This window comes from Athene noctua, chromosome 21 (genome assembly GCF_965140245.1).
Source record: "Athene noctua chromosome 21, bAthNoc1.hap1.1, whole genome shotgun sequence".
Taxonomy (NCBI): domain Eukaryota; kingdom Metazoa; phylum Chordata; class Aves; order Strigiformes; family Strigidae; genus Athene; species Athene noctua.
Genome location: NC_134057.1, coordinates 6,568,867 through 6,713,045, shown reverse-complemented (window position 1 = coordinate 6,713,045; position 144,179 = coordinate 6,568,867). Strand labels below are relative to the sequence as shown.

The window sequence follows — 144,179 nt, the reverse complement described above, 5'->3', positions numbered from 1 at the left end:
TGATTTATATTTTCAATTTAATCACACCAACTGATGTAAGAAATAACTGGAAATGCAGGTATGACCTTGCTCAAGCAGACTATATAAAATTCAATGTAGCAAAGCTTGTATATTGAAAATTGTGCAGTAATAAAATGGTTTTTTTGCATTGTGCAGCTTGCCAACTATGTCAATACAACATAATGGTTTAGGCAAATTACACGACTAAAGAACTAGAAATGTAACTGGCAAAAGGAAACATAATATTGAGTTTGTAGCAAGAACTCATTTTATATGATAAAACTAATTTGTAATTTGATCTTTAAAGCAGAGCACAAAAAGAGTACTGAAGCACTTGATATGCAAGGTCTATTATAGAATAAAGGAAGTGTGAAGACAAAGAAATAGTCTGACAGCATCCTAGGCAAGGGCAAAGGAACTCTTATTGGGTATAGTTAAATACTGTGTTCTTAAGAAACATAATTTGGTTATTTGAAATAAGGACCTGATGAAGTTCATGGGAAGGATAACGAGATAGTTTAAGAACATAAAGTTCAGGTTTAGATATGTATTTTAATTGACTATATTTTTATCTTCACTTAAATTTTTCTTAATATACTCAGGAAAGAGAGGAAAGTTACTGAACCTAGTGGAAGGACAGAAATCCAGCTTAGCAAATACAGTTCCTTGTTAAAGAGTTTCCCAGGCTCAATGTGCTTATACTGCAAAGAGAAGGAAAGGAGTGTGAGTGACTTCGTGCAGGCCAGGAAGGTGAGCCCAGAGAATGCCCGTTAGAACAAGCTTCGTGGTTTTCTGTAGGGAAATGAGGCTTTGTTCTGCCTGTGCCCTCTACCACATTAGAGCAAACCAACTCTGAGCTGGAAGTCATGCAAATAAGTGCTTTAGTTACAGCCTTATGATAACCAAGGTTCAGAGCAGGCTTACGTCCAGCTAGTTTGGAGCCCAGGCAGGTTGTTCTTGTTTGCAAAATACTGCATGGACGTACCCCTGCACTGCAAGGATGTTAGGTGTTTGCTTTGCAGTTTCCTTCATTTCTCTTTTCCCATCCATGTGTCACCTCCAGAAGTACTAAGCGGGATAGTCTACTGAATTATGTTCTCTGTCAGTGAAAGTGTAGCTGCTTTTCAGACCCAGCTGCTTGTCCCAGGATGTCTATATGAGGCTTTTGTCTCTTTAACTCCTGACAAAAGGACTTCTGGTGGGACATTAAGCATTTTTCATTAAGTAGAACCGAGTAAAACCTGATCATTCCTTGGAACATGTGAGGTGTATAGCCATATCCAAGTAACTAACTGAAAGGAAATTCTCAGAGTAACCAAATGTTTCCACTGATGTCGGGTACTCTATTAGGAAATTACCTCAGGGATCAAAGAAAAGTTCAAGGTATTACTAGCAACAGTGAATTTTTGTCAATCTCCTCCTTTCCAACACAGAGTTGTAATGAGAAGAGGATCTAAGCCATTCAGTGCAAACATCTTTCATACAAGTTAGATGTATTTTTTTCCAAAGGATAATTCCTCTCCTGGTACAGCTTCGTAAAAATATAAATTCATTAATTGGTTAAAATACCCTAATGGCTTGGCATAAGTGCAAGAGGGTGTGATTATTCCTGAGTTATTAAGAGAAGAATCATTTAGATGCAGAAGTTCACATTGCTTCATTGAAGACTGTGTAAAACAATTGTTGAAATAGGTTTTTGGTCTATTAGGCTCCTCACTAATCTTTTGGGGGAACTCATTAACATGCTTGAATGATAAAAGGCATAAGGATGGCTTTCATCAAGTGAAACTGTTAGTGGTGCATGTCATGCATGAGATGCATTATAGGGTGTGTTTACGATGTGAGAAACCTTGTAATAGCAATTGATGCACCGCATAAATCATTGCATTCTTGGGACATGATAAATGCAGAGAAATTTATTTCTGGGACAATTCTTAAAAGAAATCAATGGATTGTATAAAAATCCTCCCTCGTACTATTTTTTGGCCTTCTGCTTATAAAGTATGAATGATGTACTCCCTCCCCTTTTCCCATACGAGAGATCTTTAAGTGCAGTGCTTGAGTGAAGAGCAGCAGTGCTGAAATGCTTTGGCTTGTGTCCTTTGAGTCAGAATGAAATAGTTAATCACATGTCAGAAGCAAGCTTTGGGCTGTGATTAATTCCACACGTTAAGAATTCTCTTTCAAAAAACTGTTTAAGAGAGGGCATGAGTCTTTTGCAAAGAAAATGAGACAGCTTGCCAGGGAGGAATATTTTAAACATCCTGTTTGTTAAATAGATACCTGGTGAGAGAACAGCTGAATATATTTGAAAGAATTATTATTCAGCAAATGAAACCCTTTCAGATGACTGTTACTGTAGTTTAAAATCCGATAATGTATCTTGGAAAGATGAAGAACGCTTGGGAGTGTTAAAAGTGGCAGGGAATATAGGACATCACAAATTTCTGATCAAGGATATTTTTCTATATTTAATGTATTTCACTTGTGCTTTTATAATGAGCTGACAATTTTATCAGATTTTTGCTTGTCAGTATTTATTTGGAATTAAGTTGCTAAGAAATCTCGAATAACAGAGTTCTCAAATATTTTTATGCAGGCAAAAATGCCTATAAACCCAGGGCCTGCTCTTATAGCTTTTATTTACAGTTCTTATCAATCTAATGAGTAGTCCATGTGTAAACTCAGCCATGAAATGTCTGGAGAAGACATGTAGGAAGAGATCTACGTAAGTTGCAGAAAAATATTTTAAAAGATTTAGGGAAAGATTTAATGAATTTAATGAATTTTGATTTCATCAAAAAGATTTGATGAAACAGTGCAATGTGCTGGACTCATCTGCTCGGGCAGAAGTATTTCATGGGTTTATTCAAGGACTTGCAATTGCTTAAACCTCTTTTATCTTCAAGATAAAACTGCCAATAAGTTTTATTAGCAGCATACCCTGCAATTGGATGTTCAACCTGTAATCCTCAACTGATCTTGTAAATTCATTGATACAGGGAGATTATGCTACAGTGTGGATTTATGTTGCTAAGATTTAGAAAGTAAGAGACAAGATATAAATGGAAATACCCTCCTGCTGGAATAAGTAGGAAAGGCATGCTTTCTAAGTTAAGAGTCTGAAGGGAATTTTTGCCTTAAATATAAATTTTCCCTATGTCGGGAAGTTCCTTTTCTTCATGTGAAGAATTGTTTTGGTGATGATTGATATCACTGTTCTGAAGAACGATCAAATGAAAGCAGGGAGCCAGGTTGTATTATCCATTTGGGGATGGTCTTACAAACAGGCACAAGGATCTTCATCCCTAATGAAAAGGCCATAAAGCGAGTAGGGTAGTCCCGGAGGAAAGAAGTCTGGGCAAAGTTTCCAGTTGTTTCAGTAGTTCTGAAGTTTTTTCTCATGGGAAAAGCTCACAGAGTAGCTTATTTAAAAGTATTTGTTATGCTTACAGATGTACTATTCTGGTTGATGTGCTTTCATCCCACTTTTTCCTCAAGACTGGTATAGTTTTGTTCACTTTTTCGATCAGTGAAAGGAACAAGATGTCTCTTAATTGCTTGTGATGCACTCAAAAGGCATCTTTTTCTTATGTCATGGGTAAAACTAAAGAAATAAAAATTTACCTATTTTTTCAATCTGGCAATTACTGAAGTGGTTCTGAGCTTGTTTTATAAAGGATGCTGGTTTGATCTTTTAAAATGACTTTGCAACAATTTTTTTTTTTTTCTTTGTCCACTATTTCTGACCCACCAGGGTGTGTTTGAAACCAGTGTGTAAATAAGGTACAGTAGTTACTAATGAAACTTATGCAACTTTTACTACTGATAGTATAAAGCTTGCACAGGGGACATATGAAGCAGATGTTACCTTCCTCTTTCAGTAATAGTAAGGTCAAAACTACACTGTAACTTTTGAACTCTTGAAGTCCATCAAGCCGTTCATGGTTTTACATTCCCAAAATAGAAAAGAGGCAAGCAGTAGGCAAGTGCAAAATGACCTCCATCTTCAGTTCAGCACAAATGTAATTTATGGTCTCCTTTAGCAACTATTTCAAAAATAGCAAACCACATATTTAATATATGTCAAAACAAAGCCAAGTAACCTTGGTTCAGCATTTCACTTGGTAGATGGAAAAGGACGGATGTTGAAATACCATATCTGAGAATTTGAGACCCCTAAAAGTCTATTTACAGTACCTTCTTTTGACATCTTACAGTTTTTACCCTTGTTTATTGTACATTTGCTTTATCAGCTCACATCTCATGGGTGATTTTCCCTTTATTTTGTTGCTCGAAAAGCTCTCCAGTTTTAGATCTCTCAATAGTTTGAAACAGAAGAAAGGACTGAGGGACAATTACAGGTAACATATTCCAGTTCAGAAATATGAGAGTATTGCCCTAATTTGAAGCTCTGTGTCTCCTTTCTATTATTAGGTCTTGGAAATATTTTAATAGCCAAGGGGACCAAGTCTTTTGATCTCAAATTCATAAAGCTCTATTTATTCCAAGAATGGCAAGTAGAACAAGGAACACTGTAAATGGTCGTATGACTGTTATAGAAGGTGAAATGCAAGTTCCAATCCATCAATAAAATAGCTCAAATTGATATGAACATTAAAAGAGATTAGAGATATATTAGTAACAGCTGCTCTATTAAAATTAATTTGTGAAACTGTAAAGATTGGTCCTTGCTTCATATTGATCACTGGATGCATTCCATTATAATGTACAAAACTAGGAGGATTTATACTCACCAGTGTAATAAGGTAAAGCCTTCACATCTGAGTGCAGTGAACAAATGCTTTAATTAAAATGAATAAGCAGCAAGTCTTTCTTCGGTATGTTGCATATTTTATATTTGTCAGAGTTTTAGATGTACTTAAGATACTCAGATATTTGTTCAAAGAGAGACAGTCTTTGCCCAAAGAGCATATTCGGCTGGGTAGAGGAGAAGAATAATGCTTGTGTTGTGTAATGTCACTGGTGAGAAGTATGTCCTACTTCTGACAGAAGTGGTACATTTCAGAACCCTATAGTATTAGATGCTTTATTTTTTAATTTAAAATTTACACTAGGAGCCAGAAGAATGAAGATGTTTTGAAACAAAGAACTCAGTCAAAATAAAGAGGAAAATCTGTGTTATTGAAACTAAAGAAATTGTCTTTTGTTTTGAATTCAGTGCAGTTTATATACATTTATATTATTTTGTCTAACTGGAAAGTGTTACCTCAGAAGAGACTGAGAGCTGGAAGCAAAGCAAGAGCAAGCAATGGGCCCAATACAGAAAATGTAAATGCTAGAGCTGAACGATGGGGGGGCTGTTAGATGGCACTGTCTTTTCTTAGGGCAAGATTCATATTCTCAGGTGAAAAACAAAGATTCATGGGTAATGCATAAGAGGTCTGAGTTAAAAAAGGCAACAACAACAAAAATGAAGACATGGAGGCAGTTGCTGGCTATAGGTAAAGAGTTTTTGACAGAGAAGCTGTACCAAGGCAGTTTCTCTATCAGATTCACTGTCCTGGAGCCTGATCTTGTACGTAGTGGAAGTGGTGAGGAAAGATTACAATTTAAGTGAGGTAATCTTTTTTCTTTAATCGTTTTTCTGTGTATTGTGTGTCTTTTTTTTTTGGAATAAATAGTGCTTTGCTGTTTGCTGCTTTTGGGCTGCAGTGATCCAGCGTTGTGACAGGATCCTGGGGAAAAGCTCTGGTAAAATCAAGTACCTCAGTGTTAACCACTGAAGACTGAGGGATGCAGAGTCCCTGTTGATGAGCAGTGACAGCAAATAGCTCTAGATAGAAAGAGAGAGAGAAAAGACAAATCTGTTTCCAAAAGGCTGTATCTAAGAGAAGAAAATGTATACAGCACTGGGACTGGAACATCAAAAAATATAGCTATAGATGTTCTGTATTGTAACCTGTGCCATCAGTGGCATTATTGCCTGGCTGGGAGATGTATAGTCAAACCCAGGAGGTTTATAGGTTATTCTACAGGTTAGGAAAATGTAAAAGAATACAGAAAATTTCCATTAATATAAATTATACAAGAATGCGTAGGTTTTCTGTGGGATATATGATAATGAAATGTGATGCATGTGACTGTGTTCTGGGAAGGTGCTCTTTCTTGTTTTTAGAGCTCTGTGGGACAACAGCCATTTTGTTTTCTGCGTTTCTGAGTTGTTAATAAGACAAATATTTTGTGCTACAACCCAATGTTCTGGCCTTCATTCTGTTTCCTTTAAGCTAAAAGAAATCACTGTAGACTGAAGATGGTTTCCTATTGCTTATGGCAATCACAGCTTGAATAGAGACTTCTTAATACTCCTGTTGTTGTTAATATTTGTGTTCACAGTACTGAGTGGGGAAAAGAATACATATGAAAAATCAACTATAACTTCAAAAGAGCTTGCAAAGATTTTTTGGTTCTGTGCTGGGTTTGTGTGGCAGGGTTTTTGGTAGCAGGGGAGCAGACTACAGCAGCGGCCCCTGTGAGAAGCTGCTTGAAAGTATTCTGTGAGACCCACCTCTAGCCAAAGCCAAGCCAGTTAGTGCTGGTGGCTGTGCCTCTGCCATAACGTATTTAAGAAGGGCAGCCAGAGCGGGGTTTGGGGCTGGGGATGAGCTGTGAGAAGGACACCTATGCAAACACTGAGGTCAGCGGAAGGAAGGAGAAGGGAGAGGGGGAGGTGTGCCAGAGCATGGACCCCCCTGTATCCTGTGGTGAGACAACAGGGCTGCCCCCCACCACCCAGGGGTGTCACCGGAGGAGCAGAGATTCACCTGCAGCCTGTGGGGGACCCCTGGGGCTCTGTGGGAAGAAGCAGCCCTTGCTGTTGTAGTTCAGCACTGGGAGGACTGCAGCATGGGGAGGTGACCCATGCCAGAGCATCTCGGGAAGAATGCAACCCATGGGGAGGACTCAGTGGAGAGAGTTTGTGGAGTCTGTTGTGACTCGAATGTGTCCAGAGAAGGGCAACAAAGCTGGTGAAGAGTCTGGAGCACAGGTCCTACAAGGAGCAGCTGAGGGAACTGGCATTGTTTAGTCTGGAGAAGAGGAGGCTGAGGGGAGACCTTATCACCCTCTACAACTACCTGGAAGGAAGCTGCAGAGAGCTGGGGATGAGCCTCTTTAACCTAGTAGTAAGAGACAGGACAAGAGGGAATGGCCTCAAGTTGCGCCAGGGAAGGTTTAGACTAGATGTCAGGGAGTATTTCTTTGCAGAAGGGGCTGTTGGGCGTTGGAATGGGCTGCCCAGGGAAGTGGTGGAGTCCCCTCCCTAGAGGGGTTGAAGAGTTGGGTCCATTTGGTGCTGAAGGATCTGCTGTAGTTGGGAACTGTCAGTGCTAGGTGATCGGTTAAACTAGATGATCTTCAAGGTCCTTTCCAACCTAGATGATTCTGTGATTCTGTGAGAGGGACACCACGTGGAGCAGGGGAAAGGATGCAGCAGAGTGCATCCCCCATCCCCTGCCCCTGTGCCGCTGGAGGAGGAGGTGGAGATATCAGTCACAAAACTGAGTCTAGGAAGAAAGGAGGGCAGGAGGAGGTGTTTTTATAATATGGTAATGCTTCTCACTGTCCCATTCTGTCTGTTACATACTGATTTTGTTAGTGTTTGAATTAAAGTGATTTTTTCCCTTAATGAATCTGACTTTTTGCCTGTGACTGTTAAAGGGTGACCTACCTCTCTCTGTTCTTATCTCCATTCCTGAGCCTTTTGATTCACTTTTCTTCTTCCCAGTGCCTGGGGGAGGGAAGGACAGAGTGAATGAACAGCTTTGTGGTGCTCAGTTGCCCTTTGGGTTCAAATCATGACAGTTTGGGGGTTTTTTATTCTTGAATGCTCAAGCCAGCATTAGTTGGCTAAGGCTGTCAGACAAGTGTCAGTGGAGTCATGGAGAACAATCATCTATCTAGCTGGATTTCTCTTGGTCTGAATTTCAGGTGTGAGTCTGGCTGGCTGGAATAAGGTTTCTGTATCCTGATACTAGCTTTTCTTAACCTGTCAGATTAGGAAGATCAAGCCTTGTCAGAGCCAGACACTTTCACATGACTTGGATGCGTTTCAGCTGAGCCCTGAGAGGCATTTGGAAAAATCCAGGTTCAATTTGAAAAGCAGCTGCTTCTAACTTTTGTATAGAGCTCCATCAGACAAGCAGTGGCACTCTACGTTTCTTACCTTCAAAAATCCATTGGGAACACTACAATTTTGATTTTATATTTGTCTGGATGTAGGTATCTCCCAGTTTTGCCAGGGGAAATACATTTATTGCATGATTGATACCAAAGTTTCCTCATGTGTTACCTGCCTGAGGCTGACATAGTATTATTCTTGGGCAGAGGCCTACATGCTAAGGCTTGTAGGAGTATTCTCTGGAGTTTCTTGACAGTGCTTGAAAATTGACTTACCCTGCGGTATTAGCTGCCTCTCAGTGCATGTCAGCCTCGTCTTAAAACCCAGAAAAGATCAGACCCAGCAGCAATAGCAGCAGCAAAAGCACTGCCCGTTACTGTTATCAAGGGACAACGGACAGAGGGTCAAGCCAGGGTCCTGTAACTTTCTCAGTGTAAGGAACCATTAAAAGCAGCTACTCATAAAGCTTTAATTAACTTTCCAAACTGAACAAACTAGTCCCAACCTTCAGTGATTCCATGTAGATCCCTCTTAAAATCTGTTGGAGCTCTTGAAGATCTTGTTAAATATCAAGCATTTGCTGAAACAGCAAAAATGCCTGTGAGGTTTGGGCAGTCACCTAGAAGCGGGATCCACGCCGTTCAGGTTGGGCTTTTTGTCAGTATTTGTTCATGTATTCACACTGAATAGAAGTCAACCCCTTTCTGACAGAATGGAGCTGGCAAATCCCTGACCCATGGCAGCATTCATCTAAGACCTAGTTTAGGTTCCAACTGGGCAATTTTCCATATGCCGTTCTCACTGTTTTACAAAGCTGCTCCAGCAGCCTAAGTACTTTCGTAACTTGTGTCTGAGCACAGTGTTACCATCATGTTAACATGTGTCAGGCAAGCAGGTTTAATTTTTTATATTTATGTGTTTTGACTGTTCAAAAAAAGATCAATTTTAACTCTTCCCTTTAGTCATTATTTAGTTATCGTCATTCCCCTTCCTCCTTGAAAGAGCAATTAAGCTAAGCCTAACTGCTTTGGATTTGATGTGTCTAAGAGCAGACACATGGCCAGCTATTACAGCTTGCTTAACACAGAGTAACTTTTTGCAGCACAATATGCTGGCCATTTTTTTTTAGTTTCCCTCGCCAATGGGACTGTTTTAGGTCTTATTGCTCACTGGGCAATGAACAACTCAGAGGAAGAAAAAGCTCCATTTGTGTTAAGCAGTGGCTGACTGCTTCCTCAAACACAATATCACACGTGTTTTATGAGTGTGGGTGCGATCACTGAAATGTATAATCCATTTTTAATCTCTTCCTCTTCTGCAATGAATTGTCCCGGTTAATTTTATGTTGTAGTAAAATATCCTGTTAATCAGTTTTTGATGTATTTAAGTGTAGCCTTGTGATTTCATTAACTCTATCATCTTCTTTGTGTTATGAGAGTGCACTTGATCTACCTTGCCTATACACTTCATTGTTTTGGGTTCTTCTGGCATATCCTAAATTAGTTAATCACTAATGTGAACTGCTCCAGTCTTTTTAATTTTTGTTCACATGGGACTCTTCGTTTCCCTAACAATGCTCATTGTGTTCCTCTTAGACTCCTGCTGTTTCTGCTCTTATGGTTTTGGAAGAATACTTCTGGTTTTATTACATCATTATAATTATCTCTGTATTCTGTTCTAGTCTCTAGCATTTGTCTGCATTCTGAATAGCTTTGCACATGCATTGTTTTCTTTGTGAGATTTTGTTACATTAATACAGCACTGCAAATAAACTATTTTGATTCAGTTTTGCAGGGCAGGGGGTGTAGATCCGAATGCTGTCACAACACTGGTGATGGAGTTCTGTATTTAGACTCTGGTTTAGTCTAAAGTTTCCATAGTCACTTCATACACTATTTCATTGACTGGAATGGAAGCTGAACTGCATCTCTGAATGGAATTATTAGTAAGGATAAAGTAGTTCATACAAGTAGCCTTGTTGAATTCATATTGTCCTTATGATTAATAATCTTGGTCAGTCATTTATATGGATGCTTAGAAATACTTGGGAGTATTGACAAAGTTGTGAAAAACTGTTCTTTACACTGATAGAGACTTCTGAAAATAATGAAATAATAATTGCTTTAAAAATATGGTGGTTTTTAAACTATTGAGTAAATAATAGTAAGAGGATCAGTAGAAATTGCAGAAGAATACTCTGTATTTTTTTGTATGTGGAGTGTATGGTGGTTCAGGCCAAAATCCTATTATTATTTAAAGATTCACCAATTTTATAAAATTGACATTATATATGATAAATTGAGTATAAATTATCTAAACTCTGAATATATTAGAATTATGACAGTCCTATGCCAATCTAATCAAAGACATGAAACAAGCACAGTGAAAATTGTTTTTAAAAAATTTTTAAATATGTAAATCTCTCCCACTGTGCTAAGGAGAATTGGGGGAGGCCGTATTTTGTTATAACATGCAAAATGTTAAATATGGAAATAATAGTAATTATTTTGCTGCTTCATACTGTGTTTTTGATTGTTGGTTAAATTAATAAATTTTTGTCATGTAGTTAATGAAGATTTAGAATCAGTTCTTCTCTGCTTAAATGCTGAGTGACACGGTCATGCACATAAGAAGTGGTGCCATGGAGATCGAGGAGGGTGTATAATACTGCCGTAGCTTTTGCTTGAACTCTTGACAGCTGAGAGAGAAACTCACTGCACTTCAGCTGGGTTGCTTAGTATCTTGTGTGGAACTGGGGTGTTTTCCAGCACCAACCGTGGGCCCCAACAGACTGTTTTGCAGTCCCTTGGAGGGGGTCATCCTCATAGAGGAAGAATAGCTGTGAAGCATCTCTGTGTCACAGCCCAAACTACACCACTGCAGTTGTGTTTGTGTGTCTGCAGCCAGACAATATGCTGCAAATTTTCATCTTTCTTTCACAGTATTTATGGCGGCTAACAGCGGTGTTGGGAAATGGGATGTCTTCTGCATAAACCCTTGGAACATACTCATGGGAATAACGGATTTTGGTTCCAGACTTCTTTACTGGATGCCCACTCAACTTTGGGATCCTGGGTTCAATTTGACCCCAGTGGTCTTGTCTGAAGCTGGAAACGCTATAATAACTTACACTCCAGTAACATTGGAGAAAATGGGCTTTACTTGCCCCTTAATGTTTCCAAAACTCTTTGACTCTTCTTCCCTTCCTGTTACCTATTTCTGTCTTTCCCTGACCACACATATGCACTATTTTTCAGACAACAATTTTTCTTCATTTTTTCCAGTTATTAGTGCTAACTCTTGTTTTTCTCTTACATTTTTTCTACACCACATTCTGTACTACTTTGTCAGCTGAATCTCTCGGACAGAGGAAGAATGTGTTCCAGTGCCTCTATAACATGGCCCTGGGCAGCAGAAAGGTTCATACATCCCATATGGAGCTTTATGACTTCAGGTGAGAAAGAAGTAATTGAAGCAGATGAATTTTAAAAGAGAACTATTTATATGCAAATGTATTAGTGGAAGTCTGTGCTTGAAATGTCTGTGGGCTAAATTATGGAAAAAGCATTTCTCAGTTAAAAATTCATCATAAAGAACTTAAAAATACATTGTGAAATAAGAACTGGTGAAATAAATCTCAAACTACTGTAAAGCATCTTGAAGTATAACACCATTTTTTTTTCCTTACTATTATTGGTTTTAATTTTAATAATTTATTGATTTATATTATGTTTGTTTGTTTGGTTTTTTTTTTTGTCTTCGGGTCAGTTGTTTTTAGTGTCTCTCTCTTCAGCTTTTTGCACCAGCTCTTCTAAGGTACTTTTTAAAAGTATCCTAAAACTCACGGTGTATTGACATGTTTAATTACCAAACAAATGTTGGAATTACCAAAAAATTTTGGAAACAACAGCTTTTATTCAGAAGGAGATGACCAGCAGTGCTCATGGCTCTTGAAATTTGACAGAATATTCTGATTACTCTTATGCAACCTCTCATTCTGCTGTGGGCATTTTTGTAGGTTTTGTTTACCATCTATTTACAGGCACAGATTTGGTTTGGGATTTCTTATAAATACTTAAATTCTGGCAAAACCAGAGCTCTTCTGTTTAGACATCTGACTCCAGCATAAACAAACAGTGGTGCAACATGAGGTCCAAATCCATCAGAGATTTATTGGTGGTGTTATGAACCTCAAAAATAAAAATAGTGAGTTAAGCCCTGTAAACTGAGGACCTTTCTGTAAATGTAAAAATAACGAATGTTGGGTTCTTTATTTATACATCTTTTTGAATGGAAAGTGTGCATGAAATCCAACCAGGCCAGCCAGGTGACCAGGAGAGGAATGAGAAATACAGGATTCTCCACAGGAACGTTGGCTAGATACATAATATACCTAGGGAATTGGGATCCTGATAAAATACTTCCTTAGTCTTGAGCCATTTCACTAACTCTGCCTTACAGTATAGGTTTGGATCGTGTTTTCCAAATGTCTTATCTCCTCCCTCTTCCTGTTTCTGTATTTTGAAAACTTATGTTCTCACTCTTACTACAGTTTTCAACAACTAGATCTCTAAGAAGCAGCATATGTATCATTAAGTTTGTAACATTGAACACTGTTATTTTACTATTGTAAATTGTATTGAACACTGAGATTTTACTATTGTTACCTTAAGAAATGCATACAGGTATGATCTTTTGAAAGGTCAAGACCAACAAACATATTTACGTATCTGTGGATGCTAAAATTTTACGTAGATTAAAGCCGGTATATGGATAAGTTAATGGAAAGAAAAATAATTCACTGAGAGCAGTTTAAAAAAACCCTAAATTACCTTATTTCTGAAAGTCTCTAACTGAAATCCATCAGAGAAGTCGAAGAGAGGTAGGTTTGCCAGTGCCAAAGCATCCATACCATTCAGAGCCACATCCCCCCTGCACTGCCCCAGTGTGCCCTCTCATCTTGCCTCTGTAAGTAAGAAAGACTGAACGCAAGTGCTGCCCATCTCCTGCACACTGCAAGTACTGACCATTTCTGCCTGAGTTTACTGAGCACTCAGTTACCAGTTCTTCGTTTTAAAGCTGGCAATGGGCAATCAGTCTGCCTACATTGGTTTCACATCGAACTAGGGATTTGCTGTGAAGACATTGGAATGAGAGAGTTCATCAGTAGTAACCATTAAAAACATCTCAACTTCAAAAACATATTGTAATTGCTACCATGAAAATACATATTAAATTGCTTGTAAATCAAAATTTCATGCAACGCTGTCATCAAAAACCCAGCAATGGATATTAGAAATAAAATGTAACACAAATGGTAAACAACTATGTTTCTAAAAATCAAGATGAAAATGCACAGTTAATATAAGCTGCAACGCATGAAGGAGAATGACTCTGAAGATGATTACAGTAGCTCTGTTTCATGTTTTGAAATAATAACCTCTTGGGTAGTACATTACTGCTGTTCATAAAAAAAGGATAAATCACAAAATTGTTAGCCACCCCCTACTCACTTAGAAATCAAAAAAACATTCAAAATACATTTCAGAATTACTGTGGTATATCTCTGGTCAAATTCTACCAGCAAAGTAGCACATGAATTTCTAGGCAGTTTGTGTTCATCCTGCATAAGCAGGATACAAGTAGCAATCTTACATGTCCCTGGCTTCCCTTGACTAGTGATAATGGATGCGTTTTCTGGATGTGGGACAGAGTTCCACCAGCTGTCAGTATGCTAGATTTCCTCCATGTGTATTAAATTGTATGCTTAGTGTCTGAGACTGAAAAGACACAGGCTGCTTTCCGTCCTGAAAGAGTAAGTTTGGGAGGGGGGCAAAGGCAACAGAGTTGTATGGATGTGTTTTAATGAGTGGAATGTTATAAATATCACAGATACCTCATAGAGGGGGCAAGGGAAGGAACAGAAAACTGAAGTGATCAGGAACACTGTAAATCCCTAGCCCTTGAAATCTAAACAAAACTGGAAAAGAATGGTATAAGGTCAGGATTTTTGAATAAGTAGAACTGTATGTATGGAAAGTTTTCATATTAAAATATATGATTTCATTTCAAACAAAATTATTTAAAGAAAAAAGAAATTTTAAAAGGGGGGAAAAAGGAACATTAAGAACATTTACCTACCAAAAATTTCGGAAATTTTGCAAGAAGTGAGCTGATGCTTTATAGTGCCTGTAATTTTAGTGTAATAACTCTTTTTGTAACAAAACTGTCTGGTTTGTCTTGTTTCCTGGCAAGGAATTTAGAAGTAATGTTCTACTAATATACTGGAACACAACAGGCATCAAAAGAAAAGTAGTTTTATAGTATATCTAAATATACTACATTACTAATACAATATATTGTTAATATATCAATATATTACTACAGAGGATATTGAAAAGGGACAAAAGGGCTGGCTATTGAGTACAATCCAGTATTTCATTTGATATTCAATTCATATAATATCTGCCACTAAGTTAGGAACTTTTGATTTCATCATCCCCTTATTTCTGGATGAGAACTGGGGCTTACTGTGGGAAATATATTAAGGAATCATTTAGAAAGATAACTTATATCCTTGTTTATTACTTTTTAACACTTTTTCGGGGCAAAAGAAACGAACTGGGAAGCCTGAGCTTAAAAACAACAATAAAAAAGTGTTAGGATTGGCCAGTGGGATAGGAAAAGAAAGCTAAGCTGTTAGGCTGATTGTTGAGAGATAGCTAGGGATGGGTTATGGAACAATATTGTTAAATGTGTTCTAAACACCTTAAGAAAGTGAATGAGACTTTTCCTCAAACTTAATCACTTGCCTCTCTGCCTCTTTCCTCATCTACATACTTCCACAAATACTGTGTATATTAGCAATTAACAAAAGTTTCCCTTAGCAAAATCTTAACACTGCGTTGCTGCCTTCTCTTGAAAACAACCTGAGAGACTCAGATTTCCCCTGGTACTGGTGAACCAGGAGCCCAGTTGTTAATCCCTGTATTGTAAGCAGAGAGTTTGCTGGAAGAACCAAAAGCTTTCAGCTTTCCGATTATTCCCTTTTGCAATTGCACACTTGGAAGTTCAGGTCTAAACCCAGATGTATGGCCTGGATTAAAGTAGCTGCTGATAATCAGCTGATAGACTTATTCGGTGCAGATTTCTTCTGTTCAGGTTTCTTGCTATTACGAAAGTGCAAGTAAAGTCTACAGGCGTGCTGAGCTAAAAGGACAGTCAAAGAGCTTCCAGGGAACCTGAGTGGATGCACAGCAAAGGAAATATCAAGGATTTAAAATGAGTCTGTGAAATTGCCAACCTTGGATGTTGCCAGCACCGAAACCACCGTCCTTGAGGCTCACTAGTTGTTAACGTCAAGTTCTGGCACAACTTCCCAAATGCACTGTTGAATCTGTAGATGTCTGCAGCTACAAAACCCCCAGAAAAATTAAAGCTTTATGTGTGGACACATTTGCATCCCTGCATGCCTATGTCTGTAACGTATGTTTTATTCTGATAACTATCAAGTAAAAGAGTAATAAAAGTTTTAAGCAGCTGCCCTTTCTGATATCTGCTACCTTTGGGGCTCATGCCAATGCTCACTGAAAGTCAGTGACAGAGAGCCCATTCCGTTTAATCATGCAGGATCAGGGCCTTATATGATGTGGTCAGTCCTGCTGAGCACTTTTTCAATGAATATTCACTTGAATTAGACCATGATTATGCCTTTGACTGCACCAACTCATTTCTGTATTAGATCTTCGTCAATATTCTGGTTCAGGCATGTCGGTAACCAGGGGTGTCCATGGAAACAGAAGTAGTTGGGTAGAAGTTAGAACGGTGTTGAAAACAGGTTTTTAATTTATGACTGTTCATAGAAAAAAATCTGCTGCACAGATACTACCTAGCAAATCAAGACCCAGAAGAGAGGGTCATGCAATTCATGGGTTCAGTGATAATCAGAAAAGTCTGAAGGTTCAACCCCAGATACTTCCAAATAATGAACTGCTCACATGGAGGCCACAGGCAGGGAATGATCTAATGATATTGTTTGGAACAAAATTAATTCAGTCAGGCTACTTGCTTGCTTGTACTGTCCTACCCATTGCAACAAACAGAAAAAAAAAAAACAAACCTAATTTTCTAACAGGTAACATCTTTACTTTCTAACTGTGAACATGTTTTTTTTGGCGTACAGCCCTTGTCCGTGGAGGTGTGAGGCTCATGTCTCAGTAGAGGCTGCTACTTTTTACTGATTTTGATGTTACCCTTCTTAAAACAGCTAAATTTATGTAGACTAAAATGCCTTTACAAGAGTTCTACATATGTCACACAGATTATGTTATTTCAGGAGGGAATAGAAAAGAAAATCCTCAGCAGAATTGCTGCAGAAAACAATTTTTGTTCTTGGCTTTGTTGTTTTATCTCCCCTACTTCATTGTAGTAGTAGAGCTGAATGTAAATGAGAAAAACAGCCCAATCCCAGACACGAATTTTGTGGGATTTAATTTAGGAATTGAATCTCCATCTTGAATTTTTTGTAGGCAATTTGCAAGTCAGATTATTTGAAAAATCCAGACAGTCTAATTTTTTTTTTTTTTCCTAGGCAGAGGGGCATTTCAGCTTTATCTCATGTATGTTTTCTGTAGAAGCTGATGATAAAAGGCCTCTTACTTTGAAACTGTTTGTGTGGAGGTGACATTATCTCTCTCTGTCTCCTCCGTGTTGCTGTCTCTCTAGGTTGTAGCAAAGTGCTTTAGAGGTCCAGGGACATCTCCTCGGTTCCTTTGATAACACAGGTTTTTTCTTGTTTTCCTTCTTTTCCTTCTCTGCCTTGGCAGAATCTGCCATACAAATATTGTAGTGCACAGATGAAGGGCATCTTTTGAAATCTGCCCCTATTTATACCTTTTGTAATTAATTTAGGAAAATAATGCTTTCTTTTAGGAGAACATTTTTTTTTACCCCACATTGCTAACATTTTACACTTTAATCAAAACCAACAAAACCTTTTATGGGGTATTATTCTATACAGTTAACTGTGTTTGTTCACATGTTCTTGAAGATGATTCTTTACATGAGTGTGCATATGCAGCTGTTTCATCTGAAGGGCCCATTAAAATCTTTGCTCATTTTTCAGCTCTGGGAGTAGATGAATTTTCGTTCAGGTCTGCTGAGCTGGGAAAGCTGGGAGGAAGGTGTTTGCATTTTAAGTAACTTTTACCAGTAAAGTTGATACAGCACTGAGCCCAGAAAGTATAGAAAAGAGATTATCTTGATTTTGTCTAAATCATCTCCATCATGCAAATTGATAGCCACTTTGTAGCTATTTCTGTGTACTGGAAACTAGTTCCTGAGGTGTGAAAAGCCAGGCTTTCCCATCTGCTGTTTGACAGGCCTGTTTCCAATTCCCATAGCTCTGCTCTTAATTCCCCGTGCACTCGTTTCACTGTTTTGATGTAAGACCATAACTTCCCTCCAGCAATAATATAGGAACTTCTGCTTGATCCACACCCACTAGTTTTGTAATTTTGTTACAGTACCCTCCAGACAGTAATTCATGCGAACATAGAATGTGCAAATTGGATTCATTTTCATAGAATAAAAAAACAATTCTACTCTCCATGAAGTGTGAGATTAAGATTATTATAAGGTTACATGCTAGGTAAAGGTGATAAATATTTCAGCAGGGATTAACAAACACTGAAATAATCTGCCCTGAGTTGGGTGGGTCCCATGGAAGCCTGTAGGGACAGGTGGGACAAACCCTCTCCAGAGCAGTTGTGTTCCCACCTTTCTGTGCAGGGATGGACTAAATGACCTCTAAAGGTCTCTGACAGCTCTAGGCTCTGTTTATTTGCTGATGACTGTATTTTCATTCCTCAGTTTGTGGGTTTATCGTTAAAAGCAACACATACACTGAGGTAACACAAGCCTAGCCTCCCCTTTTAAACCAGACCTAAGAGAGAGGATGAACATCCTTCCCTTGTTACCCTTTCAGGTTGACCTTTCTTTTTCCCATCCACACCTACTACCTGTAGTAGCTATGCTTAGGACAGGACAACTCCTTTCCCTGCTTTTTATGCATTTAAATCTTCATGGGCCGCTGCCATGTGTGAACTTGTCCAATTCTGCCCTAGGAGTAAACAACTCACTCCTGCACCCACCCTGCTCATTCTGGCCTCCTCTGTAGCCCTTGGCTGCTGAGGCTTTTAATCTGCTTCAGAAGAAGGAGGAGGTTTTTTTCTGGACTGATGCTTCATGTGGCTTGTGCTCTCCCCTCAGGTGGCTTATATAGAAATCGCATCTGAAAGGTTGCTTATTCTACCTGCAGGAAGACGGTTATCTTAGTATAAAGACATCATGAATGGGCTGCTAATATCTTAAAAATACAGATGCATTATTAAAACATTGTCTTGCTCAGTCACCATATGTTAAAATGTGTCCTATGTTTTTTTATTCTTTCTGAACATTTTTTAGGGTTAAACTCTCTGTGATCATCACTTAGACTCTTCAGACACAGTGTATTAGTGTTAGTGTTATCAGTATAGCAGTGGTTCACGCAAAGTATAGAAATTCTCAGGCTAAAAATGTCTTAGTTTCTGTAGTAATCCCTTTCTGAGCAAAATTCAACTTTAGTTTGCTCATCTAAATTAGACTGCATGCTTTTATGATATAGGCCTAATTGATAAAAACTGAATTTATGAAAAAGTCTTATGAAAATGGTCTGGCAAAACGAAGTCTCCTAAATTGTATTATCTTTTAGGTTCTTCATGACACAGTACCCTCATGTTTTAAGGCAATTTAGTGGTGGTACTTTAAATTTTAGTGTTTAAACTAATCCATTGAGGAAAGACAGAGCCAAATTGTTAATATAATGAATACTGAAAGCAGATCATTTTACTCTGTTCCTACAGCGCTACACAAAGACTCCTCCTTTGGTTATTAAAGAATTTAGCGTATGGATGAATGTCAGTAGGAGTCTGTGGAAATAATTCCATTGACTTCAATTGGATTAGTATCAGTTTCTTATGAAATAATTGTGGAAAATCACTGTGTAGGAACTGCTGCTGAAATGCGTAACTCATAGAAATATTAGACTAAAAGAAATAAATATCAAGGCCAGTTCATTCTTGTCAGAGACAGACAAGTAGGACACCTTCCACGAGAGAGTCCAGAAATATATATATTTTTAATACATTCATAAAATGCTTCACACATAATAAAATTACTGTTAATTTGGAGTTTAGGCACACAAAGTCAGGACTTGGGTAAATTTCTCTGAATTACAGAGATCTGCTGTCACACAGAAAACCTGATTTACTTCATTTGAGGGAGGAATTCACATAATAATTTGCAGAAACTTTACAGCATTACAAGAAACAGGATTTAGCAATAGAGTATCAGATTGTTTCCGAATGTGTGAGCAAATATACTCTGTTGAATCTCTGAGAAAATGATATCCTTCGTTAGTAGTTCATATCTAAGCATCTATCAAATTACTTAATGCTTTTTTTTTTTTCAAATTTCCCTTCTTTTCAAAGAAAAAGTGATTGATCCAGATTAAAGTAATACTTTTCCTGAAAAAATGTTATGTTAGGTGTTTGACAGCTAGTGTAATGACTGAATTAAATCTTATTCTTTTTTTTTAGTTTTCCATGTTCCATATTTATATGAATTACATTTATCACCAAAGAATTAAATTATCAATTATTTGTCTTGACTGACACAGCAGCAAATGCTTATGTCAGGCAATTCAATATATACTAGATTGATTTACTTTCTTTTTTGATCTCTGGTAGAAATATATACAGTGTTTGGCCACTAAAAGTATTTTTGCATCATCCTTATTTCCTCTCTATCCCCACTGAACTTAAAAATAAGCACTGGGCAGTCCTCAGCTGGGAAAAGATTGATTTGTAATACTAAAAAATATTTTTTATTTTCAACCGAAGAATCTAGAGGTAATCACTTTTCAGGGGCATTGCTTAACATTTCCATATAATTGAGTTTAAAAAACATTTAAAATATGCCATGTAATTTTGGAACACTATTGGGAGAAGAAGAAAACTCATCTAGAACTTGTTATAGAATATGAAATGAAGACTCATCTGTAGCTTTCTGTAGCATTAACTATACAATTAGGTGATACATTTTTCTTTCTACTTGTTTCTTGGCAGAAAGGAATCTTCTGAATTGATGGTAGCATTATATAAAAGAATCTATGTCATAAATTCAAGCTATTTTAGTTTAATGCACGTTTTAAAAGATATTTGCATTTTTAACATATTTTCAAATATTCCTTATGCAGTTTCATTGCTAATTTGAAAGTCATAATGACGACAACGATCATTCTTCCTTCACGTGAATGGCCATGAACAGCTATCAGAAACGTTTTGGTAATTTTTTGAAGCAAAACTGGCCACAGAGAAAAAAATATCTGTTTTTCAGCCAACTCTTTCAATTTTCTCAATGTAAAAATGATCTACCATATTGTTAGCATAATTCCAGACAGCAAAGTGGAAGAGGAAGTCATCAAAAATCCTGGAGAACAAGTTGTCACATTTTTTTCCTTTCTGCCATTCTTTGATGTTTGCCTACGTCTGGAGAGGTCCTTCCATCTCCTTGTTGAATCTGCTGGAAAAAGGCCTCCTAGGAGAGGACTTTTCCCCAGTTTCACGAAGCAAATACCCTCATCCTACAATATCTTCACTGTCTCAGAGCTAGTAGTGTCTGTATGCTGAAACATCATTTCAGTTAAAATCCTTATCTCCTTATATTCTGCTGAATCAATATAGGAATTTTCAAAAGTTTCTTGTAAATCTCCTGCTTGGAAATAGCCAGACCTTCCAGAAGGATTTGTTTTCTCAGACGTCTTAAAGCACTGCTGTGTGCACAGTAATTGCTGAACTTTTGCAGTGGCCCCCAGTAGCAGCTGCCCATATGGTAAGATTTCACTGATTGCATCGCTGTTAATGAACCTTGCACAACATCTCCCTCTTTGGATTTTAAACTGTACATTTCAGGCACAAGTAGAAGCCTAGAGTAGTACAATTCCGTAACGAGGTCAGCAGCAAGGTGTATCTGTGATTATTTCATGTGTGTAATTCAATGCTGGTTTAAAACAATTAGAACGGAGGATAAGGGGGTTGGGTGTTTGTGTTTTTTTTTGTTTTGGGTTTTTGTTTGTTTGTTTGTTTGTTTTGAGGGTTATGGCTAAACTTTATTAAGAAGACAGGTTTCTTCAGACTGAGTTCCATACAAAAAGCCGTATAACTCTGCACGGGTCTGATTGATTCAGCTTTTCAAGTGCCCATGAAATGGAGGAACGAGATAAAAAAAATGTTCCCTGGAATAAGCAGTGGACATCGTTTAATGTAAGTGGCTGTTCTGTCTCCTTAGGGCTAGGCCCTAGAATGGTTATTCGTATCGTGGTTTATTATTCTACAGCACGTTGTTATTGTCTCTTAAGACAGGCTCTCACTTCCCCACATCATCCCAGTGATCATTCGCTTCATCTATTCCAACTTCACTTCCTCTGTTTTGAAGAGGAGAAATTTGGATGACACCTATTTTTTAGCGAGTTTTCCTCTGGATTATGGACAATGGCCTGATTTTACAAGCAAATCTCAGCAACAAAATATTGCACAGCTTCTGTACAGCAAAACTCTTGAAACTCAGACAGGTGAAGTATCAGTCCAGCCCTGGATACTGCTCCCTGGACCAGATAGAAGTCTTCTAAGATTAACTTGCATCTTTCTACGTGAAATTGAATTTAATTATGCTTATGCAACTAATATATGCTGAAATATATACATAAACACAGTACAGGGAAAAAGATGCTTTTGAAGGGCTTTTGAAGATCTGTATAAATTGGTAAGGGCACACTGAAGGTGATACACACATTATATAAAGGTAAACTACAAGTCTCCATAACTTTGTATAAAAAGAAAAGTTGTTAATAGTTATACAATAATTTATTTATAGTATGTTATATAATGCTCTTTGAATTCTGGTCACAAAGACTTTTGTAAGTCCCATATATGCTCTAGGATGCAACTTCAGTTCGTTTCTTTTACTATTTACTGGGATTTCAGTTACGCTCTCCTCTGCCAATAGTTAATTGAACACCTTCATAACACCCAGCTACCAATGAAATAATGTATCTCAGTGGATGAAAGTTCCACTTCTCAAAAGCTGTAATATTTTTATTCAGAATGTTCCCTTGCACTTTTTCTCCTCCATGTAATATTGTTGACTGTATTGTTTTCTCTGTCAGCCTTAAATTTTATGAATTTTATTTTATTTGATAAGAATATTGCAAGATTAAAAAAATCAATGAAAAACCAAAGAAGTGTGGCTTGCATGTGGAATTTAAGATTGGATAATACATTTTTATTTTACCATTCTGGATATTTCTGCTCTTATTACTTTTCCATTCTTTTGAATGACCTATTTTTTTAATGTCATAAAATATTAGGTACGTTCAGCAATGCATAAAGTATTTGAGAGGTTTCTGAACATACTTTAGATTTTAATTAAGTGGTTAGCTTTTCTGCCAATGTCAGTATGTTTCTATATTCTTGGAGCTAGGTAACCATCTCTGGTGACTAATTCACTAAGAAGATTTTGGTTTAGGCTTTAAAATACAGTTTTCAGAAAATGGCATTGCGAATAGAAGTGTGTGTCAGTGAAGTTAAATTCATTTTAGCTAGACTACGTGAAAAATGTCAACTATATGAATCATCATGTCTGCTTAACTGGGTTTTATTTCAAATAAGAGAGTAATGTTTAAACAAAAATTCTTTCACCAGTGCAGACCACTGGTAAAACACTAGTCATGTTAATGAGAGAGTACTTTTGGAAACAGCCTAAATCAGAAATAAGTTAACCGTGAAAATGGTGTATTTCACAAAACAAAACTGGGACTAATTTCACTCCTATTCTCCTGGATTTCTGTCATCAGTGTATAGAGTTTTGCGTATTAGGAAAAGGAGATACAGGTTCTACATTTTGTTCATCTTAATACCTGATACCAGAAATACCTGATATTTTTTTCCTAAAATATCTTGATTATGCCTGTGCTTGGCCTTGTTTGCACAGCAGGTAAGTTCCCTGATTTGCCAATGCTTCTTCGACAATGGAGAAAATTCAGTGCAATTCCCAAGTGCCCACAGACATCCTTTTATTTGTGCTGCCTACATCAAAACAAGTCAGGGCTGGTTATAGCAGGTTGGCATGGAGCCTTGGGCAGGCACAGATTCCTCCTAAAGAGGTTACTGATATCCTTAAAGTAAACCACTTCTTTAAATATCTTCATGGCGGGGTAGGGGAGAAAATAAGAGTTTAGAAAGGGTAAGTTTCTTTTCTAAACATTTGCTGAGTTATCACTGCATACCAAATATCTCTTGTTAATTGACAAAGCTGCATTTGTGATGTCAGAGATACTCTGCCCAGAGCAGAACCTTGATTTGTATTCATAAGGTTCAAAGGTTTGAACAAGGATGAAAGTTACTTAGTGTTTTAAGCCCAGGGATGCTTTCTGTCATCTTATTCCTAGCTCTTCATATAACCTGCAGACATTTTTTTCATACGCCAAAGTTATTCTGTAATAATTTTCTCCTGTATGGTACTTTCTCGCAATCTCAAATGTCAGCTACAGATCATCAGATTCATTTCCAAGTTGAATTTTAATGGCTCACTATTTCTTCTCCTTCTATTTATGGCACAGAGCCTACAGATACAAGGTATTACACAAATCCTACTTTTTAATCTGTGTTTATGTTCATAGTTAGTGTCTGATAACATTAAGAAACTTCACAGGACTTTAAGAAGACAGTTTACATAATCACTAAATATATTGTTTCTGGAACATCGTTAAATCTTTACTTTTTAGAAGCAAATACCATCTTCCCCCCCAAGAAAGAATATAGAGTGGTTGATTATTTCAAATCAAGATATATATACATACATGTTTATATAGGTATATATACATACATACATTAAGATGTACATATATATACACACATATAAATGCACATACATATATACACACACACACATTTCCTTTTGCTGGAGTGTAATCAGAACCCATTCAGTTTCTCCTAACTTGGTGCAAATTTACTTGGTGGGATGGAATTTTCTTTGCTGGTTGCTAGATACTTATTTTTAAAAAAATAATCAGTAAATTTCACATATTTTTAGTAAATTAGATGAAGGAAAAATAACTCTTTATTAAAAAAGGGGCTAGATTAATTTAATAAGCTTTAACATTTTCATGTTTTCACAAGACGTGAAATTTAAGAAGGTCTGGGTTTGCCATATTCATGAGAATAGCTGCCCCAGTATAGCCAAATTATGTTTACAAAACTCGGAGCTTTGCGTGTGTGTCAGGGCAGATTGAAAGCTCTGAGGACATGCCTTTGCTGATACTGCTCCATCCCTCTGGCACTTGCTCGTGTGCGCTGAACCCACCGAGCAGCACAGCCAGCGCCCTCTTCTCATAACCCCTGGGTCTGACTAGATGGTGCAAATGCCATCCCTATGGAGTAAATCAAACTTTTGTTGTAATTGCTGTCCCCAGCTGCTCTCGAGTATGTCTTAACATGCTTTCAGCAACACTTGTGCTGGTAATCAGGCTGAGTGGATTTGAAGATGGCATGTTTAATTTGAATGTCGAATGGCCTGGAGCCAGATCAAGTACAAAGAAGGAATATTTTGGAATAACATTGGTGATGCTAGAACTGAGGGGCAAGCAAGAGGGAGAAGTGACCAGCTTGGCAAGCAAATTTGGCAACTTTGATCTGGGCTTATAGGTGTGGCAGGCAAGGAAGTGGAGCTTTTTGCATGTTAGAGGAGCTTGGGATGTGGTGAGCAGTGAATGATTGGACTAGATTATCTTTGTCCTTTCCAACCTAGCTGATTCTGAGATCATGGCTAATGACAAAAACTGGAAGGCAGTGATGTGTAGTGGGAACACGCACATTGGACATGACAGTGAGAGGCAACTTTAACTCGGTAAGTAGTGTGTAAAGGCTGGAGATGAAAGTAAACAGATTAATGCAGACATGAACCCAAGAGAGAGACTGTGATAGGAAATTACAAAAAAACCAAAATATTGGGAGAAGGAGCCAGAGTAGAAGGAATGGGGCTGACATTTTACAGGAGCCAAGAACGGGGAGCGGGGACAGGCAGCCTTCCTCTCGCTCCTCCCTTGACAACTTCTGCAGCTCCCCAGGATGGCAGCTGCCTTGGCATTGCTCTGGGAAGAGGGCAAAGAAGTTCATCACTCTCTAGCCACCCAGTCTGAATGCTGCTCAGTACTGTGCCTTTTAAGTGGGGCTTTTTTGTTTGTGTTTTTTTGTTTGTTTGTGTGTTTTTCAGGTTCTTTTAAATTTTTGAAACTCCAACTTGAAGTGCTGAGGTTTAATGTTTTCAATGTCACATTCTGAAGAACAGAAAGTCAAAATCAGTCCACGAAAGAGGTGAATCTACTGAGTAGAAAATAACGTTAGATATTTAATGGCACAACTTTTATCTATTTGGGTAGTAGCAAAAGATAGCCAGTCAATGTGTAATAATTATTTTCCTGTTTGTGTTAGCACAGCCTTGTACTGTCACGGTTGTAATTAATGTCACTATTGAGATGGAATTGTGAGAAGGCTGTGCCAGCCAATTAAAATGGTAATATTACTTCAGGATCTGTTTGTGATGATATTGATTTCTTTAATGGAAAGCTTCTCTGTGACCTTTTCAAGGCACATACTGTACTTTTTACCCTTTTATAGATTAATCTTGTAAAACATTATTTTAAATTGTCACACAGCAGGCTTGTAGAATTTTATAAATTGCCTAAAAGATGATAAAAACTACTGTGATTTTGTGATAGAGTGTTAGAGCACTGCCAGAAGATCATGAAAAGTGCCTCTGAAAGTCTACTGGGAATCCCCCATGGCAGAATGAAAATTGCAGTAGAGTAATTAGGAAAAGGAAGATGTCTTTTATTAATATACGGTATTTGTTGTGGTGGAAAAATTGTTTTGCAAATGTAACATAGCTATCAAAGAAAATTTAGAATGTGAACAATTTATAGTTCATAAAGTGTAAAACTGTGAGTAAAAAGATCTTTCTGAGATTTTTAGAAGAAATAAAACACTACAGCTGAGTCTGTTAAATCATAAAACATCAGGCATGGCCTTCATTCATCAGATATTAAGATGTGAGAGATGAACCTAAAGGAAAATTCCAAACTGGAGTCCAACTCCTTTCAAGCTTTACAAATCTGAACCTTCACATTGAAACCAGTGAGTAAGATTTGAATTTTCTGAAGGGAGAATACTTGGGAAAGGGATTGTGTGACTGGAGTTTGATGAAAAAAGGCTCTTGAATCTCCTAAGGGCAGCAAATGTGCTGCCAAATTTACTGGACTGTAAGAAATTCCTTGGCACTTAAAAATAATGGGAAAATGTTAAATCATACTGGACAGTTGTTGATGATGATTTAGAAATTATATTTGATTCAGTCCATTTCAAGATAGTTTCCAAACACTTTTGTGTTAGCCTCCATATTACATGCCAAAATACTTGTGTGGGGTTAGTGTTATTCTGAATCTTGTCAGCTTATTAAAAAGAGGAGCAAGCAAAAATGGGCATTGATCTCACCATTCATTATTAGGGGCAAGCACTGGATCATATAAAATTTCTCAACTTATTCAGTATGTTTATATTGCACATTTTTGCAATCCTTTTGCGATTTACTCACAATCTGTATTGCTGCTGTTCGGAGCTCTGTTTATATGTGTGTGTGGTGTAGCGTATCATTGACAAGGGAGGTCAGCGGTTTTGTTGTGGTATGTGCCAGCCACTGAAATCCTTCTTATTGGCTCTGAGAGATGAAGGGAAGCCCAGAAATGGTGCTAATCTCTGTTTATAGACATAGAAGAGGAGTAAACACAGATACAGTGCTTATTGACTGACTTGAGCCAGCTCTGTCCTTTTTGCAGAAAATAAAAGGAACGTACATTAATTCCTTAAGTCTTTCTTAATAGGTGATGTGCTTTGCCTTATGGTATCTAAGTCTCTTGGCCTTTAGACTACCCACACTACTATGCATGCTCCTCAACTGTCTGATTCTCATTCAGATCCTGGATGCTCCTTGAGACCAAACCAAGGTCACATCTTCTCTTCCGAGCTCCCTTAGCAGCTGTTTCTTGAAGCAGTTTTTGTTAGTACCTAAACACTGAGCCTCTCCTTCCCATCCCAGTGTGTCACGATCAGTCACCCCATCCTGGATGGCATATGGGTAATATAAACCCAAAGCTAAATTCTTCTGATCAAGGCCTGTGGGTTTATATTACTCATTTACTGGAATGTTTGCTAATTTGATTAAATTCTAAACTCTCTTAACCATCACAGTCTGCTCAGTCTTTTTTTTTCTTTTTTCTTTGCGTTGCCTTGTCACCCTCATTATCTTCCTATCATCAAATTTCTTTCTGTGAAATACATTGACACTATATCAGTTAGAGCTGGACCTTCCAGCTCCCCACCTTACTTATGTTTTTTTGAGTGTTGCTTTCTTACTGGAAGCATTGTGCCTGCATGCAGGGGAGTAAATGGGCAGTATATGCTGTGAGATTTGTTCACCCTAGTGTTGGTGCTGCAGATGCGTGTGGCGTGCTCTGTGGATGGTGATACAAGCTGTAAGGTATCTGGTTGTTATTTGGAAACGTACTCTGTGCATTGCTATACCATCAACTGGAGGGGCTGTGGGAGACTGTGATGGTAACAGAGGTGGCTCTTCTCTCTACAGTGAAGTTTTCTGCCGTAACTGAGTTGTGTACAAAAACGTGCCTGGTGTCTGTGCATTTCCTTTGCAGCAAGGTTGGCAAAAACCTGACCTGAAGGCCTAAACTTTGTCTTTTTTCCCCATGGTGAGGGTTTTTTTGGGGCAGACCACCTCAGAGGCAACTGTTTGTAATCCTCTTCTCACACCAGGCAGAGGCAGATGAAGAAGCTGTGGTAGATGCCAGACCACTGTACCCGCCCCCTCTCCTAAACGGTACTACACCTGTCTGGTGCAACACAGCATTGTGGAAGGACATGGTCTGTGTGCAGTGAATGCCTGAAGGTATATTCTTTGAGCTTTACAAATCTCAGTGTTTTGCCAATTATTAGGCCTAGCATAAAGATGAACCAATAACCAAACTGTATTTGATACCAAAGGGTCAGTACATGGGTGAGCACTGGGGGTACAAATAAGTCAATCAAATTATACATAATCGACATCAATCCCACTGATCCCAACAACGACACCACACGACCAACAATGGGTGGGATAAAGGGTGACATGCAGTCTCCCATAGAAGGGACGGGAGACAACCGAGTCAACCAGCCAAACACATCAGACCAAGGAAGCCACACCCTGAATCTCTGCACAGCCCGCGTTGACAAAAGCCAGAGCTGACTGGAGCCCAGTCCCAGGGAGGCGGGAGGTCCTTCCCCAACAGGGAACTCTGCACAGGGCGTCCCCCTCACAGACAGACACCCCCCTGCCTGCAAGGGGTCCCAGCTGTTATCCCCAGGTGGGACACCTGACCTTGGGTTACTGACTGCGGGACCCCTGGGGCTCCTTTACCCAATGGCTCTGTCTGCCAGGCCGCCCCACCCTGGGGGGAAGCCTAAAGGGAAACTCACCCCCCCTGGGAAGGGCTGTGGGAATCACCCTCATGTCAACCTTAATTTGGGGCCTGGGGTTGAAACCCCAGCGTTTCATCAGGTGGCATTGTCAGGCAGCCTGTGGTGGGTCACAGAGGCCACTAGGCTTCTGGCCTAGCCCCTAACAGATCGAAATGGGAGTACACCGGTCTTCTCTGGTCTTGCTGGAAGATCCTATGGGCCTGCATCAATGCCCTGTGGAAGGTCAATTTAATTTGCTTTTTGGCATTCTAGTCCATCATGTAAAATAATGAGCATGCAGCTGCCTATCAGCAAAAGTTGCCTTATAGCTTTGTCAAGGTGTGTTTCACTTGCTGGTGCAGGAAGATGTGTGTGGCCGTACGGGAACGTGGGGGTTATCGGGACAGTGTTGGAAAGCTGTTCATCATGGGAGGCACAGAGGCTTATCCCTACCGCTCCTGCATAAACAAATTGCTCTGTGGGTTTGGTCACAGACAGGACTGTGGGGAGTGTGGATGATGAGGAGACCAGAGCCTGAGAGCAGAGTAAAACTGAATTAAGCTGATATGGTAGGCACACCCAAATTATGAAAAATTTCAGAAATATTGGTTCAGTTCAATGTATTATAAATAAATCTCTTTCAATTGAGTATACTGACGGGCTACATATCTTGCGTTTTATTTAGTTTTAAAACTGATTTTTTGCTGAGAAGTTTAAGGCTTTCTGCTTGGCTCAATTTCCCTTGATAAATTTATATCTAATTTATATAAATTTGATATCTAATATATACATTTGATATAATATATATATTTGATCTAATTTATATACAACTGTGTTAAAATTCTGGGGTTTGCCACCGTCACCTGTGTAAATCTTGGATCTGATGACTCTGCCTTATTAAAGGTAGTAGTAGTCCTTTCAAAGACACCCTCAGATCCACCACTGAAGATTTTCTGCTTCTGCTGCTTTCTACCTTCTGCTGATCAGTTCCAACTGATTAAACAAATAGGGAGCATGCAGTGGCAACAGACAGTATTTCCATACCCTCGCTTTGCATCCTCATGGAAAGCCTGAGGAAGGCCAGTGAGCTGCACATTATTCTGTAGTGGCTCTCCACCTGTTTTTATGCCCTCTTTATAGTTCCTTCTGCATCCGCGGTCATTAATGACGGACAGTCTACAACAGGAACGAAGTTCTCCAGAGTATCCTTAGCGGGCAACATTTCCTGCAGGAGATGTGGTGTGGGGCCTTTGATTTGGTGACTCAGTGTTTCCAGAGGCACGCACCGATGCTCAGCTCACCAGATCTACCTGAAAGAATTTCTAGGTCCACGCTACTGTTTTCTTGTATATGCAGCTCCTCACTGAAATTTTATGGTAACTTTGTGTAGTAACTGAAGCACAAGTTGGCCAATTACCAGTCTGGTAAGCCACTCTGTCGGTTTAGTAGAACTGCAGTAAACTATCAGCTTCTGTTTTGAGCATTCCTATATGAAAACAGATTTTTCTCTCCAATATTCACAGGTTTGACAGAGAGCAAAATATTTCCATTTCCCCCAGCAAACAGCTTGTCCTCATGTAATGACAGTTTTCCATCTGCAGGAACTGCCATTTTGATACCACAAACCACCTGAGGTGAAAATGTAACTGACTTGCTTTTCTGTAAACCTGCCAAAAGTAAAATTATTTTGCCTGTAGCAAGAAATGTTTTCATGCATTCTCCAACTTTGCTAAAAGTTACATACTTCTGATTTTATCAGAACAGAAGAATAGCTGTTGTGTATCTCTTGGCAAATTAATTCTATTCTATTGTGTATCGAGACAGCAGGTTTATTTGTGAAGTTCAGGTTTCCTATTCACTGAAGAAAGCTGTGGTGTGTCAAATTATGCCTTGTCAGTACCTAAATTTGAGCTTCTAAATCATAGGTACATGACTGAAAAGCAGACTCATTTCTGCAAATAAAGGGAACTGTAAATATGCATTTTCAGCTCATTTTGGTGTTTGGTTTTGTGTTTTTTTTTTTTCAATTTCTAAATACAGATTTAAGGGATTAACTTTATGCATTCATGTTTGAAAATATTTTCACCCAAAGAGTCATATATTAGTTACAAATGTTCTAATTAGAGAGAAAGATTTCTAGAGGAGGGAAAGGTGACATGAGAGAAACAAAATATAAAATAATTCCTTACGAGACAAAATAAATCTGCATTGTAATGTTTTGGCCAGCATCATTTTCTGACAAACTCTGAGGCCAATCCAAATATAATTATTTTAAAGTAATACAGTTTCATAATGTGGTTAAAATTGACTTCTATACAGGGACTTTTTTTTTTTTTTTTCCCCATGCACTTTAATTATCCTTATATTGGAAGATATTTAATAAAGAACATTTCTTGCCCTTACCTTGGCAGCATCCCAAAGGATGTGACAAGTTGTATCATGTTTTTAATCTAGTGCATCAGAATTCTGAATCCTGAATAAGTTATCCATTGCGTGTCTGTGCTAACTTTGGATAGCAGGGGACTCGCAGACTGGAGTCTAAGCCACGAGAACCTGCAAGCTCCTCCATACTATGTGACCTAAATGGATGGCACTGCTAGAGAGTTTTCCTTCCCAATAACTTGCAGGTTTTGGAATACATTGATGATAGGCATAGCTTCTTCCTTACTGCGTGTCCTATCCATGCAAACATCCTTCTGCCATGGCTCCTTTATGCCAAACAACCCTAGCCTTTTTCTCCTGTTACCCATGACAGCATCTGAAATCCTTCTGCTTATTTATGTTATTCCCTGGGAAGGTTATTCCCCCTGAGAAGGCAGAGAGCAATGGCTTTATCTTTTCTGCTGCTGCAATCCTGTCTGTGCACTTCTTAAGCATATGGAATCCGATCGTGTTTACGATGGAGAAGGTGAGAAGCACATTCTGTAGTCCTGCCTATTTGTGTAGTCCCCAGCCTCCTTCATGATCACAGTGGCATTGATAGGAGGAATGGACTTCAGAGAATATTTTACCTAGTTCTTTACTGCTGGAAGGATGAAAATTTCTTTAATGAAGTTTTATGCAGTATGAAATATAAAGTGAGAAAAAGATGAATACAAGATACGCAAATATTCATCACAGTTGCTTCCTAGGAGAAAAATGTTTGTCCCAGTGAAATCAATATCAATAGGAGCATCTCTGCTGATTTTTTCAGAGCTGGAAAAAATTTCAGCATGAAATAATAAACCTTGGCTGCCTATTTTTCTGGTTCTATTTGTGTTTCATCAAGTAATGGAGTATCAGCTACAGCACATTAGAAAAGCCAATCTATATTCTGACCAGCTATGGACTCAGTAATTTGACGGCTCTTTAAGTCAACATCATTTAAAAATATTTTTAATCACAACAACATGAAAAATAGTGTGGATGATTACTCCACTAGCAAATTAATGTAAGAATGTACAAAAGTGAGAGACAGTTTAAAAAAAAAAAAAAATGCTGCTGGAAGAGGCTCTCTTTAACAATATGCAATAAAGCTTAACACTTTGACAGTCTAAAAATTTACAGTTGAATCATCTTAAAATAATACAGTAAGAGCTGTCCAAATATAGTCCATCAACAACTGTTTGTTACTGAGCCCTAGAAAAAAGCATTGCAGTAACCCAAGTTATAACAGGCATTCCAAATTTCAAGATAAATCAGTGCAGTAGTGTTTGCATGATAAACATGTAGACCAATGTTAAATCATGTCTTGACTTCTATTGAACCAACCAAAATGTTCTCAAAATTAATATTTACAAGAGGATATTGTTTCACAAGAAATTAGAGACATATTCTACATATTGATGTATATTGTGTACATAAATCATCTTGAAATTATTTTCAGTGCCACATTGGATATAAGCAAAGAGACATTACATTTTCTGTGTGAAAGAATTATTAGGCTGTAGCTCCAGATTGGGGCTGTGAAGTTTTTGATTCTGACAGTAAATCATTTCAACAGAGATAGAATACAAAATGTTTCAAGCCAAACCTTTAGGGAAATACATAGGCACTGTCATCATATCCTTAAATATTCTGGAAAAAATAAGAAAATTTAAACAATGAAAAGGTTCATCATGAAAAGAAGGACAATCTCAATCTAGAATTTCTGCTGTAAATAAAATCGGTAAGGTACTACTACCAAATTATAACGTTCACAAGGTTTCTTCATTGGAGCTGTAGGTCCAAATGACAGAATAACAATAATGCTGCATTTACCTTGGAAGTCAGCAATACATAGGAGAAATTAGGTGACATTTTGTTGAGGATCTTTAAAAAATCAGTTGTTTTGACCTAGTATTAAGCCAAATGAACTGATGTGTCATATTTAAGTACACCATACTTACATCAGTTGTAGCAGTTGCTTCTCTTCTTGCTCATTTTTACCTTACTTATGCTTGTTCCAAATCAAAATTCAGAGGAAAATCTGTGTAGCTGTCTGTGAGTCAGGGGGTAGGGGTGTGTGTTTTCATAATAGCCCATGAAGACAACACCTCTGCTCTTTAAAATAAAATTTTAGTTTGTAGAAGGACAGTACCAAAGTGGCCCCTGTTTACCATCACAAAGCCTTACTCTGTCAAGTTGTAATACTTAGGTAGTGACAAAAATTTAATGAAGTCTGTTATGGGTATGTAATTTTCTTACAGTCATGTTAAATAAATCAATGCCATATTAGCTCTAGGGGATCAATTTTTTTGATCATTAGCACATGATCATTTGTTTCACTCAACCTCAGTTTTATGCCATATACCGCAAACCTGAAGACATATTTAGTATGGTCTCTCCAAGATTTTTCAGTCTAAAAATGGTATTCATCTTTCTGGCTTGTTCTCTGTCACAATCACACCACACACACACACACACCCTGCCCCACCATAACGTCTGAAAACCCTTTTTTTGCTATAGCTAAATAAAAACTAAGCTGGAACGGAAAGTTTACTCCCAAATTGTTGGGGGGAAAAAAAAAAAACACCTTAGAAAATTGCTGTTAGAAATACCTTCTTCATGTTTTGCAGATCTCTTCCTGCATTATAGTTCTGGCGGTCAGATTTGGAATTTCATTTGCAGCCAAAGGATTTTAGCATTCATGTAAACCATTGCTGTCGTTACGAGCCAAGCACTAGAAGGATACATATCCTTGAAAGGATCCTTTCATACGATTGTGCTTGCTTTTCCTAGGACCTCAAGACCAGGTTTCTTTGATTCAGTTCTTTATTTTCTCAGAACATTTTATTCAAATATGTTTCCAGTATATCCTTACATAGCAAAGTTTTTTGATCTTGTATTTGAAAACTGTCCTGAATCTGTTCTCCTGGGAATCAATTTTTCCCCTGTAAATAACAATCACATCAATCTCTAGTGTCTTGGGGATCCATGTTTATTTTTTTCACTTTTTTCCGAGTGTCCACATCTGACATTCCGGTCTCCTCAAAACCTTGTATTTTCTGGTGACACGTACTCTTTCTGCCAAGACAACCGGCCCCATGGTTCTGGTGTTAATGAGTCCCTTCTGGTACTTTCCCTTTGCAGCTTCTTCATTCCTGTTTTTCTTAGTTTCCTGTGTCTTGCCATAAGTACTCTTTCTGGCTGTCTCTGGATGACTTCAGGGGTAGTTGCTTTTATCCCTTCTTGCTGCCTCATGTTCTTTCCTCTCTCCTTTCACCTCCTCATACTCCATTGTAATGAACTTCTCAGTTCATTTCTCCTGCATTAGCTTGTCTCTTTTTCTATTTTGTCCTTGTGTGCACATACACATTCTGGCATGGATTCTGTGCTTTTCAACTCATTCATGTTCTGCATTTGAGGGTGGTGAATCCAAAATTTAAATACATTCATGATAAATTCAGAGTCAGTATGTTTTGCAGTGTAGCCTGTGTGATCCACAGTTCATCATCTGGTAGAAGAAGAAGGTTGAGAAGAAAATATCATGTTGAAGTCAGAGATGAAGCCTGCTGCTTTCACACCCTTTTGCTAGAACTAACCTTTTTGACTGGGCTCAATGAGGACAAACTTTTATTGACTTCAACGAGTCAGTTAATGTGAATAAAGTCAGGAGAATCTACCTTTCATCCAGAAGGAAAAGTTGTGATACCTCATTCCTGCCATTACTAGTTTACACTACTAGTTGACATTAGGTCACACTAGTTTACATTTCTTGTGATAACATTTGGTCAACAGTTAGCTTCTAGGCATTACACACTGCCCTACTGACCAATAATAAGATAAGGATGCTCGTATTCCTAATCACTGAAGGAAATTATTGCAATCAAATTAATGTATTAGAGTTAATGAGTGTATCTATCTGCTTGTGTTGAGTTTTGCTTGCTGATTTGTTTTCTGTGACAGACTTAAATGTAGACAAATGTTCATTTTAGCAATATTAATAAGTTCATTTTCATATCAGTCTAACAATTATGGTTTTAAAGATTTAAAGAGCTGCAAGTAGAAGATAACTGGCTATGTAGGGCTACAGCAATCACTGCTTAGTAGTAATTGATTGATTGAAGAAGTGGTAGGAGTTTTCAGAAACAGTTTCAAAATGGTTAAGTGGTTATTAGTGTGAATAATACTTCACACTAATATCTATCAATGGCCTAAGAGATATATTAAAGGTTATCATATGGCTTTTACTGTTTCGTTCTCATGTCGATTACAGTTGGGGATTTTTTTGCAGATACTAGAGAGATATTTCTGCCTCTTACTGTTTTTCTTGTAATTAGGAGGTTTGTGTGGGAAGATGACACTGGGATATAGTGATGTTTCCTGATGTGCAGGAGGTAATGTTTCTAAGTGTAATCAGCAGCTTTTAAAAATGGATTTTGCAGCCATGAGGTGACAAGATATCAAAGTAAAGCACTTCAGTAATTTCATGTAGTTTATTTCATGAAGCTTTCACATAATATAGAAGGATTATCCATTAACGGGATAGTCATACAAGGGTTTTAAACAAAACAACACTCTGTACATATTCAACCAAATATGTATTCTTTTTACCTAGCATTGAAGAGTAGGTAAAGATTTTCCTATGTGTAAGTCAGCTTAATATCCAAATAAGTAAATTGTTATCTTAGTGAGTATACAACTAGTAATGTCTGTATTGGACAAGCTGCAAAGTATATAGTGCCATCTTCTCAACTGGTAAAAAACGTATAATTTGCACGAGTTCACATATATGAATTAGTATGCCCTAGCTGACTATCTGCCCATTCTGCCAGAAATCTCAATGTCCACATGAAAATACTTCCACTGATATCAATTCACGTGCATAACAGGAGACTGTCAAAAATGGAGTAATCATCTGCAAAACGGCTGCCTAAATGTTTCAGAGCCAGGTTGAAGAATAATAATAGGGATTGTGAGTTCTCAGGGACCCTAAATATGAGGATCTATTTTCAACCTAATAAAACTGAAACTCCTAAAGAGGCAATTAGAGAAACTTAATTATTCAACCACAATATAGTAAGAGCATTCAAAGAAGGAATGCCACCAGTGATGGAGTGGGATGTTATACCCATAAGTCTTCAGACATTCTACAAGAAGAACCCTTATGTGTGAGGCCTCTTCACCTTGATCTGTAGGCAGATACTCAACCCTCGTATAGCAGTGTATCTATCGCTATAATACTCAGACATCTCCCGAACGGTTTCCATTGTATTCATGGGTAAATGAATTTATCCAATATCCAGATCTGAACTGGAAATATAGAGCATACTGGAGCACTTAGTTCTTGCTGAAAAAAAGATAAAAAGAAAAGCTGACAAAAGGCAAAATGGATGAGGGGAGACATATCTACACTGTTTTAGAACTTCTTGTCTGCCCCCCCCCCCCCCCCCCCCCCAAACTGGAAGATGTCTGGAGGATTCAAAAAACATATGGTGAGGCTGCTGAGAAGGACAAAGAAAATGTTTTATGACTCTCCTACCTACTACAAAAACCTGAACAAGAGGTGAATGAATAAAGGCCCCAAGATAGAACTGTGCTACTAACAAGACGACCAGAACAGCAGTTGTCTCAGGCAAGAGAAAAATGAGATGTAAGGAGCAATGGTGATGTTACTGTGAGCCGAAGATGTTCCCAGTCTAAAAACTAATGAGAACCAGCGAATGTGGTCTTGAAATAGAGCCAAAGCACTGTACCAAAGGAATACAGTGGAAACAGAAGTAGCAGCTGTCACCAGGCAGCAAGGAGACCTTGATTTGTAGGCTAATGAAAAGTTCAGGGAACATGTTAATTTGACTAAAAAACTTTAAAAATGCTGACTGAATCAGAACAGACCCTGTAGCTCTAAAGGACATTAAGGTGTGTTATGGCAATAGGAGTCTTGAATTCTGAGCAGAGACAGCTTACATGGAGTGCAAGCTAAAACTTGTGAGTGAAGCATCCATGCATCGAATGAGGGCCAGTCTGTTCCCACTGCATGTTCTGACTGCTGGATTGAAGACAAAGAAGCTGTCTAGGTGTTGGATAATCTCATCGGGGCACTAAATAGTCTCATGTAGGCCGCCTTTCCCGTGAAAGGTTGGACTAGATGATCTTTCAAGGTCCTTTCCAACCTGAGATATTCTGTGATTCTGAGCTGAGGTCTGTGTAGGTGGGAAGAGGACAGAGCTGGGATATTTTCCCAGAACAGGCAGCGTGCCACAGTAAGAGCTGCCTGCAAATGGGAGTGTCTACCAGAGGATCCAAACTCAAGGGATCATGACGACGGGAATCTAGGGTGCAGTACTGTGGCAGCAAGAGGGGACACTGCTGAGAGGCCTTGCTGGCAGAGAAGTATGGGAAGCAGACAAGAAGCAGTAGAGGACTAAGAAAAAATTGTCCTGACGAACCACAGTCAGTGTCAAAATCCATAGGTATGACTATAGACTCTCATTCCTTTATTAGCCCTCGAGAAAGATGTCCTGCGAAATAAACTGATTAGTGCCACCCCGAGAGGGGAGATGCTGCTGAAAAGTAATTTCCTGAGCTGGGATCAGTAAAGAAATTAGCAGGTGGGACCTAGAAGGCAGCAGTCAGCTGTTGCCTACATATGCCAGTAAGCATATTCACTTCTATATTTCCTAAATAAAGGAAAAAAAAAAAGGATTTTTTCCTTTAATTGAAGACATAGAACTTTAATGAACAGCAACACATTGGTGGACCTGGTTTTTCCAAGTATTTAAGGAGCCCCAAAACCATAAATTGTTTGAGCCATGCTTGTATCAGGTTAGAAGCAAAGGAATTGAGGTTCTTTTTATGTCCTACGTCTTACAGGAATTCCTCCTGAACTTTGGCAGTTCACAAAAACAACCAACCTTTTTCGGCATTTTACCACGTATCCACGTGTGTGCCCTGTGAGGGAATTGAGGCAATAAAGAGAATAGCTGTGCTGCAATTCACACTGGGTCTTCGTGCTGTCACCCTATGCGTACTGTAGGACTCAAAGAGACCACGGGAATATTCAGAGTATGATCCTTGATGCTACGAGATCATTTGCATTTTCTTCGTTACTTTAAGTGAAAATGTTCTGTATTGGTAGGAGCGATACATTTATGACCATAACAGTTCATGTTTCATAGTGAACATGGAAGTGATGGCAATTTCTACTAAATACAGATTTCCTGTAAAATGGTTCAGTGTGGACTCTTGTCTGTTAAAAGAGAAAAAAGCATGTTACAGGAACAGATGGTGTAGCGCTTTTTTTTTTTTTTTTTTTTTTTCCTGCTCTTGTTGCTTGAGTAGAAGATTCAGAAACTATTTCTTTTTTGAAGAACTGTACTTTTTGGTGGGAGTGCTAGGTAAGCTTGTGCTCTGTGCTTGGTTTTTAATATATGACATGGTCATGTATTAAATATATGACATATATGTGTAATTATATATTTAATGTATGACATGGAATAAATGGAGCTGTTAGGTAAAATATAAAGTCCTTTCAGGAGTCTGTCTTTTTATCTCTTTACTCTTTTTCCACAAAAAGATTAAGAAAAAATCTACAAAAAGATTAAGAAACATCTACTTAGGCTTGTGTTGCTAAATACTGAGCTGTTTCTCTCAAGTATATTTAATATGATCTAATATGAATGTCAACAACCTGTCCTGTTTTTAGTACAGCTTTAATTATTGTTTGTTACTTCTGTTTTCTGGAAGACATGATGTCACGTTGTGGATTAAATCAGTAACAGGTTCTGTTTATAGGAATTGCAAGAATCTTCATGAAGTAATAAAAATTCATATTGTCAGGAGAAATAGCAGCATCTTCTAACGGTAAAAAAATTGTGCTTTTAAGAAATAAATAAGAAAGACCTTAAAGGAATCTCTCTGTGAAACACAGTGCATGTTTCCCTGCCGGAGTCACCTCCAGAGGAAGAGGGGGGGTAACGGGACCCCGCTGGGCTGCGTTATGCAGTGAGCATAGGGACCTTCTGCATTTACCGGATCTGTATGACCACTTGAATGCTGTCGTTGAGTTGCAGGGCTGACATGAAGTTATTGTTCCTGTGCTGTTTAACCTGCTTACTGATTAAGGCTCAGCATACTGCTTGAATTGCTGTGTATACTCCAGCCTAGGAATGTTTTTTATACATGTTTTAAATCAGTCCCTGTTTAGGAGGTTTAAATCCCATTTATTTCAGTGAGAATAAAACGCCTGTTTTAGTATTGTTAAAGCCTACAGTTGTAATTGTTGGCAATGGTTATTAAAGGAGATTGCGTTCCTTATGTTAACATTATCTTGTGACAAAATATAATTATAGTCAAGAATTATTAGGAGAAATTATTACACTTCGGTACTACCAGTGAAAGACATAATGAGAAGGTGTATTAGCTGAAATTACAAGAGAAAAATGATGAGTGGAAGCAGCAAAGTATTTTCATTTTGAAATAGAATGATTCAAAACAAAGTGTGTTTCTCTTACATATGTTAGCTACCTGCTTTTAGAAGGTTATATACACTTTAAATGGTTTTATAGAGACGGTAAAACAACTAATTTTTTCATCCGAGATTAGCTAGATAGTGTTTTAAATAGGAAAACATCATTTCTTGTCTCATATTTCAATTTTTTCTGTTGAAATGAAACTGCGTCAGAATAAGGTATTAAATTTTAAAAATTTGTATTAATTTAAATGTATTTTTAAATTTGTATTAATAATGTATGAAAACATGAATAAAATAAAATAGATAATATGCAATAATTTGCAAAATGCAGTATTCTGCTGTAATTTGGTTTTCTGGAAAAGCATTTAGATCCAAGAAATTTTCCATGGGAGAGAGGCAGGAGGACTATTGTGCTGTTTCTTATCATTAACTGAGCAGCAAGGTGCATTTAAACACACAGTGTATTATTTCTCATGCCTAGATATCAAATCCAATTGAAAATATGTATATTTTGAAAAATGCATGCATTGGAAACGTTTTCTTTTCTACACATGCATCCGGTTTTAGGTTCTCCTTCTTCCTTTATTGCTCTTAGTGAGTGCTATTCCATAAAAGAAACTCTAGGCACATTATAATTCAGTTATAAATTTTTGTTTTGATGTCATGGCTCAAATGTTTCCATACACAATATGATTGAAAAGCTTCGTTCTTCCACCCTAACTGCATGTATTCCATGACAGCAAAGCGATCCTCAGGATGGATGGCGTTACATTGCTATGTCAGTGGAATAGGGACTTCATTGCAAACTGGGTGTAATGTGGTATTTTTTACTGAGATTTTAATTAAACAGTAAATACAGGGTGTTTCATCCTATTCTTAATTATCCTGATTTGACCTCTCTATGTGAATAGCATGTACACACATGCGGTACAGGTCCAGAATAGACGTGCTTTATTTTTTTTGACAGTCTTCGGCTTTATATGCTAATGGACTATTTAAATGATGTTCCTTAACGATACATACAAAAAGAGAGAAAACTGTCTTTGTATTTTTAATGGCATTTTGTTCAAGGAAAGAAAACAAATAGTAGGAATGTTCTTCACAGTCCATCCGTCTTTTGTGCACATCCTCCTATATGTAAAAAGCAGCACTCCATAGCTGAGAAAGAAAATCCCTTTCCATATTACTTCCCATGCAGCAACCTTTCATGGGATGTAGTGAACAAAAATCAGGGTTTCATGGAAATTTGTGTGCATGCTTGATTTGCATTCCTCTGTATTTAGATATTATGGTGAAGTTTCTTCCCATTTTCCCCAGTTAAAGCACAATTCTGAATCAAAGTTCTTCTGCTATAAAGAAGGTAAACAAGTCCATTATAGACTGAAAATTTCAAAATGGAAAAAAGTTTGTTAATTAACATTTTTTGGACACTTGTCCAGTTGTGTTGAAATTTTTCAGGAAATTTGTGCTTATTTTTCAAAGAGAAGCTAGAGCTTTGCAACTACAAAACCAGTCTAAATGTAATGAGCAGGGAGAAAAATTGGAAATTAAAATGTTAGATGCATTTACCAATCTCTCCATGAGAAGTTCATTCTTTGTTTAAATTCTGAGCAGTCAAAGCTTTGTTTGTTCAACATGCTTTTAGGCCAGATTTATGACACTGTGAGAAGAGGACCTACTTAAGAGCCAAACCTAAGATAGTTTTGTTAGCTATATTTTAATTAATATTTATTTTTTGAAAGCCCTATGATACTGTTAAGTGCTTAAATATTCTTAAACCACTCTATATCTGTAAAACTGAGGCGCTGAAGAGAAAAGCTAGAAAACTTTAATGGCCTTTAAAACACTATCTAAATCAGCAAGCTCTTAACTGAGTGTGAAATATATTTAAGATGCTCCAAGTCTGTTGCTGCTATGTTAATAACAAAAGTGAGTGACAATAACAATTTCAAGAGAGCTCTGGAGCACTGAGCAATCTGCAGTCACTTTGCTGGCGTGTAGAGTTGACTGACCCAAAGTGGAGTTAGGAAGTTTCCATTTTCTCTTGATTGCTCAGTATTTAGAACCTGGTTTTGTTTTTCCCAGTGATCTTTAATGATTGATTGAAGGGCAAGAAATTTGGATCACGATGTTAAACCGGCTACATATGAGTAAAGTCTTCTTTCATGAATGACAGGTAAGATCTCATTCTGTGGGGGCTCCTCAATCCCATTTACTTCTCTGAAGCGAATGGTGGGTATTTCAATGTTGGCAGTTTTTGAATATAAGTGACAGAACATCATAAAAAAACCTGCACTACAGTTAAATTCTTATATTTCTATCTGTGAGAAGAAAAAAAAAAAAGCAGGCTTTCTGATGGTATTTTTTTTTCCACCTGTTCTGTAAAAAAATTATTTTTGCATGTATACATCTTTGCTGTTTCCACACTGCTGTACATGTAAATAAGTTATGATTACCAAAAGAATATTTCCATTGCTAATAGGATTAGAAATACCTTTGCTGTCAGATATAAATTATTCATTGATTTTCATGTCATCTGCTCTTTTTAATTCTTGTAATAGCTAACAAAACTCCCTACATGTGAATTATTTTTATTTAAAATATTTTCATCCACTGTTTTTTTGTTTTCTAATGTTTGATCTCCGATTATTTTTGGGTTTAGGGTGTTTTTGGGTTTTGGGAGATTTTTTGTGGTGGTGTTTCTTTCTTTTTTTAAAGCAGCTGAACTCAATATAGAGTGTTATATGTGATACTCCACAGCATCTGATTTGTTACAGTATGTTTAGTAAAGACTACCTTTCCACTATATGCTTCTGCTGCCTAATGTAACAAGGCCCTGAGACATCCAGAGCTCACAGACATGATGTCAATAAAGCATAATAATATTAATAATCTTAGAAAAGTGACAGTGGTTCAAATATAAAATTGTCTTAAAAACACTATTCTTAAATAGCAATGCTTATTGCTCTGAAATACTACTCAGAGCTTTTCTAAACATACATTTACTGCTTTTACTAAGTATGTAAGAATAGAGACTCATTAATCTGCTGAAAAGCAGTGATGGAGTTGACAAAGCACATGACAAAGGGTAGGTTACACCAGACCCATAATGAAATTATAGTGGGCAGAAGCATGCAGTCAGTAATGTAGTAAGCATGTAATATAACGTATTTTAAAAGTCACAAAGACAGGGGGTCTATTTTCAGCATCAGATGTTTGCCACAGTTCGTTGTCATATTTATTTGAGTAGTTCTCTTTCCCCATAAAATACCTTCCCCTTTATTCTGCTTTTTCACAGAGCTGATTTTCATCATTTTCTTGATGATGTACTTTCTGATTTTCTTAGTGGGAACATCCATGTTCTTTGCAATTTTTCTCATACTTGCGGGACTTGAGTTGTATTTAGTTCTGTGTTCTTTCCTTTGTGTTTCAAATACTTCTGTGTGCGTAAAGTACATGGGTATCAGTTTCTTAGCAGCCTCTGGTTTATGGTCATCAGATAACTACTGACTGTTTTGGCAGACCTTTGGGATATTGGGGCTCTTTAAACATAGACGCTGCCTATTGTCCAAATTAATGGCTAATAATAGACCACAGACACTGCCTATTGTCCAAATTAATGGCCTACATAGGAGGTGCAACTTTTGGACAAGTAATTTATTGGAGTGGTTTAAATTTAGGCTTTAATTTCTTTAAAAAAAAAAAAAAGAAAAAAAAAAGATGGCACACACAAGGACTAATCTTAAAAAATTTATTAGTTTTGATAAACTAATGTCCTCTAAGGTCTGATTTCAAAGCCTTCACTTCTGGTGACGCTAAAACCAAAACAGAACGGAGACTTACTGGCTTGATCTGAATCTCTTAGAATATAGCATAGATACATTCTATAGCATTCTCCTGTAAATCAGGGTAGAACAAATCTTTTGTGGATTATAATTTAATTCCAACACGTTATTCCTGTAACACAAGTAGTAGCCTGAATTATGTTTGCTTCTTTATGTTGAAGCTTATGATTTATTTCAGTTTCAGCTTCGTGGAATAATAGAATTTCTTACTGGTGCTGCTTGTGTGTAAATCTTTACAACCCAGAAGTTGTAATGGATACAGCTAGTGTTCATATTCATTCATATTCATTTTTGCAAACAACAGGATGGTATCAGACAGCATGTCTAAACTCGTACAGAGGAGGGGATTAAGTGATTACTTGGCTTTGGAAAATTGGACATGTATGATTTAAAGGATCACTAGTATTTAGAGGAATGTGTTTTGACTGCAGAATGCTTTGCTTTCAACTCTTCCTGCTAAGCCTCCTGTAAAATTCAAATATAGGAGTAATAAAGTGTATTGCAATAAAAACACTTCATACTTTCCCCTTTCTGTACAGTGGACGTGGATCGCATTGACTGGACAATTGATTGCAGTGAATAAAAGCGATGTGTAAAGTCCAAGCAAATAATTCAAAACACTTGTTCATGCTGTCTAGCAGTTCCAAACTCGATTTCAGTAATACTACTACATGCAGCTGCTAATTAATATTCTGAGAATCAAAAGAGATAAGCTTGTAGCATGAACACACCACAGAGAGTCCTTTAAATCACTTCATTAGAATCTTCACAGAAACGAATGTAAAACATTTTGGTGTGAAATATAGTTAAAAGAACATCCTACTGAAGTAAACATTGGCCAGATCAACCTTCTGTTGCAGCTGTTTGATCACTCATATTAGAACTGATAACCACGCAGAAGGCTCTTAGAACACATCGGGCTTTGCTGACTTGCCTTTCTTTTTTATGTTTTTTTTTTTTATTATTATTATTTTTATTTTTTTTTAATTTTTTTTTTTTTTATTTCTCCCAGTTACCTTTCTCTGTTACAGCTCTGCCCGTACTTCCCACACCTGATCTTCCCAAAATACTCTTTGCCGGTGAATCTCCAGGGATAGCCCTTCCCTCTAACTCAGTTTTTTTATAGATTCTGAAAGCTACAGAGTATCAGCTGTTAACAAATATTTGCCAGATAGTTTGCACAACCAAAACTGAGGTTGGAGTACACTGCATTTTGTGCCTTGTTTGTGAGAAGTCACTTAAGTCACGCCAGATGTTAAAAAAGCTTTACTGTGACTTACCCGTTTTTTTTTTTTTTACATGATACAAACAGAAACTCTTTTCTGCGTTTATTCATAACTGATTAGTAAGACAGGCAAACACGGCTGAACAAAACACTTGCTTAATGTTTGCTTACTATTTTACACCCAAATACAGAAACCCAATGTTATTTAGACTGCAAATTAAATACTCGAAAGCTACAAACTTCCAGAATTATGATAACAATTTAGCCCCTTCATTTGCAGTCTGATCCTACTTAACCTGATAATCATACATTACTTTTGCACAGGGCATGCGCCTCACTCATTGCCATGTTTTATGACAGAACATACTGCAGGGATTTAATGATATGTCATACCCCGAAGTGTGTAATCCTACACTGACTGTACTATTGTAATAGACAAGATACAGATTTCAAAAGGCAGCCTTGGTCTTAACAATTCCTACTGGTTTAGAGTTTTATGTTGTAATTTTAAAAACTTTAAAAAATCTATTTGATGGGCTGCTTAAAACTTTTTCAAAAACAAACTGAAAAAAATAAGGCCACATCAGAGTCAGACTTTCAGAGCCTCCGGGGTCGAACACCGCTCACAGTGAGAGCCTTTGCTGGCCTGTGTTGGGATTGTTCTGTACCTGCAGCAATTCCAGGAGGACTGAGGACACTTTACTCTTAGGTTTCACAAATAATCGCTGGCACAGAGGGTGGAAGTTGGATTCAATGACAAGCTGTGAAGAGAATTTGTACAACGAATAGAGAATGCTCTGCCTGTGTCCTTCAAGCTTTAGATTCCTTCTGCACCATCTTTCCATCCTGCCTCACAATGAATCCTTTTTAGCACACTCCTCATACTCGTCCCTTTTCCTCATGAGGGGTATGCAAGCCAGCCCCACTAAGGATTTTTAATGACACTTCTACTCTTCCTGCCTTTTAAACTGTAGCCTTCAGAGTCTCCGAGCTTTTTGTCCAATCTGTATATTTGCTCCTCGTTCTGTCCTAACAGAGATATGTTGGCACTGCCCTGTTCAAGGAGATGGAAAAAAAGATGGCTGTGACAGAAGGGACAAGCTTCTTTCAAGTCTTTGTTCAACAAGGTAAGAAAAAGAAAGCATTTCAAAAAAAGCCAGCAATTTTCTTAAATTTTTGCGATGTGGAGGTGGATACAACCATTATTTTCCCCCAGCTGTGTTATAAATGCCTGAGTAATTATGCCTGAGTTTTTAAAAAGTCAGTCTGGAATAGTTTTATGACTTAGGAAGGCTTTATGCAAAATCCTTAGATTTTTGAGAAATCTTTAATAGTTTTAAATGGATTCTAAATAATACAAAAATTGAAGAAGTTTAGCATTAGGGAATGCTGTTACCTGAGATTGCTTACAGTGCTTTAGTAAGAGCTGGAATTCAGTTTGATGGACTATTCTTACTTGCATATTCATCACCTTTTATAATGTATGTCATTTAATGTGCTTATTGTTTGCTATGCTAAAATTAACACTATACGATAGCATTAATGTAAAACTTATTTCTGTGATGTGATGGAATTCCTTGTGATGTGCAGTTCTGTTGATAGCCCCTGCCCAGATTAAATGTACAACACTGCTGCAGTCCTCAGGTATATCTTAATTTCCAGTGCACGACACAGTCATGGTCTGCCGCATGCTGGGAGGTGTATACGGTTTATCAAGGCACACAGTGGGAAAGAGCCAAAGCTGGGACACCTGCTGCCATGTACAGGCTGTTAGGAAGCAAAGTCACTAGTGGTGACACATTATCCTGGCTCCCATCCGGCCACATCCAAGTGTAACTAGTTTGTCAATCACCGTGGTTATGTCATGAATCCAGGGCAAAAAAAACAGATTATTTGTAGTTAATATAATAAGAGAAGAAGTCTTCCTAGGAAAAAAAAAAAAAGAACCTGAGCTATAAGCACTTACAGAAAATGAAGCTTTATATTCTAATTACTAGTATTTCATTAACTTAAAGGGACATCGTTACATTATAGCACAGTTATTTTGAAAGACTGTCTTACAAGCTTCTTTAGATACACTTTCAGTTCTCATGTACAGAGTTTAATTTATTGATAACATTTTTTACTTTATTCTGTTTTTCTTAAATACATATGTCTGTATACAGTGCAAAGATATTTTTTCTTCAATGCTTAAGCAGAATTTTCAAATCTGAAGCTGTACATTATCATGTTAAAATGTGCAATGTAAGAAAAATAAAAAATGCTTAGCATTGACAATTACAGGACAGAAAGTCATGACAAAGAGAGAAATGCACCAGAAAAGGTCTGGGATAAATAACCTGTAACATAATTTCATATAATTTAATCTACTTTCTTTGTCCATGTTTAACTGGATAAGACACAATGAACTTGAATTTCAGAAAAAAACAACCACTTCAAGTTATTTATTTGAAACTCTTTGTAGCAGAAAGCATGAAAATAGGTTGCTTGGAAAAAAGCTGTACAATCTCTAGTATTGGAGATATTTAAGAATGCATTAGACACAGATGTGTCAGAATGACTTAAATAAATTTAGGCAGCTTGCAAAGGGATAGAATAAATAACCCCTGGTTTTTGTGACTGGAAACTATGAAGGCACTGAAGAACTAAAATGAAGTTATATGCAGTATTTTTAGTTTCACATACAGAAATACAGGCAAAGATTTACACAACAGGTAACTGGGAATTTCTGTGCAGTTCCAAGGAGATTTTTACTGAGCTGTTTCCCCAATAATACTACAGATTTACAGATTAATTTGGGGGACTCAGTAATGAACAGCAATCAAGATAAATGGAACAAAAGTTAATGAAATGTGGGCTTTTTCTTTTCAAAATCGAAATCCACTTCTTATTTAACTCTGCTAAAGTCCATTGAAAATCTCCGTTCCTGGCACAATTTCATAACCAGCTTATGTAACATGTCTGATTACAGGGAAAGAAAAAATAGTATTACAGAATGGGTGTTCTTTTCTACTATTCTCCACTTCAAAGGGTAATTAATTTGTTAAGGATTTAGGGTGACTGGTGGACTTCCACTCTGGTTAGATACCATCTTTATGGTACCTATCCTATAAGCATCTGTCATCTGCTGAAATCACAGTCCTTGACCGTAGGAGTTTGAAAACTGAGGAAGGATAGAAACAACCTGAGAATGATTAAAGACGTAACTTTTTACAGCTGAGAATTGCAAAAGTGCCTTAAGGGACACAGGCATCCATTTCCTGTTCAAACGTTGTCTACGGATGCAGATGCCTAACATCTTTTGGCAGATACACCCTAGAGATTTAGGACTGCTCAGTAGTGGAGTGGAAAAGGAGTGTGTCCTATTCTCATACACTTGGTGTAAGTTTAAATATTCCAAAACTGTAATTTTCTTTGCTGGGCAGAGTCACAGTGCAGTTCAGATTCACAGGCTGTCCTCGGTCAAACCTTCTCCTCACCACCTTCTCTCTGACAACGCCTCATCATGCCTTAAAATGTAAAGCTCCATCCCAGCAGTTCTGAGAGATTTAAGTTTATTAAAGGCACATGTTCATAAGTCTATATCAAAATATATTTTTCCCTTAGGGGCAGAAGTGAAGGAGCTGTGAAATAAATCTGAATGTGACTTATTAGACTCATGATAGCAATCCATTTTCTTACTTTACTGTCTCCCTAGGAACTGTTTGTGGTTTTGTCCCCAAAACACGTGCTTTAAATAACTTTAAAAATGTTATTTCATTTTCAAAGACAAAGTGCAGCTGGTGCCGACCTAAGAAAAATAGAAATCTAATGTATATTATTTGAAATAGAAATGCTATTTGTCGATGCTCATGCCTCAAACCAATTAATATGGGGCTTCTGGTATTGGTTTCTTCAAAACAAGTTGCTACCAACTGGAAATGATCTGGTAGTTAATTTTTCCTCTCTTGATACTGGAACATTTTCCATACCAAGTAATGTGGTAAAGAAACTACTATATAACTGAAATATATGGTGTTTGGAGAGTGCTAATTACGTTTCCACTGGCGGCAGCAACCTTAGGGGTTGCTATTTTGATGTTCTGCTGAGATTATCATCAGCATTTCAGCTCTTTGAAGATAAATCTTTAGACAATACAGCCACATCACAGCATTTTCTTCTTAAATTTGGCAAAGGCCTTCATGACATTAGTGAAAGCTTGTTCATGAAAATGTTTGTCAGGACCATTATGCTCATGAGAACTTCAGGGGCCTTCTTTATTTGGAATGGAACTTTCCTGCTCTGTACGTCCCTGAAGGACCTCTGAAACAATGTCACCTACTTAAGAGTGTGGTTCTGTGGTAGTTTTGGCCTATAGATTCGTGTTAACCTTAAGACACCATTTTATTTGTGCATTAGACAAACTTTGTGTCTGTCACAAAGGCAGCAGTCATGATGTGACTCTTAAGCAAAGCTAAATGAGCCTGCAGTATGCTGTGGCTTTCATTATGTGATCATGTTGCTGGTGGTCAGAATTCAGATGTAGAACATTTTGATGAAAAGATATGTGGTCTATCCAGAGGACTATTTTTTCCACCACCCATGTTGTTATTACAGACGAATGAATGAAAGGCAGTTTTTACTTCAACACAAATTAAATCTGTTGTTATCATATTGATTTCAACTGGGCTAGTAGCAACAAGCAATTATAATAAGTGGGAATTAAAAAGGTGTACTACTGGCCATTTTAATTCACAAATGGTCTGATTAAAAATTTCTTACATGGGAAAAAAGCCTGTGAGACTTCAGAGGAAGCTGTTCCATAGAACCATCACTTCAGCATGTAGCCAGAAGTGATGAAGCTTGGCAAACATATTCATATCATGTGTTTTGGAGAAACGACAAATTTAAATGAAGATGTTTGGGGCAGGAGGTCTGTTGTATGGCACATCGATGCAATGTCTACAGATATTTTAAAAACGTCAATATTAAGATGACAGTGGAAATTACAGAAAGTGATTTGAGGAGGTATAAGTCATAGTAATGGGAAGAAGTCAATTGAAAAATAGTAGACTCTTGAGGGGGGAGAGTTACTTGCGCTGGGACTGTGACACAGCAATAGGTTTTTCAGCCTAGTGGCTGAAAACACACTTACTTAAGGGTCATGGCTGAACATTTAATTTCCTTTAAGCAAAGTCCAAAGCAGTAAAGAAAAACAACATGTGATAAAGGTTCCTATAGAGTTCATGCCAGAACTTTTATACACCCCATCTTTCCACTGTCTTCCAGAGCCCTGTCACCTCATTGTTTCTTGCAAGACCCCAGTCTTTCACTCTCTACTGCCAGTTTGTCCAGTTGTCCAAGCAAGCTGGTATTTCTGCTGCCATTTAGCCTGGATAAAACAGCAAGAGTTGGTTGTGAAAATATTAATGAGGTATGGTTTCTGTCTGCAAAGGAAAAGGTGTGAACTGCCAGCTTGGTGGCAAGGTAGGCACCATGCAGAGTCAGCTTGACTACATTTTGAAAAAAGGAACATTTAGTGTTTTGAAAAAAAGAAAATATTGGAAAAGGGTGAGGAAAGAGTTCTACAATAGCGTCTCAACAGATGTAAAGAGATATAGATACATAAAGTTTCGTTAAAGTTAAAAGATGTGTTAGTTTATTCCAGCTAAGGATCTAACCCCGTCTCTGGAGCTTTTCTTGACTTTGGTGTCTGTTTCACTTCAGGGGTGTAAAAATCTGGTTTGGATCTCTAGGAGAGATTCCGAATTATAAAGCAGTAGTAAAGGATGAGTAAGAAGTGACTAATAAAATACTCCATGGACATGAAGGGTTTTCTAAATTATATTTGTACAAGTTATACTTGTGTAAAGGCTTCAGCATGTTGTAGGTTTTGGCACTGAAGGACGAGCCCGCTGTTTTGCACAGCAGCAAAAGAGACTACCGATATTTGGGGATTTTGCAAACTGTTTTCAAGGTTTTCTTTTCAGTGTGTTGAAAAATTAAATCACAAAAAGTTTGCAGAAGTTATAAATTGTAATGCAGCCTCGTTAGATGTATTTTGTAATTCATCTCATGTAATCAGAGGTGATGATCCACTGAGCACTTTTCCAATACTCATCCTCACATCCTTTACAAAGTATCCCAAGGATTCAGGAAGCTGTTATTGCTCAGCTCTACTGACCTGGTAGCACATTGGCAAACAAGTTTTGGCACTTAAGCACATTATTGATGTATGGCTTAGTTGTTTACTTAGTGTTACAAAAATATTTTTCGTTCTACAGAGGATACCTGGAAATGAGATCCCCTTCCATCTCCCTGTAAACCACACAAACATTTAAATTTTGTGAAATCAGAGCTTGTTTCTCTAAGGAGAGAAAGAGAACAGTACTTTGCATGTGTAAAAGCATTCCAAAGTGATCCTCAGCAGTTGGTTATTTTATAAAATTTTGATAATATCTAACAGTTTCTTTTGATACAAAATTTTAAGACAGGTGGATTTTTTTTTTTAATCGCCTCAGAGTGGTTCTGTAATAGAAACAGTAAGCAAGAAATTGCAATTGAAATAAGATTTACTTGTCTTTTGGATTGATTTTTCTTACAGGTATAAAATTGTATTATTCTGTTTAGGTGCTTGAGTTTGTTCTAAAGAGCACTATAAATGACTGCTCAGGGGCCAAGAGTTGAACAGACATTCATTTAGCCTGAGCCTTCCAAAGTAACCTTCATTTGTGCTTGCATTACTTTCTGCTCTTAAGGAATTTGTCCATGTTTTTGTACTTGTAGCCTGAAAGGAGATGCCATGATGTGTGGGGTAGATAGTATTTTTTTCCTGAAACTATAAAGCCTCTGAAAAAGACATTTGCCTGCTTTAGTACAAGAGTTTTGCATAGGAAGATAGGGAGGATAGGAGATTAGGCTTAATTAACCAATAGAGAGAATAATAAAGTTACGAGTAAGTAATGATCTTAACTAACAAGGAAAAGACGTGAAACATTTTCCCCTTAAGTTGTTTAGACAGTATGTTTCCACAAGACAGTAATTCATCAGAAATTAAAGGAAAAGGAAAATGGAACTGCATCCTAAAATCAGACTGGGGTACTGTGGTGTCTATCCTGATTTTAGGATGTTACTTTGGAAGGATGTTTCTTTGGGTGTATTTTAGGAAGGTTACTTTGGAAGACTCAGACTAAATGAATGTCTGTTCAACTCCTGGCCTCTGAGCAGTCATTTATAGTGCTCTTTAGAACAAACTCAAGCACATAAACAGAATAATACAATTTTATAGCTGTAAGAAAAATTAATCCAAAAGACAAGTAAATCTTATTTTTCTGGGGTATTGTGGTATCTAAATTTTAGGTTCCTTGTCCTTGGAATACAAAACTCAGGATCTATACCATGCATTTTGATTTTCTGTGAAGAGGGCTACAATCTAGCACAACTTGGAACTGCACAGAGAGCTGTGCAGGGTGAGCGGGCTCCATACGGAGATGCATGGGCCTAGCCAAACTGGAACTAGCCCAGGCCCAGGGGTGGCTTTAGCTCTCCCTGGAAGTGCAGTAGTTCAGCCCACAGAAATAGACGTGGCTGTGAATCTTATAGCACAAAGACGTGCAACCAAAACACCCTTCCCCACACTTTTTTAAAGAGTAGAACAGTGCAAATGATGAAGAATTACTGATTCCTGAACTTCCATTTAGGTAGTTTTCCATGTAAGTAGTAAAACATTTAGCAAGGCTGAAAACTGGGATTTGCATTTTCTTGCTCTGTGGGACAGTATATCAAGCCACCTGCTGGGTGAAGCCTGAATCGTTAAGATAGAAACTGGTTCAGAATAAGCAAAAGTCTCTACACAATTTGCTGGAACCAAAGAAAGTGTCTGTTTGTTTAAGTTGTGTTTGGCTTGGGCAAAAGTCCGAGACAGTGCAGGATTCCTCTCAACTCATTAGAGATGAAAAAGAATGGGGGGCTGGGATGTGGGGGGGGGTGTCAGTTCCTTGCTACAGGGGACTGTTAATGTATAAACCCCTCGATGTCTATTAGTCAACCATAAAATCCAAGGTGGACTGCTCAGCTCTCAGGATGTCAAAACTTCTGAGCATGGGTGGGAGCAGAACTGTCTGGGGAGCTTTTAATGCATACCCAAACCCTTTAAAGTAAGACAGTGACATTTGCATTTAGGCATCCTGAAGTCATAAGGCTGCTCCTTTGGATTGGAGGGGAGGGGAAAGGGGCAGTTGATGATTTCCGCTTTTGACCAGAAGAATCTTTGCAGCCCTTAAATCCTTTCTAAATCCTTGGAGGAATCTGGCCCATTCCCTTTCAGTTATATTATGTGGTTGATAGCCATGGAATATTGAAAGGAAATTGGATGTGATAATGTCATAAAGAGTCTATAAATAGCATTACAGTCTTCATTATGATTCTAGTTGTGCTGTAATTACCAGTGCTCCATGTGAGATGAACGAGCTGCTGAGAGATAAATTTGGGCACAGGGACGATGCAATCAGTGGCTACCTAGCTACCATGTAATATGTAAAGTGTATGGGGCATCCACACTTCATCTCCACAGATATTTACAGGTTCATTTCCAGAGGTACTCACCCAACTAAAGCCCCATCATGTAAAAATGCATGAGTGGTATTCCTCACTGTACATTAGTATTCCTAATTGCAAGTGGGATGAAAGAGCTGTCAGTGCTTCACAGGGGAAACTCTGTCCTGTTGCAAGTCAGTGGATACTTGGCCATTAAGTTTCTGTGAGGCCAGAATCTCATTGCGTTTCTAGGTTGGCAGGGTAATTTATGTCTTATATTCCTTAACTCCACTATCCTATTCATTCAGGGATTTAGGGATTTTCTTTTTTTCCAGCTGGAAGAGTTAAATTTTAGTTATCTTTTTCAGTCTTTTTCTTTCTCTTTTCTACAGATATTTGTACTCACAAGTTATCAGCAAATAAAAGTCCACATTTTGCTTGTGATTATATCATCCAATATCTGATCAAACTTTATCTTGGTTTACATTCTCAGTGTAATTAGGTGCTTACACAATAAGATAGAAGATGGAATTTTTCTGCTTAGTTCGCCCAAAGTGCAGAGAGCAGCCTTGTTGTGACCTGTGAACCCAGACCAGCCATGCCTTCTCTATATTATGTATAGATAATATGTAATACCCTGTGCTCTGGCAGGAGCCTGAGGGTTTGGGAAATTCAGAAAGGGTGAGAGGCACGAAAGAGAACATAAGCTATTTAGATCCCATATTCTTAAGGGGTTTTTTGGGCTAAAATGGGGTAGGGTCAAATTTCAAATGGGAAAGGGATGGGTTAAAAAAACCTTACAGCTGCTACAGGTAGCATGGTCAGTTATATAACTGGCCAGTTTTATACCAACACTTAAATAATATAAATAACTACAGGTATATGCATATGTTAATTTTTATTAGAGTAGTATTCTAGGTCTTGCAAACTCCACATATTTTCACAGAATCAACTAGGTTGGAAAGGACCTTGAAGATCATCTAGTCTAACCATTAACCTAACACTGACAGTTCCCAACTACACCATATCCCTATTTTGAATCTGTAAGGTCAGTTAATGTATTTAACCTATATAATGGTCTTAAAGGAGTGGTTTAACTGTGTATTAATTTTAGTCTACATCTTAGTTATGTTTTAGCAATCTACGTGTAGGAAGTGCTGTTTCAGATGCAATGAGAAACATGAGCCAGCAGCTGGAAGTGGTTATATCATCCCCCTCATGTATTAAAAAAACAACAGACTATTGTTTCTCCAGTGTCTTGTTGTCTATCAGTCCAGCCTTTGAAGCTGCAGAAGACATGAACGCCACCAGTAACGGCTGTTCCACAGAGGGCCTGTGATGCGTCAAGCACAGAGATGCACCTCCATTCTCTGTACATGCTCTTCCCCTCTTGCCTGGGCAGGGCTCCTCCACGCTGGCACTGTGAGCACCCCTGAGCAGAAAGGTTTTCCCTACGGAAGCAGAGAGTAAATTTGAACAAACTGATTTCCCCCCACTTAGAACCTTCCACAGCCAGCCAGTCCCCTTTATTGGCAGAGGTGTAACCCAGTCAGAGCTGTGGGAGGTTCTGTTCAGCTCTGTTCTGGCACCAGAGGCAGAGGGGTCCCAAACAACGGCATGGTGTGCTGGGGGAACTCCCCACACACCCACAAGGGAGAGCCCAGGTGGGTGTGTGACCCATCTCCTCTGTGTCCCCTTCTTCCCACCTGCACTATCCTGTTGCCAGCTCTTCTGCTGTTGTCCAGTATCAAACTAAGGATATATGTAAATGTTTTGCCATTTATTAGGCCTAGCGTAAAGGACACAGCCAGCATAAAGATGAACCAATAACCAAACTGTATTTGATACCAAAGGGTCAGTACATGGGTGAGCACTGGGGGGACAAATAAGTCAATCAAATTATACATAATCGACGTCAATCCCACTGACCCCAACAACGACACCGCACGACCAACGATGGGTGGGATAAAGGGTGACATGCAGTCTCCCATAGAAGGGACGGGAGACAACCGAGTCAACCAGCCAAACACATCAGACCAAGGAAGCCACACCCTGAATCTCTGCACAGCCCGCGTTGACAAAAGCCAGAGCTGACTGGAGCCCAGTCCCAGGGAGGCGGGAGGTCCTTCCCCAACAGGGAACTCTGCACAGGGCGTCCCCCTCACAGACAGACACCCCCCTTCCTGCAAGGGGTCCCAGCTGTTATCCCCAGGTGGGACACCTGACCTTGGGTTACTGACTGCGGGACCCCTGGGGCTCCTTTACCCAATGGCTCTGTCTGCCAGGCCGCCCACCCTGGGGGGAAGCCTAAAGGGAAACTCACCCCCCTTGGGAAGGGCTGTGGGAATCACCCACATGTCAACCTTAATTTGGGACTTGGGGTTGAAACCCCAGCGTTTCAGTAAGGAAAATACTTTTTCAGTGTTTTTCAGAACACAAGGGTTTTCCAAGACTTCATCTCTCCCAAGGAATAGACAGTGATCTTGAGATAAATAGAATGATAAGTAGTGATTGCTCTAGTTTGGATTATGTATCCTTAGCATTATATATTTAGGGTGATAAGAATACAGTCTCAAACAGAAGAACACTTCAAGACGGGGAGATAAAACAGCTTATTGCATCAATAGCTCATCATTCTTATGATTTTCATACTATTTCTTTTCTACAAAACTTTTATTTTAGAACAAAGGAAATAGATTTATTCAGGAGAAAATATATCATTATTTCTGTTGTTTTTTTTTTTTTCTTTTTCTCTGTCCTAAAGCATTTAAGCTTTCATTTTTCTCCCATCTGAAATAGAAGTCAGCCAAATTATTTCTGTGTCAGATTTTTTTTTCAGAAAAATTACTCATGCTCTTTGGATTTATTTGATACAACTGGTTTGATATGATGTAGTATGAATTTGTATCACACCTGGGGAAAAAATTAGATTAAAATTAAGTAATAGTTACAAGTTCATTGACTATACATAACAATTGCCAGTATATAATAACTGGTGATTTTACATGTTCTAGCTTCTTTATGAGTTCACAGCCACTGAAGTATGAAATTAGTATGAAGTGAACTGAAGTTGTCCAGGAGATAACCATTTTGGGTCCTTTAAAACTAAAGGCAGAGGAAATAAGTTACTCATATATTAGAACATATTTAAACACCTCTGATACATTTTCATGTAGAATGTGATCCACTACTGGAAAACACTTGATAAAGAATTCAGTGCTCTCAAAAGATGGGTTTCCCAGAAAGCACAAGACTCAAACTGTCTTGGAGAAATTGTAATCTTCAAAATGTATCATGTCATTGAATAATTTTTTCTAGTGGCTTCCTCCTGTTGGTTCAAGGTGCTATGATTCTTTAGGCTGCTGTTATTAATTCACTGATGTTATTCTGATAGTGGAAATGAATCATAGCAGTGCTGCTTTTTTCCCCCCCCCCCCCCCCTACAATGTTCCATACTGAATGTCCTTTATGAAAGAGGTGCTCCCACTGCCTCTGAGCACGCCAAAAATATTACACCTTTGATTCAAAAATTTCTGCATGAAACAAGTCAGGAAGAAGATTTTAATAACCATGCTTTCTGTTTTGTTTTTTTTTTTTTTTTAATTCTGTTATCCTTAGCTTCTCTTAGGTGTTTCTTAAAGCACTTCATTAACTACGATTGGTGTGACAACACTCAAATTAGTAATTTAAGGATTATTTTTTCTCAGTAGAATTCTTAGTGGTCCAAAAGGGTAGTTTTGTCTGTAAGTTTTCTAACAGTGTCTTTAAAGAGTGTTTGGATATTTTCTGCGTCAGATAATTTGCATTAATTATTTAAAATTATTTGGATTCAGATTCTGTTGAATCTATAGATTGCTATGTGCAAAATGGTGATCATGGTTTGCTCAGTGTTCTGAAAGAGAAGAAAATATAAATTCTGTAGTGAATACAACACAGGTTAGAAGAGTGACATTTTCAGCAGAAAATTTTCATGTGTCAGAAGTTCACAGGTACTACCATTTTTTTTCCTTTTTTTTTGCTCTGAAGGCCATTCTTTGTAGGATGACATTTTCTTTGTCTCAAAGCAGAAATCTATTGCCTACTTAATTTTCCTTCTTGCTTTTTGGAGTGTCTGTTAGTTGATGATCTGCAGTTTTGCAAATATGTACAACTTTAATTCTTGCAGTTAAGATTCTCATGTCATCCACTGTCACTTCCAACAAAACTGAGTAGGAATGCATATGTGGCTTTATGTGATTTGTGTATCTCTCCCTTGTCTTTATCCTTAGGCAGATGAGTTGTATGTACTCTGGCCCTGACACTGCTTTGAATTGTGCTCTACAACCTAGCCAGCAGATCAGAAGGAAAGTCCTCTTTTGTGCCTTCTATATAACAAATTACCCAATCACATGAATCAGAGGCAGACGTGACTCGAGGTGTCTTACATTTCATCTGTCAGACTTGGATTAAAATGTCATTGTTGTGCAGTATCGTGTAAATTGCCACACATCATATCTGCAGGGAGCCCTTAGACTGCCCAAGCAGTTCTGGTAGCAAGGATCTATATTCTGCAAGTGCTAGGTCCTGTGATCATTCCTAAACTGGCACTGCTGGAAATGGCAACGGAACTGAAGACCTTGTGACTGTTCAACTCTCTCCTTTCATATGGCTCTTGAAAATGTGTCTTAAAAAGTCTTGCAATGTGAGAGTCCTTGATAGTCTTAAAAGTACTACTAACTCTTCCCCCACTTCCTGAACATGCAAAAAACCCCAGCTGCCACAGGAGCTCTAGAAGAGGCTGGCAGAAACACATGCTGTCTGAAAGCAGGTGTGTAATCTGGATTAGAGTTGTTCAGATGCTCTTGTAACCGTCATTAATTGATTCTCAGTGATTAGCTGGATGAGTACTACAGAGTTCTAACACAGAAAACCTAAAACTGGCTACGCCGTCTCTACTTTTTCAAAGGAACCATCTGTAGTAAAGTACAGGCATATATTAGAGTAATTTTAAGAAAGTGTTTATCATAATTATAAGATCTCAGCAGAAAATATTGCAATACACAATTTGCATCCTTACAACACAGCAGCCTCAGTGAAACTTTTCTGTGTCAAGCAGTAGAAGGAATGCAAGTTCACATTATGAATTTTAAGGAAATATAAAGAATGCAACTTCTGAACTGTCCGAACCATCTACCATAAACTGTAAAGAGACTTTGTAACATTCCTAAACTGTTTTCTGAAAATAATTTCTCACAGTAATACTGTAGTCAAATGGTACAAGTCTGCTGAAATAATTACTGTAGAGCACAATTGTCTGTTGTGGGTATTCACCTGTTTTAGTTTTTGCCCAGGAAAGCCTTGGCACATGTGCACATATTTACTAAATGAGAACAAGAGAAGAGATGCTTTACACAACTGGGGGTTTGTTTATCATTGTGAGAAGGCTGTTTCGGGTGCATCAGAGAAACTGAGTACACACTCATTGTTGCAGGCAAGGCTTTGGACACACAGGTGCACCTACAGAAGTGGTTTCCGTGAGAGTGATGTATAGAAGGATTGAAAAGAGAAAATGAAGTCTAATTCCAGCCTGCCATAGGGGCGAGGCCAAAATCTAATCTGATTTTGCACTAATAAGAAATTGCAGAATATTTTAGCAGAATTCGGCTAGGTAGATCACAGACCTTCATTGCAGTAATTCTTGCAAGATGAATGTGATGAAGTGCATGCTTTCCGCTCAACAGCAGCTGAAGAGGCTTAATGTGGATCCTAATTATCTCCTCCAGCTGTGACCAAGCAGCCAGATAGCAACAGCTGCTTTGAGAGGAAGCCTGGGCAGCAGGTGGAGTAGTTGTGTGATACAGACAAGAGAAGCTTCAGAAAGAGGAAATATCTAGAGGGGAAATAGCCATGCAGCAAATGGGTAGGAACAGCACAGGAAAATGGCAAATGAAAGAAAAAAATGTCCTTGGTTATTGAACAAGAGCAGAGAGGAGAGTGCAGGATCATTTTTTCCTCTTTCATACAGAAGGGGGGGGTGAGAGCTTGCAGACCTGAGGGTCAAAGGATTCCTGGGTCTAAGATTGCAGAGAGACGCTGTGTAGTGTATATGATCCCTCTGGTCTTTGGATTATGATTTTAAACACTCCTTTTTTCCCCACTCTGCTTTCAGGCCCACCACCTCTGGATGGGAAGACAGGTGATCAAGAGATGTCTACACCAGATCTAGCAGTTCTTATCCCAAGGATTCTGTTGTGCTTGATGCCTTATCGTTTCTCAGTGATGTAAATACAGAGTGCACTGAGAAGAACTTTATATGGGTAAGTGAAGTGCTAGGGCTTGGACAACAGGCCCAAGCCAGAGTTGACCTATAGATGAATCCTGTATATTTCATAACTGGTTGGAAACCTTTATGCCAACAGGTATTATACTAAGTTGTAATAAACCACCTATCCTGATGTAAAAGGTAGAAGTGTTGAAGCCTGAGCAACAGACCCTGAACAAAACTGTTAACCTGGAATGTAATCCTTAATGAAATACGGGTGGAGGATGAGCTACCTTGAATGTATCTTTCCCTTCCTTTGTATGTGAATAGAATAACAGAGTCATGGAAGCAGGTGTCCTGACACCTGATGTGAGACCTTGTGCATAATCCCATCAGATAAGCAGAGAAACTCCTTTAGCTTCTCCCTTGAGCCCTGGCCAGGCTCTGCGGGGAACCTAATGTGAGACAGAAACCAAATATTTCCGCTCAAAACAAAGGTGCCAGCTCTTCTGGCTTGCTGATTTTGGGGTCTATAAGGCTGGGCCCGCTCACAGCCACTTTGGACGCCTTGCCTATGGGTGGACACACGTCGCAGGATTTCCCCCTTGCCGGGACAGGCTCCCCAAACCCTCGCTGTGCCGGGGCTGCCCAGCCACTGCGGGGCTGGGTGATGGTAACGTATGTGAGTGGTGATGGATCTTTCTTAACCACTATTCTCTTTCTCAGGTAGTAACGATTTGATGCATTACACGGTATTTTCCTGTATGTTTAAGCGCGCTGTTCTGTCTTTTCTTACTGTACATTTTCTGTATTATTCTGTCATATTATTAAGTTATTTCTAGTAAAATACGCCTGCTCTTCTCACTCTGGTGTCTGAGTTTAATTGGTATCCCTAATCAGCAAAACAGTAAATGATTCTTAGGAAGCAGGTCAGCCAATGAGACTTTGACCAACATTTCTGTTTGGACAATTAAATGGGGAGGTTGCTGAACTAAATAGGCAGTTAGTCTGACTCAGATCTCAGCATCTTGGAGGGGAGCTTAGGAGAAGCTACTAAAGTTGTGATTTTGCAGACTTCATTGACTTAGCCGAGCAGACAGGAAGCATTTGATGCATACTCCCTATAGTCTCTGTTTCCCTATAGCTTTTACTCTTTCGGAAAGCTTTCTTAAGCATGGTCTTTACACTGTTAAAGGTTCCTCTTTCTTGAAAAACAACTTGTTATTTATTCAAAACATGATCTTGCTAATTTCCAGAGCTGCAGGTGCCATATCACAGGGAGCACAATTGACAGCAAAGCTATGCAGACTATAACAGTATAAAGTCAGGACACTGATAAAACGCTGGGGCAAAAAAGAAGGCAATTCCCTTTAATTTTTCCTCCCAGATCTGGTGGTGATTGGGAATGTAGTTTGTACTGAATATACTTTCTGTAAGGATAGATGTGCTGGATTCATCCTCCACTTTGGAAGAAGTGGCAGTTTCTATGACTTCAGTAGAGAATATGAGTGGAATAGTATCTAACTCATAGAAAAGATGTATAAGGAAATACTATGCTAAGAGGTTGGGTTTATGTTTATAGGTTACTCAGCATTTGGCTTGGCCACTTTCTTTATGGCTATATTAAGTGCTCATTAAGTGTCTTAGTTTAATGTCATACACACCATCTTTATAATATGTGCTTGGATTTCATGTGTTATTTCTCTGGTAGACAATAAGTAATGCATAATCACCTAATTGTTTCTATGTAAATGATAAATAACAAGATGGATCGCTTTAACAGTTTGAAGCAAATGAAAAATATATAATTTATAAAGGAGATCTTTCTTCTACAGGAGATGGGGAAGAGGCATAATACAAACCAAAAAGTATTCTAATTTCTGCATAAGAGGTTTCTAAACAGCCCCTTCTACAATAACTATATTTTCATGTTCATTCAGAGCACTGTAGTATGCTGGTACCTTACCTGCATTCACCTTTTTTTCCCCTCTATATCACCAAGAAAGTACTTGGGATAAAAGGATCCTAAAGAGCTGACAGATTTGTCTGTGTTACCTTTGCCATCACAGACGTGTTGTACTTTAGAGCTTTAAAGAACTAGCGGAATGTGAGCAGGCTGCTCAGCCTCTGGAGAACCCCATTGCCTTCAGAAGTAATCAGGCTGGGCATAGCAATATGACCCTAAAGTGAACTTCTGAGCACAGGCATGGAAATACCACCATTTTTATCCCATTGCTTTGGTTCTAAGTGCATGATTGTGAGAATGAGAAAAGCCAAGTAAATTAAAGAAATCTAAACAACCACACCAGCAAAATTTCCCTTTATTTAACACACTATTCTTCCACTGTACTTATCAATACTTTTTTATTCTTTGTGTCTTACTAAGCCTAAACTGAAAGATCAGAGGAAAAAAAAAAGGGGGGGGGGGGGGAGGGGAGGGATCAAGTAAGCCTTAACTTACTGAAAGGAACGACAAAGCTTCCATTGACTTCAACGGGTGCATCTCCTTTTGTGTTTTACTTTGAATCATGAGTGTCTTTTGAAGCAAATTGATCATCACCACTTACTGTGCTTTGGTTCACATCACAAAGTGATCATAGAGACACAAATTTGAGTTCCTTTCGAATTAGAATGAATTTAAGGGTACATTTCAGAAGTACACCTAATAAACTTCAACCTCAAATGAAAATTCAGACCATGGGATGAGAAATGGGCTAATCTGAAACAAAAATGGTGTCAACTGGATGCAATGTGGATATGAAGTTCTATGCACCACTGTTTCTTTTTTTGATGTCTTCTCCTGCCAGGCCACGTTATTTGCAAATATAGACATGACCAGTGAATCCAGGACTGATCTGTGTATTCTTTGTTTTGAAAAGCACTGTGCTCTTTGGTGCTTTAATAGTTTCCTTAAAAAATATTGACTGTTGTGATGGCTTACAGAAATGGAGAGCAATTCAGTCGAGATTTAATATGAAATTGAAATTATGAGAAGGAAAGAAATATCTGAAATTAAATTGACACTGTGGTTCATCTTCTGAATTTAAAAATACTGTCAATTACAATTTAGAGGACTCTTGAATGGAATTGTTATTACCAAGTACTGTCAATGTGCTTGACTGGTTTAAAACATAAATGTCTTGGAGAAGATGACATTCTCAGGATGCATGTCTGCAGAACCAATTTATCACCATAAATTAAATGCTCTGCTTAGAGTTAAATAGCTAGGCTGTATTTGCATTCTTTCTAATACTGTAATCATGTCTTGTGAAGCTTCATTATTTAGTTTTTGAGGGGTTTTCCAAATGAAAATTTGGAAGGAAAAATTGGACAACTATTTTGTGACAGGGAACAGGAACAGATACATGGTGTGTGGGTTTGTGCTTTATTTTAACTTTGTGCAGTCTTACAGCACATGACTTTTTAATTGTGACCACTTTAAAAATACATTATTAGTGATCTGAATTAATTAGAGATAATATAAAAATCACAGGCATAAAAAGACATGTCACATAGCATGTGTTTGCTCATTAGATATGACAGTAACTCTGCAGGGGAAATTAATATTGATATGTATATTGAAACAGAAATACACTGGAGAGGAAGAGAGGCTGAGCACTGTTCTTTGCCAGCATTAATAATTGGAAAATAAAACAGAAATTAATATTGACTACAACTTCTCATACACTAAGCACGTTCTGTGGCTCAGTAGGTTCCTCCCAGTGCCATTTGATTTCCCTGAGACAAATGGTGATTGCAGTAGTGCTGCTATACTTCAGGCAAGGAAGACTCCCTAACTGACTCATTTTTCCTCGCTACCATTATACTATACAAAATTTATGTGAAAACTTGGAGCCTGTGCTGCAGCCTACGCAGGCTTTGTGGTGTACACAAAAGCAGGAGCAGTCAGTATACTTCTTAGGTGTTACACAAATTTATCCATTCAATATTCCGGCTCTGTGGAGTAAGCAGATCTGTGCCACTGTTGCTATTTCTGTGCTATTTGTTCTCTCTGGCAGAGCCAGCAGTTCTTGTTTGCTGGGAGTAGGGCAGTGGGCTGTTGTGCCAAGTGTATACATTTTTTTGTTGCTTAGTTTTTAACTCAGTGAATTTAGAGGTGTACCAAGATGTATATTTAAATTGTATTTCAGAAGTATTTGCAAATGTTTTAACTAGCAGAAGTATGTCTTTTGTCACTGTAGTTGGGTAAAGTCCCTGTTTTGTTTTCCTTTTAATGTAAAACAATGTTCAGTGGTTAGTAGTTAATAGTTAAGAACATGAAATGTATCGTAAATCGGTGATGTGATGCTAATCTTCTCTGGTTACTGCCTATAAGAAGTCCCTCATCTCCATTGGGATTCTCCAGCAAGACAGTAAATGGGGCATAATGTGCTAATATAGTTTCCTGTCATTCTCCTGTTTCTTTCCTTTCTTCCTATTTCTGTCTTTCTGAAACTCGGATCAGACATAAGGAACTCCCACTGCAAAAGTTCCCATAGTAACATCGCCGAGGAATTGTGAACAAACCACATGCCATCAGCAGACTCCTAGTTTAGATGCAGCTGTGCTGACTCGTGCCTTTGCTGGTTTAGCTTCTGGTAGCTGGGAATTTACAACCTTCTGCTAGCACAAAAAAGCTCTTATATATGTGCTATCTTCAGCAGAAGGGCCTGTTGCTTTAGCTATGCTACAGTCATTATCAGGGATTAAATCCTGATCAGAGCATGAAGTCTTTAGGATTTTAAGTGCCTTGAAGTAAGGCAGATTACTTCTTTTTCCTTTGTATTTATATAGCATCCTTTAGTATCCAGCTTCTGTGATTGCAGTGATACTCCTAACACATGCTGGTTACATACAAAAAATACTATTTTAGCAGTGAATAGAATGATAACTTTCTGACCTTTCTACCCAAAAGGTCAGGGCAGTTGATCGGAGCCGCTACCATTGAAGCAACAATCTCCTGGGTATGAGGATCTAAATAAAAACTTGCAAATGTCTTTATTCTCTCACGGTAGCCCAAAATTATCTGCCGATGAGCTTGTTTTCATTTTTGCCTTTCAAGTTTGTTTCAAAGGATTGTAGAGAAACAATACTTTCTCTAATGTTCATCTCTGCATTCTTCTTGTTGTTGAGTTGTGGGTTTTTTTTTTTTTATTTATTAAAAACAGAAGCTGTATTCTTAGCAAGTCACTAGCAAGCATAGATAAGGTTATTTGAACGTTCAACTGAAATCCGATTTATTTTAATCTGCTGTTAGAGCTTGTGAATGTTATGAACAGAATGTTCTTTCTTCTGATCAAGACAAGAAAGTGGAAATTAAGTGATCAACTGAAAATTTCTACAGTGCACACGAGATACTTTAGCAACACAGCCGACTCTGTTACCTGGTATCCTCTTTATAGCAGATTTGAAGGGGCATGCCTAGTCTTAATAGCAAAATCATGTGTCATGGCCGCAGTCCAATTCAACAAGGCCCTAATTTGTCATAATTTATGCCGCTGGAATAATAACAGGGTATATCCTCTGTGATCAAAGGGGTATAGCTCACTGAGCTGGCTCAAAATCAGTTTCACAGAAATAGCAGGAGTGCTTAGTTTGTGGAAATTTCTATCATTCTTGTGGGGTGGAATACTAACTGCCTTACTAATCGTAAATTTGAGACCCCCTCTGATAATGCAATTGAATACTGAGATTTTTGGGGTTTAAGAGAGGTTACTTTTGTGGCTTATGGGTAAAGCCATGCGATATTACTCAAGTTCAGTAATTATGTGAAATTGCCCTGTGAGCTCAGAAAGGTCATCTGGGTCCTTACGAGTGCTGTTTGAAGACAGGCTGTACATTTTATACACTTGGAGAGGGAGAAAATTATTCAGTGTTTCCCTTTCTTCCTCTTCATGTCTTTGTATGTACAGCTCTAATGATCCAACTTAGATGTCTATCAATATCCTAATAAACTGGAGTTCAAACTTTGCAAAACAGACTCTGATACCCTTTTAAAAGAATGGAGGGAAATGAAGGTAAATTTTGTTGTTGCTTATAACAGAGTAGTCTCCTGTCTTGGGGACTATCATTGCTGGCTCACATCCTCAGTTCTCGCAGAAGACTAAACAGGTAGTTCTGTCATTCCCAGAAGCAGCCTGGGAATTCTAGGTCACTGCGGTCATTTTGCTGGCAGCCAGAGAAGCTGTTGCTCAGCTGTGGAGTGCAGGGCCTAGATCTGAATAGAGGGAAAGGTGTGCAGCCTTTTAGATATGATAAATTTCCGTGTTCTGTCATTCAGCATCCCAAGGAGTAATAGATCTGTAGAAATTTCTCATTAGTGATTACTATAAAGTAGCTAAAGCCTGTGAAAGCAATTAGAATCAAGGATCTTCATGGCAAAAAGGGAGCTTTAATAGGAAAAAAATGTGGATGTGTGTACATACAAGTATATGTACATACATGTGAGTGCATGCTCTAGCTACCTCAGAAATATGCTATGTATGTAGTATCTGTCAGCTTTGGTATAGCTGCAAGGACTATTTTTTTTTATTCTATTGATTGCCAGTGTAGAGAGGCCTATATAGCACTGCCAAAAGTTATTTCAAAGCAAGTAGTATGACTCTTAGATGCTAGTGGCCACTGCTTTCCTCGTGTTTAACCTCTCCAGATAAGCCTGGAATTAACCGAATTGTAGAAAATAATTTTTTTGAGACAACATGAATTCAGAAGTAAATACTGGTATACAGGTACTGATCTGGAAGTCAAGGAAAACACTGTTTTATTAGGGGTGAAAGCTGATGCAAATTCCACCTTTGTTAATGAATGAAATTATGAAGAATCCTCCTCATGCAGGAGGATGAGGTATAAATCATTTTGGATAGTACTCCTAAAATGAACACAGGAGTCTGCAACATTTTATGGAGGTAGTAAAAATTAAAGAGGCATTATATGTGATGCATATCAATCCATCAGCATCTAGCTGTGATATGATTGTGTGCATTTGACAACCACCTTTCCTACTGGCTTGCACTGATCAAGAAAAGACAATGATTTGGAGCCCCACAGCAGAGGATACATTTGTGCTGTATGAACATTATATCAGTTATCCAGTTTATGTTGGGAATTTAACGGTAAAAATGTGGACTTTCAGAAAATAATGCATATATAAATCTTTCTAACAAGGGAGATAAATTAGTTTTACTTGCTGTGCTGAAATTTTCAAATGTTAAGAGTTGGTAAATGCAAATTGAGGTCTGTATTTTTCATTTGATTCCGATGCATGCTTATTATTTAATAGAATTTTTTTATAGGCATGCTGTATATTTGACTCCTAGAGAATGGGAGCATATACTGTATTTTGCAGTTCAAGTACAATAGACACTTAATTTTAGAATAATAAGGTAAACCCAAAAGTAAATATGGTCATAGTACTCTTGTTGTATGGTACCTTACCAAACCATTTTTTCTTAACCCTGAAAAATGGTTTATGATTTGATATATTGACCTGTGGTAACCAGTGCTATTCATGTCAAAGGAGATGACAGCAAATGGAGAGGAAAACATATGCCAACAGGCTGCAGTGCAGTTTCTACCTAATGTCTGTTCACAGAGGTATCTAGCACTAATGCAGGCAAATAAAAACTGTAAAATAGCTAATGAGCAGTAGGTGGACAATAGTCAAATGATAAAATTGAGCAAGAAAGAATCATCTATCCAGGAAAGCAATATATTCTTCAAAATAGTATAGCAATCAGATTGGGGCGTGCCAGACAGAGCAATAATGGACAAGGTCAGTGAAGAATCTTGATGGGAACTGTAATAATGGAGTTAGGAAATTTCATGTCTCGAAAGAACTTTAGGTTAAGTCCTAAGGACCTCATCTGATCATTATGTGCAAAAAAAAAAAAAATCTTTTAGCCAAATATCAAAGTCTTTGGATAATTTTATTTCCACTTCTGAGAGTGGAGGAGCTTATGCACCAGTCCTTTACCCTAGCACCTGGGGCTCTAGCTCTCCATCCTTCATCACTGTGGACTTCAAATGGACAAAAACATGGTTGGATTTGTCTTTGTTCATTTTCAATAATTTTACTCATTTCAGTAAAATACAAAAGCAAGTTGAGCTGATTATAACAGAATAAATGTGTAAACATAGAAAACAGATACTTTAATTTGAAATGTCTTTTTTTTTTTTAAAAAAAAAAAAAAAAAAAAAAGGAAGGTGTGTAGTGAAGTGGTTAGCTACAGGGTAAATCCTTCTAGGCACGAGGAAGCAATACCAGCACAGGTACAAGACTGCTTGGCACAGGTAAGACTTCAGCTGGGAAGTATTTATTGCATAAGTAGTCTTGACTGTGCGGAATGTGTGAAAGCCTTGCACAGTAATGGGATGCCGAAGGAAGGACTCCTCTGAGTGTCCTGTATTCCCTCCAAATTTCCTGCTTCCTGATTCCTGGAGCCCCTCGAATCAAAATGCAGGTCAGAGCAGCCTTTGCTTTAAGTTCTCATGTGACCCAAAGAGGCATTCAGATTGTGCTGTAATATATGGATCCATGATTGCTTTCTACTTTGTTTCAGTCAAGCACAGCTCTCAAGAAATCAAGCACCTACAGCATAATAACTTGTAATGGCATTCTGCCTGGGGATTTACCTCAGCTCTCAGTTATTCAGCTTGAGAAATGTGTACTGGCTGTATATGTTTATGTAACATGGATTGTAAAAGAAAGTCTCTGAAGAGGAATTATCAAAGTATAAGTAGACTGCGACTGCACTGTAAACAATTTTCTAGATTCTTCTCTGTACCAGCGGAGGGCCATCATGAAGTATAAAGCAGAATGTTTGTCAAAGCAGAAGCTGCCAGTTTGAAAATGTGCCCAAAGTACCCCTTAAATCTTGATTTTTTTTTTTTTTTTTTAAAGCATTTGACCTCAGTTCAATGCTAATGCTATATAAGTTCATGGGAACAGGATCAGGCTAAGAGTGAACTCTTCTGAAGGGTTAGTCACCTCCCCATCGCTAGCTGCTTGTCTTCAGAGGAGTGTTAGGAAGCCGTTAGTTCTGATATGTCCTGAGTTCTTTTTAGAACTTTAATAATAGATAACTATAATTCACTCTGAACTCTGCTGTTGTTCATAAACCATTTAAGCTGTGCTCTGGCAGTTCATGCCATTTCTGAACTCGGTGAATTACAACCTCTCTTCGGTTAGCAAGGTGGCTGGTAGCCAGTCTTTTGTTTATTTAATGGAATTTAATAGGGTTTAAGAAGATCTTTTTACTAACTGGGGGAAGAAAAACCACTCCAAGCCAAACTTTCAGAAATTGTATTCTCATTTGAATCTCCTATAGTTACTGTATAAACTTCTTTTTTTCTTCTGTCACTGAGGTTGAAAGAGGGAATGAAGTACTGTGGTAGCAATATTTCATTCTTAAGAGGAGAGAACAAGGAAGAGTAAGAAGAGGTAGCTTCTAAAACCTTATGACAGTCTGCAAATCTTACAAGTGAACAACTGAATACTTTTTCTTCTTGAAGGCCAACTGGCTCTTGCCTAATCTCTCATGTTTTTACTTGATCATGTTATGGGATCTCCTGTAAATGATGTAGGGTATAGCTCTTACTGTTTTTTTGTCCAAGTTCATATATTGTTGCTTTTATTTGTTCCAGCTGTTTTAACTGACCAGCTACCAGAATGGAAAGTAGTGCTAAACAAGTAAATCCTTTTGTTACTGTGATCACTCCTTCCACCACGCAGACTACTTTAATATCTTATCAATAGCATGAAACTTGTTTTAATGTCCCCCCCTATTTTTCTTGTGCTAGTCCTCACTCATGCTCTGTCACACACGCTGTCTCCCTCTCTTTCTGAATTCCATCTCCCACAGTGCTGTATAAAATCATAAATGCAGTGAGAAGAGTTTAGATACCTAATTAAGATTTTCTTCCTTTGCACGTTCATCTTTTAAGACTGGTTTTCTTTCTCCTTCGGCCCAGGTACTGTTTTTAAAACAGTCAAAGCTTCTCTGTGAGTTTTAGGAAATTTCCTTGTATAAAGACTAGTTTCTTGTCTGTGTCAGTTCAAACAAATTAGACTTTAAATTTTACAATATTGCCATTTATTTTTAATATGTAAGATAGTGTGCTTTGTGCATCTTTTAATTACTTAGTATTTGTTTAATTTCCTAGTAATCACTACAGCAAATTCTGATGGATCATAGCATATTTACTTTCATTTTTTAACCTTATTTCCTATGTTTGATCTAGAAATGTATTATTTTGCCTTTTGCACTCTCATTCTGGAGTTCTCAACCATGTGGTGATCTTAGCAGGATTTTTTAACAATGAACATTGTCTCTTAAGGAAAACAGACTTATATCATGTTCTGAAATGTTATCACTTCTTAGGAAATATGTAAAACAATGACATGAAAAAAGTTCTTTGGCAAGACCCTGTTGTGCAACTGTTACAAATGTGATAAGGTGAACAAATGTGAAATGAGGACCTGCTATGTTCAGAGTATATGTAAATGCAGTGCAAAGGGCAGAGTGTGGGAGACAGTTAATAAAATTCACAGTCACTGAGTGTGCTTGAAATAATTCAAGAAAAAGACATAAAACTCTAAAATAAAAAAAACCCCACACAAATCAAAACAAAAAATAAACAAAAAAACCCTGTGAGATGACTTGTAAAAACAGATCCTCAAAGAAAGAGGCCTGCAGAAAACAAAGACTGAGAAAAAGCAGCCTGAGAAAGAGATAAAGGTTAGTTGAGGGAGTGGAGGCCCTCCGAGCTAAGGAATGTCTCAAACACTCACAAGTAATGAAACTATAGTCCTGGGGTGGAGGTGTGGAGGTCGAAGCTGATGAGGCCGCCCCAATAACACAGGATGCAGCTGGAGGGGGGAGCCCTGTGGAGACAGGATGGCTCTGCTCTGGGGCACCTGGTCAAGTTCCAAGGGCCATCTGTCCAGCGAATGACCTTTGCTTCATTATCCATGAAATCCGTGTTAAAGTTAACACCCATGAATATGCTAATGAGGATTAACAAGATCATGCTAATTACATTATCCCATGAAACACCTTACCCCTCCCCATATGTGGGATGTGTAGGTATGTGGGTTGATCTAGGGGATGGACTCAGGTGTGTATAAATTGAGGGGATTGGGGTGCTGGAGAGTGAAGTGAAGAAGACAGATGTCTCCTTGAACCCTTGCTGGTGGGATCTACACAGGAACCCAGACCGGTGATCTCTACTCCTCTATTCCCTCCATCTCCTTCCTTTCCTTTTTCCCCTTTTCTTCCACTACCATTAAGCAATGCAAGGCATACTGTATTGCTTGCCATAACTTGTTGTATATACTTAGCCAATTATCATGTATCTAATTAGTACATTGTGGGAAGTTAATAAATGTTTGGACTTTGAGACTTGTCTCAAAGAAAGGTGTTAGGCAATCCACAGTCATGTGGTACCTGAATCTTGGGGTATGTCGGGATAAAGCAAAAAAGTCATAGGCCATTAAAAAGTTATTTGTTTAGTAATGACCACTTGGAGAATGTAAATTATACTTAGAAAGTCATTGTGTTCTTAACTTCTATTTTGTGTTCTGAAGTTATCATGAAAATATACAGTGCTTGGTATCTGGTATTTGTTTGGTATCACAGAGTTTATTTGGGGATTTGGCAAAGCAAAATCTCAGTTTTAAGAAGTTAACTTGTAAATCAGCATGGAACCGGTACCATTTTAATATAGGGGTTTTGAGATATCGCAGGAATAGGAACAGAGGTGTAAAAGTGCCCTCTAATACTGTTAGAAAAAAAAAAGATTAATTCAGATTTCTGGCTAACAGAAGAACACTTCAGAAGCCATTACCGATTACTTAGGAGGAAATGGCTGTGTCTGATTACTTAGGCTCGAAAAGGAATTATGTTAATTCGAAAACACTGTTAATGATAATTAAATTGCATTCCAGTTTTTGAAATTAAAGATAATCTGAGTTGGAGAAATTGAAGTGATTATAGAACAACTTTAGAACGTCTAAATAATTATAGCTTTCAAAAGCATGAAGTAGGAAGGGGAAGGCTACTTTCTTTTACTTGTTGGCAAAATGATACTTGCAAATTGAGACTTAATAATAGCAAATGGGAACAACTAACTTCTTTGTTACTACTTATCCTTAATAATTCTTATTAGAATCAGGTTGCTTTTAAATGAATATCATACTCTGAGATCTTAATAGCTGCCTCTTTAAATTTACCTGAGATAGGAAAATGGCGCAGAAATAACGACACTAGTCTGTTCATTTACTGACAACAGTCTTCAAATCTATGGTTTGTATGCCCTTTTAAAATCAATCTTTACTTCTGAGGGGGCATCGTATTTTCAGAAAGTTATTGTTTCAATTAATGTTCTCATTTAGAAAACTTAATCAAGGTGCTTTTATGAAATAAAAGTATCGGTGGCAGGTATGATAAATGAAACAGCAGTTCTTTAAGTAACAAAGCTAGTTAGTCATTGAGAGTCATAAATGCTCTATGTGCTTTAGTCCCTCCCACGCTACTATAAAGGGATAGTACGTAGCAAAGTGCCATTAAATATTTGAGGTATAGGGGACAGTAGCTTTTGTAGTGATAATCCAAATTTCACAGTTTAGGTCTTCCACCACAGACACTAAGGCTGATCTTGTAAAAGGGTGATGATAGAACTGCTGATGTGGTTGTTTCAGTCTTATAGTGGTGATTAAAAATACCTGTATTAAAAATAACTAGTAAATTTGATTATTACAATTGTGATAAAAAAATACTTTTATTGCACTCCATATGTACTGAGTTTCAGAACAGTGAGGTTTACTGGAAGAAAAAAATTAAATATTCTGTTGAAGAATGAAATTAATTGATAGAAATAGCGCTTTGGAAACCAAATCTCTGTTCCTCGAAGAAACAGGGCTAAACTTGGTTTAAACTTTATTTTGCTCCTCCTTAATTGTGAGCTAAAAGGTGTCCAGCACCACAACCAGTGCCAGTTACTCTGGTTGTGGTGACAGAAAGGCTCATGCCTCGAGGGCTGCTTTGCAGGCTTGCACTTGATACTCAGTATGAAACCTGCGGTGTGCAACTTGGAGTGGAATCTGAGTTAGACGTGAGTTAAGTGAAACCAAATAAAAGGTTTGAGAATAAAAAAACTTAAGATATAGAATTATTTTTTCTAAGCAGTTTGCATTAGGTCTTAATTATATAATTGATTATCCTCCTTTAATCCCTTTTACTTGAAGATCTGTTTCATCTTGTCGGAGTTGACTCTGAAATTTATGTGCAAAAATACAGCTGTGTCTTAATTCTCTGCTGATTTCTTGGAATTAATGTGATTCTTGTTCTTGCCTTTTTTTTTTTTTTTTTTTTTTCTTTTTCTTCCCCAAAGAAATAGGCTTAAGGCAGCCTACTGCATTGAGGGAGTGAACAGTTATGCTACACTTATGAATTCACAAGTTTCATGTTAATAAATGGCAGCTCATTCTCAAAGTGGTTTCAAGTTAATGTTGAGAAGAGGGAGAAAATGTGGAAGTGTGGGTTTTTTTCTCTTGCTTTCCCAAAATCACTTGTTTCTTTTGTGATTCTAATCCAGTTGTGACAGTAGATGGCTAAGTATGCAGGTGCTTTATTTTCATGAGACATAGCATATAAGCAACCACGTTGACGTGGATGCAGTGTAGAAATTGTGAGCCAGAGTATTTACAGGAAGCAACAATCAGAATGGATATGAAAATCTGCGAACATCATACAGGATTAAATTGCTTATCTATATTTAAGAATTGCAGATTGCTAATTGAGCATAAAGATGTGATTCTAAAGTGTGAGTGACAACTTCAGGAGTACTGATTCCCCTTATTGTGAATAGCTCAGTCTCCATGAAGTGCTATGAAAAGAAAACTCATATACTATTTTGAGTGGATGGATAAAATAATGTTTGCTCTATGAATTATCATATTGTGTCCCAGAAGAAAAAAGGTCCTATTGTGTAATTTACTTTCCTCTGAATTTTTTAGTGTTTCTGCATCTTTCCTGTCCGCAGGGACAAAACCAGATATAATCATATCTGCTTGTTACATGCCCTGTACTTGAGCCCTGCCCTTTGTAGAAAATTCTCAGTTCAGAATGTTTGTTTATTTATGTGCATTATGTTTATTTATGGTGTAAAATCCTGTAGCTTTTAGTCAGTCAAAGGTGTGCCATTTGTCCAGTGGCTTCAGTCATTAGGTCAAAGAAGTTTTATAAAACTGTTTATAAAATATATCAGGCACCTAAGCAAACAGTAGTTAGGTATTTGACCAGTTAGTGACACCGGGAGTTTTGAATCCACCTAAACTACTTAGTTATCTGCAATAAGATCTTTTCTTGCTCTCATATCTCATGAGTTTAGCAATGTTTGCTGTCATGGCTGGGTTGCTTCAATTTGGTCAGAATATGTGAAGATGGTCAACCTGAGAAAATCACAGATCTATTAAAAGGCTCAGATGTGTGGGATTTGATGTGTGCACCACAGTCCTGCTGAGCCGGTATAGTACACGTGATTTGTGTGTACCCAGCAAATTCATAATCTGAGCACATCGAGGATCCTATATCACTTGCACTTTCCATCCAGTGTGTGCAGGCACCTGTTACACTCACTGCTTCAATGGTCCTCCTCCGTTTTGATTGTTCCAATGAAAAGAGATAATACAAAATGTGAAATCTGAATCCAGTCAAATTTTTGATAGGATGCTACATGTGGAGCTTTCTATATTTAGCATTTTTCCTACTGCAAATGTAGGAATTACGCTTGTTTCTGATATTGATTTGGTTTCTGAACTGCCCCCAAACCACAAGTCCTTACATATTTCTGTTTTAAAATTATATTAAAAAAAATGTTTTCACTGTGATTTTAACTGAAGTGAAATTTACTTATGAGGGTGGGATAGTTACTGGGAGGGGTGGAAGTAAATCACTAGGTACTAGAAACATTTGTGTTATGTGAAGGTTATGAAACCATTGCTAATTAAGCTAATGAAATCTTATAATCTCGTCCCTCTCTCTGTTCCTTTAGTCTGTGGCTGTTCTTTGTAATTCTTACTCTGTAAATATCCAAAATGTTTATTGATCACCACTGGCAAACTATTCTAATTAACAATGAAAATTCATTAAATAAGTACATGGGAAACAACTCCATCTGGCTGTAGAAAATGAAATTAATATTTGGTACTTTGTGAATTTGTGATTGCAGTGCAGACCCACATGGATAGAAAGTGTTTTTAGAAACATTTGAATCTCATTACTGAAGTGTAACATTTTTACATATTAAGGGGTTTTTTTAAATTTATCTTGAGGAAAATGAATCTTAAAAGTACTTATTTTTTAAGGAAGGTTCATGTAGAATTACATTGTTCTAAACTCAATAAAGAGCAAGTATACTAAATAGTAGATACAGGCATAGCAAAGTGAAGGCATGGGAAATGGATCAGGAATGAAAAAACTTACAAATATTCTGATCCTTGCAGAATTACATAATGTACAGTGAAGAAATACATGCATAGATCAGGGGAGGCTGATAAGCATAGGGGCAAAAATTTTATCTGGTGTAAGTTTATGTAAATATTCTTATTTTTCTCTAAGTTGAATTAGGTTAGAAAATGGTGTGCCACAGTAAGTGAATAAAGCAGACTGTCAGTGGTTAGTTACTTCAGTTTAAAAGTGCAGTTGTAACGTACCTCCTTCTTGCTCCGGTATAATCTAAATTTAGCAGTGTAAGATTTAGCAGAAGGGAGAGAACTAGTTTAATCTTATGAAATGTTCATGGTCTGACAAGGCCTCTAGGCAAATTAAGCATGTTACAAAAATCCTGTGTAAAGAATGCTAAAAAGAGATTAAAACAGGCAATAGTAAAATGTTTGTAAGATTTCTCTGGCAAGTTATTTTATCTTTCTACAGTTCTCTAACGTCTTTCTTGAATATAAGGGACTTTTGCTCCTGGAAAGGGATTGCTAAAGAAATATAGCTGAAATGGAAAATGCTTCTCCTTAAGAACAACAGCTAAGAGATAATTGAATGGAATTAAAGAGTTCTTGAGGAGTGAGCCATGTGCTACATTAGCTTAAATATATCTTTTTTGTTAGGATAGATTTCATATTTCAAAGTTACATTAACATTAGTCATTGAGTTAAATGTGCAAGCATAGCCTGGCTGAGGCTAATACAGGGCTTTTAATTTTGCCCTTCCATTATTCAGCATCCAAAAGGGTTCCTCATTCGGAAGCAGTGTTTCCATAGAATCAGTGTTAATAATTGTTGGGACAGCTCTCTTAATTGACAATAACATTGCTTTCTTCTGTTCTTGAAATGCTTACAAGTTTTGTCCTATTTAGTATTTCTTTCTTCTCTGAGTTCTTAGTTCCAACATTAGTCTTTTTTTTCCCCCAGTGTTGACTCATGCCTTTGTTCCAAGTTACTATGTTCTTCCAGTCTTTCTTTACTCCGCTACTCGTAATCATAACTCATTTTCTCTGAATCCATAAATGGCTCCAAGGGACAGGCATTTCTAATAGAGGACATTTCAGAAGTTCAGATTAATGATTCATGAGTGTGCAGGTGAATGCCAAATTGCCAGGCTGCTGCTCCAGCCTTTCACTACTCTGGTGGAATATAGATTTCAAACGCATGGGCCCAATACTTCCAGCAAGACGACTTCATAAGGCCATTTTATTACTTTATCCATTCTTATTTCTGTAAAGTGGCAAAACCAATATTATTTTTTCAAATTATTTCTGATTTAAGACTAAGTAATCATTACTTAATGATTATCAATTAATATAGAAGTAATTGATTTCAAGAGTGGTCTACCTGCACAGTATCACTAATAAATACTGTATAAACCTAAATGAAATAGAAATAATGCTGGACTGCAAGACATTATTGGACAAAACAACTCTTATGGATTTCAAACAAATGTCTGCTAACTGAGATTTATCGCATGGGTGTGTACAGGCCATGCAATTCATTCTGAAAACCATTAGAGGTGTGGTAACTCCTACTCTGTTGTATCATTTGGTGATAGTGAGAAAGAACTGAAGACAGAGGCCTGGCTTTTGGTAACTCAGTGTTAGAGGTTCTTATTGAATGTTGCCACACAATGACAATTCCCATTGTCTCTCCCTTAGAACTTGACATCTTAATGTTAGGAGAAAGAACACAGAGGAACTAACAAAAGATATTGGGAGTAAAAACCAGCGTGTTACGTACAGCATGTGCTTAAGCAATGTTCAGAAGCATATTTTCAGCATTCTATGATGTTCACTAGATAAGAGCATTTAAATTTAAAAAATCACCTTTTTATAAATTTACCTGCATCTGTCAAAATAAAGCATCTCTGCCTTTCAACAACCAAAGAGTAGATTCCCATTAGCAAAAACTGAGCTAGAGACATGAATACACACAAAGGCAGAGCACACTATGCCTTAGGGTAACATATCACAGTTTTGAAGGGCAATTACTCATCTACAGTTGTAACCAAACGCATTGGAAACCCTAGTAAGGCACCTGGCTCTATATTTAGGCATCTAAATACCTTCAACTAGTAGCAAGAGCAGACATTATTCTGTGTGGATCATCTGGAGACAAAGTGATGGTAAACAATATACTGTAACAATACGGTAAATTGTACACAAATGCAGTTATCAAAACCGTATTTTATCCTCAGGTTTGAGAACTTTTGACTAAACAATTCTAGGATCTTTCCTACTTATTTTTGTTGCACAGTTGTTATTTTAATTTATTTTATTGTTTTAATCTCTTTTATTTTGTTATCTTTATTTTAATATGGGATTATTACAACATTTTGTGTTTGGAGGCCACTGATGACACGGAGCATGCTGGTGCTGTAGCATGTGTTTAAGAAGCCAACATAGTGAGCTTCAGTTTTATAAATTTAGACAAAGTAGTTGTGGCTATCAATGGAGTATCTTCTGTTCGTGTGTTCAGTTTTCTGACTTTCCCATGCACACAACTTGATTTAGGGTTGTTCTTGACGAGAATTCCATCTGTAGCTCTTCAGTTCTTCCACACCTCGTAGTGTGCTGCAGCCAATGTTCTGAAGAGGCTGGAGATAATATTCCGAATCTTAAATTTCAAGTGAACTAGAGCTTGTAAAGTATGAGAAATTATGTCTTTAGAAAGGGGGTTAACTGGTCTGTATACACATACCTAAAGCAATCTTTCTCATCTGAAATAAGAACTTCTCCCATAAAAATCTAATTTCTCTACTTTAAATATAATTTTAAAGGAAAACGTTACATATTCCTGAAAGAGTGTTTCATCTTTTTGAGGGTTCAGAATCATACTTGTCTGGTGGTTGATGCTTCATGTAACAGTGTTTTGCTATGAAAGATACCTTCAATTTTTTTCTCATTGCCTTTTGTTCTTCTGCTCTGATAGTCTATATATCCATGTAGACTGAGGAGGAAGAGAAGAGAGGACAGCACTGAGTTATGCTTTGGTAAGCTATTTTCGTAATTACTCGATTCACTTTCTCATTCTGGAACACCTCACTGTCATCAGTTTCAAAGTCATTTAATGGCTCTACTAGATCTAAATCAAAGGTAATGTTCATATTTTTACTGGGTAGTTGTACAAGTCTTGAGTCAGCATTGGTTGTGGATGAATGCACACCTTATATATGGTGGCTTGAACCGACCTAGGAAAGAGTTAACTGATTTAACTTATGACAAAGAACAGCAGCTTTATTTTCCCCTGCTTGCTAGAGGCCAGTGAGGTGCCAGGATTTAACTGTTAGATTCTTGATTTTGGAATTTAGTACAGCATTTAGCAATCAGTAAAAGCAATCAGTATGGTATTTAAACATGCCGTCTGTGAAAATGCATGATATTATGTATGCTGCCTGTGTTATTCAGTGAAAAAAGCTATGGTCAGTAACTTGGGAGAAAGGAAAAGATTCTGAAAGGAGAACACAGTGATATGAACGGTGAGGAAGTAAATAAGGAAAGAAGAAAGAGCAAGGTAGCAGCTAGAGTAGCAGGGAAGGAATCTGAGGGAGTTAGACTTCAAGGGAGGACATCAGGGCAGCAAATATAATGAAATATAGGGTCATGCGGGGTTATGAAAGAGGGAATGGAAAGGAGGTAGTAAAGGAAAAGCTGATCATCAGCAAAACCTGAAAGGATGAAATCAGGGCCAAATGCCTCACTAAACTAAGTGAAAACAGTTTTGTTCTGTATTATGTGAAAGGAGTGGTGGGCCTGTGCAAGCTGAGTGCCTCTTCTCTGCTGTAATTTATATTAAGACACCTGTTACACTGATTGGGTCTCAGAGGCTGATGAATCAGATGGAGTACAGAAAGCAATCTATGAGCAGGAATAGCAGTGGCTTTCTGTGTCTGGAGGCAAGTGGAGTTCCCACTCAGCACCTTAGGAGGGGTCAGGACTTCTCTTTTTTGGCTTCTCTTTTTCCCCTATTTCTCTTCCCCCCTCTATAGTTGGGTCTTCTCACCTTGTGTGGAGCACAATGCCTTGTGAGGAACTGGGAGTTAATAGCTGTCTAGCTTCAGGTCAAGCTGCAACCGGAATTCAGTTTACTAGCTGATCCTGGATCCCTCTCTTTCCAGTCTGATTTTGCTGGGTCCATGTATTAAATCTATTCTGACACCTAAGTTTGCTGTGTTTGGTTTTTCTATCCTTCCTCTTCCCCTCTTACCGATGTGTTGAAGGTTTACCCTTCAGTCTGGGTTCTGACACTGTGTGGAGTTTATCAGAGATCAGTGCTGAGGTGATCTAAAATTAAAACCATATAAGAATGAAAAAAGACCAATTTAGATTTGCACATAATGAAACCAAGATGTGAAAACAAGATGTGAAACCCAGAACTGTCCAGAGGCTGGAAAAGTAATTTTTATGGCTTTGGGAAGCAATGACTCTGTTAGAGAATAATTCTCTTTTATTATTGCTCTGTAAGTATTCACAACTGCACCACTCTGCTCCAAGCCTGGATTATGGTGGACAATCTAATCCTAAATTAAAGGACGCAGGATTAAGTTAAATTAGAGCACATTAAGTGTTGAACAGAATAGGAGGACAGTTAAAGTACTGAGAAGATTACTCCCAGACTTTTATTACATTGTCTGTTGAGAAACAAGGGAATAGTCTAGAAAGAAGGAATAAAGTTGATAGATCCTAAATCTATTTTATTAGGAAAAAAAAAAAAAGTTATGGGTAAGAGAAAAAAAGAATATTTGTACTTTTATGAAGGTACAAATGTATTTTAATTTCATTTAAATTAGTCAAAATGGGGACAGAGTGGGAGAGAATGTATACTTGAAGTGTTTGATAATTTTACTATACACATTACTGATTATTATGCTGAACAGACCTTAATGACACATGAGGTCCTTGAGATAATTAGTAGATTATTGGTTCAATGACGGGCCTTGAGCAGCTGTTAAAACTTTGTTTTATCTTCGATTCAGTTTAAAAGTACTGTAATCCTAGACTGATCTTGCAGATCTCACAGGAACTCCCTGGAGAGAAAAGTAAGGAGTTACAGTAAGAATAAAGGGTCAAGTCACCTAGGATTTCAATCTTTTATAGCTGTGCTGCCTTCTTTATTTTCTTGATAATGTGAAACCACTTCTTTATCTTAGATTGATTTTATGAGGAGTATTTATTAATACTGATAGGATTTAAATCATTCCATTGACACCTTTACTTGGCAAAAGTAGAATACTTGGGCATTTTGCAGTTACTTGAACAATATATTCTATCTTGGTTCAGGCTGTGTTTTACTTCAGTTATTTTTTTTCTTGATTCATGTTTGTATTAAGTTTTTTTAATATACATATTTGTCTTCATCACTTATCTCTTGAGAGCGTACTTCTACTCATCTTTTCATTTGTGAGCTCTCCAGTACCATTTTTAGATTAGGTAATGCAACATAAATCACTTGAAAATGCAAACAGATTAGTTCATTAATAACTTGGAAGGTGAAGAAAGGGGAAAACCCATTTTTTTCTATGACATGGCTCTTTGTTTTGAGCGATATTTTACAGTACCTTCTTACTGACATTTTGCAAAAAAATGCTGAACCAAAGTCAAATAAGGTGTCATGTTTTGGTATGGTTGCAGTGCCATGAAGTGGGATTGCTGCCAAACAAGACTGCCCTTAGCCTTTTTGCTGCCTCTCTCTTGCTACCACTTTTGTGGTTGTGCAGTCAGACAGTTGAGGAGACTGATTTGGCTTTAAATCATCGTGCACCACAGATCCAACCAAACAAACCTCTAGAGTACAATCAGAGTGGGAAGGTGAGAACAGGGTTCCCTCATTTGGCGGCAGCCCAAATTTATGTTGGTTTAACAATATCATGAATCAGCCATCTGAGTTAGTTATTTAAGCCTTCAAATGATGTTTCATATGCTTTGCTTTAGGTATATTTATAATCCTATTAAAAATGATGAGCTCATTTACAACTTGAGTGTACACACATTTAAATGTTTGCAGCATGGAGGCTTTATTTTGATACATTTGGGAATTTTAGTAAAACTTATTGTTTTCCAGTTCCATTCAAAACTAAATGGATATCAAGCTTTGAAAGGTAACACAGGTCACTCAGAAGATAAGATCTTGCTTTGATCTTGTTTGGTTGCTGATATATAGGTGGTTGCGTGTGCCAAATGCAGTTTTCTACAACTGAAAGTTCTCTTTAGACAAAACTAGACCAGTTAAATGTACAGTCTTTAAACAGGTTTCTCTTATTATGTAGTCCCATGTAAGCTGTTAAAGATTTCCCAGAAAATGCTCTTTTTGAGTGCTTTTTGCAAGTAGAAATCATAAAGTATAGATATGACTGTCTTCATAAGTTATAACAGTTAAGTATAGACACAGAAAATCTAATAGTGGGTTTTTTTTGTTTGTTTTGTTTAGTCTATTACTTTTTCTTAGCCAGAACAAGACAAATGACATCATAAGGTTTGATGCTGTAGAAGCAGCCTTTTCTGTTAAATAAATACACCCTCAGACATGACCCCTTCTGTTTTAAGATTGCCTACTAGCATACAGATTTATAAACTTCACACATCTGTCAGGTACTCAACAATATATGTGGAATATCTTATTTTATTTATTTTACACCTGTACTTGCCTCCCTCCCTTTATATTATTTTTAATTTAGTAAATCTTGGATGTAATCTGATTTTTCTTTCTTATAAAAGTCTTGAAAAACTATTGTGGAATTTGTGCAAACCTGGCTGGTCACTCGGTTCACAGAGAGTAGTTCTCAGTGATCTGCTGCTGAATTGGAAATAGTCAGGTTTTCCAGGCGATCTGTCTGGAGGTTTGTACAGCGTTGTATCTTCATTAGTGGTTCAAATAATGGAGTAAAAAGTATGCTTATTATACTTGACAGTAGCATGCAGCTGGGAAGAACGGGACAAGTTGGAAGGCAAGGTTTGTAACTGAAAAAAAGGTCACAACAAATGGAAGAAATGGTCTAAAACTCAAAGCCATGCGTCAGTCAGAAGTGTACATTGCAGCAGGAATTTCTCAAGCACATAAACAATACACAGGTAGGATTAGGTAGGAAATCAAATATATATATATTTTAAAGGATCTGATAGTTGAGGCTCACAGGCCAAAGAGGAGTAAAAAATACTGTTGTGAAAAATGTAGTACTGCATTATATATATAGTGGTAGTGTTTCTAAGATGTAAGATATATACAATAAAGTAATCCCTTCAACTCAGCTTAGATGGAGTCATATTCCTTGTTTCAGGAAAAAAAAAAAATCAGTATTAATGTAAACTATAGAGAGAGGCTCCAAAGAAGAGCATCTCTTTCCCTGCATTTTTATAATTCTTCAAAGATAGTTAATGGAGTTTCTTTAGCCTAAAGAAAGACATGAGAAGGTGGAGGAAAGTGTAGGAGGAGAACTTAAGTATCTTCAAGTATGTAAAAGACTTTCTAGTTGAAAAGACACTATGTTCCCACATGCTTACGTCAAGAAGCATGAACTTAAATCTGAGGAGTAAAGACTCAGGATAGACACGGATCAAAACCATATCATGAGAGAGTACAGAAGTTCTCAAATGATTCACTGAGGGAGACAGCAGAGCGTCTATAATAGGAGAGCTTTAAACAGTGAAGACAACGTCCATCAGTAATGACTGGGAACTGCTAAACCTGCCTTGAGTTCAGGAGATGGCCTAGATAATAGGATTCCTTCCTGTTGTATGATCCATGTCATTTTAATGTCCAAATAGTTACTATTTCTCCAAACATCAACTTTGCAAGTTATCTAAAACACTAGTCTTCATGAGTATCTTTTATAACTACTAGTTACTGGATCATGCAAATATTTCGGACCAACAGGTGAATAAATTAGGGTGTCTTGTCTTTCTAATGAAGCTTGGATGTTACCCAGTGAATCATGGATTGATCTCAGCGTCCTGGGAAGTTTGTCAGGACAGTGCTTTGTTTTGTTTTGAAAAATCCCCTGAATGGGATTTTCTCTGTGTCCTTTCAAACTGTGAACCTAGGAACAGACAAGTGCTCGTCCTTTACTAGAAGACTAATTGCTCCGGTTACTGTAGTAATAAAACCCAATAAATCATTATTCTGCTACAGTCGATGTTCCATGCTTATTTTTGTTACACATCCCACTCCTACTTCTGTAACAGATCCTAGCTATGTTTTGATAGGCATCTTAAAAGTGTAAATGTCCATCTGTTTGTACACATCCATAACCTTTTCTGTTTAAAAACCCCTTTTTGAGCAAGGTGTGCAAATATTATTAAAATATATTTTAATAAAAATATTATTTAAAATTATTTTATTATATATATTAAAATATATTTTGGCATAGATTTTCACATAGCTTGGTCCAAGAACTTACTTTTCAACACACTGTAATGTAAAGGAATCAAAAAGCCACAGCAACGATGGTGTATTATAGGAATAGGGCAAAAAATTGCAAGGATATTTTCAGTGCACTAGGTCCCGTTCTTCTAATAGGGAATATGTGCTTTTACTGTCAGGGCAACAAATTGAATAAACTGTTTTATGCAAATACAAATTTAACAAAAGATGCTAAAAAAGCCCGCATTAAGCCGGATGATGTAAATTTGTTATGAAACACTTGTGCAACAAATTTAGGGATGTAAATTCAGCATACGAAAAGCAATTGCTGTTAATAAATGCAGACCTGCATAATCCCATCTCATTAGCTGTGAGAGCAGACTTTATAGGGATGTCAGTAGATTAGTCCGTTACTGTGCAGGCAGGCTGCCTTCTCCCAGCAAAAGCCTTCCCAAACCTCTGTGCATTATCCATCCGCAAATTTGATTTATTTCAGAATTAAAAAGCCTGTAACTCTGGAAGGAATATACTTATTTATTCCCACAGAAAGTGTAGCAAATAGAATATTTCCAGCAAAACAGATAAATGACCATCCAAGGATCACTTTGTGCAAAATCTCAAGGGAATACTTTTAAGTTCTGTTAAAAACAAAACGAAACGAGCCCACATTAACTGTTTTCTTCTTCCAAATATGAAATGTTTGAAAAAGCAAAGTCAGTCCCAAGGTTAACCTGTGTAGAAAAATTTTGAATGCTTGCTTGTTTTCATAAAACGTCTTTTTAGCTAAGAGTTAGTGTATTTGAATATTGTGTTTATGTAATGAGAAGCCTTTAGATCACAGTTCTTGCTAACATGGATATACAGGATTGTATCAGTTTTTATTTAAGATAATGTTTGTACAAATGCTTAGTCTTAAAGTCTTAGGTTGATTTCAGTGGAGTTAGTTAAGCACGTGTTTGCTTTCTTTCCTCTGTGGCAACTGCTTTACAAAATTGGAAGTGTAGATATTATGCCACTGATGAAGGGCAAATGTGCACTTAATGAGAAACATAGGAAGCAACATGCTTACGAAGCAAGTTCTGACCAGCAGAAAGAACAAAATAATTACTTTCAAATACTGTTTTGGAATAAGTTTCAAAAAGAGTCAAGTGAGAAGTTGGTTTCACAAGATGTACTCTGGAGGTGAACGGTTCATTGCAAACCATTTGCTATGCTGGTTTAGCCTTTTAGTTTGTTTGCAAACTGTTTTAAAACAGACTTCAAATTTTATATTTTTATTTTCCAAAATTATTCAGCAAATGCTTAGTGAGGACAAACTTCACCTTGTGGATTGTTTCCTAATTGTGTTTTGCATATGTTTATATGTTCAGCTTTTCTGTTGAGGGATTTTATCCTTTTCGTCACATGCTTGAGGACTGTTTTTTTCTGGAAATGGAAATATCTAGCATAGTCCTGGAAAAAAATAGGGAAGCACTAAAATCTTTGTTTTCTCTGGAATGGAATCTTTGATATCTTACATGCTAAAGATTCTGTAGAAGTTTGTTTCATTTATATTTTGAAAAAATATGTCTGTTTGCAGCCCTTCACTGTGAAAACTGTTGTTACTAAAAACGGTCTGCTGGTGTTAGCAGCTTTCACCTGTATGTGGGGCATATGCTTTGTCAGATATAAGAGTTCATTTTCAAGAAATGACAGCCAGCTACTGTGTCCACACACCAGGCACTCTGTTTATGTTTTGGGTTTGGAGCAGACTAAGAGCCTTCACATAATACATATGTAATCTTTGCTCTTTTACCTCCCGAGTTCAGTTCTCTTCTGTTGATTTTTTGCATACTCAGCTTTGCAGTCTTTCTGCTTCCCTCCTGACCTACGTTCCCTGAGACTCTCTCAGCTTTTTACTGCCCTTCCAGTATTCACTCAGTCAGCCATGCCAGTGGCCTGCCAAGATTGGTTTTTTTTGTCAAGCTCTCTGTTCTGCATTGGGTTTTAATATATTAAATCACCTGATCGCAAACTAGAAAATCTTGTCTCCAGTCACTACCTGGATCTTGGAAAAGTAATTGTAGAGGGTTGGATGATTAGACCAACTCGGCATTTCATGTAGGGTAGCATGTTTGTGAATATGATTTCTTGCTATAGGTCTTGTTTGGTTTTGAATGTGCCTAGTGTATATTCTAGGAGGCAAAGAAAAGATTGGATTATACCTACCAGTGAAGTGAGAGTTTGAGACTACTAAGGGGTTTGGAAGCATTAAAATTTCTGCACTGATTACTTCATGGAACCAGTCTTACAGGATGTGCCTAAGTCTGACATACACCATGACATACGTTGTCTGACTCCCACTCTGCATTTATTTCTTTGTAATTGGGAAAAAGAGGAAAAGGAACTGCAGAACAGGACATGAGTCTACCAGTCTGTCACATAACATATGAGCTGTTCCTTCCCAAATGAAGTCACTCACAAAAATCCATTCTCTTCCATATGAATAGAAATCAGCCTTTGTGGAAAAGGATGTTAAGGGAGGTCTGTCTCAAAGAATCTCATCAAAATTTTAAACAGGTATCTTTTAAGTATGGACCATACTTCTAAATCAGTATTGTCTGGTCCTCTCTTGTAGTACAAAGAATATTCAAACATATAGACACTGTTTTAATTAATACTTTTAACAGGCACAACTATAGGCAATTATTTTTTCTAGAATGGATACAGTATGATTACTTGAATCCATCAGGTTCATGTACTCAAGGTCTTTCTGTTCCAAAAAATCTGATAAGATGCTTTGAAACTTTTAAGTTACATAAGTTCTATGTATGAGAGTGGCTGATTGTAGGATCCTCCATGGAGAAGCAGAACGACTGTGCTGAGCAATACCTGAGTCCTGCCTAAAGACACACATAAATAGCTGTGAGTGATAATAGTAAGAGCTCTTCATGTCAGCCCAGAAAGTTTCTGCACAGGTGGTGCTAAAATTTATCTTAGATTTCTGCACAGAAAATCTAAGAAAAACTAAAGTCTGACACAACTGACCTATAAAAAAAGTCAGAAAAGTTTTGGACTAATATCAGCGCATGTCTATTCTTTCTCAGGTGAAACAAATAAAATTACTTAGGTAACTGATACATATATGAAAATAAAGGTTGGATGTCCCCCTGGTTTTAATCTAAGCCTAGGAAAAAGACTCTTGTTTAGTTAAAGAACTAGCATCTGCTCCAAGTGCCATCTAAATGTCTGCCCAAATTTGATCCATGTAATTCAACATAATGCAGCAGAGCTTCTGTAAGGCCCATAACAGCTGAAGGAGCCAAAGACTGACTATGTTTTATTAGCATTCATTGGTGAAATGTCTGACAGAAATGGCAGCCTCTGGAGAGAAGTCACTGGATTGCATTGTGTCTTTTTCTTCCTCTTTTTAATGACAGCCACCCATGCGAAGTTTATAGGAGCTTGGTAAAATTTTAAGAAGCATTTTGGTGAGAAATGTTAAGATCAGTTCATCGACTTGTAGAATATTTCAATGTTTTTTGGTCGTTTATGTCCCAGTTTTTAGCACGTGGTATTTTTAACATATTGAGTGTTTTTCCAGGATGGTAAACTTGACTTTCAGTTCTTCCTTGCCTTAGCCATGTATAATTGTAAGGAACTGAAGGAAGGAATGCCTCATTCATTGACACAGAAGACCTCAAGGACAAGGTGTGGCCTTTGTGATTAGTCTAAGGAATGTCACCTAAGGAAGCACGGAGTGTACCGAAGGATGCACATCCCCACTCCCTTATGGTTGTATTTTCAAACTCCTTAGCTAAGCTTCAAAGGAGGGAAATGCAGACTGGGTAAAACCAAATGGATCTCATTAAGCACAAGGACCACTAATCACTGGCTCCATTGTGTAAGCCTGATACTTTGTGGCTCTGTTGTGTAAGCCTGACACCATGCAGGCCTTGATAACGACTTCACCATTGAAGAGGTGGTAAGACTTGACAAGAGATGAGCGTTTCTGCCCCAGAAGCCCAATGACTGCTCATGAAGAAGGTAGTCAGCAAAAATCTGTGGGAACTGGGGTAGAAATAAAGGTGGCAGGGTGAGCACAACCACCAGCTCAATTGGACAAGGGGTTTAGTACACCCCATTCCTCTCTCAGTGATTATGCAGAACCCATGCTCCACCTTTTTCCTTGTCTCTCATGGAAATTCATTTGTGGAATACCTGCCTCTCCTTGTCTAGTATGCTAATCAGCTGATAAAATGAACTTAAGTGTCCACAGAAAAATTTGCTAGCTGTGCACCCACCACCCAAGATTACCAGACCTCAGACAAATCTGAATCCAGGTGTGGTGACCAGATTTCTTTGACTCTATTTCTCTCCTTTCTTTTTATTTTCTTTTCTTTCTTTTCTTTCTTCTAGATTAATAACAGACCACACTGCTTATTATCCTTTTCCAGCTTTAAGTTGTTTCTACCACAAGTGAAACATTTTAAGTAGTCATTTGGTGTCATTTCACCTTAATTTAACCTGAGGGGATCACAGAACCTTTATGACTCTCTGGGCTCTCAGTCCGGGTCATGACAATAATCCACATAATTATTTTTTTTTTTATAGGTGGGCTTTTATCTTTGTGTTTTCCATTCTAAATGAAAGCTTAGTACTATGCTTCTTAATTATGAATTTCTATAAGCAAGAGGTTAAAACTCTTACAGAAAGAACAGGACCCACATTCTTTGTAGTCAGTAGATTTAAGACTGACTGACTCCTGTGGCAATGCAAATGCAGGGAAAGAAATAGGGCAGCAAATTAATGTAAAAAATGAAAGCAGAGGATTTTTTTAATTGACCCAAATTATGAAAATGAAGATACAAACAGAATATAATCTTTACATAACTTATTTCTGACTTTGGATGACAAGAAAGGAAGCTCTCTATATGGATCTAAGTTGCTGTACACTATGTTATGCGTGTTCTGGCAGATGATGTAACAATAATTTACGCATTATCAGAATGTTTTCAAACATTTCACTTAATTGGAAGACTTATCCAAATTTTGTGTTGATTGCAGATTTTGTGTGTGTTTATAAATACATGTAAACAAAATATAAATGCATTCACACGTGGACATTCATGTTGAACTTAATGCTTATATGCAAATTCTGTGGTGAGAATCACAGAATAAGTGGGCTTCTTCTGTTATGCAGCTAAGTAGTTCCAAAGACCTGTGGGAGAGTTTAGTTTCAATGTCAATAGCAAGCATTAACAAATACAAATATTAGTTGCTGTTTATCACTACTTCTTCTTCCTTATCTATTTATTCTTTAAAAAAACTCTTCACAATGTTAATGCAGATCTTATGATGTCAGGATTATAGGGGTCGTTACTTTGGCACCAGAGCACCAAAAGACCTGGTTGTGTTGTCATTCGGTGACTGGCCTAAGTAGAGGGATTTGTATTGGTTCAGCAAGATACCTAAAAGAAGTTCTCATCATATTGTATATAATTTAGCTCCTCTAAGTGCAGTAAATTGCATTGTCCCTCAGGTCCCAAGCAGTGGGTCAAATGAATCAATTTTTTCTATCCAACTTGCAAAAAATCGTTCAGGGATGCAAGATCCAAGAACTCTTCAAGCAGTGATGTTTCGTGGGCTTTCTGAGATAGCTGTGATCACAGACTCCTAGCTGCTCTTCTAAGTTCAGAAATTCTTTAATTACAACGTAGGACATATAATAGTCAAATGATGCTTAAATTTCTAAATGCTTTTTTACCTTTGAAGAACCTTACCACAGCTGATAGATTTTATAGAACTCTGCAAGCCTGCTAAGATTAAATAAGCAGAATTGTTCATAAAAACAGTTGTAGATGTGGTAATTATTTTTTCCCATCAGAAAAATGTGGGAGAAAACTTCAAAGAAACAAAAGATAAAGAAAAGAGTGAGCAAGATGAACAGAGAAAGGGAACTGGGGGGAGGGAGGCAGATGTGATATTGAACCATACCTTAACTAATTGCAGACTAAGTTTTACAAAAGAGACAGAATGTGTGTTTACTTCATGGGTGCAGATCTGATGACAGAGTAGCATCGAGGTGTCTCCAGTGTCTGTAACTAAGGTCAGCCAGGTATTAATTGTCCAGACAATTATCAGTATGTCCTCTGTATACCGCCAGTGGCAAACAGGAACAAAACCAGGGACTCCTGCTTTTTCTGTAGTGTTGCCATCACAAGATTGCTCGATTTCCTACAGTAATTGTCCAGCCCTGTTCCTGTACCTTTTCAGCACCAAAATGTGGTTTCCTCACATGTTACAGCATTGAACTGGTTACTGTGCAGAAGAGCCAAGGTACATGGGAAATAGTCTAATTTTTCTCTCACTCAAAAAAAGCAAGCTCAGCATGCACATGCCCTTCTCTAAAGAGTTATGCTTGCTCTGTGCTGAAGATGGCAAGGGAAAGACAGCCTCAAGGGTTCCTTAAAAAGTGTATTAGATCTTAATAATTTAATAATATCAGGATTCATAGCCAAATGACTTAAAAGCAGAGACTGAATCCCTGGTATGTGACTTTTTCTGGCTTTTGTTCTCTCCTATAGAGGGCTTTATGGGTGTGTTTTGTTTTCAGTCGTTTCATTTTCATTATTTGGTCTTTAGAAAAGACATAGACAGCATTTTATCACAAACGCTTTCTCATCAAGCAGGATTTGGACTTATCTGTGAATACTTAGAGCCATTGTCCAGGGTGCTTAGTTAGCTCTAATTTACAACTCTAAATATACAGAGATGTTTAGAACTCATAAACTTATATATGATATATATTAACTAATTACCATCAGTGTGATACTACACATGAATAAAGTATTATTATAATATTAGTAGATGGTTTAGATCTGATAAACATCTCTAAACATCTAGAAAGATAATTGGAGATTACAATCTGCAAAGGGAAAACAAAGTCCACTTGCATTGACCCTAGCAACAGTGGTTTTCAATCTGTACATTCTCCACTTTCATATTGTAATTTCTACTAAAAGCTTACCATAATTCTTCAGTAGAGAACAAGTTTTTTTAAACTCCCCTTACATGATGATGAGTTCTCTAAGATATCTGTTATAGTAAGTTGGTTCCTTTACTAAATAATACATGCATTTCCCCGTTAAAAATAAGCTGTTTTACAGTTCCTCCTCAGAGCCCTGTATTTTTACAATAATTTATTTAGAGGAAATTAATTAGCTTGTTAAAATAGAATTCTATGAGATCTCACTGAAATGTAGTCTGTAAACTCTAAAGCAGAGTCATATATCTAGTTTCTGCCTCATTTAATCAGACACTGAATTGTGTTACGCATTACAAAAGAGTGCTACTGGATATTTCAGGTCCCTAGAGAAATGTAAGTTGTGTGTCAGATCCAGTAAGGAATTCTGGTTTAACTGGCTTGATCAGAAATTCTCATTCATTAAACCTTAAGCATTGTGTAAGAATACAGCTGTTATAGATGAAAGATTTCTCAGCTGTTAAGGAGAGAGACAGACTCAGATGTGGTTTTGATGCTCACCTGCCTGCAAACCATTGTTAAAATTCTAGCTCTAATTAATATTCAGCTTACACAGTGGAACAGCTCCAACAGGAGAAATTGGGATAAGCCTATCTCAAACTAATTCATAGGCTGGTTGTGCAGTGGCATTTATTAACGTTGTGGGAGAGCCAAATTCAAATCCCCATTCTGCCAATAAATTATGTGGCTATGGAATTGCTATATGTTACTTCTTAGCAGTTAGCATTTTTTCACCCTATTCTCAAGAGCCAAGTTTAAGGATTATGTTAAAACATAGTGCAGATTGAATGATGCAATTTTCACAGTCAATAACCAGAAGAGAAAGAAAGACCTCATCAAGAGAAAGCACCAGAAAAGTTGAAAGACAGAGGACAGCCTCTTCCCATCCTTTCTCATGTACTATCTCTATAATACTTTGCAACTGCTTCGGGCCATGTGTCCTGCCTGCTATAAAAAATTTCTGCTCCACTTGCTTTGCAGTGTCAATCTTGATTGTGCTGAAGAAAAGCTGTGGGACCTGTACGGGTTACATGTGTCAGAGACGTTAAAGATACATAGGTAATTATACCATATTTAATATACTTTTACCCTGTCCTTGCTCAGTACTTAGGAATTGTCAGGAATGAGCATAAGAGGCTGAAAACACTTTAAGCCAGCAGTGAATGGCCCTCGATATACAATACAACTAAGGCAATTTTATAATGCAAATAGATGCTCATTTATGCACAGTAACTTCATGGCCTCACCAAATTTTGCTCTGCATGATCAGGGACCAGTTTATCATTGTCTTCTTAATTATGCAGTGCATTATATGTATGATAGCCACTCTTGCTCTCAGCCAGATAGCAGTCCTCATCAATATTCAAGACTGATAAAGCTGTTTTAATGACTAACAAATGGTTGAATGCTGAGGTAACTTCTGCATCTTAACTTTCCCATTTAACATAACCACTACTTTATTCAGCATTTGGAAAAAAATAGCTGTGCTGGATCTTTCTGTCATTGAATTACATCGGAACAGAGAAAGAAGGAAAAAGTTGTCAAGGAATATGGTTTCATAGCATTTTAAGCCTGGATCATAATCTGGGTTTGGGTTATAAATTCTCCCCTATTAATATTAATTCTCCAGCATTTTGAGATGCTTTAAGGTCCTCAGGTTCAAGGTGAGTCCCTCCTGCATCTTGAACAGCAAAGTTGCTGAGGAATGATGCTCCTAACCAAGTGTGTGTGTTGTTGCTAGAGGCAGGCACTCTGGTCTGGTGAAGGGAGGTGCCAGTAGCTGGCAGCAGTCAGCTACAGTTTATTTGCCAAAGAACAGGGAGGGTCTCCTCAGCCCAGCTACGGTCCCAGCTGAGGAATGGTGATCTCTGAGCTGAGAGCAGTGGACACAGCGACAGTGGGTCAAAGAGATCAGCAGGCCAAAAGTCTAGGGCGCTAAACCCGTATGGTACGTATATACCCTTTAATATTTATAGGCAAAGATAGTTCAGATACATATTATCCATAGAGGGAAGACTGTCAAAGGATAAATGTCACTTCCCTAAATCTGAAGTGATTCTATGGCACCTAACAGAGAATTCAGTGATCACTGAAAGCTTTATGCAGTCATAAATGAGTAAGAAAACTGGCTTAAAATATGGGGGAGAATTTCTCAGTGCTGGAAGGAATTTTTTCACCTTTTTTTTTTTTTTTTTCCTTTGAATTAGAGACCCATTAGCACTGTTTTCTTCTAATTAACTTTCTGTCATGGAGATATTTGGTTATTCAAAGTTTGCTAAAAACAAGAGTAAAAAATATTTATCGCGAGTTTGTTACTGCTTTTAAATTACAGATGATGTTTGACATTATCAGGGCATGAAAAAAAAATCTCAGGAGCATGCTTGCCTTTCACTCTTCTATAGTGTTACATTTAAATTAAAGTTTATTAGGCAAGTGTTGGTTTAGTTTAAATATTAATTGTTAATACTTACTAAAATATTACCCACATATTACAAACGGCGCTGTCATTCTGTTGGATTAACTGATTTAGGAAACCAGGACTGATCGTGAGTGTTGCAGTGCATGATGTGTGCCCTTCTGGAGAGTTCTTTCTTTCTTTCCCAGTTGTACTTGTTCTTTTCTTCTACTACAGACACCTCTTTCTTTGCCCCAGGCATATGCTTCAAGCAATTTATCTCAAACCTAGTCATACATCCTAGCAGAGAAGTCCCTGGAAAGCAATAAAAGTTTCCTTTTCTGGCCAAGACTGACAACCATCATTCTCCTTTTCTTAGTTCCCTAGGAAGTTCCTCACTGAAATCTCTCCTGATGCTTCTCTCCCACTCCAGGCAGTGTTACAATGGTACAAACTAAAACTTGTCTGTTGACATCCCTGTTGCATTATCATTTACTGAACATAGAAGCTGCCCTAATAGATCAAACCACTTGATGCTGACAGAGGTCAGTAATGGATGACTGGAAAGAATATACTCACTTTCATTAGGATAAACTGGTTTTAGAGCAGTCAGAATCCTAGAGCCACTTCTTTTTAAATTTTTTTAAATTTTTTTTTTTATACATTAAACTCTCATAGATATTTTGGACCATATTGTAGTTAATTCCGAAGTGGTTGCCTAGAGTAATGGCCTCTATCACACAGAAAATCCACGATATCCTTATATTTAACTGGGACAGACTAACCTGCATGTGAACCTCTTGGCTCACTGTACATTTCTTAGTTCCTTTTGGTCTTAACTCTTCTGGGTTTTCCTGGGATTAATTGTCAGGACTCAAAGTTGAGCAAGAACAGAATTTTACAGACCTTTTCAGAAAGAATGCAGAGAAAGAATTACAATGAACGAGACAAGAAGGTCTCAGAAAAGGAGGAATATTGCAAAGAAAAGCAGGAGAGGAGTTTGGCTCTGGAGAAAGGGGATGCATGGGATATTCTGTGGAAGCAAAGGGTAGATAGAATTTTGATACAAATCTGTCTGAACAGAGTGTTAGGATAATAAACAGTAAAGCAGACTGTTGGCATTAACTTTTTTTTTTCAGCTTGCCTACTGCTGCTGCTTATCTATCATCTGGTATAGTGGCACAAGCCCTTTTCTGCTTCCTTTCTGTTTTAGCCTCACACACCTGTACAGGACTGAAATCAGTCTTGGTGTGACCTGGTACAATTCCCACTGAAAGCTTATGCCAGGGAGAAGTAATTGATGTTGCAGTCTATCACTGACTTATAAAGAAAAAAATAGCCTCAATATTGATTTCAGTCCCCCATTAACTGTTGGAGTAAGCATTTCTTTGTAGGCAATGGCACTTAACTTGTTACAACAGTTTGAGAAAATCTGAAGGCTTGTTTCAGTTGATATTATTTTGTGTTTATCTACTGTAAACCCATGTGAAATTCAATTTACCAGTGAATGGATAAAAGCTATAGTCAAAGCAAGATAAATCAATTCTGTCTTTGTGTTAAAATGTATAACCTATCCATGGGAAAGTCATGGCACAAATTAAATGAAAATTAAGTCAGATACTCTGTAAAAGCTACATACTTCATCTGCTTTGAAATGTTATTGTACTTTAAATACCTTTTAATTTGGTAAATGCCCTAGCCCAATCATGAAAGTGTATGCTTTCAAGGATACATTTCTGATATGCTTGTTAATAGCTACTTCTGTTGGTTCTAGTTAATATTTGTCATTGTGCATTCTTGTCCAAAAAAAAAAAAAAAGGAAAATTATGAGCATTCATTCAGATACACGTGGCTAAATTTTTTCTTTTCAGCTCTGACCCAGCCACTGCTTTCTAGTGTTCTTAACTATAGCAGGAGACTTTAATAGCAAAATAGCCCAAAAGCAGTGGCTAGAACTGGAAGCATTAAGTGTGTTGGAACTTTTGTATTTAGGTTTGTAAATTAAATTACAAGAATTTCAAATGAGGTGATTCACACACAAATACCACTTGTATTAATAGAGATCTCAAGATCCTAGCAACTGTAGCACATTGTTAACTCCCTGAGTTTCTATTCTACTGGCTTCTGTGAGGAGGATGTTTGCACAAAATAAAAAACCTTATTTGTCACAATTCATGGAAGAGAAAGGATGAACTAGACTGGAACTCAATAGATCAATGTTCCAACACACCTGTAGGCCTCCAGAAAAGGTGTTAAATTTTGCTATGTTGAGTTGCCTGGAGCCATTCCTCTGATGTAGTGAGAGCTTGTACAAACATGCAACCAGTGTCTTGGTGGCTCCCCATTATCTGTGCGGATCTACATGCTAATTCATCCGACATCTGTGCACTGCACCACTCATTGTGCTTGCTGGTGGCTGTTTAGATCACCGTCACTGGTATTACTTTGTTTTCAGCGGCCTCATTATGAGCGAACTGCTTTTTAGGCTCAGAGGCACAGCTGTCTGTCCCGAGACATTTACCATCTCAGCGGAGGTGGCCAGTCTTTCAACAGCCATTTTTTCACATGTTAAAGAATTCTATAAATAGGACGCTAGGAGGAGGATGCTAAGGATTACAAAGAACAATGGATAAGGCCTTTGTGTGGCATTTGAGGGCCCTCAAAGACTGTATGTATTCTTCTGCCTCTTCATGAGGCTTCCCAAATCTGCATAATTTGACTTTTCTTCCTTTTTCAAAATAATTGGATAATTATTGAGTTATGCTTCAGTTTTCCACCTTGCACTGGTTCCACTTGTAAAGTGATTTACTCTGAAACTATTAGTTTTAACTAGAATGTGAAGTATAAAATAGTAGAGGAAATCAGTTTGTTCAGAGGCAGTCTTTGTTAAATGACAAAGCTCAGTTAACTTAATCTCACAATTTTATATGAAGGGTTTTGTATACATCATTACATCACTTAAATGTGTGAACAAAATATTACTAATTGATAACCTGAAGGTTGCTTTTTCTGATTATAACTTAGGTTAATTAAAAATTCAGATCAGTTACTACCTGCAGGAGGTGATAAAATTTTTCAACGTATGTGTAACCATAACCATATTTATTACTGAGATGCAGCTGAGAAAGAGGAGATTCTGGCTAAGTAGCAGGAAAGTCTGTCCAATAGTGATAGGTTTAGAATATTTTAGAATAGTGTCCCAAAAAAAATGGCTGCATCTCTTTAAATATCTGTTGTAATCATAAATACATCTAAGGGAATTATTCTACTGTAGAAGATGCTGAATTGGACAATTAATATATATATTTGTGATCTCTGGCTCTTACAATTACAACAGTGACTTAATCATCATGTTTACATTAGGACCCCTTACTTAAGCTTGTACAAATGTGGAAGAACACTCTGAAGTCCAAGGAGCCTACCTGAGGCTCTGAGTTGTTGATTTAGCAAATGAATAGTGCCTGCGGCATAAAAGTAGTCATTCTCCCCGTATGGGCTACATTACTTTTGATTTTAAACTGTCTTCCTTATCCTCATGAACACTGCAGAGTTTCACTTCCTGATCAGTTACATCAGAGTGATTTTTCAGTACTCTGTGGGTCTAAGATAAGTTGAGAAATCTCCAAAACCCACTGGCTCAGTGCCTTCACACAGCGACAAGTGGGAGCAGTGCTGAATGTATTTGACTGCGGGTCTCATGAACGCTTAAGTAATGCTGATGTATTCAAGTCAAATACTGAGCTCTTTTACTAAAACAATATTTTGCAGCATTTGATATTTACTACTTAGGGGCATGAGAGAACTTCTAATCAGAAAATGAGAGCGAGGAAATTTTAAGGTCACTGTGAGTTTTAAAGGGTCATTACTTTTAAAAACAAGTGAGAATAGCAAGAAATAGAAGAACATCATCTGAGTAAAACAAGAGTTAGCCCAGTATTGCACTCTGAACTTGTTTTTGTACACTGAAAAAAACCACAAGTTTTTTTACCCGTCCCAAGCCTTTCTATTTGAGTCTATCTTAGCTTTATTTCTGGACCTGAAATTTCATGAGGAATGATATATAAATTAAGTGAACACCCCCCCCTCCACTTTAATTGATTTGTCATTATTTTTGGACATTGCAGCAACTTTGGTAGGAAAATCTGGAAGATAAGGCTGAATGCACAACCTCACATAAACATTATATGCTCTTACTCATATACATTATAATCAAGCAGGTAGTTATGTGACAGCCTCCTGTTCCTGAAATATATTATTCCTTCAACCTGTAAACATTATCCCAGAATTTTTCCTCCTCAAAGTAGTCCTTGCAGTTGTCACTACTCTTGTCAGAGACAACAGGGAAAAGGATGCAAATAAGGTGTGTTGGATTTGGTCATTAAGCAAGAATATTTTTATGTTCTGCAATAGAGAGAGCAATGCAACAGATTTTCCTGGTATTATTGGGTGCTTGGGAACCTTTTGCTAGAGAAAATCCATGAATTTGTGTAGAAAAGATTACAATTTTAAAAATTACAATTAAAGATTACAATTAAAGATTACAATTTTAAAAAGTAGGAGCCTTTCCTAATATGAACTATGTTATTCTTTGTTTCTTTCTTTTCAGACTAATTTAATATCTACTAATTTACTCTTTTCACTTCAGTACAGTCTCATTTACCCTTTTTCCTCTGGCCTAGCAACTTCAGAAGCCAATCACTCCTTGTAGGATTACATTCTGCAGATCCTTGGCCTGACAAAGGCATAAATTAGGTTCTCTCCTACCATCAGGGTGGTCCTGTAGAAGCCTACATTTGCTCCACGGCTTTGCTAAAACATCTTCCAATTAAAAATCCTAAAATTCCAATTAAAAATCCTAAAACACCTTCCAATTTTTTGTGAGCTGCCAAGATCTCACATTGCTGTACCAAGTGGGAGTTAGTTGATCAGTTACCAATGGAGTGTTAAGATTCAAGCAAAAGGATTAAACAAGTCTGGCTAGCACAGCACTCTCTCCAAGGGCATTAACCATGAAGAGATCTTGAGAAACAGCTTCACTAAAATGTATTTATAGTTGGATTAGAACTGAACGTTGTTATGTAACATTCCAAAAGTGAAAAGACTGTTTTCTTCTGATCTAGATACAGGAGATGTTAAGAGAACAGTTAGCATGACAGATTATAAATTCATAAAGTGCTAGAAATGCTGTAAAATTTCCCAACCTTACATATCAAACCTTTCATATAATCTAATTTGAATAAGAATATTTTTTTGATTTTTTCAAATTTGTTGAGTTTGTCCCCAAATGTTTAAAATGTGTGGTAAACATTAAATTTTTGAACCCTATGTGAACATCAACATTTGGGCTCCACGTCCCTAATGTTAAACTAGTTTGTGAAGGGGTACAAAGCTTCTTTGGTACAAAAGGCATGGAGATTTTAAAATTATATTTAAAATAGAATGCCGTGTCCTAGTCAGATTCATGTCTTTGGAAAACTAGCTACTAGACAAATGAGAAGAACTTTAGAAAGGAAGACAAAAGCTTGTGGAAGTGGGAGATCTAAATTTGCAGTTTTATAGTTTTCCTAACATTTAAAAATTACAGCCCAGTTTAGGAAGAATTGATTTGTGAAAAAAAAAACCCGCACTAGTTATGCTTCATTGTCATGAAATAGTGCAAATTATGATGTTTAAGTATATCCTCAGCAAGTAAAAGTGAAGACATTAATGAATCTTCACATTGTAGCCCATGGTTTTGGTGTGATTGGTTGTGGAGGCTGCTTAACATTATTGAATACCAGGAATAAATTCTCTCAGGAAATTTACATTAGGATAAAGAACAGCCTCGTAACTTTTGATCCATATGTGTATTAATTCACCAGAGAACAGAACGTGGTTTTAAGAAAATAGTGCTCTAGCATGCTGCTTACTACAGTGAATATGTTCCGTTCAACTGCTTTATATAGCCCAGACTGTGGTTTTACAAATTCTTGTCCTGAAACCAGCAGCTAGTGGTCAAATTTGTACTTTTTATGCTTCGTTATGTAAAAGAGGAAAATACAGTTCATTAAGGAGATACAAAGTAATAAAAATTTCCAAAGCTTAACTTCAATCTGTAAAATTAATATAGCTGCCTTTTACTTATAACTTTTGTTTCTCTTGTATGTAGTAATTTTTTAGCATCACAAAGGGTGGCATAGGAAGGTTAAGAAGTTATTCCTTTCTTTCATGAGTTCCAATAAATCACTTTCCTACATGAAGGTATGACTTCTCTTTCCTCAAGAAGGCTACAGACTGGTGTGGATATCTTTGTAGTATCTCTTGCTTTTTAAAATGTTCTGTAAAAAAACTGGAGAGAGTTTGAAAAGGAGACTTCTTCCCTTAGAAAAGTACCTTTTCCAAAACATTGGCTAAACCTCCAGAAGTAAAAGTTCTGAAGTTTCATTAAAGACAAAACCTGCTTCGTTTTCACATATCTCTAAGAGAAGGCTCTTTTGCTTACTAATCTTTCTTTTTCCCTTTGACTGGGTTCTGAAATATGCAGGAATGGGAGAGTGAGCATGGATAGTCAGTGACTTGTATTTGTTCCTTCACTGCCTTTTGTAATTTCAATGTGTAAAGGCAGCAGTAAGAGATAGTAAAATTCATAAAGAACCTCAGAAGAGGTTTCAGAATTGTTGGAAGTCATCTTTCAGGGACTCATTAAAGAACATCAGGCGTTAAAGAAGAATGGAAGAGGGCACATGTCCATCAGACCAATTTGATGCTGTGTTGCATTCGTGCAGAACTGCAGTCACAACTGTGTATGGATCATAAAATAAGTGGTAAATAAGACTGCCATTTTTCAAGATGGGGAAAAAAAGAGAGGCCTCATAAATAACTGGTAAACCGAAAAATTACAATATATTTGAGGAAGTGCTTCAGTATACACCGTGATATAGCTCACTGGATGAAGTCTGCTTTTGTGCACCCCTACTTATCTGAATGTTTTCATGTACCAAATTCAGTGAAAACAGGAAATCTAATAGATACAGATTTAACAAGTTGCATGACTTTCATCAGGTACTGAAGCAATGTGTGCTTTAGTTTAAAAATTTTGCAAGAAGATTGTCATGAGAAAATAAAGCAAATGAAGGAAAGAATGAAGTTCGCACCAATCATATTTGCTGACAAAAATTAATCTAGGAGGGCTTGCTAACATTTGTGAAGTTGGACATAAAAGGCTGTAGGAAATAGAGCAGTTAAGAGGGAGGCAGATGTTAGCAGAGTAAAATGTAATCAATATGAATACAAATAGGTTCTCACTCGGTGTAAAAAACAACAATGAAAAACATAACGTGGGGATGCTGACTAAGAAACAGTATTAGAGAAGAAGGATCTTGGGAGTGCTAAATTGCACATAACCATGCAGTATGGTGCTGCTAGAAAAATGCAAATATGCAAATATGGCAGAAAGGGGACTTTTCACTTTCTTTGGACTGAAAATGAATGACAGTTTTCTTAGAGAACATTCTCTAATAAAAGCAGTATCACCAGAATTGTTAGGAAAACCGTTGTGCTGAGTCACTGTGTCAAAGTGACCCTAACAAGTTCCATTAAATAACCTTAAAAGCACTTTTCCTCTCTTCGGAAGTGACTTTTCATTTGTAATCACCACTCTGAATTTTTAGCTAAAACACCATCCTCAATTACAACACTTCCCTATGCTTGGCATTAGAGAAATTGGCCCTTCTAACCTTTGTTTCTGCCTTTGTCCTTCTTGCCGAACATTTGAATTACACTACTCCTCTTCTGCAATCTACCAATGAAAATTGCTACTGTGCTTTTTGTTCTGTGTAATCTGTTTATTATTGCATCTCTTCACTGCGTTTTCAACCTCCTCATCTTTAAGACCATCCAAGAACAAGTATTTCTTTGTACAGCTGTTTTTCCAGTTTTTCCCTGTGCTGCTACCATCTTCACCTGACCTTTTGCACAGTCTCTGCCGCTGAGGACTAAATATGCTACAAGGAATAGAGATGAGCACTTTTTTAAGACAAAGGGTTTTGTGCTCTCCTTAGGTTCATCATCAATGTTTCAATTACCAATAAGTTAAAATAAGGCCAGTTATGGAGAGCTGTATGAACTGGGATTGAGAGGAGAAAGAAGTTGGATGTTTCTGCTTCTATTACAGTGATTTCTACAACAACTTTCATCTGACTCTGCTTTCTAAATGGTCTCTTGCAGAGATCTTTCAGTGGCTTCTTTGCTTAATTTCCTTTTTAGCATTCTGTTGATTTATTTCCTCTGTTGCCATCTGAATCTTACTTTATATGGCTTTTGACAGATGCTTCTGTTCTTAACTTGCTGCAAGCTATGGCTGTTAGCTTCATGTTGTACGTTTGCTCTGGTATTCCATATTCTGGATTGCACTTCCATTTTATTCCTTTCTGGTCTAACACTGCAAAGACATATGTAATTTTAGCTTCGGTGTTATTAACTGGTCGCATAAAATTCTTCACACACATAAACAATTGTTCTATTTGAAGTAGTGGCTGTTATTCCTGTAAAGTTGTCTGAATGATAGCGTGCTTTCTCATGCTTCCAGACTGAATACCATGTATTTCACTGAACACTCTTCTTACAGCTCTTAATGCAGATGACATGTGACTTTTATGATAGACTAATGTTGTTATTGTTCAAAAAACCCAACATTTTTCTTTTACTGTCAGTGCCTTTCTAATTATTTTTAAAATGATAGCTGTATGCAATGCCATATACAATCTTACTTTAATGTTGTCTAGGCTGTAGTAAGGTAAGATTTGTTTAGTTATGTGAAAAAGAATTTGGAAGTTCTCAGTCCTTCAGAGGTAATGAAATATAGATAGGGTTATTTTTTCTCTTCACATCCCTCAGACATATGTAAGCTCCTGGGATAACAGATGATGTTAGATAAAACTGCTGAGGAAAAAAAGGACAGATAAATCAGAAGTAACTGTCCTTACAGATAATAGCTGTTGGTGATGGAAATTAAGCAAGCTTTTTCAGAATGCTGGACTCAGATACAAGAGGATCAAGGAGTCTCTCAGTGACAACATATAGTTCTTGAACAACTGACAAAGATGGCAGCAGTCCTGCCAAATCACAAGTCAGATCAAATATATTTTTCCAGGAATTGTGCAAGTAAATTTCCTGCTGTAGAGCATCTAGGTCTTGATGCTTGAGCCGAGCAAAGGAAAATGGACAAGACATTGATAGGTTTGCCAGAAGGACGGGACAAGATTTCTACTTACATAACAATTAAATTTCTTTTTTCCTATAATAAAGTTATAAGAAACTTATGTTACTGGTCTTTGCGAATCGTATAGATAAGGTGTGTCAGGAGAACAATTAATTTTGTTGTATAGTTATAATTGCCATGTGGAAACGTAGCTGTAAAGAGGTGGTGATAAAGGAACCCTTTCCTCATGGCTTTGGCCATATGACTTATGGGTAGAGCTGCCTTTTCCATTAAATTGTAATTCAGATACATTTAACATGCAATCACCAAGAAATTACAAAAGATCAAGAATGATACCGTTTGGAAGAAAAAAATTTCTCATTTACAATAGAGGGATTTACCTTCATTAATAACAATAGGGATATTTTGATCTTTTCACTTAATGATGACTCAGTAGGGAGAATTTTGTAATCACAGAGATAACACAAGACAAAATGATAAAGACACGTAGTCATGAAATACCTTGCATGCAGTAGTGGAGTTCCAGTGACTCCAGGGGAAGTCAAATCCACACTTCTTTAGTGAAACTCTTTGAATGGATGTTACAATAATGGTAACAGAATATTAAAAAGGGCCTTGTTTATGCTTTGTTTTGGTATTGATATGGTCTATGACATTGGAGAATTTACTTCATATACTTTTTTTTTTAACCTTCATTTCTGGTTTAGTTTGTAAAGTGTTTGGGGCAGGGTTTTCTCCTACTGTGTGTACCCACAGTATCTTTAAAATGGAACCTGGATCACATATAAGGCCACAAGGTACCAACTCACATTGTTAAAGAATGCAGGTACACGAGACAGATATCAATGGTATTGGTGCCCTCCGATAGTGAATTGTGATTGCCTCTGAAGTTGAAGAGCAGAGCAGCATAATACCTCGCTTCCAAGGCTATGATTACAAAAATTCCTAAATTAACTGTATTTGATTATTTTTAGTTTTCCTGCTCAGTTCATTAGTCTTTAAACATGCGTTTCTATACTTGCATATCTTAGCAAAAAATCAATTTGTCTAGAAAAAGCAATGTACGAAGATCATGCTGGCAATTAACAGTTATTTACAGCATAAAATTTCACCTATAATATGCTTTTACTGGATTGTACTTAAAAATCTTTTATTAAATAACTAATGCAAAAATGTATGTATGCTTTGCAGCCTGATGTTTTCTTCTTAGTTTGTTGTTTTGTTTTGTTTTGTTTTGTTTTGTTTTTAAATTCATGTCTTTTTTGCTGATGCAGGAGGCTACAAAAGTCTTGGTGAGAAGAAAAATGTACATAATATGTAATCATTCTGTTCAGGGCTGTAATCTCATAAATTGCTATACCATGTTATATAAAAATAATATTATGAGACAGGTGTCTTCACTAGAACTGAATCCTGAAGAAGGTGGCTTCAGTGCTTTTTTAAGCATTGTCAGACAGGGCTAATGGGAAGGTAACAGTGGCATAACAAATACTCACATAATAAGTAATCACTCTAAAAAGGAAGACCTGGACCAAATTTGAAGAGGGTTGTTTTTGTTTAGTAGTGGTTTTGAACACAAGCTACTAGAAAGAATGTAGAATTTAGGCCACAAATCAGAAATATAAAAAATATCAAGGTTTCAACCATAATTTAAAAACTAAAACATGCTAAGAAGTAATAAGGAATTATATGTGGAACATTACTTTGCAAGTTACCGTTGTATTAGCATGGTCCAACACTTAGCAACAAATATTCAGTTGTAGGAGAAAGTAACTTAAAAATCTGAATTTATCTGGTAACACTTTGATGATTTAGATTATTCTAACTGAAAATGCATTTTGGAGTATGGTTTTGCGGTGTTGATTTTCATTTCTTAAAGTTTAAAATTTGCAAGTTATCCTGCAAATTTAAAATTTGTGCGGGGAGATAGTATCTCGTGTTAGACCAACAAACACAGCTGAGAAAAATGAGGCATGCTTTCAGGAACACAAGGCACTCTTTGAATCTGAAGAACCCACCTATTTACATTGAAGACATTGTTATCCTAGTTCTCATCTTGATACGTATAGCAAAACAGCTGAGTGCAGGAACTGTCTTGTTTATTAATGAGAACAAGCAAATTAAAAATGCTTGCCCAAAAACCTCATGATTGGCTCATGTTTTTTTAAGATTAAACTGACACCATCTAGCAAGATTGGCGCTAGCAAGAGCTTTCCAGCTCATTGCACTGTCTCCTTGCTGCACCCAGAATTGCCTCAGCTTCTTTGAGCCCTCATTTTGAGCTTTCTATCCTGTGTAATTGTGTTCTCCGTTCTCTATCATTTATGCTGATCTGCTCTGTAATCTGCCCTCTTGCTCAGAAGCATTTTCTTCTGAAGTCCGTCCTTTGATCCATAGAAAGTGTAAGATCTCACCAAATAGCTGCCTGACTCTATTCTATCTTTCCTCTAATAGATTTTTGAGTGTGTTTTCTCTCACCAAGACTTAATTTTTTTCTCTTTGATCTCTTCTGGGTTTGTTTTTATTCTCTCTGCACTAAACAAACAGCCTTAAAGGTAATTTTTCCTTCCTGCTCTGCACAATACATTTCCTGGCTTTGACACCCTCTTCTTTTTCACTTTTTTTATAAGTATTGCTCTGTTATCTTTCCAGTCATATATTTTCTTCCATGCCACAGGTTTAATATATTTGAAATTGTGTGTTATGGTATTTTTGAAAATAGGAAAGTCCAAACCAATCTGGAAAGCTTCCCCCTCAGATGTCTCCTCTTCCTCCTTATGTGAAATGTGTTTTTTCTGTTTCTGGGTTTATTTCTGCCCTTGGGGAGGGGACACAACAAAAAACAAAGCCCTTTTTCTTTTACTGCCTTATTGTGGTCTTACCTGTGGCATAATAGCCTGACATCGACCCTGTGAAAGTTACAGTCCAAGTTTCAGGTAGTTGCTTAGGATTTCCTTATAGTAAGCAATGGACATTTCTGTTGGATAATTCAGTACCTCTTCAAATACATACAGATAGTTCTAGCAGGAGGGATGAATCTCTCCCTGCAGATGTGTGTGGTTGTTGACTGTAGAGGGACCCTAACACACTGTGTTTGCTTGCTATAAACTAGGCATCTACATTTGTTACCAGAAATGAATAGTCCTCATCATCTGCAGCCTGTGTTTTGCAGCGTAACTTGCCCGCCCCCTGTACGAGAAGGTGGAATTAAGGGCATCAGTATTTGGATATGGGTAAGCTTTCTTGTGTCCTTTCATGGAGGTCTCATGGATGACTCTTAACTACGAGCAGGATTCTGATTTGTTCTCCCAAATGATAACCGAGTCTCACTTACCCTGCTGGAGTCCATCTGAATCCCCATTTCTTTGCCTGTTTTAAACTTGAGCAAAGTTTCTCAAAGAAAGAGATGTAAGACTTTACAAAATAAAGAGCTCAGTTATCTCAGAGAAAGAGTCATGAATCAAATGCCAAATTTAGGCAGGAAACCATCTTCATGCAAACTGCACATGTCTCTTAATTTATCTGTTCTTTTTTTTAAGTGAGGAGGAAAGCAAAATGAAGGGAGGTATAGGACATCATGCTAGTAAATGAAGGACACTTCATGTTGAAGAAGAGTGCCTTTTCAAGTTAAATGCACAGAAATGTCCTTTTGTGGACCATTTATACTATAGGTGACCAGCAAAATACTGTGACTTTTGTAAGGTAAAGCCTTCTGTAATTATAAATACCATGCAATTTGTATTTTTTTATAAAATGTATTACTGTAAATCTTGTTAATCATTTATTTATAGTTAGAAAAGAACAGAAAAAGGACAATCTCCTTCCTGCTAAGAAAAACACAAAAAATTAACAAAGCACAGCGTAACAGTTCTTAGTTACCACAGAATTCTGAGATTCTGGAAGAACTGTCATTTTCTCACCTCGAGCTTGCAGAGATCATGTCAGGGAGGAGTGCTGAATGACTGATAGTCTTGTGAAATGGAGAAGGGGGATGGGAATTCACTGAGTAGATTGCTGCTGAATGCGTTCTGGGGTTTGCTTGTAAAACATCATTATAGTCTTCTTTCAAGGAGCTGCTTCCACATCAAGTGCAGAGATGATGCAGTAGTTGTGTATGCCTGCAAGACACAACACTTGACAAAGTAACGGAGGTGGAGATTTCAGGGGAGAATGCAGCACTGTGACACTTTCTACTGAATTCTCCTTTCAACAGTCCTTTTCCTGCATCCATGTGCATCATTGCAGGGACCCAGAAGTACGCCTCGGCAAGGGGTTTTATGGGAATATTGCATATATTTCAGAACCTGAAAATGTGGTGAAATGAAATTTTCGTTGGGAAATTATTGGTTTTCAAGTTCTCCTTTCGATCTCTATTTCTGTGAATGCTCACCAACAGCAGATGTTATTTGTTAAGGGCTAAACTCGGTGGTGCTTGAGCTGTGTATCTTGAATATGGCCACCAGTGAACTGGTTGGGAGAAGAAGGGTTTTAAATTATGTTTTCACCTGTGCTTTGAATAAAATGTTGTGGGTTTTTTGTGGAACAGAATTAGTGTATATAATATATTCATGTTTCCTATTAATCACCATCTGATCTCCATGAGAATACATGTATGTTTACACGCACTGTTGTGGTTTGAGCTCAGAGGGCAACTGAGCACCACACAGCTGCTCACTCCCTCCTCCCCCCCGCAGTGCTGAGAAGGGGAAAATAAAGCAAAGGTGCTGCTCACTCCCCGCTTCCCCCTGCCCAGCGCTGGGAAGGAGGAAATAAATGACCCAGGAACTTGAGGTAGGGACGGGGTGGGATAATATCCATTACGGCACAGGCAAAAGACAGACTCATTAAGGGAAGAAAAAAAGAACATAAATTTAATACAGACACTAACACCACCATCACCACCACTTAACAGACAGAGTAGGACCATGAGAAGCATTACTACATCTTGAAAACACCTGCCCCCACCCCTCCCTTCTTCCTGGGCTCAGCTTTGCTCCTGATATCTCTACCTTCCTCCCCCGGGTGGTGCAGTGGGAGGGGAATGGGGGATCCTCACAACTCCCACACCTCCTCCAAGGTTCCCCTTCTTAAATATGTTATCTCAGAGCCACAGCTAACGGGCCCGGCCTTGGTGCAAAGGTGGGTCTGACTCGGAGCTGAGGGAGCTTCGAGAAGCTTCTCACTGGGGCCACCACTGGGTTCCTCACCTGCTACCAAACCCCCCCGCCGCTCCCTCCAACCAGGACACACATAAAGCATTTTAAATTCGTTACCACAACACAGAGTGACTGTTGCAACCGTCTGGCCAGAGGCGTGTTGTTTAGCAGTTGAATTAATAAAGACATGACGGGGTTCAAAGAAAGACAGGACTACACCTGCTGAAACACACTGTGTGTGACTTGAAAACAGGTCCATTGTAAGCAGACCAGAAGCTTTACCACCAGAGATCAGTCTTTCTCTCCATCAGCTTGGAAGCAACAAAGTAAAATTTAACTAAAAGAATAAAAGAAAATCTTCCAGATTGCAGAAAAAAGGGCTAATTTACTATTTTGACTTCGTTTTCCTGACATAACCAGGGCCTCAGTAGCTCATAGTACTCTGCAGAATTGCAACAGTTAAATAGACATATCTAAATAATGAGTTCTTAATTTAATATATTAAATACATACTTAATAGTAGCTAGAAGAAATAATACCACACACTCATTTTAGTGTTAAAATTTTCCAGTGCTTTTACTGGTAACTAAATTAATGAGCAATGTGTAGACTGGTATAACTTCACTGGAAACTTTACAAATCAGTGTGGTAAATTAACAAAGACTTACACATATGGGTCTATTTATAGACCAATTTTGTACATGACATAGGAATAAATATACAGAAAGATTTTGTATCATTATTATACTTAAGATAGTAAATAAAGTAGAATCTGTACTTAGCAATATGTTGGTAGCTCTTAATAGATTTAAAAATCCAGACCATATAAAATAATGTATTATATAGGTTTATCCAAGCATACTTTTTATGTAAACTCATTGTTCTTGTCCCTCAAATGTAGGACTCCATGTAACATTGACATGATATGCTGTATGCTTTCTTCCAGGAGATTGAGCCCCTGAAAATTTGCATTTTAGGAGTGGGTTACAAATTCCTTGTCAAAGCAGTTTGAGGCAGATCATAGCAGCAGACTGTTATTCAGGGTGCGTTGTGGGGTATTTTCTTATACCACTAAAACAGGTTTTGATATATAAGTGTCACGGCGTTTATCAGATTTAAGCAAAATAGTCTTATTGAACTACTCTGACAAATAGGCTTCTCTTAATATTTCTTAGTGACATAAAGCACCTTTTCTTTTGGAGATCATGCTTTGATGAGTGTGATATGAAATAAGGTTGTATTTTTTTAAGTTGCCAAGATACCAAATAATCAGCATAGAGTTTATTCCGTCAAAAGCAATTAGCTGTCATCTACGGTGATGGTAGTACCTTGTCATTAACATTGATGTGATAAAACATGCATGCTCTGGGAGTGTTTAAATCGGAGAATAAATGCAGTCTCTTGTTTTCATTAACAATAATTAATGCTTTTTGTTGTTGTTGTATAACTTAGTCGTGGAGCTGTTAGTAAAAGATGCTGTTAAAACCATCCATATTTTTAAATATTTTGGGGAAGGTGCAGTCATTGGCACTACATGCTAGCTACGATATTGGAACTAAAACAAATAACTACCATAAAACATAACTGCAGTGTTCTTCCCCCTGGTGGTGTGCAGTGCTGTCCCTCCAACAGGAATGTGAGACTACTGAGCAGTGCAGATGCTGCGAGGGCATCAAATGCACCAAGAAAGGCTGAACTGGACAGCGGATGCAGGGTAGCCTCGTTTTGCCTCTAGTGATGGTTTAACACTGGACAAATACAGCCATCAGTCTGACTTAGTGCGGAAATAAAGCTTTAGAGAGAATCACATAGCTGAGCAACGCACCTGCAAATTGAAATTGGAATTTGTGTCCTTATCTCAGAGACGTTTGTTTCTTTTTAATATGCTTCTTGCCTGAGTTTAGTAGATTACGGCCAGTCCTTTTAAAGTCACATGAAAGGAGGGGGAGAGCTATGACTGAATGCTTTCCTCTGGCAAAGGTCAGACACAGTTGCCATTCATCCTGTGAAGATACTGACCTGCTGAAATGTAAGCTCTGTGAATGTCCTGGTAATTTCCATGGAACTGCTGGCATGGTTTATAATTGAGAGCTTATGTCTGTCCTCAGCATTGGCTTGATACGCAGCCAGGATAGTGGTTCTAGCTATATTAGAGACTGAGACTGTCAGACTTTTGAAGTTGTACTAATAATTTATGTCAAATATAAGAAGAGAGATTATGAAACACCTGTATATTAAGATGTTTCTGGGTGATGCGATGTTGGAAATTTTTTTGCAAACTGTTGAGTGAACAGTTCCAAAACCATTATTGGATTTAGTCTTTTGATAAAACAAATAAAACCCTGCAAAACAGATGTGTTGGGAAAAGCAGACTTCAATGGGCAGGTGAATACTTTTGACTGAACTGAATAGTAATAAGTAGTTCTGACATAGAGTCCCTTTCTTACTTGCTTCCTAGTTATGTTTTTATTTGACTTTTGCTCCTTCTGGTTGGTTATTGTGCCTTGTGCATATAGTGTGTATTCTGGAACTGCACGTTGGCAAGTCTAAGTCTCTAGGATCATAGGATACCTCCGGTTGGAAAGGACCTCAAAAGGGCTCCAGTCCAACCTCCTGCTCAAACTGTGAGGTCAGACCAGGTTGCACAAGGCAATATCTAGTTGTGCCTTGGAAACCTTCCAGAAGGGAGACTGCACAGCCTCTCCGGGAAATTAGATGCACTGCTGGTGTGTCCTGCTCAGGATAAATGTCTTCCTTGTAGCCAGGCTGAACCTCTCTTGTTCCAGTTTACTCCTGTTGTCTCACCCTCCCATTATGTGCCACAGTGCAGAGCCTGACTCCAGCTTCTTGATGATCTTGTATTGGAGGAGCTGCTGATAGGTGCCCCTGAAGCCACCTCTTCTTCAGGCAGAACAAGCCCACTTCCCTCAGTGTCTCCTCACGGGACAAGTGTTCCATGACTTGATGTCCTTCTGCTGAACATGCTTCAGTTGATCTTTCCTGTACTGGGGGGCCCAAAACTGGACACACTGTCTAGATGTGGTCTAATGTGAGCCAAGCCCAGTGGGGTAATCACTTCCCTGTCTGCTGGCTCTGCCATGGTACATAATTCAGGGTACTCTTGGCCACCTTTGCCGTCAGGGCACACTGCAGGCTTATGCCCAGCTCCCCATCTGCCAAGATCCCCAAGTTCTTTTCAGCAGAGCTGCTCCCCAGACAGGCAGCCCCCAGCCTGTGTTATTTGTTGCAAGGGATTCTCCCTTCCCAGCTGTGGGACTTTGCGTTTGTCTTTTGATTGTTTGGTGTTTTGGTGGTTTTTTTTTTTAATTTCATAAGGATGCTTGCTGTTCTTTGTCCAGTCATTGAATACTCCTTGCATAGACGTGATACCTTCAGGAAGGAAGAAGTCTCTTTGGTCTTCCTGACCAACACTTAGAGTCAGAAATATTTTTTCCTTGGATAAATATGAGTGACAAACATAATAGTCTCTTCATTGGGGATGATGACATTAATTGCTTCTGGTTTGAAATTCAGGCTAGTTCATCAAAGCGGAGGTCTTACAAGGTCCATGTTACAAGAAAGCTTGTTTTTCTACTTTCTGACTCGTGGCATCTGAAGAATAGAATAGGTCCTTTCTCCCCACAGATACATTTCAAGTTAGGGAGGAAATGTCACTGTAATGTGTCGTAACCATAACAGAGCAATTTCACTAGGAATAATGAATCTGATGATGAGGTGAATAGCCTTCATCAGCCACTTCTTTTGCTGCAACTGGAAGCTGTCAGGTTGTGTGTGGGTTGTGACCACCCACCTAATGGACACTATTGCTCAAAGTCATCCAGAAGCTTACGCCCAACATGTATCTGTCAAGGACATGAGTCAAAGAACAGTATGTTGTGTTCCTAAGCAAAACTTACCTGTTTACTGCTCACATTACCTTCACGTTGATATTCCAGTGAATTCTAAGTACTTCAAAGTGCCTACAAGAATAGCCTTTGTTTGGCATGCGTACAAAAACTCCACATTCATTAACTCAGTGCAGCTATGTTAATCAGTCCCTGAAAAGTTAGCCTTCTGTTTCTCTCACCCATTTGCATATCCAGTGCCAAGACTTATTTTTTATTGATATGATCTTTCCTGGTTTATTTAAGACCACTGCTAGTGGAAGGAGACTTAATTTTAGCATTGTATCTAGCAATAGCAACCTTCCTTTTGCCTTAATAACATGAAAATGTTAAGATAACCAAATGGTTTGGTTACAGTGGCTGGCCTGTCTCAGGAAGAAAATTCTGATGCAATTTTAGGGGTTGAAGCCAACCTGAAATAGAGCTGTTTGCTTCTTGGATCAACAGTGTCTATCAGTGTGGTGAACAGGTGTAGTTTTCTTGAAATACTAAATGGCTAAAACCAGGCACAAGCTTAACAAATACATAACTGTTTTCTCAAGAATTCTGCAGACACCTCTGGCGTATCATTTTGGTTTGTGAAATTGGATTCATTCGCTCATACTGCAAAAATTAATAAAAGAGTACAAGCTTTGCAGTCATTATTCCAACTGAGTAATATTTACTCTAAACTGTAAAACAAAACTATTGAAGACTTTAAATTACTATTGTAAAGCGAAGTATTGCAGCGTAACTCTTGGAGTAAGTGCTAGTCAGCATGAATAGCAGTTATATGTCTGTGCTCTAATTATTACAGGGAAATATTCTTTACGAGTATTTAGCTCATTTAAAATAAGTATTATTTATGTATTTATTTTTTTATTTAGGTAAACATCTACTTTTTCTCCAAACCAGACATTTCTCTTTAATAAAAATGCACAAGCCAGTAACACATATACTTATTTTGAATGCTTTTTTTGAAAACTGTGGTTTTAAAATTATACTTCTAATTGAAAAATGCCAATTTTATGCAAATTAATGAACTTTTCTGCATGCTGTAATTTATTACATTGATTTGGGATGGGGGGTTAACATGAACTTTCTTGACAGAGAGCTAAGTTGATGTGGAAAAGAAGTTTTACTGGATTTAATATTATTGTCTCCTTGGAAAGTAATGACCATGAGAAGCATAGAAGAGAAACCATATATGGCTAGAAATTAACTTTTAATTGAGGCCAAATGACACTTGAGCATCTTTTTCTTTCATGTAATAGCAGTGGAATAGGGGAAAGAAGTAGAGGGTTTTTTGAAACGCAGAGGGGCTCTTCCATAAAAGGAGACATTCATTTGCAAAAACAAAGAAAACTCAGAAGCTTTCAAATCTGAATGCTGAGTCATAGAAATCAAATATTACTCAGACTCTAATTTGACATCTGTTATCAGGTTAAATCTTCTGTCAGACTGCTGTTTTGCCATCACTGGCAGACATTTGCTGGAATTTTTCCTGGAGAACAGTAGTTGTATTCTGAAAATAGATAAGATACTTTCAAAATCAAAGGTTTATCAGGAGGTTTATCTCATGTTTTGAAATATTAAATGTCATTGATCCATTCCTGAAATAATGGACAAAGACAATAGCAACTGAGCGATCAGTTGTATTGAGGGTTTTCTTTCAATTATACATTAGCTAACTAATAGAAAATATATCTGAGAAAGCAGAGGTGAGACACCCACTTGTCAAAATATTGATTTCTACTACAATAGTTCAAAATATGGAAACTCGTCAGGAAAATGTGTCAGGTATGTCCATTCTGTGCTTCATAGTTGGAAAAGCATGACTTCTGTTTTAAATAGCCTTTCAGTGGCAGATAAAAGGGGAAGGAACAACAAGGGGAAAAAAATGAGGAAGAAAAGCAATGCATATCTAGACATTTCCTTTTCTAATCATTATAATTAAATACAAAACCATCTGGATAACTGTAGCAAATCAACAGAAATAAAAGACCAATATGCTAGATTTGGAAGGATTCTGATTTTTCTAAATGTAATAAATTCATTTTCATGTCTTACAAAACACTAAGCATATTAATAGAAGTCCTTAGGGAAAGTGTTACATAAAGTTTTAAATATATTTATGTTTAAGTTTTAAATATATTTATGTTTAGGCCTTAAAGCCATGTTCTTACACAATTCACTGGCATAATCTGGAGGCATCAAAGTTTGTAACATGTTTTTAATCTGTATTAGATTATATTTTTATATGCTTAACGAGCAGCATAATCTGTCATTTAGGATTGACATTGTTGCCTGTGGAAATTATAGGTCTTATTCATTCTGTCCATGGTACCAGTTAATTGCATGAAATCTTATAGAAACAGAGAAAACCAGCTGTCATTAAGGAAGATCTATGTTTCTCCTAACATGACATCTCTGCCAAAATGTTCATTTTATTTTTTTATTTTAAAATAAAGATATTGTGATCTTTGTTCTCACCACCATGCCAGGTCCTGAATAAGACTTCTCTGTTAACATTTAAGCATCAAGGTCCACAGAATGCACATGAAAAGAAAGTCTTGGGAAGTTTGACTTCTAGGATTGTAGTGATACATCTTAGACCCACCCTTCAAGACATCTCGAGATCAATGTCATCCAGAAACTGTCTGTTGCACAGACAGCAACAAAAAGTCTTTTAATGCCTAGGAAGATTTACATCAGGCTCACAATTAGAACTCCTCTTATCTGAGGGTCAAGGTAACTTAATGAGTTGTTTTGCATCAGTCTACAATTTTACAGTGTTGCACATGCTAAGGTGGTGTTCTTCAACGTTGATTCCATTGCACTCAGGCCGAAATACTGTTGGATTGAGACTTCTTCCATGCCAACGAGACCTCATAGGACTCAGCCACCTTTGTTCTTGGGTTTACTTTCTCATACCAGGGGAATATGCAGACCCTTCTTATCCCAGCCCTGCGGGATGATTAGCTGCACTGTAAACAAAGGGATAGCAACCAAGCATTATTTTCTATTCCATTTTAATATGATTGTGTCCTTAGAGTATACAATTTAAGTTTTAATTAGTTATTAACAGTAGCCAATGTAGTTAGATAATAGCATGAAGAAAAGAGAAAGCAAATTACTTTCAACTAATCCATGTTCCATTTCAGCACCCTGAAAATCAAAAGTTGCCAGGACAGTGGGAGGGAGGAGGAGGGAGAAACGCTGTTTGAATACATCCCATTTTTCCCCCCAAATGTCAATAACAGCTTATTCAAATTAATTTTCTAGATTTCCAGGGCATTAAAAGTTTTTGCGCTTGCAGACAGTACTGTGATAGTTGGTGAAAGATTTGCTAGAAGAGGTTCATGTATATACAGCCAGATGTGAAAAATTGTAATAGAAGGAGATGGAACCTACAGGCTGCAGTTACATAGTAGAAAAACACTCAGCCCAGAAACTTGTTGAAATCTCTTTTTTTCCCCAGGAATAATACCACAGTAAAAGTCATCTTGTAGCATTGATGTGACACTGCTGTCTTATAAAACATGGTTTTATTTTCAGTACCTTCTGAGAGACTGAGAAGCAAACTGGTTGATCCTCACTATAAAAAAATCAAAGATTTTTTTTAAAATTCCTTTCCATAAACATGCTATGAGTAAGAACCTCCTGAAGCCAACTGGTATTGTATGTACCAACAAAGGAGTTTTAATCAATACTTCCATAAAACTTTTCACAGCCCTTGTAAAGAAAGGCAGATACAAAATGAAGAAGGCACCTCTAAGATTGCCAGAGGAAAAGGAAATTGGCCTAAACAGTTGAACTTTGGTAAAGGAGGGAAGTCCACAAGGCATCACTGGTATGATGCTGGCGTCTGTTACGGAAATAGTCTTCTAGGTTTCCTGCACAAAATGCTTTACTTATATTGATTTACAATCAGCCTACAAAAACAACTGCCTTGCTAGAACACTCACGGCGTTCCTGTGTAGCATGCGAGTACAGAAGCAGTGGGCCAGGCGAGTCAACAGAGCTTAAGACTTGCTTGAAGGGAGATGCACCGATTAAAATGTGATGTAGAATTGCCAAGGTAATAGAATATTTCATTCATGGTTTGGTACTCTGAGCTCTTTCACAGTTGACTCTCAAAAAAATCATGTTTTGTTTGATTTTGGTAATAATTTTTAATAGGGAAAAATATAACTTTTTTTAGCAGACTGTGAGTCCCAAGGTTGGAAAGTACCTTAGGATATGGTGAGTTTTACAAGCAATGTGTAATGTAAACTAGAAAGAAGATGCTTGTGTAGTAGAAACAAAACCATTCCCTGTTGTATCTGGTGTGGAGCAGGACTTTGCCTCCAGCCGAACACAGAAAATTGTCCTTCAGCTCAAGTAAATCAGCATCATTCCTCCCCAGCTGAGTGTTTTGCTAAGATATTTATCTTCTTTGATCATTGTGCTAACAGGTGTCAGTGTTATTGACCCTCAGCCTGCTGTGTAAATCTGTTTTTACAGTGCCGTGATTTCCATTGTTTTCAGTGGAGCTATATGATTTAAAACTAATAGCAATCTGAGTTATCTCCTGTATTTTTCCTTTCCTAATGGAGGGGAGGCAAGCCTTTTATTCACTTCATTTGGTCCTGTGTTTATATATAAAATCCTTGGAATAAGAGACTTTCTGGAGGACTGGAACAATGATTTATATTTCTGGTCTGCTCTGTCAAATAGCAGAAGTTAGAAATAGTTTCTTCGGTCTCACTCATCTTTGTCAGCTCCTGGAGCTTTACTCTTCTTCAGCTCAGTAAAGGATCACTTAGTGGACTTCTCTGCCATGGTCTTGAGATGAACTGAATCTTCAAACACCATGCTTTCAAAACATACTCTCCTCATTATCTATTTCCCCATAATATTTGAACCTTGCACTCCTTTAAGTTCTCTAGGACCAACCCTTGTGCATCTGGGTGCATTATTCCCTTTTTATTCTTTATCACTATGACCTTCAATAAAGAGATGTGAGAGTTTTCCTTTCGTAAGGCTGGTACCCAAACCTTCTGAAGAGTTTCTCCACACCCTCCCAAACTTCCTTTACAAAGTTATGTCAGGTCCATCGTAACGCCCTGTATATGAAGACAGACTTTCTCCTTCACACCCACTGAGTCTGCAGGACTCTCTTCTCCGACAGGTATAGGTTCGTTAGGAAATCCCTCAGGCTGCTTTCATTTGAAAACTGTACAAAGATACTGCAGCAAAAGCCTACCTTTGAGAGCACTGCCATCTTACTCATGAAGAAAAGCCTAGCAGGAAGAAAAGAGAAATAAAAGTAATTTGATTGCTATCTTATCCTACAGGGAGCTGAGGAGGCATACACACATATCCTGACAGAAATGTGGATTTCCTAACAGATTTTTGTTCAGTGCTTTAATTTCGTTGTTGTTGCTGTTAGTGGGGGTTGCATTATGTTTTATTATTTTGTTCGTATGGGTTGAGATCAACAAGGAAAAAAATCAGTAGAGGACAGTTAGAGCTTCTCTTCTGTTAGACTTGAACTTACTACCTATTAAGTGTAATCAATCAGCTAATGAGGAGGCAGAATGCTGGAACCCAGAGAACTAAAGTTACACTGCAAGCAGAACTTAACTTTCAGTAAAAATGCTATTACTGGGACTGTGTGAATATGAAGAAGAACGTGCATGTGAATGGTAATGATCAAAATATAAAGTACAGTGAAGAAACTGGTAATATCATTTCTTTCCCTGCAACTTGGTGATGGACTTTGTAATTACCTCTAACTTTTAATGTCAGTGATATTTGAGTGTTTTAGGTTATTATTAATAATTGGCGTTAAGTGCCTCCATTGAACTGCTCAATATCTAATCTGAACTTATGAAGTATTTAATAACACCATGCTGAAAAGCAATGATGAGAAGAAAAAGAGGATATGTTTCTGATATTTTAATAAAACTTTTTTTTTTTTTTTTCCTGCAGAGAAAAAAAAAGTTTTTTGGTAAGATTCAGTTCTCATGAAATTATAAAATAGAGAAGAGGCATTTTATGGGCACTACATATACATAGTTGTCTCACGTTATTGTTTTTACTTAAATTAGCCTTCTGTCACCCACTTACCTGTTCATCGGTATTTCCTCTGCAGTGTCTTAATTAAAATCCAGGAAAGAGCATTTTTTTTTTCTTATTGTTTTGGTTATTTTTTAAGATGTTTTAATAAAAAAATCTATGTAAATCAACCTGCCATTACTCACCTAAATTTATATCCGCCTCAATTATTCTAACACTTTCCCCTCCTACAGGAAAGAGTAGCATGTTTGTGCACTGGGAAATGTATGACACTTTCTCAGGGGAATATTTAATAGTGTTAATTTTCAGAACCATAGAAACGAAAGATGCTTAGAGCTCCCATCATAAAGAATATATAAAGATGGATTTATCGTCGGCAGGCATGCAGTCCTTAGACTGTCACTTATGAAAGTTCAGACACAGACAGTAATTTCTGACCTAACTTACTACTCGTTCCTGATTTCTAGCAGGCAAATAATCAGTGAAATATTTAAAGGTACGGAAAGAGTACCTGCATAAAAAATAAAATGAATGCTAGTAGTGTGAAGTGAAAATGATTTTTTTATGCTGTTTCACAGTAAAATATGTTTTAATTTTTTCAGCTGCATTGCTGCAGTGATTTGAAAGCCAGATCACGTTTACCAGGGGCACTATTACAAAACTGGAATTAAAGATCAGCCTACTCAATCTATCTGTATCATAAAGCAGTCAAAAAAAATGCTGATGACAGTTGAACTATTGATAGTTTATCAAGCTTTATGGACTAACGGAATGTAGATCACCAGTACTTGTGTTAATAATGATTTTATAGTACTGTTTTTAAACAAAGACATTGATTAAAGAGTATCTGTTAAAGAATGTGTCTGATAGTTCTCTAGAAATATATATATATATATTTTATATTGAATTCAGAAGCTCTAAGAGATGCAGTTTACGTATTGAGGAAGAATGTGTCAATAAATGTAAACTGGAGAATAGCTAATAAACATGTGTGGATCCTTTTAATTCATTCTTGATTGCCTAGTGTCAGAATGACACAGTGTGTGGGGTCACTCCCTTTCCCTCTCTTTGTATTCATATGTGTGCATGTATCTACCCACCCAGGTATGTACTGTAGCTGTATCATATTTACTTGATCTAAATTGTAAAGCTAATTTTTTTTTGCAATTAGATGCCACTGATTTGTCATTTTTGAGAATTTGCAGACATATTAAGAGCTGTTTACATGACAGCCATAACTAGAAGCTAAATTGTAATGTAGAAGATCACAATGCTACACTGGAAAGTTTAACTCCAAGTATACTATTGGAATTTTTATTCCAATGGTAAATTAATATTTGCTATTATCCCTTTTCTATAAAGATATAATAGAAAGCTAAATTTTTATTTCTCTTGGATCTTTTAACTGAACTGTAGAAAAGAACTCTGAAATCTAGATGACATGCTAAGGGATGTATCTAAATGTGATACACAGTAGGATTTATTTACTGTTTGTTTTCAGTCTTAAATTTCAAAGGTAAATGTTGAAGCTTTATGTCATATTTTGAAAAAGTATCTAGTGGTAGCAGTTTTCTAACTTTTTTTTTTTTTTTCTTTGCCACTTTTCAATCTATGCTTGCAAGTAAACTGGAGACATCGGATGGTTTTCATGAATACCTTTAGGACAGGTTCCCAAAGAGGCTATGGAATCACTTCTTGTGGACAAAGCATTGGCCTGGTCTGACCCCACAGCTGACCCTCCTCTGAGTAGGATGTTGGACTGGAGCCCTCCTGAGGTCCCTTCCAACCTGAGTTATTCTGTATGATATAGGAGTTATTTTGGGCAAAAAAAGCTGAAAACCCCACGTTTGTGGACAGATCCATACCTTTCCATTGGAGCTCTCTTGACATAGCTGTAGTAGACAAATCAGAAGTTCCTGCCCGGCTCTTGCCCCATCACACTCAATGCAAGAGGTCTGAGTGTTTTGTCAACTGGTTCTTGAAATGCTGAGCAGGTGGGACAAGGAACGCTGACAGCAAAGATTGAAATCCAACTCCTTCCTCTCCAAGGGAATTCTGAAGACTGACAAGGCTTTAGTAATATGGGACATGTGGGATACAGTATTTAAAAGGTTTCTTAATGGTATGGTTAGGAAGCCATGTCTCCATCGCTTCCCCATGCTGAATGGTGAGATCAGTCACATTTATTCCTTTGTTCTCTTTCTGGCTTTGCTGAGTCTCGATAAGTCCATTGAAAATGAAGACGTTTCCTTGGAGAGTTTGCCATCCACCTGAGAATTGTCTGTAACATGAATATTCTCAGATAACAGATGGCACAGAACCTATGTTTATTCCACACCATCTTACCTTATTAGAAGACGGTGATGCTACTACTTCGGGGACTGTGTGTGAATTGTGAGGTCTGTTCTGGTCATGCCTCACAAATCATGTAATAGTAGTCAGAGGGCTGCCAAGTTTTTGGATCCTGACAGAATTGAGGACAGAAATGATCAGCAATATCACATTAGGCAGGTTGGAGCCTACCTGAAAAACAAATTTAATTATTAAAAACTGCAGTATCTAGAATTTTCAGAATAGACCAAATATGAGACACATGTCTTGGTTGATACCTGAAGTGAGCAGTATGTAGGGCTGAATCTTTGAAATCCTTTCTTCTCTCGTCACCTTATGTCTGACAGCTCTGAGTAGAGCGTTGTTTAAATACTTATAAGTATGGGCTTCTTAATAGTTCATAAGAATCTGTTCTTGTCATTTTACTGACACAAGGGAATTTTGTTAGTACTTTCAGATGTTGCAGCTGTGGTTTCCGATATGGCTAATATCCTTTTTTTTTGGATAGGGAGGAAAAGGTTTGACATTTTGGTAAACAAACTTTCAGTATCACATAATTAAAAATAACTTTAACTACAAACATTTTGCACCATATGTCACCTGTTTTCTTTCTTTACTGAAAAGAATTTTTTTTCGCTACAAAATTTGACTTTATTTTAATTTTCCTGTGTCCACCTTAGAGTCAATTTTATTGTGAAGTTTTTAGTAGTATATGATTTTTTCTATCAATAATCTTTTATTAGTGGATGCAGCTTCCAAACATGTTAATCATCACCTCAAGGAAATACCTACCTTTGGTATTCCTGAGGAAATTATACTGATGACAATATTAGTACTGTCTAGTTAATGCGTATGCACGTGTGCTTGACTGCATATGTCATTATCAGTTTGTATAATCCGTGCAGTGTTGCAGGGGTTAATTTTACTCCTGTAGTAAAACATGCATGCACCTTGGCATTGAGAGAAAGTGTTTTTATGCAGCAGTAACTAAAATTAATTTGAATTTAGTATAAGGATAAGCATATAGTTCATCAAATCATAGCATCTTTGTTATGGGCAAAGCTGGTTGCCTCAGAATTTTACTTAATTTATTGGCATTTAACATAATTACTGATTCATATACTGAGAAAAAAAGAAAATGTAAACAATGTAACCCTTAGAGAAATAATGCTGAAGCACATACCAGACCTGTTGAGTTCAACTTTGTTGTTTATTTAAGAATATAAAATTGTTTTCTTTATTATATTAGCAAATACCTCATACTAATTTTTCTCATTAGTAAATATGATGGCATCTTCTCTCAGGTGTGACCATGCTTCTCATGGTAAATCTTTTGAGGTCAGCCAGAGAGTGTTACTAGGGCAGAAAGAGCTTTGCTTTCCATTTACTATTCTGATTTCTGGTGCTGCAAGGATAGGAGTACGGTGGAAGCAAAAAGATGAGAAAGAAAGATGTTTTAAGTGAAATTAACTTACTGTACTGAAATAGCTGAGTGTTATGAAGATCACCCGGGCTGCTTCCCTCTGATAATCGATACATCTTTTCTCTGTAACTTCACAAGCTGTGGCAGAACTTTTTTTTCCAATATTTTATATCTTCGGAGAAAGATAATAGAAGGGGTCAACTTGTAGCTATAAATGACATAAATAACAGGCCATTAATTTAAAACTACATTAAATGGCAGTGTTGATCAAGAGAAGAAATCCCCTCTTCTCATAATGTATGTATTTTGGATGCTTATTTCATTCTACATTTGCATTTAGATTCCTACTTATCATCTCCTGCATAAGTCACAGGTCTAAGAACTGAAGCCATGTGGCAGAAGATGTCTTAATATTTTTCTTTCCTCTGTGTTGTTCACAGCTAGAGGAAGGAAATGAAAAAGCATGTAACCACATGTAACCAAAAGTCCTGATCCTTCAAAGATACAGGGGGTATTTACTGACTTCCAATGGTGCCTTGTGAGACTGGTGTTCAGAAGACAGAAGTCTCACAATTGTTGTTGATGATATTCCCTAGAACATTTCCTTGTGCAAATATCTGAAAACTAAGCCTGAACTAACTTAACTATGTGATATGTTGTCAGCAGCTTAACTTGAAACAAGTGGAGTCAGTCCTGCAAAAGACACTGGGTGCATGACCCCATCACTGAGACTTCCAAACACCGCATTTTGGTGATGCATAATCTAGGAAGCCTCTGACTTTCTCTCTACAAGCTCCCGGGATGGTTTAGTGCCTGATCACTGTCAAAAACAGAGGTGCTAAATCAATGTTATTAGCTCAGTTGGTACCTGCTGGGATATTTAAAGCAGGTTTTTTGTCCTTTTGACTTTCTTAGACCCTACAGTAAAAATTCTCATGGAACAGTTAGTGGTAAGATGGTTTACTGCTACTTTATAGCCATTCCACTCTATGCAGTATCATAAGAAGTTGAGAAGGGCATCTGGGAGAATAGAGGCTGCTACTTGTAGGAACGGGCACAGACAGAAGATGAAGGGACCATCTAGGTTGCTGGAGGTGAGTCCAGATAGAAGGTTGTAAGGGAGTTAGACTAGCACTTGAAAGACATTTTCCCTCTTTGTTTATGTTTTAAATTGGTTTTACTAGATTAACAGTATGTTCTCAGCCTGTCTGCATATGAAACCTGCCAAGTTCTTGTCTGTTTTGTTATCTGTAGAGTAAGAGTCCTTAGACTGGTTGTGGAAAGGAGATTAGAAACCAGGAGATGGATGAATTTTCTCAAACTGTCCTAGATATTTTTCTTGTGTTAAAATAAAACTATTAGAAATCCTCAGTGAAATTTCATAAAACCAGAGTTATACATGGATTGAGAAGGATCTGAGGATTTCTGTCCTTTAAAGGAGTGCCTTCCACACCTCACTGAGTCCTTGCAAGCAGGGAATGCTGCCTGTTTGGATTCTAAGTTGCACAGTTCAAGCTGTTTGCCTGTAATAACTCAGTAACTTTCCCTCACCTTTTATTCCCACCTCAAACATTGTATTTGTTTATATTATAAAGTGATGGCACAAGTTGTTTTTTTAAAAAAAATTTAGGTTTTTCACTCTGTACTGCATTTTTATGCTTTTCTAACTTTTTTGCCTTCAGTGTGATCTATGGACACGAATCAATGGAATGTAGGTAATTCAGGATTGTATATGACTTCTGATTTAACAGAACATGCTTGTGGTTTATTGATGTAATTCACATAAGGTACAGAAGATCAATTTCTTATGGATTTATTTATGTTGGCTAAGTATTTATCCAGCAGTTAATCCGAACAAGTTCGATTCTACCTTCATAAGAGCTTAATGATAGGGACTTGCTTAAGTTACTTAGCAGTAAACCTCTGCTAAGCAGTAGCACTGTTAAGCAATAGCTTAAGTTGGTATATTAAAGGCAACATAAAAAAATGTGAACAAAGGAAAAAGATAGAAGAAGATATGAAAAAAAAAAAACCAACCTAGAAGTAATGGAAGTGTATTTAACAGAAGTTAACTGACATGATATTTGTACATTGATTAAGGTATAATGTCCCATGGATCAGGCACATCTCAGAAGTGATATGGATTGATGCAAAGTGTTTGAGGGTGATTTTACTAATATTAAGGAATGAGTCTAGGAAGGCTTTAAAAAACAATGAGAAAGTCCCTAACTACCTACTTAGATGGACTACAAAGGTAAAATATCCAGCTTAGAGCCATTATTAGTGCAAAATTGGTTGTTGTTAACTGTTATCTGTGTGCAACTATTGTCATGCCTATCAGCTGATGAAGAATCACATTTTTCCTGTCATGCTTGTATTCATTCTTATTAAAATGATGACCATACAGGGCCAGACAGAATTAAGCGCTGTCTCTACAGATACTTTTTCCTGGGAAAGGGCTTTCTGTTTGGCAGATACTAAGATGTGCTGTTGCTTCTTGTTCTGCTGGGGGAAAATCTGTTTTGAAAAATCTTTCCTTCCCTACACATTCTTAAGTAGTGGAAGAAAATTATTAAAAACCTGTCCGTATGAATATGTCATAAAAATGGCAGCACCTGAGTCAGGTGGCAGCATCTTTCAGCGTTTTGTTCTCAGTTGGTATTTAACTCTCTGTGATCAGATAAAAAGTACTGACTTCTTATTGTTTCTTATATCCAAAGTGCTCTTGGTGAAAGAGGAAACATTTCCCATGCTTGGGTTACTTTGGAGAAAGGGAGGTTGTGCTGATCTGAATAATTTCAGTAGTTGAAAATAAATAAATAAAACAGGAATTTCCAAAAATCCCAGAAAATGAGCTTTGAAGTTTTCAAGGCACAAATGATTTCCAAATGTCTTTATGTTCATGAAGATGTTTCTTAGGGGGAGGAAATGCCTCAAGAATTTTAATTTCCTTTCATTGATATTAATACAAATAATCTCTCCTCTTCTCTTTTTTTCTCTCTCTTTTTTTTTTTTTTTTTTTTTTTTTACTTGTAAAGACTTATTAAGCAGTGAACTATGTTTTCTGAAGACTGTAGTGCCATGGGTGTCAAGAGAGTTTCTAGGCCATTGTCTCAAACAATTGTGATTGATACGTTAATACTTTCTGGGGTCCTCTAAGCATGTGTAACAGAAGTGAATTTATTCCAAATGAAGACTGATTCAGACTGTTCATCTTTACTCAGGTGATTTGTTCCAAATGTGAAGATGGAAGTAAAGAAAGTGTTGCAAGGTTGACTTGGTTTTGTGCCTTTTATTTCTGCAATGAAAACATAATTCAGAATCTCCAGGTGAGGAAAGTACTATAAACATTCTTTAGGAAAAAAAATGAATTTTGCTATTCAGTTATAGCTGTTTAAAAATAAGTAGCCTATCAAAAAAGCTCACTACCTAGAGGAAAAAAAATGTATTTTTTTAAAGTAGTAACATATCCCTTTTAGGCAATCAATTTGGCAAATAGAGCAGGACACTATTTTCCTTCTCTTTTCAAATTTATTATATTAAATATCTATTAAATTTAATTAAAATGTAATCAAGTTTTCCTGTAGAATTTTCACTTTCACATTATGAGGATGCCAGTGTTTATTGACGACTACATTTTTAAGACGAAAGGGAGTAGAAAACTTGCTTTAATTAATGCAAAATATAGGGCCCTTTATGCTTAATTTCTAGTAAGGATAAGTCTTATCTAACTCACAAGTAGTTGTCTATGTAAGAAGAATCCATAATTTATTGACTTCCCAAATAAGGGTCCTCTCATCTTCTACATCATTAAATAACAGACTTGATCAGGTGAAGAACTTCCCAGTATTGGTTTGATGATTAACTTCTTTGTACTGAGCATAGGCAAATGTGTTGGAGAACATTGTAAATGTTGAACAATATAGAAAGCAGAAAGTTAGATGGCAAGTTAACTTCTTGTTATAAGAGCTTAAGAGCTCAAAAGGAGAGAAGGGACTGTAATGGGACACCAAAGAGTGACAATCTGCTCTCATAATAACTATCAATCTCTTTAGTTCTCTGTAAGGTCCTGATTTTCTCTTTATATATAATCTTATACCTGAGTAACTTACTTGATCACTTTTTCAGATGCATGGCTCCAAAAGAAGTGTCATTTGTCATCTAGTGGGACATTTGCGTTTCGTGTTTTGAAACTAATGGAAAAAGTGGTGCGAGCAGAAAACGGAGGTTTCCTCTACGTTTGGTCATTGTAAGAAGCTGCTCATGGGAGGGTGAGACAAAAAGAGCTTTCCCCTACTTTACTTCCTTCAAAGCCGTGGCAAAATTTCAGGCTTTGAAACTGCAAATTATTTCCTAGTATCAACTGTAAAATTGAGTTTGACCTAATGAGCAGGAGGATGAAAATGTCTCTTGCTCTCTTCTCACTCCAACTGAATTAAGCCATAAAATTGTTTGCGACAATCTTCACTGTTCAAAGCAATGTAGTAACAGCATGATAATCTCTGTGGTGGGGAAATCTGTGAGGGAGAGGGGAAATCTGTGAGAGACAGAGTGCATCACTTCAGGGTCAATGAAGACCTGCACTTGAAACCCTTTATGATTTATTGAGTCTATTGTAATTCCTTTAACATACAGAAAGTTAACTGTATTTATCCAAATTTCCATATATTTAGAAGAATTCAGCAACAAGCCACAGTAAGAGCTTTTGGAAAAGCCACTAAGTCAATTACTGGGGTGGTTTTTTTGTCTTTTCTCTTAGTGTCTCAGTTGCTTGGCACTTGAGAAATTAATGGCAGAAAGAATGAACCCTGTATACAGGAAATTCAGAAGTAAAGCTGTAAGGAGCCTACTTTTTGGAATTAGTTGCTTCACTGTATCAACCAACACCTGGTAATGTGGAGAATGACTGGATTAGACAATTAACGTCTCTTGGAAAGGCTGAAAGCTCACAGAAACAATAGGGGGACTATAAAATTGCTCAAATGATGCATGAGTTGTCCGAGGTGTCACTGCATATTACATCAGTTCTTCTACTCAAACAACTAGGCAAAATAGTTATTTAAGGAAGCTTGTCTATTTGATATTTCTATGTAACTGTTAGTATCTGTTGCCAGTTCTCAGAATTATGTATTAATTACAATAATTGCTTTAGAGACTAAGTAATTAAGAGATTTCAATTCATATACTGTGAATGTTCACAGTTGTCTTACTGATTTGTTCATATATACTTGTTCAAACTTACAGTCTATGGCAGTAAAACTGTCTTTTGGTACTATGAGTTTATGCAGTAGTCAGAATTTCTGTTCTTTCTGTTAGTAAGTATAATAAATATTTATGAATCAATAAAACCACAACATTATTTTTACTTGTAGATTTTAGAGTTCTAATGGAATGTACGGGGGGTTTTTTTCTTTCTGCAGGTAAGGAAAATAAGGCACAAAGAGGCAACTTGGACCTGTTCAGCATCACAGAACAGGTCACTAGCAGAGCCAGCAATACTGTTGAGTCCTTTTCATTATCAGGTAAGTAGGTCAGCTAGGTGAGTCACCATTGCTGTCAGATGCCACAAAGACATCATATTTTGACATATCTTGCTCTGATCCAAAAGAGGAATTATGCTTATAGAGCAGGACTTCAGTATGACAAAACAATCCATTCCAGTTTTTCCATGATCTGGTGACCCATCAAATAGTGTTTAAACTGTTAGATTTAGACTTACATATTCTGGGTTGAAAAAAAGTGAAAAAACTCGAGAATGTTGAATGAATTAAAATGGCTGGCTTTGACCATAATCTAATGATGTGAAGCAGCAAGACTGACTATTAAAGCAAGTTATTCAGATATCTGCCAAAGGCTTTAAACAGCGTCTACCCCAGTGTTGTGGTTTGAAGTCAGCCAGCAGCCAAACACCATGCAGGTGGTCACTCACCCTTTTCCCCTGTCCCACCCAAAACCAGGACACCCACTCAAGGCTTGTTATGATAATATGATGTGTGTGAACTGGGAATCCTCAGAAAAGAAGTTCTGGCTCATAAAATCTCCTAGCTAGCCTAAGCCAATTTTGGTTTAGCAAGAATAATTTGTCTTACTCTGGCTACTGCCAGAGTAGACCAAATATGCACAATAACACCACATATATTACAGCAGCCACATATGGTGATGCTACTTATTAACTTGTCAGTATAATCGAAGGAAACTGATGAAGCTGACTTGCTGTGTGGATTATTTCTTTATATCTGCCCACACTTCCGAAAAGTAAATAAATCTGGAATTGTGGAAATGCCCTGCTGGCTGTATGGTATGTATGGTCTCTATATAACTGATGAACAGACAGATTCTGTTATAGTCATTTTAATGGTTATATTAACATGAAATTCCCTATATTCATCATTATTTCCTATACATTTTTTTTTTTCTCCCCCACAGTAATTTTCCAAGAAAACTTCTCTTCCACTTCTAATTAATCAATTATTCCTGTCCTTTGAGACTTACTATTTTTTTTTATTATTATTATCAGGAGTAACTTTCTTTTCATTTTTTTAATTCAAGCAGTTTGCATGCTGGTGGCCTCCCACCTTTTCAGAACATTCTGCTTGCTAAATAATCATCAGCAGACATAAAATCTGCATTGACATTGATAAAATAATAGACACAATACGGGATTAATTAGAGTTTGGCTCGTGGAAAATCAGAAATCAGCTTGTATACTCTTTCACTGCTTGCATTATCATTCTTAGTGAGAACTATATGGGGCTGCTAGTAAACGCTTTCCATTTGTAAGTGACTTACAATCTCCCCCCACCTTTTTTTTTTTTTTTTTTCTGTATATGAGTTAGTATTAATGTATATAGAATTAACTAAATAATGTTCAGAAAATTTGGAAACTACCCATTTGACCATGGGAAAAGGCAGTTACAGAATCCTCAGATACACAGTCATTGCCTGCTCTTGTCTTTCAGTGCCAAGCATAGTTAAACTGTTAGAATAACCAGCTGGAAAAGAGGCAAATCCTCCTACAGTTGCAATGTTTGAGTCAAGGTTGTACCCTTCATTAAAGATATGCTATGGCTTATGTCAAAGTTTACAGGTGTGATACAGAAATTGTTATGCAGGAGGTTCTGTGACCTGTGTTATGCAGGAGGTCGGAGTAGACTGTCACAGGAATTCCCCCCCAGCCTCAGCTTGAATTAATCTTTTCTATTTGACCTGGGATATTGGAAATGGTAACAGGTGATGGCAGGATGAGTTTAAATAAAGCTGTTGGTTTTTTCTGTCTGAATCTCATGGAAGCACAGAAATTCATAATCACCCAATGGGAGCTGACACTAGAATTGCTGTGTGAGGAGAAGGGAAGACAAAAGGAATGATTTTTGTTTATTCCCCTCAAAATCAGAATACTTTAATTTAGCATTCATATTAAAATAAAGGAAGAATAATATCCATAGAGCTCTCTGGCAGTACTTTTACCAGTGAGACTCTCATGATGGTAAGAAACAGGTGAGCTGGAACTTCAGGGAAAAGAAAGGACTGTTTGAAAACAGATCACTGACATTCTGAGGAAAAATGATTCCAAGTTTATAATATCCCAGGAGAGTCAATATAAATAAAATTGGGGAAAAAGAGAAGAGAATGGGAGGTGAATGCCTGCTCCTACACCTAATAGACCTTGAGAAACATCTTCTAGTATCGCAGAGAGAATTCATTCATCTTGCTTTTAGCTTTGCAAGTTCCTTTAGGGTAATATGAAGAGAAGTGATAGCCCAATTTTAATAGAATGGAAAAGACCAAAGGGTGACATTTTTAGGACAATAATATAGATAAAGACCAATGTTTATTTAATATTAATTTCATTTTACTGCAGGTTTGCACAGTCAGTGCAGTAGTTTACTCAGTATATTCCCTACACAGCACTCATGTTTCAACTTTAACTCTTCCTGGGGGAACGGAGCTTATTGATGGCAAGCTTCCAATGGTGTAAACAAATCACACAGAAACAGCATTTGTTACACATCCAGGAAATATGGCACGTGGTATTACAGCATAATTTAAAAGAAGATAATAAAAACTGAAAACTGCCCATCAGAATTTACTCCAGAGGCTTAATGGAGGGTAAATGTTTTGTATCACACAGATCTGGCTCCCGTTTCGCTGTCAGTTTATGCAGCAATTCACCTGCGGGTGAGAGTGAATTTGTTGGGGTGGAAAAGGGAGAGTAATTTCACTTTTAAAAAATATTTTATGTAATTTAAGATGTTTTGTTATATCATACTAACTTCAAATAGATTTACAATCAGAAAATAACCTCTCACAGGAGGAACCTAATTTCAGTAATATGCTGGGGAATGTTTATTGTACTCCTTGAGGTGAATAAACACATGTTTATGCTTAAATATATTTAAAAAAAAAAAATTGGACAGAGTCCTACCTGTCACGTCCTGCTCAGATGCGGGAGACAAGTGACTCGGGTTCATAAATCCCCAAGGGAGTGGACGACAGTGAGGCAAGTCTCAAAGTCCAAACATTTATTAACTTCCCACAATGTACTAATTGGATATATGATAATTGGCTAAGTATATAAAACAAGTTATGGCAAGCAATACAGTATGCCTTGCATTGCTTAATGGTAGTGGAAGAAAAGGGGAAAAAGGAAAGGAAGGAGATGGAGGGAATAGAGGAGTAGAGATCACCGGTCTGGGTTCCTGTGTAGATCCCACCAGCAAGGTTTCAAGAAGACATCTGTCTTCACTTCACTTCACTTCACTTCACTTCACTTCACTTCACTTCACTTCACTTCACTTCACTGTCTGTGCCCTCCCCCCTGCCCTTTTACTCCCCCTCAGTTTATACCCACTTTCCTTGGGTCCGTCCTCTAAGTCGACCCACATACCTACACATCCCACGTATGGGGAGGGGTAAGGTGTTTCATGGGATGATGTAATTAGCATGATCTTGTTAATCCTCATTAGAATATTCATGGGTGTTAACTTTAACACGGATTTCATGGATAATGAAGCAAAGGTCATTCGCTGGACAGATGGCCCTTGGAACTTGACCAGGTGCCCCAGAGCAGAGCCGTCCTGTCTCCACAGGGCTCCCCCCTCCAGCTGCATCCTGTGTTATTGGGGCGGCCTCATCAGCTTCGACCTCCACACCTCCACCCCGGGACTATAGTTTCATTACTTGTGAGTGTTTGAGACATTCCTTAGCTCGGAGGGCCTCCACTCCCCCAACTAACCTTTATCTCTTTCTCAGGCTGCTTTTTCTCAGTCTTTGTTTCTCTCAGGCCTGTTTTAACAAGTTGTCTCTCCCACTACCACCATAAGTGGTTCTGTGAAGAGTCCGCAAGGATGCGTCACAAGCTGATTCCTTATATACACTTGCAGTGACACCGACCCCGTGAGCACTGGGTGCCTCAGCCTTGCATTGGGTCCATCCCCCAGGGCCAACTCTGCTGCCCAAAGGTGGCCCCTGAGCACTGGCATTCCAGGATTTCTACAAGACAATTCTGTGGCTATTTCTTATCTCATCAGCAAAGGAAACCTCACTTCCTTACACAGAGTCCTTCTGTCTCTGGCATTCCAGCTCTCAGACAGTTCAGCCCCTTCTGCAGTTGGGTCTTTGTGCCCTCTGTGCCAGATCATTTCTCTGGTCACAGATTACCACTGCTGAGCAGTTATAATTTGAATTTCCCCTTCAAATACTTCAGCATTGATGCTAAACCTGTATTGTATAAAGTCTCTTTAAGTAACTTAAGTGAAAAAGAAGTAAATCTAGTATGCTTAACCCAAAGATAACCATCTAGATCAGGATTTGGGTCTTTTGGATGCATGCCTCTTCTATGCTTTCTGTATTTGGTAATGTTTACACTATTTCTTAATATTAATTTCATTTTAATTGTGATGTTTAAGTTACATATGGACACATACATCCATGGTATTTAGGGAGGAAGGAAATTTGTTCAGTTTTACATCTATTGCCTTTCATCAGGCTGCTTTTATTTGCATCTGTCTTTGCTCTGTATTTTATGCTTGTAGCAAGACACTTGTGAATCCTCATAGTCCTAGGGAAGACCTTGCTTGTCTTTGCATCTGTGGATTGTGACCTAGTTGTATATCAGAATTTTAAGTCTGTCTGCTGGAAGCCTGTTTGCAGAAGTTAGGTGTTACGGAGTTGTAATTCTGAGAAGCTAAGAGTGATACATATGGGATCTTCAAGTCAGAATGATATCACTGATTATTCGTGAAAACTGAGACAATTTCTTAGAAATCGGGACAACAGGTAACAGGGGTTAATGAGAAGAAGGAGAAATAGTGATTATCAGTTGCGTATCTGAAAATTAAAACATCTGTCTCCCTTGTGACCTGTCTCCTCAGATCCTGGAAACTGCTTGGGTATTTTTTCCCTTTCTTTCTGCTCATTTCCAGTGTAATGTATTTCCTTGAAATCAGCCATGTCTTCTCTTCGTCTTCACTATTAACTGTGGCAGATTCAGTCATGGCCTCTTAAGCTGCTTTTAAATCCATAAGGAGCTGACTAACATCTGGAATACGGATGAGGGGAAAACAATGGCAGCACTAGTGAGACCTCTGCTGCACCACCCTGTGTAACTCTCTGTGTGATACCAGTAGTAACAAAGAGTACATTTGAGAGCTGCCAAGTCAGTTGCAGCTTTTAACAGCTAAATATTTAACTACCAATGACAATGCAAGACTGCAGGTTTCCATTCAGTAATGTATGATGCACAAATGCATTGTGGCCAAAAGCCAGTATGAAGCTCCTTTGTGAGGTTTACAGCTTGAAGACTGATACTTTCCCAGTGATAAGGGCCCATCCCAGTACACAGCTAAGCCTCACTCACATGCCCCCAGTGGGATTGAGGAGAGAACTGGAAGGGCAAAAGTGAGAAAATGTGTGAGCTGAGATAAAGACAGTTTAATAGATAAAGGAAAAGCAGCACGTGCAAGCTAGGCAAAACAGAATTCATTCACCACATCCCATCGTCAGGCAGGTGTTCAGCTGTCTCCAGGAAAGCGGGGCTGCATCACATGTAATGGTCACTTGCAAAGAAAAATGCCACAACTCCAAACATCTCCCCCTTCCTTCTGCCCCCAGCTTTTATTGCTGATCACAGTGTCATATGGTCTGGGATATCCCTTTGGTCAGTTGGGGTCAGCTGTCCCAGCTGTGTCCCCTCCCAACTTCTGCTGCACCCCCAGCCTGCTCGCTGGCGGGGTGTTGTGAGAAGCAGAAAACGCCTTGGTGCTGTGTAAGCACTGCTCAGCAATAACTAAAACATGGTTGTTTTACCATCACAGATCCAAATCACAGATCCAAAGCACATCATCACAGATCCGAAACACATCCCCATACAAGCTACTGTGAAGAAAATTAATCCTAGCCCAGCCAAAACCAGTACACCAGGAAAGTAGGGACAGGGGCTAGTCTGAGTTATCTATAGAGAGGAAACATGCAGTAGGAAATTTTACTCACCAAATCCATGAGTATCTCTTTGGATCTGCTTGTTGAAAAAAGCAGTACAGTACATGTGCTCTGTGCAGCTCCAAAATCAGTGCAGAAGACAGATCTATCTGGAATTACTTGTGATTTCAAGCCATTGTCATCTTTTCTTACATCTTCCTTCTCATAAATCCCCAACTTCTCTTTGTTAAAAGGACATTCCTTCAGACTGTATTGTTTTCGTACTGACACACCATGTGCTGTCTTGACTGAAAAAATTTTCTTCTCAGAAAATTCTTCCTGTAATTATCAGAAAGACTAGCAACCTCAGAGGATGTCCTCTGAAATAATTTCATTTTTTGATGAACATTATGTCTTACCAGCCTGTGCCTGCTTGAGTGTTCTGATAAAACAAGGCATCTTGAGGCTCCTCCGTCTGTTAAATTTTGATAGGAATTATTGCTTTGGAGGGTATACAGGTTTTTTCTTCAGCTATCCTAACTTCTTTATTGGCGTCAGCTTTTGTCACAGAAAGAAGCCAAGCAGCATAGACCTTCTGTTCTCATCTGCTGACTAAACTCTTTACTGTCTTCTAGTACTTCCCACTTCATCACTAATGTTCATGTTCACCGTCATTTTTTTTAACTACTAGGGACCCCTTCAAGCCTCATTCCAGCAGGAATAAGTAAGGCCTCCAGCATGAGAAAACTCAACAGACTTCATGATTACTCTTCAAAGTAGGCATGGCTCTGAAATCACAGCAAGATCCGCAGCTCCTGCTTTGAGAGGATACTTGTACCTTCAAATTTCAGGCCTCAGTTTAGGTGAAGCACTGTCCCCCTTGAGGGGAAGAACTCATTTTGTTCCCAGGTGCTTGAAGCACTGCACTCTGCAGAACATCCTGTACATGTGTCGAGACCATTAGGAATATTCCAAGACACTCTTAGGGAAGAATCCTCCCTACAGACTTACTTTGTTACGAACTATTCTGTTTCCCTGCCCTAGTCCCCTCTTAGCATATGCTCCAGAAATTTTCCAGGAGTAAATAACGGTCTGCTGTCATTGGCCCTCAGCATCAAATACCTCAGCAGTGAGACAACTCTGCCAGAAGGCTGAAAGCTGTTAATCCTACCCACAGATCCACCACCCATCATTCCAGTCAAATGACTTTTCAAGGATAGACTGACAGATTTAAATCCTAATGGCAGTCTATAAATTCTGCAAGACAGGCTTTTAATATCCTAGTCTATGGCTATACTTTCTAATTCTTGAGAATACTTCAATCTATTCCTCCCTCCCCTCCCCTCTCTAAGACACCATCACAGGATCTTGAAATCCTATCATCATTTCACCCAGGTGCTATAAAATTGATCCCCTATACACTTTGATGCAAATTAGTTTTTCAGAAACTTCTCCACAGTTAAAAGAATGAAGCCTAGAAAATGTTTTGAATTTTTTGATCAAAAACTTCTCGTTTGGAATGGTGCCTCTGTGGGCAGTAATTCTGCTGAAGGAAGTAATTTTAATTTCTCAGGCTGTAGAACATACATATACATCTATATCTGCATCGTATCATTGCGTTAGTTCTCACCAGGTAAGAACCAGTATCAATCAGTTGAAAGCCCTGCTTTCTATTTTTCCTGTAGCCCATTTATAAAGATTTTGCTTCCTCTTGATAGACACCTTGGATATCAGGTTGCATAGGATCTTCTTTGTGTGGACAATTGCTTTATAACAAAGCATTGTTTCTGCCTTAGTGATGAACTCAACACTGGACCTCTGCATAAATATGCTAAAATTATACTGTACTCTTACCTTAATATCTATAACTTGGTTTTGGTTTTGTTTTTCCAGTTGTGCCAACACTGGAAACAAAAGTCTGGGATCTGCATATCAGTCTATGTTCTTCTAAACACCTGCAAGAACTACAGTTAGGATATTTCGCTCTGGATGCTTCAGAATGAAGGATTTCTCAATCAAGATTATATCTCCAGAAGTTGTATAAACTGGAAACATATGACACAGCCTGCCATGCTCATATCAGCCCTCGCAGAAAAGCACCGAGTTCCTCCTTCTGTCAGAACACAGCGAGATCAGTTAGAATTAGCTCTGTGAAAAGTCTTAAGGAACAAGATCTCGGGCAAATAATTCAGTTTCTTTATGTGAATATTCATTTGGATTTTTAAACCAATTAATGTTGAGTGATTTGAAATAATTCTGTGTTTACTATTCATAATACTATTTACTATTTATATCTGGGGAATCGATTTCTCCCATGCGAATTCAGTAGCCTAAGCAGGATCCAACTATGAACTACAAAACGTGTGTATCAAAATTCCCGCTGCTCTTGTTATCTAAACTATTCACTAAGGAACAGAATACCATTTAATTTCACAAATGATTGTAAAGGATCTGTTTGTCAAGATAATTTCTGAATTTCTTAAGCAAATTAATCTTAAAAACTCTATTCCAGAATTTTTCACTATATGAATTGCATCACATTTATGAAATTCTTCCTTTCAGATTCTAACATTTCCAGTAAGAATTGTGAATATGCCAAGAAAATCTTGCTGCTAAGGCCATGGACAAGAACTTTGACCTCAGTCAAATGTGTAACATTGGTCTTTTCACTACAAACTTTGTTGTAGGCTTCAGGCCAGGACCAGTCTTTTATTCTGTGTTTGTAAAGTGCATAATAGCACAATAACTCTGTCTTCCACATAATTCTTGTTATAACTTAAGGCAAAAACCCCCACATATTAAACAACAACATACTAAAAAGTGAATAAACCATTTTTCCAGAACTGGTAAAACCGAAGTAATTTATAGTAGATGCTTCTCTTCACATTTAAGAGTGACAAATCCTATTAAAAAGTCAATAGGAAATTAGATCAACAAACTTCTCAAAGAATTTTTAAAAATCCTTTAGTATATACTTAGAGTTTTATAATTTTAATTAAATAATAATTTTATAATTATTGTGTATTTGAGCAGTGTTATGCTGAACCACTCTGTTCATTAGCAAAGACTGATCTGTTCCACTGCAATATTCCTTATCTTCTATTCAAAAGAGAAAACTCTTTGGTATATTCCATACAGAAGTTCAGCAAGAAATGAGATATTTATGAAGTGCCATGAGGAATGCAGTTTTTTATACACCATTATATAAAATAAGATTAATAATTTTAAGGAAATTATCTATAATCAAGCAAATTGTTAGCTGGCTGATAAGAAGAACACCTGGTAATCATTAAGGAAATTTTTTTAAGGGTTTAATAATGTTAAAAGATTTTTTTAGATTAGAGTTTTCACTTAGAGAAGTCTATAATTTACCTCTTCAAGATCAAATAAAAATTCAAAGGAAAATAAATAAACAGTTAAAAACATGCTTTTAAAAGCTGTGGTTTAGAACTTCTAATTTTGCTACCGGTGCATTTATAATGGAAAAAAAAAAAAAAAAAAATTTCAAAGGACTGATGTTTAAATGTAAGTAGACTTGTGGAGGCAGTGTGATAAATAGGTTTGTTGTCTGCATGTCAGCCTGCCTTATGTTGTGTACTGTAGAAACTGCCTTAACTCTTTTTTGCTAGAACAGCTTTGTTTCTTTGTTGTGCTGTTTTGTGTGCTTATTTATATACATGCTAGTACTTTTCTGTTTATCATAGACTTGCTATTTAGCTTTCAGTCTGGTGGTTGAATATTCATACAGCTCTTGGTATTTGGGATTACAGATAAAGTGTTATGGTAATGCTAAGTATGAATTTTTGCTTGTACTCATTGTTTTTTTTTTAAAAAAAAATATACGTGTTCAGCAAACTTCTAAATTTGATTCATCTCTTAGTGAGATCTCTTATTAAGAATTGTCACATATTTTACTATTTTTTAACATGTTTTCTGGTGATAACTATTATTCTTTGAATTGAGACTATCCTTGAAAATTTTAGGAGACAGTTGCTGATCATATTTTTCAACCCAAACATAGCAATTCCGACTTGGTTCCAAGAAATTTCAGTTGTTTGTTTATCCATCCCGTGGGGAATCCCTATGTGTGACATGTTACACATAATATTCACCAGCTCTTTGAAGTTGCTATTTATGTGGGTCTTGCATAAAATCTCCTGTTTGATTTGACTGTTCCAAGGTGCCCTTTGTCTATTTGTTTCGGTATTTTCCTTACCGTCATTATTACACCTACAATTTGTGGACTTCTCAAAAGCTCTGCTGAGATCCCTGAAAGCTCATTTTTACTAGAAATATGAATAGAGAGCATTGATCTTTTTTCTCAATTTTATAGTGTCATTACATGTCGGTTTTCACATTTAGTGGTTGTCTTCAGATCACCCCAGATGCTTAAAGCTATAGTATGTGATGCTTTTGTCAGGGTCACGTACATTTATTGCTTGCTTGATGTTAGTGGGCTTGAATACTGCTAGTTTGATAATATACCCTTGAGAACGTACTTCCCATTATGAAATAGTAATCTACTTTTTCAACTTGTAGCCCATATTGAGCAAAGGACTACAGAGGTAAATAATAGCATAGCATCCGTTATCTAGGAAATACAGTCTAAATTGACGTGACAAAAAGTGACTTGACCAAGGCTACAGAATATATCTATGGCAGGGCTTGCATCTGCTTCACTGACAGTATTATCTTTTTTTTTTTTTTCTCATAACAGCATATGAGCTTGTAATCTGAGATTCTTCATACCAATCAAACTTTTATTTCATGGATCCCATCTCTACTACCAACCAAATCAAAGGAGAGAATGAAGCACATTTAGGACAGAAATAGATGGGTAGACCTGTGTATAAATTGCGTTTTTATGTATCTAAGCAAACACACAGGATAGTCACATCTCTTCACCAAATGAAGCAAATACAAAGATAATTTCATTAAACAGTTAAACCCCAGGTACCTAAACCCAGTATGGAATCATGTTTTATGAGATACTTACCTATGAAAAAGGTTAGGATTATTATGTCTTTGTCAGTGTTTAACTGCTGGCTGGTTTTTGAAATATTTTCAGAACATATAGCTGCCAAACAAACACTGCTGTACAACATTTAGGATTATTCCCTCACATTGACTTGGAGGATTATAACTTTCCATTGCAAAGAAGCAACTGCATTTTTGCTTATAATTTTTTAGAAATGCTGTCAGCAATTGATTTATTTTTTTTTTACCTCTGAGATAATGTCTTAGTTATCTAATACAGTATTACTCTCCATTCTGAAGTGATGATCAAGATATTGTAAAAACTGTATTTGTAATTTTTTTAAGAAACACACATTATGCTCAGTAGCATTGCAGAAAAGTGGCAATTCAGGACACCCTTTTCTCTGGTGATTTGAGTGTTCTGAGCCTACAGTATCTAACAGAAGATCATCTGATGCTGTTTCTATAGGGAAAAAAATACATGAAATCAAGTCACTTAGAGCTCCTCTGGTCAAACAGAAGTAACCTTCACTCCTGTTTAGTAATCATGAGCAAAAATCAAAGTCGTGCAGAAGAATCATAAGCATCTGCTCAACACAGCTAAAGTTTCCTGAGACAAGTGAAGTGAAAACAGACACAGAAGACAAAAGTAATTTACAAAATGGTCTTAATATTGACTAAAATACTGAGCAGCTTGTCACTGGAAAAGGTACTTGAGGAAGGTTTACACTAATGCAGTTTGGGAAGAATACAGAATGGTTGTAACAGATTATTTCATAGGTATTTTATGATTCCATGTAGGGTTTTTTTTAAAGTAATCTGGATATTAAGTCAGTTACTTTATTTTTATATGATTAATTTCAATATGATATTTAATAGAGTTTTATTTGGACGTGAAGAAAAAAAGCAGTGTGAAAGGAAAGCAGAAAATATGTGTTCATAGTGTTGCCTTTCTGGGAAAGGTGGAGATGCCACACTTCCAGTATGTGCTCTCCCTTTCTGTGTAACACAGACTTATGCAGAACCATACTGCAGGTGAGACTAGTAGAAATGCAGCTAAAGTTCGTATGGTTCCCCGAAGCAGGAACTTTAAAAGTCTTTCAGGACTCCCCTAAAGTGGAGGGTGGAAGATCCTACGCCTGTGAGTGAACTGCTGTAATCTACCAGGCCAGCTGGGACTTGGGGCTGCTCCTTCATGAGCAGTCCTGGTAAACTGGTGCTACAAACTGTCGTGGATGAAAGTATTGACATGGTTATGATTTAGAAAAATAATCTAGATTTATTAATAACTAACAACTGTTTGCCAATACAAAATAACTCAGAAAGAAAAGCGACTTATTCAGGTTCTAAAATGACAAGATTCACTCTAACTTACTTAATGGTACCTCAGTTTATACACATATGTACATGCGCATACACAAACAGACACATACATACAGAAACAAAGGGGTTTGTATTCAGTAAAATGAACACAAAAGGGACAAGCACACAGGAACAAGGGTACGTACCCACACACACACACCCCAATAAACAGGTGAAATACAAGCTAGCTCAAAAAAATTTCCCTCTCGAGTTCAGAGCAAATACTCCCAGTGCCTCGGCGTTCCTCAATGGGCGATAACTGAGACTCGAGCGGGGGGACTTGGCCCCGGCCTTCCGTCTGGAGCAGGCGACACCGTGAGGGTTTTGGTCCCCGAGAGGCTCCCAGCTCAGGGGAGATGCTGGTCACAGCCCACTGCGGTCCAGGAGAGCTCAAAGGGCCTCTCTGGTGGCCGCAGTTTACAGGATCCAAGATAACTGACTTTTGTCAAATACTGTCTGGTGCCTTCCGGCAGCTGCACAAGAATTTGATGACCGTGCAACCCTGTTACTGTTCCATCTGACCCCACCCCAGGCACAGGTGTGCCAGGCCACCAGGAGATGATGGGCCAGTATAACCCTTTCCCAGCAGTCAGAGGGGGGCAGGAGCCAGGCTCCTCAAGGTTATCAGTCCTTATCTCCACAGGTCGGTGTATGGCTCGGGGGGATGTGGATGGAATCACACCTGGCACCAGGCAGCCCAAGGAGGGCAGGGAGGGGTAAGAATTGCACCACCACACAAACCCAGGCATTCCATCATGCCTGTGTGGGGGTATTTATTAAGCATTGTATTGGGAGTTTCAAGTGGAATAGGTTAAGTGCTTGTGATAAGATACATATCCCTGCCAAAACTCAGTTGGATGCTGGTGAAGGATGTGGGGATGTTCTCCCACACAGATTATGTACTGAACACACATCCCATCTGTCACCCAGTGTTCCAGTTTCCAGTTCTTCTTCAGCAGTGTCTGAGGTTTTAGTATGTGAGGGTGTGTGGCAGGCAGATGGAGATATAATGTAGAGGATACAGAGAGGGATATGTGCTTCATTAGAGACAGACAAATGTATTTAAGGGCTATCCTTTGATCACAGAGGAGTTTGAGGATTTACAGGAATAACCAGAGTTCAAAGGTCTAGATAAATATTCATAGTGTTTTGCCTAAGGACTGTCTAATCCTATCATTTGTGGTGGTTAAAGACAATAAAGGCAAGGGGGAAAAGATGTGACTGCTGTTTGCAGGAGATGGTACTCAAACTGTAACTCGTATGATGTGGTATGGTCTCAGTGCTAACATCCTAATAGAAAGCAAGTTTTATGTAGAACTATCTGTAAGAATTTGGAAACAGCACAGAGAGCCCTATGGCCACTGAGGCAGCCAGGCATCAATCCCATTTCTCCTCTAGATAACTTTGTGGGTCAGCTCTCACTTTTTTTTGTGTGAGTCTAGGTTGTATCAGGTGCTGTTAAGTCTCCGGAGTGGAGGTAAAATTCCTTAAAAGCTTTCTATCGTAAATAGGAGCATTTTGGCTTTTGCATGTGTTGAAGTGTCACTGAAGGAAAATTACCCTGAATTAGCCACAGATACTGTCAGACAACACATAGAAAGTTTGATCTAAAACCATTCCAGAGCGTATTCATTATTTAAATACCTAAAACAGCATTTTTCTTGGTCACACTGACACCAAAAAACATGCTGTGAAGAAACTAGTACTGGAAAATGTATAGATAAGACACATGTAAAATTTGAGTTTGCCTCCAGTGTTACTTATCAATAAGAGTTACACTTTGATCAGAAAGATTTAGTGAATCATTATTAATGATACATGTTGCAGGACATATTGGTAATTAATTTGATAAATAGGACATGTTTATTGCAACTTCTTTGCAATGTGTTATCAGTAAGCTTAATAATCTTTGATTCCAAATCAACTGAAAATAATTTTCTGACCATATAAAACAGTAACTACTTAAATTTTCTAATCTTATTCTCTTTAACAATGACTTTTATGGAAGGATGCATTTTGTCGTCTGGCTGGTGGCTCTAAGTAGTTTCCTTCTTTTCTTGAATTGGACTTAGAAATAAAGCAAAGGATTACAAAAATAAATTTTTGACTGCTTTTAAGCTTTCCATATCATGTGACTTTACTGCAGTAATACATTAACCTTTCCTTCATCCAGAATGCAGTAATTGAGCGTATCTGAATTTTTGCAGTCATGGCAATTTATCCAAACTTTGTTAGATCTGAACACTCATTTAAAGATAGAGAACATAACTTATATGAATATTTTAGTAATCTTTTACTCCTTCCTTATCTGCATTTTGTCCAAGCTATTAATATTACCTGAATGTAGAAAGAAGTTTATCTAAAACAGAGGGGTTTTTTTTCAATTCTAGTAGATAATTCCTAGATAGCTCATACAAAGTAAAATAGTCAATTATTATAAAAAATGGAGGATAAAGAGTAAGCATGGATTATTAAAAAAATCTTCAATATTAGATATTTAAAAACAATTATTAAATTTTTAGTTACTGTAAATTCTCATTCTTTTCTGGTGTTGGTCCATGTTTTTCAAGATCATGCATATTTTACTTCTAAAAAAAATCTTGACTTTCAAATCTGTTGGATTTTAGTATGGATTGTGACCCTGCCTTAATGCATTAATATTGTTATGGAGGCTCTCAAATAAACAAGTAACCACCAAAAGTTAAAAGTTTGTCATCAACACAGTGAACTAGCCCTCTGCAAATTACAGAATGAGTCTGTGAGAGAAGAACAGAACAACTTCCTAGGGTTTAATGACCACCCAAAATGCCTTCTACAAGTGAGGGCTCTCAGCCTCGAGGAGCTGCCCAGGGCAGCATCCCGACCCGCGGCCCCTCGAGGAGTTTCCTTGGGCAGCGCCCTGACCCCAAGGGAGAGTCCTTGACCGCAGCCGCTGCTCCGAACAGCTCTGCAGGGGCCTGCAGTGATACCCAGGGCCAATCTGACTGTGGTCAATAGCGGGTCCCGCTGGCCAAAGGCCCCGTTACCACGGAGCCCTGAGAACAAAGGCAATTAGTAGCTGCTACACTTCAGCAGCCAAGCGGCTCCATTTTCATGGGGCGGGTGCACCTGCCACAGATATTTCCAGTGAAGCAAGCAGATACCATGTAGTAACTTCACCCTCATAAAGAGCAATTTTAGTAAAGGTGATGCTAGGGCACATGCAAATTTGCATTTTGTTGTTTGAGACAAACAGGGATTAGATTTGATTGTGCTGGCCTTCAGGATCACTGTGGTACGTGCGGCAGAGAGGTTGGAGCCGACTGTGTCAAGCTGTTGGCATTGCAGTGCAGTTAATAAGGCACGGTGAGAGGCAGGAGCTGTGAGCACGGACGTACACGGCGCTGTCATGTTAACGCTCTTCTGGGCAAAAGTACCAATCAGCACCAGCCTGACCTCTCCGCACTGCAGACATACACTCAGTTTTGATTGGCTTTTTCAAAGTGAATTCCTAGTGGCTTTGGGTTACAAAGAAACTTCAAGAAATTGTGACTGAGACATCTAAATCCAGAATAACAGCTTGAAGAGATGTGACCTGCTTGTCCTTTTCATATCAGAGTGCTGCTAGCTCAGCTCCACTGGCAAAGTTAGTACAATAGAGTATCATTCCTTACAAAAGAAAATAATGTATGAAAGAAGCCCATGCTTGCACGATGCTTTATTCTGGAACAATAGAGGTCTCTCGGTAGCCTTATCACTGACCCAGCTCAGGCAAATCCTGACTGTGAGGTAAGGTTAGATGGAAGAGAGCAGATTTATTTAAGACTGACATTCAGTCTAATATTGGTGATGTTCCTGTATCAAGATATATCACAGAAATATTTCACATCTAAAGTGCTCTGTACAAGCATGTAGGAGAACTAACAAGACTGGAACCAGAGAGTCTGTGAGCAGCTATTACACAAGAAATTTGTCCAGATGATACTCATAATTGTAGGAGTATAAATGCCTAATCTATGTAAGAAAAGTTTGGCAGAAAAGGTGATGAGTATAGCAGTTTGAGAAGTACTAACAGTACAAGCAGGTTAGTTTCAAAGGTTAGAAATGTGTGGGCAGGACAGGAATTAGCAAGCATCTTTAGTCTTTGATGATGAAGACAGCTTTCTCAAGAGATCCTTTCAGTCCTTCCAAATGACTTTGTCACCAAAGGGGGCGGAGGGTGTGTCTTTCGAATTAGCTCAACCAGAAATTACAGTTTTGATGCAGGAATGTTGAGTGAAATTCTGTAGATGACTTGTGAAGAAGGTCAGGCTGAATATCTAGCCATCCAGTTTTGGCATTCAAGTGTCCTGTGTGAAACTATTCAGAGCTAATAGTTAAGGGTTGGTTCAACTGGATCATATCCAGTGAAATTTCAGCAATCTATGTAGAGTATGGTTCTAAATTGTGTTGTAGACCTAAGCAGTACAGTATGGCTTGGGACTGAGAATTGTAGAGTCTGATCACTGTCATATAGCTTCTTAATCATAAATACTGTGGGCTTTTTATTGAGTTATTAGAAATAACAGTAAAAATAAAAAGCCAAGCTATTTTAATAGATACACATCATATAAAGTGCTGTGAAATTGAGATGGTTATTACTCATTTGCTATAGTTAGAGTAAATCGTGTGATGATGCTCAGCAGACTGCAATACCTGCAGTTCTGCAGTCTTGTTATCAGTGAGGACTATGCAATATGATAGCAGAGCCTGTAAAAAACAAAGCTCACATACATCACTTAAAGTTCTTTAGATCCTAGATGACGGTTTGGGTCTTGATTTTTTTCTTCCCCCTAGGAAAATTTCTTGGATTGAAACTCTCAGTGAGTTGCTGATTGTTTTCAATGTTCATCCATGACTCAACAACGTGAGAGTTTGTAGTACATGAAAATGCGTTCTGTCAAAGCGTTATCAGTAAACAAACTCTGAATGGACAGCTAAAGGCTTCTTCAGAGAATCCTGTGAGCCATGTCCTCTACCTGTAAAAATAGTCTGGCTCCACTGAACTTGCTCCAGTTTACCTCAGCACCTGACTGTCTTGAGTGTCCCTTGGCTGTAAGGGAAGTTACTCCTTCCAGACCTGGTGTTAGTCCACCTATAGTGAACAAAAGTTCCTTCACTTCATCTACAGACACAGGTGCCTTCTCAGTTGTTTCATAACAAGTTTTTCAATGTTAGAGATGAATGCTGAAAGAAAACAAAAACAAGTCAACATTGTTATTTATTGTAGTACTACTTTTTGAACGCAAATGGCTACATAGCAGTATTTGAGATATCGGTTATTTTTCTTCATATTGCAAAACCTGCAGCACCTGATAGCAATATGGGTAGCAGCCAATCCTGAGGTATCTGTGAAGGGACAGGCAGCCTCTCCCCTCCAAAGCCTAATGTGGCTTTGTCACCTCTTCCACCCATGTCTGAGCAGCAAACAGGAACCAGCTGTGCAACAGGCACAAGCCCACTGAGCAGTGGGGGAGAGGCTGTCCTGGAAAACTTTTAGAGAAATTGTGATAGAAGCAAAGAATAAACAAGGCATGCTTGGCACAGAGAGCAGAAAGAGGACCAAGAAAAACACTGAAG

At 37.6% G+C, this 144,179-nt stretch overlaps 1 long non-coding RNA gene across 1 annotated transcript; it reads left to right on the top strand.

Annotated features, from left to right (window-relative positions):
- The first annotated feature begins 38,550 nt into the window (after positions 1-38,550).
- Positions 38,551-135,720, top strand: LOC141968991 (uncharacterized). The gene is made up of 8 exons (XR_012634965.1): positions 38,551-38,594; positions 41,756-41,846; positions 45,777-45,867; positions 59,403-59,550; positions 124,049-124,153; positions 124,953-125,095; positions 126,245-126,346; positions 134,136-135,720. It is a non-coding gene; the product is annotated as an uncharacterized LOC141968991 (long non-coding RNA).
- The last annotated feature ends 8,459 nt before the right edge of the window (positions 135,721-144,179 follow it).